The sequence below is a fragment of the Lygodium microphyllum genome, chromosome 4 (genome assembly GCF_053477565.2).
Source record: "Lygodium microphyllum isolate KBCC chromosome 4, Lygodium_microphyllum_v1.1.10, whole genome shotgun sequence".
Classification (NCBI taxonomy): Eukaryota; Viridiplantae; Streptophyta; class Polypodiopsida; order Schizaeales; family Lygodiaceae; genus Lygodium; species Lygodium microphyllum.
In genome coordinates this window covers 28,535,624-28,679,802 of record NC_141138.1, presented here as the reverse complement: position 1 = coordinate 28,679,802, position 144,179 = coordinate 28,535,624, and the positions used below count along the sequence as shown (strand labels likewise).

Genomic DNA, 144,179 nt, shown 5'->3' with positions numbered 1-144,179 from the left:
CTACCATTTAAGGAGCTTCACTAATTATTCACTTCAACTTGTGACAAAGGCTTCAACTTTAAGGTTTCATGGTAGTTTAGCCCTCCTCTTTCCAAGGTATGCATTGTGCTTCTACTTCATCTTAGCTTGACTTGTAGAGGCCCACTCTAGGGGTTCAAGATATCCTATTGATCATTGCTCAAGGCTCAATTAGCCAACATGACCAACAAAGTGACCAACATTATTTGTGCCTAAATTTCAAGCCCTCTTCTTGACTTGTAGCAACAAGTCAATCACTCTCTCTCTTCTCCAGCACTTGGCAAAGGTTTTTGTACCTTTGAAGCATCAATACACTTAGATATCGTTTGGAGCTTATAAACCTCAGTTCTATATTGTATATAGAAACATACCTACTATAATATAGGTCTAATTGCTCAGTGCTTGGAGCTCATATATGCCTTTATTGATGTTTAGTGCACCAATGCTTGGAGGATTTTGTACTGATGCATTAAGGTGCTATTGGATTACTTTCATCTCAATTAGCTTAATTTATGCAGGGTTTTATTATTGTACATTGTTTGATGCAATAAGTATTTAGCTGGTAAAGACTTATGTATTGAAGAGGCTGACATGCTTCTTAGGCATGTCATATGCTTATGTGAATTCTTAATACTAATGTATGTGCTTTGGATGTGTCCATGGTGACATTTGAGTCTCTGCTTTGAGCTACATTTGGTGTCTTGGAGCTTTAGCCCTGGAGCTTCAGCCATTACTTTAGTTGCTTCAATGATTGTCAATTGCAAGTTTGATGGCTCATTGGGTTTTATGTTCCCAAATGTATTGGTTGATGTCTATGGGCATCTATATGTCACGTATACTTGATATATTGAGCCTCACATTGCTCCTTTATACTTTCATACGCTTCACTGGATGCAAATTTGAGATATTTACATTCACTTGGATACATTGCACTAGAGCTTTGGATCGTTTATGTAGTTGAGCTTGGTTTACTGAGATAGTGAGACTCTTACCTTATATGTACATGCTCTCTTGGATACTCTTGGATACAGTTACACCTACTAGTGGGCTGATTTGATTTATATGCTTTGGACACTAACACTTACATCTATCAGCAGACAGGGTTCAATGATGTATACATGCTTCTTGGTTATGTTGAGCTTCATTACTCTCTACTCAGTCAATTGTGTATTTGATGAATCTTTTCACTTGATATTGAGATCTCTTGTATAACTATGTCTATGCCTATGAAATGTAATATATGCCTATTTACTACTAGTTACTTTTACATATCTCAGTTGTTACCCAGATATTCCTAGTAGTGGAAGCCTGATTTTTAAAAATTATTTGTCCACATTGGTCTTAGTCATACCATTGCATTTATTATAGTAGTGATGTAAGTATAGTTTTCAAGATTGTATTGGAGAGTATACATTTTACTCTTGTAGTCTACTACTTGAGTTGGTGGACAACACTCTACTTAGATATTCCCTCCTATTTTGCCCTTGTTTTGCCTAAGTATTGTGGCTGATTTGCAATCATTTATAAAAACCCATTCTCTTGGATTTTCCATTGGTGTATTGCCATTATGGCCTATTCCTCGAATGATAGTGATATTTTTAGTATTAAAAAGCTTGATGGCATAAATTTCACCTATTAGAAGACATTGATATGGTAGGTATTATTTTAAGCCATTGAAAACCAAGAGTGTAAAGCCCAAAGGCATGGATCAAGATAATTGGAATGAGTTATAAAAATCTACCCTTATAGTATCATTATCTAAACATATTTATCTCAATGTTATTGCACATGAGGATAATGCCTATAAATTATGGGAAAATATATGCAATCTTTATTAACAAGCAAAGTCGTACATCACAAATGTATTGGTTGAAACAACTTATGGACCTTTGCATAAAAAAAGAGACTAGTGTATCCATAAAATTGAATGAATATAATTCAATTGTTAGCTGGTTGACTTTGTAGATATTGTGTTTAAGGATAATCTACCTCCCTTGTTCTTGTTTGTGACACTCCTTGAGTCATGGGACACTTTTTGTATAGCCATGTGTGTTAATATGCCTAAGGATGGCTTAAAGCACAAGGATGTTGAGTCTGCTTACTCACAAAGGAGATCAACAAAAAGAATGTGGATGCAACCCTTATATCTCATGCATTAATTGTTAAGGGCAAACATTACGATAAGAGCAGTAATGTCCATCATGGTTGAGACTCACAGAACACATGCTCAAAAGGTCATCTGTAGCCATGATGTTATTTTCCATGAGGAGAAGATGCATAAGCAACCTAAGCAAGTATAAGCAGCATGAGCAAGTAGTTGAGATATGTAGGGTAATCTTTTAGGAGGAGCCTCCTATTACCATATAGCCAACTTAAAAACCTAAGGTGATGTTTGAGTAGCTCGTGATCATGATGTTAGACAAGATGCACGAGCCCCACGGCCTATTTCAAGATGCTCCACTAGGGATAAACATCAGCATAATCGAGACTATGTTATGGTGATATATTCTCGTGAGCCCCTTACTTATGAGGAGGCCATGCATAGAGGTGATAGTTAATCTTAGGAGAGCGCCATGCAATCTGTATTTGACTTGCTTTGGAATAACCATATATGGGATTTAGTTCCTTTGCCCATTGGAAAATATGCATTGCCATACAAGTGGGTGTACAAGTTGAAGAGTATCCCTGGATGCCCAAGCCAGCATATAAGACTAGATTAGTTAGTAAGGATTTTAAGTAGGAGCACGGTATTGACTTTCATGAAGTCTTTCCTCATGTAGTCAAGATGTATCATATGATTGGTTTTGGCCTTTTTTGCATAGCTAGATATGGATCTTTATCAAATGGTGTGAAAATGGCTTTTTTACATGGGGACTTGCATGAGGATATCTATATGCAATAGCCTAAGGACTTTATGGAAAAGGGTAGGGAATACCTAGTTTGTAAGTTGAGAAAGAACCTTTCTGGCCTTACACAAGCACTTAGGAAATGATACCATAAGTTTTATGCTTTTATGCATTCATAAGGATATACTCATAGTGATATGGATCCAATGGCCCACAACAATAGCCTTATTTATCTTGGTATTTTATCTTGATTCCTAGGAGAGCTCATGATGAACTAGATGCTTTAAAGATAGCTTAAGAAGAGCTTTGAGATGAGGATTGTGGGATAGGCTTCACACATTCTTACTATGTGCATCATGTGCGATTGCTCTAAGGGGCTCTTTTACCTGTCACAACAAGCGTACATATAAAAGGTACTTGAGTGATTCCATATGTAGGGTGTTAAGCCTATTGGCTATCCTTTTCCTTTCCATGTGAAGGTTAGTCAAGCTAATTTTCCCCAATCACATGAGCAAAAGGCCAAGATAGCCTAGATCTATTATTCATCCATAGTGGGTTGTTTGATATATGCCATGATAGCCACTCGCTGTGACATAGCATTTGCGGTGGGAGTTGTGGCATGGTATATGGCTATACCTAGCCAACATTATTGGGATGCCGTGAAGGGTATCATGAGGTACCTAAAAGGCTTTGCAAATATGAACATTTGTTATGGTGACTAGGATACTACAATCATGGTTTATACCACACTGACTTTGACTATGTCGGACTTACAAATATTAAGAAGTCCATCTCTAGGTGTATACCATCTTTACTTTTACTAGAGGTCCTATTTCTTGGAGGTCCAAGGTGCAAAATGCATGGCCTTATCTACTACTGAGATAGAGTATATTATAGCCATTGAGACTTGCAAGGAGACTCTATGGTTAGGATGTCTAATGGATGGCAAACCTTGGTATTACTATTAGTCCTACACTGTATTCGGACTCTATGAGTACTATTTCATTGGCCAAGAGTTTGGTCTTGCATGTTGCAAAGCACATTGAGGTGCACTATCACTTCATCAAGGAGGTAGTAGATAATAAGTTTTTGGAGCTGGGTAAAATCTCAACTAACAAGAATCATATAGATCTACTCACCCTAGTTTAATAGAAATCTTCTAACATCTTGAACAATTATTAAATTTTCCCTAACCTTTCTATGTTGTAGTTACTGATGTTAATGGTTTAAGAATAGTCACATTTTTAAGCAAAATGATCACCCTCGAGTCTATGAAATTCATAGACTTAAATCTTTTGAACCAAACTACAATAGATATGATAAAGAGTTACTAGTTGTAGTGCATGTTTTAGATATATGAAAACATTATCTTGTGGAATCTTAAGTTCTCATAAAAACATATCAACATGCAATCAAACATTTATTAATTGATTACTTATTTCTAACCATCACATGAAATGGGCTTTTTAAATTCAAATTTCCAATGCAACAATTTAATACCAACATGGTCGTATTAATGTGTTTGCTTATGCATTGAGTTGTAGACCTATATAAAATATCGCATCTCATGATTTTCTCAATTTTGATAAATTTAAAAATGTGAATTTGCACTATATTTTTACTCTTGAAGTTTAAACTTTTGATGCCATGATTTCTAATTATTCTACATATTGTGATTTTTGTATCATTTGGCTACGTTTTTAGAATATTAACACCATTATTTTGATCATTACACTTATTTAAATGAAATCTTGCTATGATTGAAATGCATGCAACATCAGGATTTACATGGGATATAGAGGAATTCAATCTACTATATTTGCATGTAAATAATATTTTTATTAGCCTACAATGAACCATGATATTGCAAAACTTGTGTCTGCATGCATTGTGTGTCAATGCATTAAACATCATCGTGGAAAATCTTATGGTTTACTTATACTCATACATATACCTAATGGGCCATGCAAACAAATCTCTATGGATTTTATTATTGGTCTTCCCGCAACACCCATTTAGACTATAGTTGATAGATTTAATATAAGCAAGCCCACTTTCTTTCTTGTAAAAGACTCTAACTGCTCCACAAGCTACTAAACTTTTCATCAATACTATATTTCCTCATTGTAGAATTCCGAAGGCAATACTTTTTGATCATGTATGTCAATTTTGCAATTGTTTTTTGGATAGCATTGTTTTAAAATCTAGGTTCTAAAATGGATTTCACCTTAGCTTTCCATCATGAAAGTAATAGCCAAACTGAAGCAACTAATAGTAATATCCTTGACCTTCTTAGATCATATACCATTGATAGACCAAATGATTGGGATCAGCACTTGTCTATCCTTCAATATGCATTTAATAACACTCACTACAAGGATATTAGGCCATAGCGACACCGATTAGCAACGACAAATAGCAACGGTATCCAGAGCAAAAAAATGCGGGCCAAAACCCGAGCGCATTACATTTCACGCATTCACGAAAGAGAGCAAGAGGGAGAGCGATCGTCTTGCTAAGAGGGAGAGAAAGAGAGAAAGAAGGCTTCTCGCCGCCGCCGCCGTCGTTCGCGAAGAAGAGGAGGAGGTGTACAGAGGGCGAAGAGGAGCCGCCGTCGCGAAGAGGAGCTGCCAAACCCTTCTTCGAGTCTTTACGGTGAGTGCATTCTCTCTCTCTTTTACTTGTTTTTTGTATAATTTGTGTATATTGAGAGAGGGAGAGGAAATGAGAGAGAAAGAGAGGGAGAGGGAGAGGGAGAGGCAGGGAGAAAGAAAGAGAGGGGGAGGGAGAGGGAGGGAGAGGAAGTGAGAGAGGGAGAGGGAGAGGAAGAGGGAGACATTAAACATAATAGGGAAATAAGAGAGGGAGAGGGAGAGGGAGGGAGACATTAAACATAATAGGAAAATGAGAGAGAGGGAGAGGGAGAGGGAGAGGGAGAAAATGAGAGAGGGAGAGGGAGGGAGAGAGAGAGAAAGAGAGGGAGAGGGAGAGGGGGAGGAAATGGGAAAGGAAGAGGGAGGGAGACATTAAACATTATAGAAAAATGAGAGAGAGGGAGAGGGAGGGGGAGGGGGAGGGGGAGGAAATGGGAGAGGGAGAGGGAGAGTGAGGAAGAGAGAGAGAAAGAGAGAGAGAGGGAGAGGGAGACATTAAACATAATAGGAAAATGAGAGAGGGAGAGGAAGAGGGAGGGAGAGGAAATGAGAGAGGGAGAGGAGAGAGAAAAAAATGAGAGAATGAGAGGAGAGAGAAAAAAGATAAAAGATGTTAAACATAATAGGGAAAGAGAGAAAGAGAGGGTGAGGGTGAGGGTGAGGGAGGGAGAGGAAATGAGAGGGAGAGAGGAAGAGAGAAAAGGAAATTAAAATGAGAGAATGAGAGGAGAGAGAAAAAAGAAAAAAGATGTTAAACATAATAGGGAAAGAGAGAAAGAGAGGGTGAGGGTGAGGGTGAGGAAGGGAGAGGAAATGAGAGGGAGAGAGGAAGAGAGAAAAGGAAATGAGAGAGGGAGAGGAGAGAGAAAAAGAAAAGAGAGAGAGAGAGAGAGAGAGAAAGAGAGAAAAATCATTAAACCTAATAGGAAAAGAGAAAAAGAGAGGGTGAGGGTGAGGGAGGGAGAGGAGAGAGAAAAAGAGAGAAAAATCATTAAACCTAATAGGGAAAGAGAGAAAGAGAGGGTGAGGGTGAGGGAGGGTGAGGAAATGAGAGAGGGAGCGAAAGAGAGAAAATGAAATGAGAGAGGGAGAGGAGAGAGAAAAAAATGAAAGAGGGAGAGGAGAGAGAAAAAGAGAGAAAAATCATTAAACCTAATAGGGAAAGAGAGAAAGAGAGGTTGAGGGTGAGGGAGGGAGAGGAAATGAGAGAGGGAGAGAAAGAGAGAAAAGGAAATAAGACCTTACAATAAGCTCATCCTAGGCTCATAGGGGTTAGGCCGATCCTCAACAAACCTAAGGGATATATGGCTAGAGAACCCTAGCATACTTGCGCCTCCTAGCATAATGTTCTTTCTACAAAGAGACCTCTCATACATGGGGCTTGTCCTAGCCTCCACCACGCAAGTATACAACGAAGGCAATCAGCCTATCAGTTAGAAAAACATTCATTTTTCATAACGTAAATCCAAAAATAACTTTGGATATTCCATAAAAATCAATTTCTTCTTAAAAAGACAAATATAAAAAACTAAAACAGCATCATTCATATGCTTCGCAAAACTAAAACAACATCACCACAAGATCTCTTAGGAAACTCATCTTCAACTATCAATTTTAATTAAAAAATATAATATAAAATCACTTGCAAGGAAGGATACTCTTTTATCATTAACCCTCTTTCTTCCTTAGAATAGTCTTAGGAATAAATTTCTATTCTAACAAGCATATATTTGATCATAATAACTATTTTAAGGTTTATTCCATGAGTAGTAGTAGTATATATGCAACCATCAAGCTAGAGATCATGCTTTGGTATCTGTGGAGATCCCAATCTCATGCCGTCATAGAGATTGTAGTGTGCAATAGTGTGGAGAGAAGGTGGGTGAGTTGTAAATGGTAAAGGAGAATTCTATTGATGATGGAGAGAAGATGAGGTGAATCGCCAATTCTATTCTTAGTGAGTGCAACCTACCCATAGTATGGCATCCATGACCGATTGAAATCAGTAAGACTTTAAAATCCTACCTCGAGTATTATAACTATTGTTTTGTGGTGGATTTTCTTGCCGTAATTCAATGTCAATTTGTGCTTATGTTTTCCACGGTATGTTGACTATGGGTGTCAAATGCTCTAGTCGGATCTCTCTCTCTTTCTCCTCTCTCTTCTCTCAACCCTTCTCTCTCCCTCAATCTTCCCTCTTTCTCTCTTCCTATACTCTCCCTAAATCCTTCTCTCTCCCCCTATCTCTTTTCTCTCTCTATCTCTCTTTCTATTTCTATCTCTCTCACTTCTCTCCTCTTCTTCTCTAACTTTACTCTCTCCCTAACTCTTGTCTCTCTCTTCATCTCTATATAAGTAGTCGTGGTCATAGTTGTAGTCGTGGTCGTGGCCGTGGTGGTCGTTGTCGTGGTCATGGTCGTCATAGTCATAGTCGTGGTCATGGCCGTCATGGTCGTGGTCGTGGCCATGGCCGTCGTAGTCGTGGTCGTGGTCATGGTCCTAGTCGTAATCATAGTCGTGGTCGTGGTCGTGGTCGTGGTCGTGGTCGTGGTCGTGGTCGTGGTCGTGGTCATGGTCGTGGTCGTGGTCGTGGTCATGGTCATCGTAGTCGCGGTCGTGGTCGTGGTCGTAGCCGTGATCGTTAAAGAAAATGAGAGAGGGGGAGGAAGAGAAAAAAGAAAAAGGAACGAGAGAGAGGGAGAGGAAATACATACAGCATAACAAAGAAAGAGAAAAAGAGAGAGAGATGGAAGGAGAGGAGAACAATTTAAGAATTAAAAAAAGAATGATAACAAAAACAAATTATTTGTCATAACGTAGACAAAATGGAAAACGATGAAGGTCTTGTTGTTCAAGATCGCGAGGCATATCTTAATTAGCGTGCCCCACATCCTTGCTCTCAATGCAAGCTGGCAATTACACGAAAACGTCAATTGTCTATAGAACACGTACGATGATTCGGCGAGTTTCAATCTGAGATCATTGATCAGGCGATTGCCGATTTTCAGCAAACGGTAAGAAAAGTTAATATCGATCATGCATTGTACTCACAAGCTAATTGAATACCATATACAAGAAGATTGGGTGTGACTAGCAAATCTTCTATCCAGGGAGGTGACGTCTCGTCCCAAGGAGGAGTGCACCCTTTACGGCCAATTAGAAGAGTTCGTGGGTGTGCAATGGATGGAGTGCATGAGCCAATCCAGCACTTACAAGGCACTACCCAATCTACACCGTCAATGCCAAAGGAGACTGCAGCCTTCCAGACCTATCTACAATCTAGGAGCCTGAGATGGAGGCAATGATCGATGCATTGATTCCCATGGATGTCGAGACTTCTGATCCGCTTAGAGAGAAAGCTTCCATACCATTATATGATGGGTTCCAAGTATCTCGTCTGAAGACACTGCTTGCACTCTTAAGTGTACAAGCAAAATACGGGTGGAGTGATGTGAGTGTGACCGAGTTGTTCAGGTACCTTATACGTACGCTTCGTTGATTTCTTTTCGACACTATTATTAAAAACATTTGTGCTTTTTCAAGGTGTTTTATGATTTTCTTCAAGTTATTGAAATATCATATATTACCACCTGCAAATACCATGCCTGAGTCTTGTGATGATGCACAACATGTTTTACGAAAGCTTGGCATAGACTACGACAGCATCCATGCATGTATCAATGATTGCATACTATTTTGAGGAGAATACGAGACTATAGAGACATGTCCAAAGTGTGGTGCTCATAAGTATCGACAGGACTTGCAAGAGCAAACCATCCCTTAAAAAGGTCTCAGACACTTTTCGCTTATCCCCCGCATAAACCACATGTTTCGTACGTCTGGCATGGCGAGCTTGACAACGTGGCATGCGCAGAATAGGTCCATAGATGGAGTTCAACGAATATCAGCAGATTCACGCACATGGAGCCACATTGACTCTACATTCCCAGGCTTTGCCCGAGAGCCAAGGAATCTTCGGCTTGGTCTTGCAATGGATGGTGTGAACCCATTCAGTCTACGCTCATCTTCTTACAGTGTGTGGCCTATAGTCCTTGTCAACTACAATATCCCTCCATGGCTTTCTACGAAGAAAGGACATCTCATCCTTAGCTTACTCGTCCCCTGCTGCTACAAAGGCAATAATATAGACATGTATTTTCATCCATTAGTCGATGAGCTTAAGATTTTGTGGGAGGAGGGGGTCACTGTGCAAGATATGAGCAACCGCGATGGTCGGCGGTCCACCAATATTTGAGCCATTCTCATGTGGACGATGCATGACTTTTCGGGATTCGGAGAGTGCTCAGGTAAATAGGCTTCCATTCTCATTGGTAATATCTATATTTTATCTCGTTCAAGCTTATATTCACTGGGTCGTGGTGTTGGAACAGGTCTGGTTACCTCAGGTTATCATGCATGTCCATTGTGTGGGTCACAGTTAGACTCTCGAAGGTCACGAACCATGAAGAAGATGGTATATCAAGGACATGCCGCTTTCTTGCCAGAGGGCCATGAACTCAGGGAAGGTTTTCTTGGACAACCTCCAACACGTATGAATGCCGCAAGCTGGTACGAGCTAAAAATGGTCCACACGAAGTCACATCCAAACGGAATGTGGCAGTTCTCAATTTTCTATGAGTTGCCATATTGGACCCATTTACAAGTCAACCACTTGTTGGATCCCATGCATATTTTCAAGAATGTGGGCAGCTTGCTATGGGACTACATCACAGGAAAGAGAGACACTATAGGGGCACAAATAGATTTGAAGGAGGTAGGCAAGGTGGAGGCACTTTGGCCGCAATCAAGTGCTGATAGTCATTTGCAACTACCTCGCACTCCTTGGGTTTTGTCCACCAAAAAAGAGCGCATTGTGAAGCAAGTAGTCAAGTCTATCCGCACTCCGACGGGTATGATGCGTTCTCTCAAGTTTGCATTTTCTAAAGATGACCAATTATCAGGGCTAAAATCCCATGACTGGCATAAGATATGTTAGGTTTGTACTACGAATGGATTGTAATTGGCGTGCGTATTTTGCTATTTAGAGTATAGCAATTGTTCATAATGCTTTCTCATTTGTAGCAATTTGTACTACCGATTGCGATCGCAGGATGCCTTACTTCAGAAATACACGGGGCCATTTATAGGTTGTCGACTTTGGTGCAATGGATCTCACAGAAGGAGATTAAGACGTCCTTTATTGAATCTGCGAGGCGGGGAGCAGTGGAGACGGTCTGTCTCTTTGAGAAATACCTACCTACTAGCATGCTCACGATACAAATCCACCTTCTTGTGCATCTTGTAGATGAAGTGGAGATTGCTGGACCTATCCATACGCAATGGATGTTCTTCTTAGAGCGCTTCATGAAAACCTTGAAAGGCTTTGTGTGACAACGAGCTCGACCAGAAGGTAGCATGGCTGAAGGTTGGTTGGTGTCTAGGGTGCTAGTGCATATTTCACAATGGCTACCAACAGTGGATCTAGACAACAAAATGCTATGGTTGCTGAAGGACAATGATAGACTGACCGGAGATGTGGTGGTTGAAAATGGGATAGAAAAAAGAATGGATGCTGCAATGGAGGAGAAGGTGAATTGCTTTTGTATGTTGTACCATGCCTCTATGGAGACATGGCTCGCCAAGTACTAGATTGCTAGGCAAGATCGAGAGGAAGCGCGATCTGAATTTTGACGTAGTACGCGCCATTGACCGATTCGATATCCCAAGGGCATGGAGGAGATGCCACAGTTTCAGTCGATGCGATGGTTGCATGGAGCTTTGACCGCAACGTCTCGCAAAGGGGCAGAGGTCTTAATGGAGGAGTGGGAATTCTCGAGGGGATGTAGTCCAAAAGTGATGAGGTGTTTAGGATTTGTCGTATATATATTTTACATGCGACAACTACTTTGAGTGTTTCAATGTACAGTACAAAATATATAGTGTAGTGTGGTTGCGTGGACGGCATTTTTCGCATGGAGCATATTGACAAAATGTGCTCCATACTAGACTATGGTATCATGGCAAGGTTCGAGCAAGAGAGCCGGTGACGAGCAATGGATCCAAACACGATTATAGATGAGATGAAGTATTTTGGAAACTTGCAAAGTATTGTTACGGTGGATTACCATAGCTTCTCCATGATATTATTCGATGTGCAGTGGTTCAAAGTGGTACTTGAAGGAGTTGGAGCAATAGTTCGACGAGGTCCATCTAGATTTCTCGAAATAGATTCCGAAAAAAAATGGACGGATTTGCACGACACCTTTGTGTTGCCGTCCCATTGTGAACAGGTGCATGAACTCATTTGTTTGTTAATTGTAATACGACATGGTACATGTCACAATAGTTTAATCTCTCTTGTACGTAGTGTTGAAACAAGTAATCTTCTATCCAAACCCCCGACAACTCGATGGTGGTATGTTATACCTTTAGCTCCCCAAAGTGTGAGAGTATATGATCAAACCGATGTTCCAAGCATAGATGAGGACAATATGCAAATAGAAGGGTCGATATTGCAAGGGGTGGAGACCACCAAAAGCTTGGAGCATGTAGAGAAGCTAGCATCAGCTAACAATGATGAAAATACAGGAGTCCAAGAATTCTTTGCGAACGAGATGGACTCATCCTTTTGTGGTGACATGTCTATCGACCTTCCAATGTATGTAGAGTTGTGTCAAGAGATTCACATGGGACCATAGGATACTTCATACTTGGAGCATCCACTTACGCAATTCGTTGACTAATCGCTTATAAGGGTACATAAGATATGCATTTTAAGTGAGATCATTTTTTTAGGATTTATATTACCGTGCTTTGTATGATTTAAATTGATTATGCTAACATCGTTTTTTATCTGTGCAGGTGATATTTTCAGGATGAGTCAAGGGATGAGCGATGAGGAGTTGCAGGATATCTTCACACACATGTATTCAGATTAGATCGCGAGATTTAGAGACACGACAGACCAGGAGCTGTCTCAGACATCGTCAGGCCGCTCCACTAGATCTACTTCTGCGTGATCAGATACTTCAGCTTTTGAGCAAATGAGGTCGATGCTCTAGACTTGGGTCAAAGGGAGGGAGTGCTTCAGGGTCAGGGGGATGTTGTAGAGATACAGAGGCAATGAGCCCGTGGTTGGTACGGGATACATGTGCGACTCCTCACTCTCATGGCAGTTCCAGGGAGCATGGCTCAGGTGGATGCTGTGGAGGTACGGACACGGTGTCTCTGTCTTGTCATTCTACTGGAGTTGCATCACCTTCAGGATTTGTCACACTTATGGGGACGTCTACTCCAGTTACTCCAGCTTTTGCTCAGTTGTCTGCAGGTGGAGGTGGCACCCCTATGGGTGCCACTCCGATAGATATTACCCCGATTGATACACCGGATGTACAGGGGTCTCTTAGATATGCCCAGGAGCGTGGATGCAGGTGGGAGAGGACCCATCTTAGGCATACCCTAGGGGGATATGTCTATCTTGTCGATGATAGGTCAGGAGCCATCATCATGAATGATGAGGGAAGAAGGGTGATGGCTCGCATAAGAGAGTTATGCCAGCAAGTTTTTCGGCACAACGTCTTAGATCATTGGAAAAACATACCGGAGGGGAGCAAGGACTACATAGTAGCATCCTTGCATGAGGAATTTTTGGTTCTAGCCTCAGCAGATAGATTTTCTACGGGCTAGATGATGGACTGCATGCGTGCATATATGTCACACAGACGATCAGACGCACGCAAGGCACTTAAGAGTGGGACTGCAAAGCCCGAGTGGCTAGATGCGGACGATTGGCGCCGGCTGAGGGAGGAGGCTATAGATTCTCCAAGACGTTGGAGTCAGTAACGCAAGGTGGCGAGGGCACGACTAGAGGCCGGAGTGGTCCATCATCTTGGGAGTGGCGGCCACATGACATATCTAGAGGACTTTGTAAGTTTTTCTTTTGTTTTGCTTGCTTATTTTTTTGCAATATCATTTATACTGACAATCATATTTCTAACAGTTAGTATTTTGTTTTCTTTGTAGCACTCCATTACAAACAACCGGCCTTGAGACTCGATATACAGAGAGGCACGGTCTCACTGCATTGATCGACCGATTGTATAGACGCGATGGCCCTGTAAGTCACTCATCTTTCGTATCTGTAGTTACCATGTTTAATTAGAATGCATTATTGTATGGTGGACTGATGTGTTGTTATTTCTTTTTTTGCAGAGTCCATTCGATGCTCCTTTGCGGCGGGACGAGCTTTCGGATGGGGAGGATATATAGCTCACCCTTGGATCCCTGGAGCTCACACACCTTTCTTTTTTGGTCGCCTGATCTGTGTAGACATTTTCTATATAGTAGTGATATCTTGTCATGATTGTACCAGTCGCTTTCATTATGTGATCATATCTTTATTTCATGTATCAGTGTTATGATTTCAGAATACTTTGTTTTTGTTACACGAGCATTGTACACAATGCAAAAACTATTTTGTATGGCCAAAAAAATTTCCATGTTACCGTCGTTATTAGCGTCACAAATTTACTGCACACGTCGTTATTATCATTGTTATTAGTGTCACAAAGCGTCGCTATCAGCGTCGTTATTTGCATCGGTATCAGCGTCGCATTTGAGCGTCGGTATCAGCATCGTTATTTGTGTCAGTATCAACATCACAAATGCGACGCTGATACTGACTATTCTATTGCATCGCCAATAACGACACTTTTTGCGACAACGGGGAACATTTTTGTTATTTACATTTTCGTCGCTTTTAATGTCGGTATAAGGTCTATATCTTGTAGTGACTCCACATTTTGCTTATAAGTAGAGCATCTTTTGAAGTTGTTTATGGAAACAAACTACCTATCCCCATGATTACTATTGCTATTGATGTTCCAACTATTGATACTTTAACTAGTGACCATAGAAAATTTCTAAAAGAAGTAACTAAAAAGATTAAGCAATCACAATTGAGACATGCAACCCAAGCAAACAAGAAATGTAAGGCTATTACTTTTAAATAAAATGATTTAATTTGGTTAGAAATTGAAAAGAGGAGGCTAAAATCCATTAAAAGGCATCCAAATATCAATTTTGCTCCAAGATATTACGGGCCATTCCATTTGATCATAGGATTAATGAGAGTCCATTTGGATTGGGTATTTCTTCTCATTGGCATATTCATAATTCTTTCCACATTAAATTCTTGAAACCTTTCGAGGAAACTCTACTAGTAACTTCAGTAGTAGATAATCCTCGATTATTAAAAGAAAATACATAAATTAATTAATTAACCATGATATGACTACATTATCTAGAATCTAAATTTAGTATCATAGGTGTCTAGTGAAGTATAGGAATCATTCTGTGAAAGAATTCCAATTGATTCAAATATCAATGCTAACTTGGAGTTATGACTATCTAATAAATGCCTACCACTCACTGTCACATTAATATCCCATGGGCACAAATTCACAACACGAGGTAGTGTTTTGTGAAAACCCATGGTTACCTTATTTTCAGAGGAAAGGAGTTGATTCATTGCATGAGGCAATACTAGCATGTGGATGATCACACGTATGGTGTTCTTTGTTTTATCAGCTAAGGGAAGTTACTTTTTAACACCCAAGAAAAATTATGGAATTATAAATGTTATCGAAATTCACTTTGAAAATAATATGGTTTTTGCCTTATTTATTTTTATGAATTTGATCTATTTGCCATACGATTGGGACTTGTTGCACAAGTACACATGTGTGACACTAGTTACATTATGCCTGATAGATAGATTAAAGGATACTAATATGCTTTGGGTTGTGATAAGAATATTATTAGATGGAGTTATATAGAATACATATTTTGAGGAAGCACATTTGAATATGTTGAAATTAATTATGGTTGAACACTTCATAACATGAAATTATTATATTTTTGTGTGCTTATTAGTTCAAGTAAATTATAAGCACACATACATAATTTATTAATGATACTATTGTTTTGTGTGCTTGTTAGTGCAAGTAAATTATTATATTATTGTGTGCTTATTAGCTCAAGTAAATTATGAGTATACATACATAATTTATTAATGATACTATTGTGTGCTTATTAGCGCAAGTAAATTATAGGCACACATACATAATTTATTAATGGATACTATTGTTTTATGTGCTTAATAGTGCAAGTAAATTATTATATTTTTATGTGCTATTGTTTTATAAGGCCTAGAATGTTTGACTATTACTTTTGTAAAACTTAGTTTAGACTTATTCGATCAAAGTTAGAATATATTGAAGCAAAAAAGGGCATTCATGTAAGGAAAGCAAGAACCCAAAAATAAGATGGTTTTCAATGTTATCTTTGAGCACAAAAGCCTAATACAAATTATAAATGCATGCATGGGGGAGATGCTCATCCATGCATGGAAGGAGATTGTACACAATGATCTTGTGCTTTGCATGATTTCTCTATTCTTTCCTCCCTTGTACGAGGGGAGATAGTACCCAATGATATTGTGTCATGCATATCTTCTCTATTCTTCTTTCTCTTACAATTTGTATTCTATGAATTTTCTATCAATATTTAGTTAATGTATAATGAAGGCTAATAAAACAACATCTTGATCCATCTCCCAATGAGCTTTATCATGCACTCTCTCAACTTGAACTCTATTTGATTATTGCCTCTCAATATAGGCTTCGCTTTCTTGTGGGAGCTGTATAAGAATAGGATCATGATTAGAAACACTAACAACATGCAAAATATAACCTTAAGTTTGGGTAAAGCTATCCACAACCATTTTTCGTTCACAAGCAATAGGTCTACCATATCTTTTTGCTTCTTTCATTGCCACTTTGTTGCACCTCATCCAAGCAAAGATTTGGCCCATGCAACCTCTTTTAGCTTTGATCTATAGAAATTGCATTGATACAAAGATGGCTCTTTCCACCCATGCACTTCCACTCTGAAGCTTAAATAGCGATATAGGCAAATGATAGGCAAAGAGCTTAAAAGGTAGCTAGAAGAACTTTGACTAGGTGAAAGATAGATTGACGATGACTTTGGAGGGGTCTTCTTGTTATAGCCTAAGAAGGTAGTCTAGTCGGCTTTTCTGACCATAGTATGAACATTCCTTAATTGGCTAGGGAATATTCCCTTTATTGTTGGGCTAGGGGGTTGCCCCTTGGACACCAAAATAAGGGTCCTTGACAACTCCCACACCCCGCAACTCGATGCATTGTGCCTCGAGTTGTTACCAGCATAACTCCTCTATCTAACCCAAAGGCTAGATCCATAGAAGTCAGCTTTTTGCCATCTAGTCACATAGGCCTCATCTGACATATAATTCAAGACCTGTTCTCACATGTGTCTTCTCCTCATAATGGAGGACTTACAACTTAGAGCACCATGGGCCATTGGTGGTAGCTTACAAGGGTGGAGCATTAAGCATATCTAATACAACCCACACATGTGCAAGGAATGATAGGTTGTGTTGCGACCGCATGTGAAGTTGCCATAAAGAACAATCACCAGAGAATCATAGTTATTATGAGACCATACCATAAACCCCCCCTCCAACACACACACACACACACACATCCCTCTCTCTCTCCCCTCCTCTCTTGTCTTCCTTTGTTCCTCTCTCTCTCTCTCTCTCTCTCTCTCTCACACACACACACACACACACACACACACACACACACACATACTTTCCACATGCACACTTTTTTCCTCTATATCTCTCTTCTTTTCATCTCTCCCTCTATATTCTTTTTCCTCTCTCTCTCTCTCTCTCTCTCTCTCTCTCTCTCTCTCTCTCTCTCTCTCTCTCTCTCTCTCTCTCTCTCTCTCTCTCTCTCTCTCTCTCTTTGTGATGTCCATAGAAGCATTGCTCATTGTGCTGGTTTTATATTGTTCCTTATCCTTACAAATTCAAATTGACTTGCTTGTATGCATGTTTATGTGTAGGCAAATAGGTGCCATTGTTTGACATCAATGACATGTTTGGGGATATTATAGATGTATTTTCCTTTTTCTTTCTCTATGTTTATGGAAAGCTTGTGAAGAAAACAAGGATCAATGGTGAAGGAGAGAAATGTGCTACTCAAGAAGCATGAGAAGGAGAGCTTAAGTGTACAAGAAAAAGATATTGCTTATTAAGTTGCTCAAAGTACAATTGGTACACTCTCCCATCTACTGAGAGTGATGTTTGGCCATGTTTATATAGCCTCTAAGTGAGCTAGGGTTAGGGTTTCCCTATCCTCTAATCCATCCACACCTCACCTATCCTCATGCACCCTTGCTTACATAGGGTTCTCATGCTATACTTCTAAACAAAGTCTAGTATGAAAGTTTGGATTTTAAATATGTGTGTGAAAAAGAGAGACCTAGATATGAGAAATACACACATATAATCTCTCCATGTTTGTTGGGGGGGGGTGTACAAAGTTTTCAATTTTTTATAGGGAAAAGATTAAGGTATTTGGGTCTCTCACACACACATGTGCACGAAGATACACACACACATAGAATACATATGCACATAATCTCTCCTCAATTCTCTCTCTCTCAAATTTGGCAAGGTAAGAGTTTTGATGTTTTATAATGTTGCAAGATTAACGTACTTGTTCTCTCTCTCTCTCTCTCTCTCTCTCTCTCTCTCTCTCTCTCTATCTATATATATATATATATATATATATATATATATATAAAATCCACTTCTTTTTCCTTTGTCTTCTCTCTCATCCTCTGAGATCTTCTACTCTCTTCCTCTTTTCTTTCATTCTCTCTCTCCTCTCTCTACACATTTTTATCTTTTTTTCCTTTCCCCTTTCTCTCTACATTTTATCTGTTCTTTCTCCCCTTCTCTCTCTAAGAAGTTTGAATTAATAAATGGAAAAAATAACTCTCAATAACCATTCTTTCTCCTTTTCCACTTTATTATAATTCCAATTTTTCTTTTTAAAAAGACATAACTCGCTTATCTCTGTCTCGCTCAGTAGCTCTCTTTCTCTTTCTCTCTCTCCCTCTCTCTAATTAGAAACTTAAATTAATGAATTGAATATATATATATATATATATATATATATATATATATCAAGCCTATCGTCACTCACCTACCATCCAATGGCATGTACTGATGCCCGTTGCCTATGCTTTGCTTTGTTTGTGCCTCTAGTCCTTACTACTCACACCAACATTGCCACTGGGGGGAGAGAGAGAGAGAGAGAGGGAGAGAGAGAGAGAGAGAGAGAGGTCTATTCTCTAGCACACTTTCTCCGTGCTACTACACTTCCACCATGTGAGAAACAACTACCATTGCACCATGAGAGAGAGAGAGAGAGAGAGAGAGAGAGAGAGAGAGAGAGAGAGAGAGAGAGAGAGAGCTTGGCCTTTTGTTATTAATAGCATTGACCAGAAATTCATATTGGAAACACCTATATGTGGCTTGGAGGTTCGAGAAAAGGCTAGGAGGTTTAGGAGAGCTGTGGTAGTTTGGACCTTACCAGAGCCACATCTAAAATAATGTAAGTTAGATATTAATCTAACAAATAGAGGCCCTTGATCATATTTTTTACATGTGTGAATAATCGAACATGCATTAAAGAGGACAGTTGTTTGATACCACAATCTTGGCAAGAATATAGTCTTACAATTAGCAAATAGACACTAGCCTCCATGATTAATATACATCTTATCCAAGCATGCAACTCTCCAAGTTTCTCTATTTTGATGACCATGTCAAGTGAATGTAGGGTGCTTAGTAGTACTTGCAACTTTGGCCATGTCTTGAAGTTGAAGCCTAGCTTGGAAGACATTCCATATATCCTTTTTTCTTATTAATAAATCCTCTACCACCTTGAGATCCATCTCCTTCCTCCACCATCATATTCCAATTGCCATTGAGAGAATTGGGCATTCATTTAGTAGACTAGTAAGAAACTCCCATTGGTTGGTTCTTCGTGCTGAAACTTAGCAACATAGATAGACACCACTACCACATTTGTATCCCACAATGGCAATATTTGCTTGATATTTGTCACTTTAATAGAGCTATCTGTCAGAAGTGGAGCAGCGGTGGAAGCATAAACATGTGCTGAAATAAACTGCTGAAACACAAGACAAAAAGAGAAAAGAAAAGAACACGATACAGATGAGAACTCAGATGTATGCACGGGAAATGGAATCCATATATCTGAACACGAGACAGTCGCATACAACAGTGAGTCACTGGCTGCGTGGGCACTGGCACTGGCACTGGCTCCTCTCTCCACAGAGTCTGCAGATGGTCATGATGATGATGATTGAGGAGGAGCCACTGAGTATATATAGACTGAAAAAGTGGGGAGCAATAATGCTGGTCGGACATCATTTAATGCTGGCCGACTGGTGCATAAAATGCCCCAATGGCATAAAATACCACACCAGAAAAATACCTAAAATACCTAATAAAAATGCCCAGCCCAGATCAAACTCAGACTCACACATGAGCTGACAAATACTCTGCTAACACCCTCTCTCAGATCATGAGTGATCTGATACAATACAATAGTACAATGAAAAGGGATCAGAAACTATACAACAGAGAACCACCAAGTAGAACCATGGATACCCAAGCAGTGGGTGATCAAGCCACCACCAAGGTGCCTCTGAGAGAACCTGATGTCGATGTCGAGCATACCAAACACCTGAAAATAGAGAAGATCATAGCATGTCTCTATGTCCATCACCAATGTCTCGCAGTAGTATACAAGACCATCCTATCAAAAATGCCCCTGAACATAGGTGACCATGGAGTCCCTGCCTTTGACCAGACCGCCAAAGTGTCCCCTCATGTGAGCTCCAGACGAAAGCCTCCCGCTCTCTGTCAGATAACCAGCTCAGCATGAACCTGGATGTCAATCCCAACTCTAGGATTTGATTCCGCCAGACTGAAGTCGATGCGTCAGGAACGTCCCTCTCTGGAACCTGTGCACCTGTATAAAAGTATAGATGAGGCGCGGCTGCCCCAGCTGAACACCCGCTCACACTCCCTCTCTGGCACAAGAGAGTCGTGAGGGATGACCTCATCACCACCACTAGAAAGCAACCGAGGAAGGGGCCACCAAGCCCTTCCCGCGATCCGAAGAAGAGGATCCCTTCCGCGCCTTGGACTTCACCTTGGTCGGAGGATCGGAGTCGAAGTCTGATGAAGGAGAGGACTCATCGGTAGAGTCAGCATCCCGCTTCGTCTTCTGCTCCTTCGTCCTGGAAGCCGCTAACTTCTTGCAGTCCTTCCACAAATGTCCCTTCTTGCCACAGTGGTAACACTGGGCCTTCGACTTCTTCTTCCCGTCACCCCTCTCTGAAGCTACATAAGCCTCACCTCCATAATGTGCCGGAAGCCGCCCCTGTAATCTCAAGGATGCCTCATGCTTAAGAAGCATCGAGGTAATATGTGTAAAATTGACAGGAGTCGATGATGTTTGCGCCCGCAAAGCATTGGCCACTCCATCAAACTCCGAGGGGAGCTTGTAGAGGACCATCCCGACAAGATGCACCTCGGGAAGAGCAGATTGCATGTGCCGAAGCTGGTCCTGTACCTGCGTAACATGAAGAAGAAAAGACTGAATAGTATCTTTTGGCTCAAACTTCATTTGCTGGAGCTGGCCATAAAGTGTGACGGCCCGCATGGTGGAAGGTGCCTCGTACATTTGCTGCAACTTCTGCCATACTTCAGGAGACGTCCTACAGGAGGTAACCGCCGGTAAGACCGCTTTAGAAATACACCGAAGCAACGCCGAGTAAGCACGGACATCGTCCGAGTCCCATGTGAGCACCGCTTCCTCATGGTTGTCCTCATCAAAGTCTTCAGGAAGAGGAAAAGGACAGAGAGGTCGAGCAATAGCTCCACAGACGATGTACCATAGTCGCTTCTGCACAAACCAAGCTTTCATGACAGCACTCCATGTGAGATAATCAGGTCCATGTAACTTATCATCAGTGGAAGTGCACGGAGGAGCCATATGGAGAGGATAAGAAGAGAAGTAGAGAAGAGATGGAATTTAGAGAGGAAACACAGCCAAAACACAAGCACAGACTACAGAAAATGAGAGTTCACATGCAATAGAACCCAAAATCTGATCAATAGAAGACAAAATCTACTGCAGAAAGTCAAAAAATCAGTCAAAAATTTCCAAAAACAGAGAAAACGGCTTGAAGTAACAGTCACCCAGCCACGAGAGATGCGGAATCAGCAAAACGCAGGCTGTAAACTGGAGAAAAACAGGTAGAAAACTGTCGCCAGCAGCTGCAGATGAAAAACGCAGGCAGCAGAGGGTGCGTAGGCAGCAGGCGATGGCAAAACTGCAAAAAACGCAGGCTGAAAACAGCCCCAAAACAAGTCGCCTGGCTGCGACAGCAGTCGTCTGATCAGCAGGGGTACAAAACAGTCCTGAAATAAGCCAGAAAACACAACAGAAACACAAATCCTGAAAACTGATACCATGTCAGAAGTGGAGCAGCAGTGGAAGCATAAACATGTGCTGAAATAAACTGCTGAAACACAAGACAAAAAGAGAAAAGAAAAGAACACGATACAGATGAGAACTTAGATGTATGCACGGGAAATGGAATCCATATATCTGAACACGAGACAGTCGCATACAACAGTGAGTCACTGGCTGCGTGGGCACTGGCACTAGCACTGGCTCCTCTCTCCACAGAGTCTGCAGATGGTGATGATGATGATGACTGAGGAGGAGCCACTGAGTATATATAGACTGAAAAAGTGGGGAGCAATAATGTTGGTCGGACAGCATTTAATGCTGGCCGACTGGTGCATAAAATGCCCCAATGGCATAAAATGCCACACCAGAAAAATACCTAAAATACCTAATAAAAATGCCCAGCCCAGATCAAACTCAGACTCACACATGAGCTGACAAATACTCTGCTAACACTATCATCCTTTAGCATCCGTGCACCAACCTACCCGCTCATGCATCCTTTAATGTGAGTCATATAAATAGAAACCATGAAGTTATTGGCTTCTCTTTTTCAAATTTGATCTCCTACATAGTAGGATATTTGGTTTCCTCTTCCTTAAAATTGCATAACATCTCTTTCCTTTTCTCAAAACATAGTCCTCTAACATTCCATGCTCAATTCCAAGTTATAGTAGTAGTTTTCTTAAACTTGTAACTCATCTTAGACTTGCAACTCATCTGAGTAATAAATATTCTCAAACAACTCATCATTGCCTTCGAAAGCCATGTTGTAATCCTAGTGCACATGCGATAGATGTACTTATTTTTTTTATGGAAACCTTAGGCCTTCTTCTCATTTTTCCTTTCACTTTTGGCAACAAAGTTCTCTTTGTTTGCATCTTTCGATGCCTTAGATTGGAGAGTCAACAACTTTGGGGTCTTACCAGATTGCTTAGATGATGATACGATAACCTCATTCCTTCTCCATTGTTTTTTTAGGTTTGTTCTCCTCCCTCTTGTGTATAAGAGTCATCTTTACCCTTAGACTCTTTGTTTGTAGACTCTCTCTCCTTAGCCACCTCCTTTGCTTTTCTAGGGTAGTCTTTGGCCACATGCATTGCATGAGTTAGTGAAGGCACCTAAAGTGGACATGCACAACAATCTCAAAACCTTGTTGGTCAAAAAATTCTAAAATTTAGGAAGTTTAGACCTCCCGTCCCACAACATGCACACCTTCCCTTTTAGCTTGAGACCTCCTTATGTAGATGCCATAACCAAAATGTAAAGACCCTTTCTAGAGAACCAACAAGAGTAGAGACTTCCTTCTCTAGTCGTATTAGCAACTTTGGAAAGGTGGTCCAAACTGGACACTCATGTTGAAGAATAGTTGCAAGGGAAAACATGGGACACCAAGGTAGAGTATGTACCAAATTTCCCTCATAGCCCATAGGAGACCCCGACAACCAATCACACTCTGACACAAAGTTGACAAGACCCAATAAAAAACCCTTTTGAATTAATTTGAACTTCAAAATCATGGCTTTACCTTGGTAGGCAGCATATAATCATTGTTCGAACTCTTCCTTAAATGGTGGTTTACTCATGAAGTAGAAGAATGGTGCACAGATCGGTCGTCGTATGCGCGCATAGTGAGCGTGAGAAGGTCCCCAAGAACAAAAGAACTCTACTTTTTACAAAAAAACCAATGAAGAAAGCTTGCACGACATGAACAAGAGACCAATTGGGTGCAATCTCCCCCCATACCTTATGTGAGCACTCCACAAAGCATGTATTTTATATATTATTCATCTTCAAGCTCAAGAAATAGCCCAATTTACAAAATATCACGCTTTAGCTTTTGTGTTTGCTTTTGTGCCACTAAAGAATTAAAGCTATTGGATGCCCAAGAAGTCAGGCGGTACCCAAATACAATGTCCAATACAAATATTTAAATCGTGTGCCCATGCGCATACAAAAGTAATAAATAAATATCAAGCGCTTTAATAAATAAGCGCGACAAAATATAGACACCATACCTAAGATACGCGCCCATAAAAAATTGATGATAATTTGAATATATGCTATCCTCCAATGCTTCCCACTGTCACCGTTGCTTGCTCTACACATCAACTAAAGCATTCACAATTGTTAGAAAAATAATACAATTAAACCGACAAAAGTGAATACCTAGCAGTCTTCAACTACAAAAATAAATTGGTTAGAAATCAATCCTAACCTTAAATTATTACGAGTGCGCACTCTAAACTCAAAAACGTTTATTAATTTAAATATGTATTTTGCAGAATCACCCGCTATGGAATCACCCACTTACACATTAAATTAACAAAACACCCAAAAAGGATAGGCATCCCCATCGACTTTTCACACAAAGAATCCACTTTGTGTATGAGCCCCGATAATACAATTTTACGGAATCCACCACAAAACCTCACAGAATCCACCGTGGAATATGCCTCCTGGCATCATACCCCCGGGGTGGGATAGCAATTTTCCTCAATTGCTATTAGCTCAATGTGGAGCTAACAGTGTGGGAAAAGCACTTAGGTCTCTAGTGTGCATCCATTGGGCCTCTTCAATAGGATGATTTTTAAGTCAGTATCTATAATAGTTTCAGGCTCAAGGATATGATTAGCTTTAGTGTTAGGTAGACCAGTGATAAAATCCATTGAAATCTGTTCCCATGGTCGTGATGGAATGGATAATGGCATATTGTTTACCATGGTGTCTTTTAACTCGTTGACAAATTAAGCATTCAGATACAAAGTTAGATACATCAGTGTCCATATGTGGCCGCCAATAAAAATCTTCAATCAATGTACGCAAAGTAGATGTAATTCCTCTATGACCTTGATATGGAGGACAATGAATTTCATGCAAAACAAATGATCGAAATGGAATAGTCACACATAATCTTTTTTCATAAAACATAAATCTATTAGTATAAGACAATGAATCAATAGGAATCCAATTATTTGCAACTAGTTTATTCCGATCAGCTTGAAAAGTAGGATCCTGATGATAAGTATCTTTCATAGGAATAAGGGAATCAAATGATATCACAGAAATATTTTGAATTATCGGTCTTCTACTCAAAGCATTAGCAACAACATTCTCTTTTCCAGGTTGATATTGTATAATGGGATGAAAACTTTGAATAAAAGCGACCCATTTAATGTGTCGGTCAGATATTTATGGTTGGCTAAGGAGATGTCTAATACTTTGTTGGTCAGTCTTGATCATGAATTCAGATCCCATTAAATAATGTTTCCATTGACGTAAGGCTTGTACTACAGCTAGCAATTCCTTGTCATAGGTAGAATATTTAAGTTCAGATGGTTTGAGTTTGCAGCTAGAGTAGGCTATGGGATGAGAATCTTGCATAAGGACTGCTCCTATTCCAGATCCACTAGCGTCAGTAACTACTAAGAAGAATGGTCTATTGAACTCAGGTAATTGTAATACAGGAGCACGAGTTAAAGCATGTTTCAGCAAATCAAAGGACTTTTGTTGATTGTCAGACCAATTATACACATATCCTTCTTTAAGAGTTTTGTCAAAGGTAATGCAAGTAATGAGAAATTTCTTACAAATTTTCTGTAAAAGCTAGCAAGACCTAGAAAAGAACGTAATTCATACACATTTTTGGGTATGGGCCAATTTAAAATTGCTTCTATCTTTTTAGGGTCGACTTTAATACCGTATGATGAAATAATATGTCCTAGATATTCAATTTCTGTTTGGAAGAATTCACTCTTTTCGGGGTTAGCATATAATTGATTGTCTTTTAACAACTTAAAAACTAAAGACAAATGTTCATAATGCTCATTCTCATTTTTACTGTAAACTAATATGTCATCAAAGAAAACAATGACACAATGCTGATGTTTCAGAAATATGCAATTCATCATATGACTGAATGTGGCTGGTGCATTAGTTAAACTGAAAGGCATAACCAGAAATTCATAGTGTCCAAATTGTGTTCTAAATGCAGTTTTGAATATATCAGATTTGTCCAATCTTACTTGATGATATCCAGATTTAAGATCTATCTTGTTGAATATGGCAAATCCTTGTAGCTTATCCATAAGATCATCTACCCTATGAATCGTGTATCTATTCTTAACAGTAATTTTATTTAGGGTACGATAATCAATGCACATACGATAAGTATTATTTTTCTTCTTCACTAATAAAACAGGTGCACCAAATGGAGAACTACTAGGTCTAATTAATCCTCTGTTAAGTAATTCTTCTATTTGGTTTTGAATTTCTTTCTGTTCAATTTGGTTATGTTTATATGGTGCTTTACATGGTGGTTGTGTTCCGAAAATTAAATTTATATTATGATCTTCAGGACGTGAAGATGGTAGTCCAGGTCGTAAATCAGTAGTAAAATAATATTGGAATTGAGCAAGAAATTGTGTATGCCTAGGATGCATCTATTTTTCTTTAGCTTGAATTTCATTCACCCATATTAAATAGGATTTGCTACTTTTACGTAATGCACGTTTAGCCTGAGTATGAGTAAGCAATGCAAAATTATTGGAAGCGTGCATACCATGCAGTGTGATTTGTTTTTCTTGAAAATAAATTTTAATTGAATGCATAGAATAATCTATATCAGGATTGTATTGATGACACCAAGGCATTCCTAAGATAATGTCACTAGACTGCAAAGGTACAGCTAAGAAATTTCTTCGTTCAGTATATTCACCAATTTTAATTTCTAAATTATGCACCTCTTGTGTTTCATTATATCTCGTACGTAAGAATGCAGCCTTGATGCGATAATGTGTAGAAACAGTGTGTAAATTCAATTCTTTGACTAATTTTGCAGAAATAAAGTCATGTGTGCTTCCATCATCATGTAAAATAGTCTTTTCTTTACTATGCACAAAACATTTCATTGTTAATAAGGAATGGGGAGTTGGCATACCTGGCAAAGTGTCAGAAGTAGTACCAATGTCGTCATCATCTTCTGTAAAGTCTGGCATTTTCTCACATTCTTCATCGTCTATTGCTCCCAGATAATTGATATGGATGGATGGCTTTTTAGATTGACAATTGGCTGCTAGATGTCCAGGTTGATGACATCTATAACAAACTATGGGTTTGGCTTTGGATACATTATTGGTAATGGTAGGAAGTTTAGGAATGTTGGGATTTGACAACTGGGGATGACTTAGGGTTTGGATTAGTGTTTGATAGCAAGGCAGGTGGTCGTGTCCAAGATTTACGGAATAAAGATGGAAGAAAACAACTTTGATTGAATCTTCAAAAATTTAAATTGAATTGTTTGGAACCAAAGTTACCATTAGTTGGGAATTGTTGTGGTCGCTTGTCTCGTCTGCGAATTTTGTCTTCAGTGTCATGGGCCAAGGAAATTGCATCTTCAAGGATTGTTGGCTTGAACATATTGACTTCTGCATAGAAATGTCCAAGTAGGCCAAACATAAACTTGCGTTTATGAGTTGCTTCAGGTATATCTTCGAGCATACGTAGTTGCAATAGGGCATTCCAAAAACGTTCACTGTATTGGGAAATAGATTTGTGATCCCTTTGTTGTAGAAGATCCCATTGCTTAATGGCTTTTTTGTGGAATTGGAGAGGAAGAAAATTCTGCAAAAATCTCTTTTGGAAAGTCTCCCAAGTAGTGGGACAATCAATGCTTTTGTGGACCACAGTCCACCATAAGGATGCTCGATCAACTAAATGGTTAGTGACACATTTAATTTTGTCTTTCTTAGCATATGTTTCTTCATGGAAGTAATCATCAAATTGACTGATAAAAGCAAGAACAGTCTTTCCATTGCATGATCCATTAAAAGTACGAAATTTGAAGTTTCTTTTACTTATCTTTGTTTCTTTCCGAATAATAGATTGGGCTTCAAGTGTTGCATCAATGGTACGTTGTATAAGATCTTCAGGTTGCGATCCATCTTGGTCGATGGTAGTTCGTTGCAAATTGGCCAATTGAGCTTGCAAAGCTTGTCGTGCTCTTCGTTCCTCTTGAAGCTGCATCATAATCAAACCCAACTTTTGCTCCATTGTTGGTTCGGGTAGATCACCTTCAGCCATAAAATCTTCCATGTTTTGATCAGTCATCCTGCAAAATTTCAAAAGACCTCACACACTCGAAACCTTGTTAGCGGGATGAGCGTAGCTCAAAGGCGGGTTTACAAGGCTTGTATATATATATTTTTTAGTTTGGCTTTTGTAGTCTTTCTCGATTGCGAAATTCGATGTCACAACCGTCTTCCAAGAAAGTAATTGTGCATATAGACTGCGTATAGACTGCATATTGATGATTAATTGCTGTAATCTACTTCTGTCAGTTCACAGGTGTGAACAGGGGCTTCCAGAGGGTAGTAGACTGATTCGTGTGCTGCTGAGTACGAACTGCCGCTATCGTAATCGTTGAAGATGACTTGTAGGGACTTGATGACTTGGGCAACTTAGAGAACTTGGAGTATTTAGTGTAAAAGACTAATCGTGATTTTGAGGACCTCAATATCTTTTCGCCAGATTCGGCGTCGATCAGTTCATGCCGCCGCCGTCGTTTAATGAATTCGATTAGGGAAGCTTTTTAATAAGCTTATTGTAAAGCTTAATAACTAATTCTTAAAGCTTTGAGAGATATGGTTGAGATTTCTTATTTGTATCAATGACTTGATGAAGGAACTATCCACGTGGTCCTCTGCCTACAGAGGCTGGTCCCTCGCGATCTGAGTGTACAGCAGGGGGTTCTTGACTGCCAGGAATACGCTGGTATCAACTGTTTACCATGAGACTGACTGTAGAGCTCAATCATTCAAGGAGCTCCGCCTTCGTGCGAGATGGTAAGCGATTGGAAGCTCTCGATCTCAGCTTCGCTTTGATACCACTTGTGCACAGATCGATCGCCGTATGCGCGCGTAGTGAGTGTCAGAAGGTCCCCAAGAACAAAAGAACTCTACTTTTTACACAAAAGCCAATGAAGAAAGCTTGCACGGCATGAACAAGAGACCAATTGGGTGCAATCTCCCCCCATGCCTTGTGTGAGCGCTCCACAAAGCATGTATTTTATATATTATTCATCTTTAAGCTCAATAAATAGCCCAATTTACAAAATAGCACGCTTTAGCTTTTGTGTTTGCTTTTGTGCCGCTAAAGAATTAAAGCTATTGGGCGCCCAAGAAGTCAGGCGGTACCCAAATACAGTGTCCAATACAAATATTTAAATCGTGTGCCCATGCGCATACAAAAGTAATAAATAAATATCAAGCGCTTTAATAAATAAGCGCGACAAAATATAGACACCATACCTAAGATACGCGCCCATAAAAAATTGATGATAATTTGAATATATGCTATCCTCCAATGCTTCTCACTGTCACCGTTGCTTGCTTTACACATCAACTGAAGCATTCACAATTGTTAGAAAAATAATATAATTAAACCGACAAAAGTGAATACCTAGCAGTCTTCAGCTACAAAAATAAAATCAATCCTAACCTAAACTCATAAACGTTTATTAATTTAAATATGCATTTTGTAGAATCACCCGCTATGGAATCACCCACTTACACATTAAATTAACAAAACGCCTGAAAAGGATAGGCGTCCCCATTGATTTTTCGCACAAATAATCCACTTTGTGTATGAACCCCGGTAATAAAATTTTACGAAATCCACTGCAAAATCTCACGGAATCCATCGTGGAATATGCCTCCTGGCATCAAAAGAAAATCCAAGCTACATGAGAAAATGACAGGTTAATTGTTGCCTCGAAGCATTTATTGTCTGTTATTACCACCTCAACTATTCTCCTTTCATAAATAGCCCCTTGTTCCTTATGAATATAGTTCTTAATCTTAGCCATGTTCAGTCCACTCCTTCTTGCTTGTTGTTGCATAATCCATATCCATACTTGTAGGATCCTCTCCTAAATGCTTCTTGCCTTGCTGCCCATCAAACCTATCTTGCTGCTTAGGGGGTCTCTTCCTCATAGAGGTCCCTTGCATCCATGCAAGTCATGGTCTTCGCTACATGGCATGCATACTAAATGCACTTGATGACTACTTCATTAGTTAGGATCCATTGTGACATGTCCAATCCTCTTCAATATTTGCAAAACCCTTATTGGATTCTTTGCATTTCTAAATGACATATGCTATACTTTTCTTTTTCCCCTTCCACAAAGTAGGCACAAAGTGCTAAATTGCTTAAACTTGGATAATAAGCTCTCGTTGGAACCTACAACCGAAATAATAATTAGCTTCAAAATCCACGAGTGTAACTTTGTAAGCTTTTGCCACGTTTGCTAAGCAAAAATGATTTATATCTAGGTTCTGAATATGGATGCAAAAAGATTATATCTAGGTTCTGAATATGTATGCAATGCAATGGCTCTAGAGAGCTTTTGGCTGACTACCAATTCAGCTTGGTGCAAAGCGAGTCTCTAAGGACTTGCTCGCAACCACACCGAACGCGAAAGCTCCTCTCGCTTTCGTGCTCTACCGCGGAGCTGTTGCGAGCTTCCTGGTTTTGCAAGACCGTGTTTGCGTCGCACAGCCCCTTCAATTCGTTCACAGACGACCTCTCTTTCGATCGGAGACTCAATCAGAAATCAGAAGCACAGAAGCCTTCAAGCTCTCCAGCGCCAATGCATTGAGGCCTCAATCAGTAAAGAACGGCCCCTTGGATTTGCAGACAGAAGCCAGAGAGAGAGAGAGAGAGAGAGAGAGAGAGAGAGAGAGAGAGAGAGAGTAACTTGCACGGCTGCTGGCGCAGGAGAACACTTTTATGACAAGTATCTCGCATACATGAAAGTAGAGCAGTTTTTAGTCTCTCTTCTACAAGGTAACTTTGACATTAACTATGTCGCTTTCTCACATGGTTATTGGCTGCACTATACTTCAATGAGGTTTTTCCATTGTCCGAGTTATTATGACACTTAAAAAGGATATAGCCATGTAATGCACTTCCCGTTTCCAAATGATCGTCACATTTTCATGTTGTTTTGAAGTATTGCAGAGCATCGCCAAGCTCAGCCATGTGGAGAAATTGGTATGCTGAAAATAGGGTTCCCGTTCCCAGCTGTATATTTCATACAAGTGTAGAAGGAAAATTTGTAGGCAATGGCAAAGGATATTTTCAAGGATGCCATTGCCAAAGGATATCAAAGGATCTTCTCAAGGAGATTCTCTCATAGCTATGCGGTGAGTGCATCAAAGAACACATTGCAGGCTTTGGAATCAATCCTGATAACATGGTGAAAATGAGATAATAATGGCATGAGGAGGAATCATGGGACTGCCGTCTGTCTTTACTTTCCTTGGACTCTCTCTTGCAGGAACGTAGGACTGAATGATTTGTTACTTTTCTTCAGTTGCAGGAACCAACATTAGGAAGTCCAATAGAAGATGTTGAACCTTCTATTGGACAGAACAACAAGCTTAGGATTTTATTCAAAGGTGAAGGGGTAGCTTTGGATAGCTCAGTTCCAAATGTGGTTGAAGAGGGTAATTTTGGCCTTTTTATGCAAGAAGAATGTCTCACAGCCAAGAAGACAGCAGCAGGATCTGAAGTAATTGCAGAATCTTATCTTAATTCACATTTTCCCCAGACAAGCAGCACAGAGCATCAGGGGGAAAGTTACAGATGTGGGGTAAGGGTGGAAAGCAATGCACATTTTGCAACTTTGGGCCACAACACGGCAATGCAGAGAAGCGGTCTTTCTTGCACCACATACTTATCTCAGGCAGCTACAAGTAGTGGAAGCTCTTTTAATAAATATCTAGCTATCATGAATACTGATCGGTTCTTACTTTCCCTTGCTGTAGCTTCACAATTTGATGACAAGGTAATTCTAGGTCCTTAAGTATGCTTTTTGTATCTGCTGACATCATTGGAAAGAGTCGTAGCCGATTGAACAGAAATATAGTAGATAAATTCATGAAAGCTCATCTGACTGCAGGTCATACGGTCCTCCATTCCAACATTTGGCATCCTCGATATTTCACATTCATTGCACGTTTTGAACATTTTGAAATCCCAATTTTCTGACACTTGTGTAAAAGAGCTTCCTGTGCTTTGTGAGGAGACAAGTGCTCTGTCTCTGGAATTGCCTGTTATAGGTGACCGGCTGCCTGCTCTATGTGACCAGCTGCCTGCTCTATATGACCAGTCACTCAGTCTGGAAGATCCAAGTCAGACATTTCTAGATGATGATGACATAAAGATTGCGAAGGTTGTGAAAGATATGTCAAGTAAAATCGAAGAGAGGGTTTTACAATCAGACTTAAGGGTTTCAATTCCCAAAAGTATTATACGGTCCATGCCTCCAGCACCAAATGACATTGAAACATCTCAGCCTGCACAAGAGTTTTGTATCCAAATAAGGAAGGTGGCTCTTGATCAGGTGGATCTGGTGAACTCTTGTTTAAATTGGCTACTTAAAGATCGACCAGGGACAACCACTTTCCTTGGTTTGGCCTGCAAGTATGCTGATGACCGTAGCCCTTCCCTTGTTCAACTCTCTTTTCATGAACGGTGTCTGTTGATCAGTCTTCCAGGGCGGAACTTGTTGATTCCGGGGAAGTACCCAACAATGTTGAAGACTGTTTTATCAGAGTACAATATTCTAAAAATTGGAGCTGATGTTCATAAAGATGCTCTTGCGCTGTTTCATTTCTTGGGGTTGGTGACAAACAGCTGTATCAAAATTACACACCTTTCTACTGGACAAAGACGGAAAAGAGGAGTCTCTGTGATGTTCAGGTCTCCGCAAAACTTTTTGAAGTATTAAGGCTAGATAGTTTAGATTTGAAAGCAACAAGCAGTTTACAGCATGTGGTTATGAAAGGGAATTAAGTAGTTACCATCACTAAATTTGCAAGATTCGATTATTGTGCCAATCTTTCTCTCTGTTGAACTTTGTGTTGCAGGGATCTTTTTAACTGGACGTGGATGGAGAGAAAGAAAGTTGTCAACAGTGACTGGGGATTAGTTCTCACTCTTGAGCAGGTCAGTTCATGTGCAGTTTCTGCTTTGCATTTCATTTTGCAGCAGATTGAAGCGGAAATGTGAGACTTCTGTTGCAGCGTTCACCTATGCACACTTTTATTGTGAAAGTTTGTGTTTAGCTCATTGATTAAAAAAAAACCCATCCTTTGATGAAATGGGCTACTAACAAGGCTACCAACCCTTTCAGTCTTGGATTACCTGGGAGAAATTGTTATGGAATTAGGCATTAAAAATATATTTGTGGATTTTGTGGAGTTTGTTGATTGACGTCTACAGCAGCTACAAATGGGGCGTCTAACAAGGCTATCACTCCCTTCCATCTTGCATTACCTGCCTCAATCTATATCATGATAAGTATATATTACTCACCTTGAGAATCATTACTGGAGCAGTAATGCAGAATATTTGGGAATACTGTTCTCCATGTTATATGGAAACTATTTGTTAAATGCCAGTGGAAGTATATGGTAATTGAAGGCAAAAGTCACAAGAGCATGGTTATTGGAGAAGTTGGACCATGTGCTGCAGCGATGCCATGGCCAAAACAAAAATACTTATACATAAAGGGATGCATGTTGCAAGATCAAAACCAGGTTAGGCATAAACTAGGTGCCTAAAATTTTTCTAATAAGGCAAAAAGTGGACAAAGCTCTTAATTATCTTTACTATTAGTTAAGGGGAGGTTGGGGGCGGGTGCCACGTGGCAGCCCCCAACCTCCCCACAAAGAAACGCGGGGGCGGGTGCCACGTGTCCATCACCTGCCCTCGCCACGAAAATCGCGCCCGCCCTGGCGCGAAGCGCCGGGGCAAGTCTAGGCGTGGAGGGCCTAGTTATTGTTGTGAGAATGAGCAAAGCAATGGTAGTGAAGGGACACAAATGTTGAACACCAAGAAGAATGAATAGTTAAAGAGAGAACACAAGACCTCAAAGTATGAGTGCATGGCAATTGAATACATGACCCAATACATGAGATTACCACGCAAACCACACAACTGATGGCACATATGATGATTGGTAGTACCTCCACTCCTCTAATCAGATGGATTTAGAGTGGAGGAGTGGATCGTATTTAAACTACAAGATTAGACTTGGAATAAACAAGCTAGCCCTTAATGAGCTACTCAACTACTCATATAGGTACCCAAAAAACAGCCTAATAAATTGTCTATCTGCCATGAAATGTACACTACTAGCACCCTCTCTTGGATTTTGGGTGATCAATATAGTAAAAAAACACAACAATACAAATATACAAGCCTCTAGGAATCATTATCGCTTCCCATAAGACAGGAGTGATGTGTGAGAAACTTCTAACATCATAGTACATTGAAAATGACACTAGAAGCGCCTTTGATGCTCCAAGATTGGCCAAATGCTAGGTGCACCTCGGTAGAAGCATTGATGTTGATGCCAATCATACAATATAGTTGAACCCTGATCATAGAAAGTGGAAAGGCCGGAATCTCGATGTTTGTGATGAAAATAGTTTTGCAAAAGCACATCATGTCCATAGATTTTCCTCCTTTAGCCAAACCATGGAAGTATTTCCTCATGTGGAAATAACTAGGAGCAAATTTTTCTCAGTATCAAATCATCCCATCATGGATCTAAAAGTCAAACTAGCTTGCAGATTTGAGTTGTTAGAGTGCGTTGATGCATGTAGAAAGCATCCCTTAGAGTCCACCGCATCAAATAGATGTGTCATGTATGGCAAGTATCAACATGTCCTATCTCTACCCTTTCATAATCATTCCTCTTGGCTTAGGAATAAGTGAGGGGCGTTACTCCACTACTATAGGAAAGGTGTATCCTTGCTAGAGGAGATTAGAGAAGGCCAAAGTTTGCACGGTCAAACTTGCCAACCTAGCTATGCCCTAGGAGATTAGAGAATGTCAAAGTTTGCATGGGCAAACTTGCTAGGCAGCCTAGCTGTGCACTAGGAGAAGTTGACTTTCCCCCTTGACACGGAACTACCATCCTATTAGAATAGGGTGTAGCAATGGAAGCATGAGAATTTGCTGTAATTGACTGCATAAACATAAAGAAGAACATTGCAAAGAACAAAAGAACTCAAGAGAGATATGCTTGGGGAATGGAATCCATATATCAACACACAAGGCAACACAAGACTTGGGTCAAGAATCATTGGCAAAAGGCTTTGGCTCCCTCTCTCCATTAGGAAAACATGTAAGTGTGGATGCACTGAATACAATGAGGGAGTGCCAACCTATGAAAGGCCCCAAACTTGAACAAGTTGGCCAGGCCCCAGCTCCATTAGGGGCCTCAAAGCACAGGTCGTTTGGTTGTTGCAAATAGATTGGGTATTTGGCAATAAAAATACAAACAACCCACTATATATGCATAGACTCGATCATGAGATGTACAAACTGCTAATACTATGTCTTTGGGTGATCTGGTGTAACATAACATATAATGATAATAACTCATCATAGTACATGTAACCACCATTAGATAGGTCCATGGATACCTAAGGAGTGGGTGCGTAAGCCACCACCGAGGTGCCCTGGGGAGAACTTGATGTTGATGTTGATCATACCATCCTTGAAAATAGAAAGTATTCACAACAATATTTGGTGTCTATCAACAATGCCTTTGTAGTAGCATATGCGACCATGGATTCCTAGCCTTCATCTAGACCTCCAAAGTATCATTGCATGTGACCTTTGACTAGGAGCCAAGCCCACACTATGTCATGAAATATGTCTACATGCGCTTGGATTCTAGTCCCAGCTCTAGGATTTCAGTTTGCTAGACTTCGTCAATGCAGAAGGGTGTTAGAAGTGGACGCAGCAATGGAAGCATATAAGGATGCTGAAATAAACAGTTGAATATAAGATAGAAGAGAGAGAAAACACAAGAACATTGCAATGGAGAACTCAAAGTAATACTCGGGAAATGGAATCCTATACTAAACACGAGATAGTTGCGTACAACAACGAGGCACTGGCTGCATGGGCACTGGCTTTGGCTTCCTCTCTCCTGTCAAGATTGTGGGAGAGAAGAAAGGAGTCTCGCTTGAAGCTTTCTTGCTTGCACAATGGGGGAAGACACACAAGGGTGGAGGCTGAAAACAGTTTTCCTCTTCTTAGTTGTGTAAGCCAAAAGAACTCTCATACAAAGAAATAGAAGAACCCTATATATGGGTCTCAAACCAAACTCAACTAACTAAGGTGGCATACTAACTGAGCCACGAACTAGAGTAGATAAGGATAGCTATCATGTAGCTATTATTCATGGGCGGTGTACCAACCGCGTCTGTAACTGACACGTCGGTGACATAAATACACAACGGTCACCCTGGCGTATCACGAGTGGAGCTCGATATCTCAACACTCCCCCTCGAGCTCAATCCCAATTCCTGCACACCAAGCAGGTCTCTGAACTTGCGCAGCTTCTCTGCGCCCAATGCCTTCGTGAATATGTCAGCTACCTGATCCTCTGTGCTGACATAAACTAGATCAATAAGACCTAGTAAAACCCTCTCTCGCACATAGTGATAATGCACCTCAATGTGCTTTGTTCTAGTATGATAGACTGGGTTATTTGCCAAGTGTATACTACTCATGTTGTCACAATAAATGACAATTGGCCCATCTGTAGACTGATGCATATCATAAAGTAGCTTATGCAACCAAGCTACCTCACATGCAGTCATTGCTGCACCCCTGTACTCAGCCTCTGTGCTTGATAAGGCAACTGTAGGCTGTTTCTTGTTGCTCCAAGTGACTGCAGCACTCCCAAAAGAGAACATATATCCACTGGTAGATCGTCTATCAGAAATACTACCAGTCCAATCAGCATCAGTGTATCCATGCAACTGTATCTGAACCCCAGTCTCATAAAATAGTCCATACTGCAATGTGGACTTCACATACCTGAGTATGCGTCTAGCCGCATCCAAATGTGGTTTCCTTGGAGCCTGCATAAACTGACTTACCAATCCAACAGCATAGCTCAAATCTGGCCTGGTAATAGTCATATAAATCAAACTTCCTACTATGCGTCTGTACATAGTAGGGTCTTCTAGAAGCTCACTTGTATCTGTGCTCAGCTTCACATTTTGCTCCAAAGGAATTGAAATAGGCTTACAGCCTGTCATCCCATATTTGGACAGCATGTCCAATCCATACTGCCTCTGCAAGAGCTGTATCCCACTTGGTGATCTAATCACCTCAATGCCCAAGAAATAACGCAGCTCTCCCAAATCCTTCATCTCAAACTTATGCTTCAATAGCATTTTCACATGAAGGATATCTTCATCACTGTCACCTGTCATAATCAAATTAGGGGGGAGGGGGGTTCCCCAAGAAGCGTGGTCAGGCAAGCCACCTTCATATGCTCACTTGAAAGTGTTTGGCTGCGAGGCCTTTTTGCACATTTGTAAGAAAAACGCAGCATAGTTGAGCCAAATTATTTTAAGTGCATTTTCTTAGGATATGGTGACGAGGGTGAAATGGGGTATAGATTATGGGATCCCGAGAAAAGGAAAGTAGTACACAGCAATGATGTTAGCTTCTGTGAAGATTGCATGCATAAACAACCCGAAAAGACTGAGGAGGTCCGTAGGGTTGTATTCCGGGAAGAAATACCTTTTGGATAGCAAAATGTACCCACTGTACAACAGTAAATACCTGTTGTAAATGAACCTATAAATGTAGAAAATAATGCTGGAAATGATCAGCTAGCTATTGCCCATGATAATGAGCCACTACATGTGCAAGAACAACCAGGATAACAAGCTGTTAATGTTGATTTGCATGTTAAAATGCCAGGTCAACATGTTGAAAATGAAAATTTTCAGGAACAGCCAGCAAACAATGATCATTGGGTTAGGAGATCGTTTAGGGCTACTAGACAACCTGATAGATTCATTCCTGGTGCAAACAATGTGGCTGATTATGTCATGTTGACAGATTGTGGTGAGCCATCTTGCTTGAAGGAAGCAATGGACAGACAGGATAGCAAGAAATGGGATAAAGCCCTGTTGTCAGAAATAGAATCTCTTGAGAAAATGACACTTGAGACTTGGTGCAGTTGCGTAAAGGACAGAAAACTCTTCCACGTAAATGGGTTTACAAGATGAAGCTCACTTTTGGTTCCTTGCCAAAGTATAAAGCAAGATTGGTTACGAAGAGTTACAAGCAAGAACATGGAATTGACTTTGATGAGATCTTCTCTCCTGTAGTCAAGATGACTACATTGAGAACCATTTTGGGCTTGGTTGTAGTTGAAGATATGGAGCTCATACAGATGGATGTAAAGACTGCATTCTTAAATTGTGATCTGCATGAATATGTAGCAGCCTGAAGGATTTGTGGAAAAAGGGAAAGAAAAGATGGTATGTAAACTCAAAAGGAGTTTATATGGACTGAAACAAGCACCAAGAGAATGGTATCATAAGGTTGATACATTTATGCAGTCTCAAGGTTTTCATAGAAGTCAAGTGGATCATTGCTTGTACACCAAGAAGGCAGCAAATGGTAGCCTGATTATCTTGGTTTTGTATGTTGATGACATGCTGATTGCTGGTAGGGATACTCATGCCTTGGACTCACTGAAGCAAAGTCTTCATGGTAGCTTTGACCTGAAGAATCTTGGTGATGCAAATCACATTCTTGGCATGCGAATACTCAGAGATAGGTCAAAAGAATTACTCTATCTATCTCAACAGGAGTATATCTCCAAGTTTTGCAGCATTTTAATATGGAGGGGGGAAAAACAATTGGGGTTCTATTGCCTCCATATGTGAAACTCAGTGCAGAGAAGACAACCCTACATTTGATGATGAGAAGACTGAAATGACCAAGATACCATATGCTTTAGCTGTTGGCAGTTTGATGTATGCTATGGTTGCTACACGTCCTGACATTGCCTTTGCAGTGGGAGTGGTTAGTAGATATATGGCAAACCTTGGTAAAAAGCATTGGGAAGCAGTGAAAGGTATTATAAGATATCAAAAGAGTTGTGTATCTGCTTTGGAAAGCAGAAGGCGTTTGTTGTTGGCTTTATAGATGTAGACTATGCTGGTCAAGCGGATTGTAGAAAGTCCACTTCTAGGTATGTGTTTACCTTCATAGGAGGAGCAATCTCTTGGATCTTTAGGCTACAAAAGTGTGTTGCATTGTCTACTACAGAGGCAGAGTATGTGGCTGCCACTGAGGCATATAAGGAGGCTTTATGGCTTTCATGTTTGGTAGGAGAGATTGCCATTACAGAGTTACTTTTTCTCCATTGTGATAGTCAGAGTACTATCATGCTAGCACGGAATCTCGTCTTTCATACGAAGACGAAGCACGTACAGGTGAAGTATCACTTCATTAGAGATGTACTTGACAGCAAGAGCATTGAGCTTGTCAAAGTGCATACAGATGATAATCCTGCAGACCTTCTCACAAAGGGTCTTTCAGCAGAGCGGTTTGCTCATTACCGACAGATGATGAGAGTTGGATAGATATATGCATTTTAGCTTTGTATATACCTAGACTTAGTTGATTGTTTTTTCCTCTTAAGGCACATTGTCTTTAGGTGGGAGGTTGTTGGGAATAAAGGTCCTCGTGCCTTTTAATGTACACGGGTGTGAATACACCCTTAGCACTTGTACTTACATATAAATATATCTATCTAAAAAACCTAAAGTGGTACAGTCGTCATTGTACCCACAAATCGTGCACACTCACTACTCTGCTCTCTCTTACTCTGTCTCTCGTTGTTGCTAACGAACATTGATTGTCTCGATCTTCGTGTCTCTCGGTCACTACATAGTTTGGGGTCACATTTGCAACAATTTGTGATTAGTTCTCAGATCAGCAAGTGATTAGTTTATGATGAGATTATGCTCATTTTTCAATGGTTTTCATTTGGTTCAATGGACAACATCATATGTTATGATGGCATTGATGTTTTAGCCATGGTTTATGCTTGGTTATGCTATTCTATGTTTTTAAGTTTATAGCATTGAGATCACCAGAGGCTGAGAAATTTCAGATTTCTTTGCTGTAAGCTCTGATCTGTATAGCAGAAATCAAGGTTAAGCAGCAGCCTCGGGAAATGTGCCAGAAATCGGAAGCTTGAAGACTTGGATTCAACAGGGCTGAAGTTATTTTTAGCCTATTCAAGTGGAGGGACCAGCAAATTGAATTTGGGACATTTTCCATCTTTGAGGCCATTTGATTGCCTGAATCAAGGGGCAAATCGGATTGGAGACTTGTTGGTCATTTTGGACAGCAAGGGGAGTTGGAATACCGAAAGGGATTGGGAGAATCCCATTGTACATCAACCTCTTCTTCAATTAAGTTAAATAAATACCGAAAGGGGCGCCAGTTTAGGGCCAACGGGGTAAGCAATGTCCAAGATTATATGGTAGAGTGTGCATTTCAATTTTGCGAATTTGTTAATTGCTGTAAAGAGTGCTTAGTCAGGCTATTTGCCACCCTATCCGAGGAGGAAGGTTGGTTACAGCCACCTAGGGTGATTATAGGGGCTGCATAGGGCCATAGGCTAACAAGTGCTTGGCAAAGCCAAGAAATGCACACTAAAACTTGAGTGGAAAAAAAAATGGAAAGAAATGCATGCTCTAAATAGAGTTGTCTCCTCTGTCAAAGCATGTGATAGACATGTCAAAGCTCCTAATATCCTTGTTTGACTCAGACCAAGGTTCACAGGCAAGAGGTGATAGTGCATGACAAACATGATTGGTAATAGCAACCATGTGTCCATTAGTTTAGTAAGACCAACCTTGCCAACAAAGAACATGTTGACTATCTATGCATTAGTCACCAATGTAGATTGTTTTGTGTGATTGCCACTGGAGGAGTATGACATCGTCTCATCTTTAGCATAGAGATGCGGCCACCTCGTTGGAAAGCAGCCACCAAGAAGAGTCAATGAAGCATGCTGGAAATTACCAACCTTTGAAGAGATTTCTAGAAGCACCATAGATGCGAATTGAATCTGCAAAACTTGGAAGATGGTCAAAGCAGAAGATGAAGAACTTGGAGCTGCGAATCAGAAGTCCAGCATTCCCCAAGCTTGAAAAGGAAACTCTAAGTCAATTAGATAGAACAATCATAAAGAAGGTTGGTGATATGCAAGATGATAATAGAGAATAGAGAGAGTAAGGGATACTTGGAGTTCTTGTAGTCAATTAGCTTAAACAATAAGAGTTCTACAATTCATAACATAGTTTACATACATACTAGCAACAAGAAAGCATAGAGACATGAGCAACAACGAAGTGAATAGAGCGATAAGTAGATGAGCCACTAATAGTAGAGTTTGCGCTAATGTGCATTAAACCCTATTAATACATAATCAATTTGCATTAAACTCTAATTAGTTTCTAAAATAGCACCAAAAAGCAATTAATGCTGAATTGCCAAAGATAAATGGCTTATTTTTGAGCAATAGGACAAACACACCAGACTTCTCTACCGATAAAGTTTGTGCTTGTGCATCCCTCATTCTTGATCATTATCACTCTTGCACGTTAGCATCCTGTTATTTTTCTCACATTTTTACCCATACCCCATTTGGAGGACACCGCTAGTCAGCGGAGGACCTTTACTGGCTGCTGCCACACATAGAGGAGCTATTCAACCTACCACCACATGTTTTGGAAGACTGTCCACAGCCGATATCACATCTCAACGGGTGACATTGTTGAAAGCCCTCCGACTAAGGCGTTTCATCCTTTACATGCTGTGCATCTGTTCATGATCATTCCTCAGCTGTCATCTATACTCTAGTCCTTGTGTTTTGCTACCAATTGCTGCTACAGCTGCGTTTTCTTATCATGCAGGTCGCTTACTGCTCACCAGCCTGCCTCCCATCCATTAATTATTGAAGACATCATCTTGGCTTTCGGATCTATGTTTTTTGTACATTGGACTGCATACATTGTTGCCATATTGGCAGGGTCCTAAATTATGGGGAATCCCTAAATTTTAGGAGCCTAGAATGGTCTAAAAATGCTATCCCTAAAAAATAGGGAGACATTCTAAATAACAACAAATTTTGTGTTATGATAGTGGATACTAAATTTGACTATTTTTATCATTGGCAGTAGTTAGTCCAAGAATGAACACCATAGAGAAGAGGTAAGTGTCAAGACACTTGTCACACAAGCTTTGAAGTGTCCTATCACTTATCACACCTCACATGTGGTTGGACACTTGTGTAGTGCTACTCCACTTTTCCTTTTTACTATAGCTCTAATCTTTCTCCTATAAAGAATGCTTGTTTTTCATCATTAAATATCAATTTTCATGGCTGTAAACTCTTGTACAATAGTTGAAGATAGCCTAAAGTATGTCTCCTCTATCTATATCATCATCCTCTACTCCTCCATTATTGAATACCTTTATACTTCTCCTTATTTCATTGTTATTTTATAATATAACATACTTGTAAATTCATTACAGCTACTCCTTCTTTAGCTCTGCTTTCATTTTAAGTGTAAGAAGCAAGCCATATTGATATATTATTGCTCATTAAGGAAAAAGGGTTGATTTTTCTCATGCTGTTTTCATCTTGTAAAGAAATAAGTTATTTTTATTACATTGTAAGTGATATATGGGTACATGTTGTTGATGTTGATAGTTGCAAAGTAAGCAAACACTATTCTTGATAGACCTTGGAGTGAATTAAAACTTCATTTTCTTGGAGTTGGCTAAAGGGCTTGTATTAAATAATGAAAATATGGAGATTTTCGCTAAAGTCACTAGGCTTTAAATGCTGATAAGGGTGACATAGTGAAGATTGTAATAAACTACATTGGCAAGCTTAAATTTCGAATCCAAGGCTACAATGATGAAGATACCTTTTATATCGTAGATTTTAACGGTTGTGATGTGATTGTGGGCATGCCTTGAATCATAGGGTAGACTCAACTATCTTCTCTCAAAAGAAGAAGGTAGTATTTACCTCTAACAAAGATGAGAAATACGTGATCTATACTAGAGTATGGAGGCACTATATCTATGGTGAGACATGCAATTAAGGATTGCGTTCAATGCTGTTTACTTTTTGTCAATGATATGAAAGATAACATGAATATTGAAAACCAATAACAACTTAAACTCTTGGAAAGTATAAAGATTGTTATTTGGAAGATCTTGCTTATCAACTTCTCTCAAAAAGGGCAGAAGACCACCATATTGATATTATTTCGGGCAGTTCTCCTCCTAATATAGTACCATATTGTGTGAGCCGCCCTCCACTAGAAGAGTCTCTTGCCCACCACATCCAATAAAGTGGACGTCACATTAAGATATCTCACAAATCACAACCTAGGTAAACAATCTAGTCCTTTAGGAAATCATTCTTCTTACGAAGATCAAACATGATAATTACACATATAGCTATAGCTTCATGATTCATGGTAAAACAACCCATGTAACATATGAAACAATGCATACAAAGCACCATTTATTTTGAAGACAAGTTATATCATTTGCCCTTAGAGGCACAATATTCTCTTTTGTTTACAAGTAAAGATCCAAAGTATCATTTTGTTTTCCAAGCAAGTCTAAGGTAGTACATCCAAGGCTGGGTGCTATGTGGCGCAAGATGCGGTATACTCCTCTCCACACGAGCTGTGCCGTCTCACACGACCAAAGGCAGTGCTTTGGGGTTTCCATCAACTGCTGTGTGCAGCACTTACAAACTCCCTCCTTTTGCATTTGGGCAAGCCAGCTTCCCACCGCCAAGCCTCCATGTGCCACCAGCCATAAGACACTAACTCATTGGTCTTTAATGGGCAATCTATTCTACATCCCCTAAAGATGTCACATCACAGTCATTTTTTATAAGACACAATAACACAAATGAACTCAATAAGTGAAGTATATACTGTGAAGTTGTGCTAGGGTTTGCACAAACTTCAAAGAGAACATAGAATGTATGAACATGACTAAAACTCTAAACTCAAAACTCAAAATGCAAAAATGTGTTAGGAGGGTGATAACTGTGTTACTGTAGACCAGTCGCTAGGTGCTGGAGGAGGAAAGGATGTAGTCGTAAAGGGCTTCACAACTTGTCGACATAGTAGCTGATGGTTGAAATCTGCATTGTGAAGTGAGAAACTTGCAAGCTTATAGATATAGAAGAATTGGCGCTAGGTGCTAGAGGAGGAAGGGATGTAGTCGTAAAGGGCTTCACAACTTGTCGGCAGTAGTTGATGGTTGAAATCTGCATAGTGAAGTGAGAAACTTGCAAGCTTATAGATATAAAAGAATCCTCCTAAATTAGGGTTTTGCTTATGGGACATATAAACTCTCTAGGAAGACACACATTTTAATGAAATTTTTGGTAATATACATATTTTGGGGGTGTTTTAAAAAGCTAAAGAGTTTGTAATGCATATTTAGCTCAACACCCCTCTTAGGCTCAAAATTGAAACCAAGAAGGGACTTGAAGTAAAGGTCGAGCCCATTTTTACTCCAAGGCATCCCACCCCAAAGTAGCAAGGGCATTGGACAAAGATTGCATATTGGTTGCTTAATGGCCTACCAAGAACATAGAAGCGACGATTTTCTTACCAAGGGAGTTCAAAGTGATCACTCCAAAGAGGCCAAGACATCGGACAAAGGATGCTCGTTGGTTGCCTAGTGGCCTAGCAAGACTTGCAAATGTAGATGGAATCACATAAAACTTCTTTGTTTGTTTGTTTGTTTTTTTTTGTTTTTTTGGAGAGGATATGGTTTTAGGGCCTATCAATTAATTGTATCCCATGGTGAGAATGAAAAGGGATGGTTAGATTCATCACATCACAAAACAACAAGCTATCTAGATAGCTTAGGATGTGCTTAGGGGTGCTCTGTACAATGAGGTGCAAAGTAGTGTACTACATGATGAGAATGTGCATGCAATAGGTGCTACTTGGATAATGTCCCTCGTGGGAAAATTGTTCACTTACCCATGTGCCCTAGTATCAGGAGGATGATGATCATGCAATGCAAAGGGGAGGTACAACATGGAAGGGAGGTCGTTGTCAAAGAGAAGTGCCAAATCATGTAGAATATGAAGAAAGGGCAACAAACCCCTCTTAACTGTGGATGTCAAGGTTGAAGGAGGAAGAGGAGCCTGATATCGGTCTTCGTATGGTGCCGGAAACCATGAAGATAGATGAAGATAAAGATGGAGCCCCAATGACCGGAAGAGCAAGGTAGAATTCAACCCTGTGATAGCAACAAGAGAGATGTTGTATGATCCACCTCAAGAGGGGAAGCCTCCATGTTGGTAGAAGAGCAAATCTCCTAGGAGGATGAAACCATGAAAGGAACAACGTGCAGCCCATATCTCTAGCATAGAAACGAGCGATCTAAACTTGCATGTTAACCCTACATTGAAATACAAAACCTTGTAAGAGAGATCAGAATTTGCAAAACAAAGGTTAGTAGTAAGATGCTTCAAAGCAAAACGAAACAAAAAACTAAAGCTAAATGAAAGATGATGTGCAATGAGTATGTGTATATGAGTGAATGCAGTGGAAGACAAAAGAAGGAAAACCTAAGAACAAAGTAACTTATGTGCCAGATATAGTAGTCTAAGGAACTAAGAGGTCTAAAGGATGCTAGCTTAGAGTATGCTAAGATCCCTAGAGAGATTCTAGCCTAATGTTGTGGCAACCATCAGTAGGTCTTTGCCAATGAAACTTATAAGGTGGATAAGTGGTCCAAGATGGGTGTCTAGGGGGAGACCCTAGAAATAATGGAATGGATGCAAAGAGTGCTATGGGAGAATGGCTAGCAAACTAGTTAACTAATCCTTTAGGAGTAGTAAAAGATATAGATTGCTGAGGCTGTTTGTATGCGACTTGTCTAGTAGTAACTATGCTAGGAGGAGTAGATGGGGCAGTAGCAGGAGGCATAGCCCCATGGGATTATCTAGTAGGAGTGGAGGCAATTGCAACGGTTTGTTGTGGGCTCTTAGGTGGGAGACCCTAGGCCTTGGTATGATACTCCTTGTCCACATGGTGTGATTTTTGGTAGTGTATGCAACACCTATTCTTTTTAGGGAGTTGTTGCCAGATGGGTTTGTTTTCTTTAGTTTCGTCTGAGGAAGAGGTGTCACCTTGTTTTGAGTTGCCTTCTCATCTTGTGAGTTTTTGCCACCTCTACTTTTCCCTTGCAAAGAAGAGGTAACTAGATCCCTCTTTGAATAAGAATGTGGGGAGGACTTCTTCTAGACTTAATTATGTAGTCTCCTGTAAGGTAAGAACTCGTTAGCGTGCCTATGTTAGTTATGTCAGTTCGTCATCTCTTGATTGGGAGCTCTTGTTAGAGTTTGACGGAGACATAGGAGCTTTGGCAGTTTAGGTGCATTTTTTTAATTTGTCGGTTTCTTGTGTTCATTCCTAGGCCAATTATTGCTTTCCATAGTTTGCCTACACTTGTTGGACATTGTTATTATCATCTAGGATTTTTTCGTGGTCACCCCCATTTTTTGTTGGAATTTTTCTTCAATGACTAGGATCAAATGCTGGTCGATTAGCTTTTTTGGCACTTATTGGACTTGCTTGTCCAGATTTGGGAATTTATGGCTATTTATAGCCAGCCCCCCCACTTGGTAGATACATACCCTCTTCAATTAGTGCAGTATTCTTCCTTTACCTTTTGCTTTCCCTCTCTCTCTCTCTCTCTATCTCTCTCTTTGTGCTTCTCTCTGTGTTAGTGTTTCTCGTTCGTTGCGCTCTCTCACATGGTAACATCGCCAAAGTGAGAATATTGTCTAGATATTTCTTGCAGAATAGCAGGTTTTCATCGTGGAGAAGCAGCCTAGATCTTCAAAACGCGTATTTTCAAATTGCGTTTATAGCCCGTACAAGTGTCCCACTGCCCGTTTGATCTTGACAGCCAGGGCGATAGTTTGGAGGACCTAAGCAACAACATTCAAGCATCAGGTGGCATCTATTTATGCGTTTTGTAGAAAACACAAATTTGCATTTGTAGGTGTCTACATCCTGGTGCAAGTGATAGCATCCTGGTGCAGGCGATAGCTTCCTGGTGCAGATGATAGCATCCTGGTGTAGGCGATAGCTTTCTAGTTGTAGGTGATAGCTTTTCCTTGACAGATGATGCATCTACAGTCTTTGTAGCTGACTGCCTTTTGTCTTTTTGGTTGTCTCCATCCAAAGATGTCTTACCAGTTCATGAACTTTGATGACTTAGAGAAAAAGCTTCTTTCCAGACATTTTTCTAAGTGGAAATGCAATTATTGTGATTCTAGTTGGCAAGAAAAGTCCCCCGTTCCACCCATCCCCCTTCTATTCATCTATCAGAGAAGGGTGTCTAAAGTGAAGATGTTGTCTTTGATACCCTCGGTATAGGTGCGTGTCTTACCTTCAGTACCCAAAGAAAAAGAAGGCTTTGTCCGAAGTGAAGATGTCGTCTTTGATACCCTCGGTACAGGTGCCTATCTTACCTTCAGTACCCAAAGAAGACAAACTCGATGGTTTGAACCATTTGTTGTGGTCATGTAAGGTGGAGTGTATACTTGACACCTTTGATCTTTGGGCTCTTGTTTTGGATTCCATCCCCCGTCCTAAGGAGGATTCAATAGATGGGATTTCTATGGATAGGTTGAATACTACGGTGGAAGTATGGAATAAGCTTGCATCTTTGTATCGGCACAAGACATTTGCCTACAAGATCTCCCTTTAGAAGAAGTTGCGGATGCTTAGTCTTGATCATTCCTTCTCTATGAAGGAGCAGATCATGAACATGGAAGACATGAGAGGTGAGCTTACCTCTCTTGGTCTGATGATATTCTCTGAAGACATGGTTATGATCCCTTTGACTCAGCTACCATTTTCTTGGTTCGATGTCTTCTACACCTGTCTTATCACATCAAGGACCCGGAAGATACTCTTATGGGAGGAGCTTTCACCGCTTGTCTTGGAGCATGACAAGCAACTCAGAGAGGTTGGGGCCAGTGGTTTTGTCTCCACCAAGGCATTTATTGCAAGTATAGGTGGAGGGAAGAAGAAAAAGGCATAGGCCAAGGACAAGAAGGATGAGAAGAAAGAAAAGAAGCCCTGGTGTCCACATTGTGGGAAGGACACTCATCCTAAAGAGAAGTGTTGGCAAAAGTACCTCCATTTAAAGCCAAAGAAGAAGGATTAGAAGGATACGAAGGCTGCCCTGGCGACGACAAAGTCTGTCTTTGTGCATGTATTTGCTGAGGAGGATACAACTCTTGGTTCTTCCGCTTAGGAGAAGCCTTGGCTCATTGACAGGGAGGCCTCTTCTCACATGACCTGCAAACAAGATTGACTTCAGGATTTAAGTACTAGAGGGGGCACGGTCTCACTATTGGTGATAACTCTATCGTTCCTGTTCGAGGAGTGGGGACTATTCCTTTATTGCTAGAGAGGCAGTCTTCTTTAGCCAAAGTTCTCTATGTATCGTATTTAGGTTTTAACCTATTGTTTATTCATGGTCTTACACGGTTTAGTACTTGCGTGGTATTTACATAGGATGCTGTGATAGTGAAGGATGCTTCTACAAGTGCCGTCCTTTGGACAGGATCCCAAGAGGTTGGGCTTTACATGTTCACAGCCTTAGGCACGAGATTTTCCCACAAGCTTGGGATGCTTTGGCATGCTCGTTATGGTCATCTTAATTTTGATGATATACGACTAGCTTCTTGGAAGAAGATGGTGGAGGGACTGTTAGATATGATCAATGCCCCACCCTCATTAGGTGCTACCAATGATCCATGGTGCTCAAAGTTGTAAGGCCCCCATTATGAGGAGAAGCCAAATGTGAGCCCGGACATTGGTTGAGTCCTGACTTGTATATCAGATGAGGTCTATGTGACCGGATGGCAAAAAGGTGACTGTTGTGGGTCTAATCTTTGGGTTAGACGGAGTGGTTAAGCTAGTAGCAACTCGAGGCACATTGCATTGAGTTGCGTGGTAAGGGAGTTAAAAGGGGCCCCTATTGTGGGGTCCGGGGGCCGCGGAAGCGGCCCCTGGCTGGGGGGTCCCAGGGGGGCCAGCGGCCCCCCTGGCGGGGGTCCGGGGGCAGCGCCCCCGGCCCGATGGTAAAGGGAATATTCCCTGGAATATTCCCTGGCCGACTAGTGGAGGCTCATATGGTAGGTCGGTCAGCAGGCCGACCTAACGACCTTCGCGGGCTATAAAAGCTAAACCCCTTCGCAGCCATCTTACACTCATCTTTCACCCAGTCAGAGTTGTTGTTCCAGCTAGCCTTAAGCTCTTCACCTATCTTCTGTCTAGATCGCCATCTAAGCTTCACACAGTGGAAGCGCACGGGTGGACAGAGCCATCTTTGTATCAGTTGTTTGGAGTTAAAGAATTTTACTGATTCTCCTCTTATCTGTTGTGTACTCTCTATCTCTTTCTCAGATTCTGTTCGCTGCGCCGTGTAATATTTTACAGGGACTTCATGACCTCTCTCCTATTCATACTTTGTACCCTAGTTGTTTGAGAGGCAAGTAGCATAGACAACCTCATCCCCAGGTTTCCACTGGGATTGCTTCTACCCCGCTTGAGTTGGAACTTGGTTTACATTAATCTTTGTGGACTTATGGGCATGACCTCTCTTGGGAAGGCCAAGTATTTGATGCTCATTATTGATGACTTCAGTCATTTGTATGGCCTTATTTTCTATAGTACAAGAGGGAGATGTACTTCCGTTTCTGTGAGTGGAAGGTATTTGTGGAGACACAGACTACTTCCAAAGTCCATTGCATACGAGCCGATCATGGTGGAGAGTTTAGTTCTAACCTCGTTTCTTAGTTTTGTAGGGGTGGAGTATACCCATCTGAATACACTTTTAGAGTATGGTGTGGTAGAGTGTGTGAATTCGACCATGCTAATGATGGCCTGATCGATGATGGAGCACCGAGTTCTTCCTCATTTCCTTTGGGGTAAGGCGGTGGATACTGCGGTTTACATCTGCAACCATTCCCCAACTTCTGTGTTACAGGACACGACTCCCTATGAGGCTTTCTTTGGTTGCAAGTGTCTCACTTCTGCATCTTTGGATGTGATGCATTTGTCCATGTGGACAAGAAGAAGAGGAAGATGCAGCTTGACTCAAAGTCTAGGAAGCTCATCTTTGTGGGCTATAACACTACCACGAAGGGCTATCGACTCTACGATTCGAAGGTATGGAAGTTTGAGGTGAGTAGGGATGTGATCTTCAACGAGGCTTGGGCCTCCAAGGATCCTATTGATGGTTTTATTCCGGGTGATTCTTCATCATCCGACTAGCCCTCTCCTACCCTTGGTTTCTCTCCTTCCTTCCAGATTGCCTCTTAGCTCCCTTTTTTTGTCTTCGGCTCTTCCCCCTCCTCCTCCTTCCCCCTCTACTTCAGCTTCCCTACCACCTTTGACGGATGTGCCTCCTTCTTTTTCTTCGTCGCATACTTCCATCCCTTTAGTCTTCCCTCTAGAGTCTTCTAGGGCTGATTCGCTTTCAGAGGGGGAGCCTTCCTTAGATGAGGAGGATTTACCTTTCCTTGGTGAGGGGGAGTACCTTTCACAAACCGATGCTTTGTAGGTACCGGAGGCTACTTAGTCTTCCTCGTAGTAAGATGAGCCTATTCGGATTCCTCGTTGGTACTGATCACTCATGTAGGATTTAGGTGTTTCTCACTTTCCTACTTCTCCTACAGGTCCATGCAGATCAACTCACTTACAAGTCCAACAGAATAGTTCATTTTGTGTGGACTATGCCCTTATGTCATAGATTCTTCATGTTAGTGAGCCTACTATAGTTGATGAGGCCCTTGCATAGGATATTCGACGTCAAGCCATGCATGAGGAGCTCTATCCTATTGAATGTAATCAGACATGGGAATTGATTTTGTGTTCCTCGAAGCAGAAGGTGATAGGTGTGAAGTGGGTCTATAAGACCAGGTACCTTGTAGATGGCTCCTTGGACAAGCACAAAGCTAGGCTTGTAGCTAAGGGTTTTGCTTAGAGGGCAAGTTTGGACTATTTTGAGATCTTTACACTTGTAGCTTGGATGTTTACTATTCGGCTTATTTTGGCTCTTGTAGCCCATCACTGTTGGCCTGTTTATCAGATGGACGTAAAGTCTACTTTCTTCAATGGTGTCCTTGAGGAGGAGATTTATGTTTCGCAGTATCCAGGTTTTCTTGTGTAAGGGAAGAAGGACCACGTCTACATATTGCAGGAGGCTCTTTATGGCCTGAAGCATGCCTCTCATGCTTGGTACTAGAGGATTGATCGCTTCTTTCTATAGAGTGGATTTCATTGATTAGCCCATGACCCCAACCTTTACTTCAAGGTCGAGGGTAATAGTTGTGTGTTGCTCATCTTGTACGTGAATGATCTTATCATTATAAGGAGCTTTACTCAGGAGGTTGATCGTACTCGAGATTTTACAATAGGAGTTTGCTATTATGGATCTTGAGATTCTATAGTTTTTCTTCCTTGGCTTGGAGATCTACCAGCTGGTACAGGGCATCTTTATTTTGCAGCACATCTACATTTCCGAGCTTCTCATTTTCTATTTTGTTTTGCTTGGAAGTATCTCACTGCTAACCTTTGGTGTAGATTTTGATCTCTTTTGGAGGGTTTTGTATTTCAATGTAGGGCTAACATGTAGGTTTATATTGGTCCTTTGTAGATTGGAGACATGAGATACGTGCCATTCCCTTCATGATTTTATCTTCCTAGGAGATTTGCTCTTCTACAAGTATGGAGGCTCCTTCTCCCATGGCAGATCATGCAGTGTCTCTCTTGATGATATCACAACGGTGACTTCTATCTTGCTCTTCTAGTCGGGGTGCTTCATCTTCATCTTCATCTATTCGCATGGTTCTCATCACCACATGAAGACTATTATCGGGCTCTTCTTCTTTCTTTGTCACCGACATCCAGGGTTGAGGGGGGGTTCCTACCCTTTCATGGTATTCTATCGGATTCAACACTTGTCTTTGACATTGGCCTTCCTTTCCTATTGTACCTTCTCCTTTGCATTGCATGATTTCATCATCTTTGTAAACTGATAGTGACAGCACTAGATGATGATGTTAGCATCAAACACACCAATTTGACTGTAGGTGACAACTTTAGGGTACCAAGCGAGAGCTGCAAAGGGAAGGCAAAGGTTGGAATCATCAAGTGCTAGATTGTAGCAGATGGTTGGGAGGAGCTTTAATTGCGATGTCCTTCGTGAATTGGGTGCGAGCAGTAGAGATATGGCTTCTGAAACCTGTAAAAATGAGATTGTGGGAGAGTGGTGGGTTGCATACCTATTTATAAAAAGTATGTCAACTGCCTAGTGATCTACCAAGACTACAAAGATGATGGCTATCTTACCAAGGGAGCCCAAGTGATTACCCTAGAGAGACCAGGACATCAGACCAAGGGTGTGCATCACCTGCCCAAGGGCCTATCAAGTCTTGGAAAGGTGGATGGAATCAATAAATTTTTGTTTTTTGGAGGGTGTAGTTTTAGTTTATTTACAAGATTTAGCATTAAATGAGAGTTTTAAATCAGTGTTTACCCCATCAAAAGGCTATATTGTGTAATACAAATTAAATAAGCGTCTGAGAATGGAAAACTGTAAGCATCATCACTATCACTATCAAGAGAAGGGAACCGCTCCCTCTCACTAGAAGGAGAAGTAAGAGAGAAACACCATTTCCCCGTCAAGCTGAAGAAGTAGAGAAGGGTGTATCTAAGCCGATCCGAGTTAGAAGATATTGTAGAACAGGTTGGTTGACCGCCTTGGTCAAAATATCTGCAAAATTGTCACTAGGTAGCACAAGCTCTAGGCAAATGATGCCCAACTCAACCTGCTCTTTGGTAAAGTGGTAGTGAACTGCCATGAGCCGTGTTCGAGGGGTGATGATAGGATTGCCTGCAAGGGCAATGCCACTTTGGTTATCGCACTATACAACTGTAGGTGACTCGCAAGGAAACTATAGTGTGGTCAATAAGTTTCTTAGATAGATGGCCTCCGTAGTACCATTGAAGAGAGCTTGATACTTTGTCTTGGCGGTGGAAGCGGCTATCATCTCTTGCTTACGGCTAGCCCAAGAGATGTGTGGTATGCCCAAGGTGTAGAGGAAGCCTCCATGGGATCGTTGGGTGTTAGGATTTTCCGCCGAGTTAGACAATTAGAATCAATATATCCTTGCAAGCATAAATCATGACCATAAGTTAGTCCGTAATTATAGGTACACCTTAAAGATCTTAACACATGAAGACAAGCAATCCAATGAGACATTCTAGGTGCATTAAAATACTGACTAAGCAAACTAATTAGAAATGCTAGATTTGGCCTAGTATGAATCAACTAGAGTAATTTCTCTACAATAGAATGATAGATGTGAGCATCAAAAGGTTAACGTGATATATCCTTATGCAGATGGACATTGAGATTCGGAGGCATGGCCATTGGCCGTGTTTGATCAATGCAATACTGTTCCACCGGTTGTAGGGCGTACTTCTGCTGTGACAAAAAGATATTGTCCTCCGATCTAACAATCTCTCTAAGATAATAATCCTAAGTTTGTCATCTCTAATGTAGAGCAAATGTGTGCCTTAATTTCTGTGATAGTCACACTGAATGAGAGCCAGTGAGTAATACATCATCAACATACAACAGGGTATAGCTAACTCTCGCGCTAGTGGTGCGCACATATAGATTTGGATCATAGGGGATAGGGTGTTATCCACGAGTTCATCAGAACTTATCCGTCTTATGGCACCAAGACCTTTGGCGCTTGCTTCAGCCCATAAAGAGCTTTCTGCAAGTGAAATGTCTTGTGAGTCTGGTTAGTGAGTCCGAAAGTTGCTCCACATAGACTTCCTTCTTCAAATAACCGTTCAGAAAGGCACTTTTGATGTCCATTTGATAGATAGACCAATTGTGGTAAGCGGTGAGCGCAACCAATAAACAAAATGATGTCAATCGAGCGGTAGGTGCAAGGGTTTCTTCATAGTCAATTGACAATGCCATGCTTTTGCCTGAAACCTCATCCTCCAAAGCGAGACTTGTATTTGTCTAAAGTACTATAAGCTTTTAGCTTGGTTCTAAAAATCCACTTCATTTCAATGATTGGCTTGTGACAAGGTTAAGCCACCAATGTCCAAGTTCCATTTCGATCAATACTATCGAGTTCCTTCTCCATGGTCTCATAACATAGAGGTTCTTGGAGAGCCTCTTGCCAACTGTCCATCTTTGAAAATGCAATGTAATCAGTTGTAAACAATGATGTATATGAAGCCTGAGAGGCGAGTTGAGCATACCTTCTAGGAATCTTCGAAGAGGAATCCAAGGATCCCTGAATCCAACATGGTCTTTTGGTACCAATGAGGTAATGGGTCTCAAGGAGGATGCTTGGGAGCTGAAGTATTTGCAAGAAGGTTAGGAGTGGGTAGTAGACTTGGCTCAGGAGGCTCGATCTCAAATGATGTGAGCGGAGGTGAGGATGAAGAGTCCAATGACAAAGACTGCACTATGCTCCTCTTATCAAAGACAATATCCCTCCTAATGATCACCTTGTTCGTTCGAGGATCGAATAAAGTTTGGAAAAATAGCCCACAAAGATTAAGAGATCTATTGGAGGGGTGAGCTTTCCTGACTTATCATCAAGAGTGTGCATATAAGTAGGAGTAATGAAAACTTTGAAGTGAGAAATAATAGGCCAAGAGTCAAAAAATGCCTCGTGCGAAGTCTTCTTAGGGATCGTTGTAGTTGGACATTGGTTAAGTATGTATATTGAAGTGTGTAGGGGTTCGATTCTTGGATTTTGGTTGTGTACCTCTTGCCTTAGATCGACACTTGTCGTCATAATGGCCAATCTTTTGACAATTTTGATAATACCTATTCTTCTTAGGAACATTCTGCTATCCAGATTTGAGGGTAGATTGAGTGGTTCCTTGTGGCTCACTAATCTTGTATTGATTTTGATTTTGATTTAAGTTTTGTTTGCCCTTGGCATGTTGCCTCCTGTGAGAAAAAATGCAACCAGAGTCCTCTCTATTGAGGACATATTATAAATATGATTGAACAACCGTGCATAACGCAACATTTGACACTCAAAAGTCAGAAAATGTAGGCATGTGAGATTGTAAATTCACCTAGTGTACAAAATGAAAATATTTTCTTAGCAGCTTGTTAAGGAATAGGGTAACTTGATTGTCAGAGGACTTCGGAGCCCCAATGGTTAAGAACTCAGTGAGGAGACGCCGATACTCAGCCAACTTGAATTTCAAGTCATCCTTGTCTGTGATTTTAAAGTTTGGGAGTTCACGATGCAAATTGATGCGATGGGTTCTATCTCGAGCCGCATAGCGGTCAGCTAGTCAAGTATCCCCAATGCTCAGATGCTAAGTTAAAATGTCGAAGCTGAGAGTGAAACTTAGGTAATAAGCCTTGCATAAGTTCGACAATAGTGGAGGCATTACGACTAACAAGCCTTCCATGAGCAAATGATCTTGCATGGAACAAGTGCGGGATTGGGTTGGGGTTTCAACTCTTGTATTAAATCCCATAGGTTTTGAGAGTATAAAAAATGTCTCATCAAATTTGACTAGGTGGCGTAGTTTGATCCGTTGAAATGTCTCGTCATTAAAAGCATGCTTGACAGATGAGGAGCTAGAACCATGAGGTGTTTGTAAAGATGGATAAGTGGGGTAAGATGAAGGATAAGATGGTAGTGGTGGATAAGGAGTAGGAGGGGGTAAGGGTGGATAGGCAAAAATAGACTATTGATATCCAATGAGTGCCAATTGCTACGGAGGTATCGAAATGAACATATGTGTATATGATATTATAGATGTAGATGGAGGCACTGGGATGCGATAGTCCTTTCCAAATATCGGATGGGGTACAACATAATGACCGGATGGTCCTCTAGGTAATGCTATAGAGAGAAACTGCGATACCAAAAGATGCACACTTGAGTATATTTGGGATGCACTCCTAGAGGGATAACTTGAAAGTGTGTGTGTGGGAGGTCGAGCCTCCATCAGAGGTACGTCACATGGAAACGGGTATGTAGAGGTCCTAAAGACTGTGCGTAAATGTGCAGAATCCCTCGGTGTTTTGTGTGGTAGATAATGTGGTGTACTGAATGGAAACGGAAAGGAAGGTGCAACGGAAGATGAGGGAGGGATGGGTGGGAGTTCAAATGGATTTGTGATAGATGTTGTTGTGGGAAACATTGTTGGTTCCTTTTGTCCATCAAATGCATTAGATAAAGATTCACCTATTGCAAATTGACCATGAGAAATTAGTTGAAGGAAACATAAGGGACGAAATACTTACAAGTTCTTCTTTTAGCTTCTTACTTAGTTTTGAGTTCATAAAGAAATACTTGTCTTTCTCATTACTCACAAGCCAAAGTTTGTTTTGAAGAGTCCATCCCCCGATCCAACAAAAAGTATAGAATCAGTTGGTATAGAATCTAAAACATTAGAGTTCATACCTGACATTGAAAAAAGTATTGTGGAAGTGATATGTAATCCAAGCCAGGTTCCACTTGCGGATGGCCAGTCCGTAGTGGAGATTTCGAAGGTCCTGCAAGATTATTAGTTCTGTGCACTAAATCTAAAGGTGAAAACTCAAGCTTACCTTCAACCTCGTGTGAGTCCTATGCATAAGGATGAGATCATACTCAGTAGCATAAATTCGATATGGTCTGTGGACTCCATGGTAGTTTGATGGTTCTTTGCCTATGTTAGATTGAACATTATCAAGTTGAGAGGCCTACTCTTGATCGTTTTTGTTTGAGACTTGAGCGGTTTCGTGAATGTATTCCAAGTCATTTGACTCTTTTGTTATTCCTGCTTTTGCGAATGAGCTTTTCGATCAAAGACCAAGGTTTCTCAGAGGGTACCTAGCTTTGATATCATGTGAAGAAATGCTCTAAACGTAGAAAACACAAAACCAATAGTACGACAAAGCATAGATTCGTAAACACAGAACACAGTTAGGGTTAGGGTAACTTAGAGACAGTAAATGCAATGAATAATCAAGTGAATGAATATTGAATATACAATGCTCATGCAGCAAACACACTATGCAGTGAATACTGAACCTTGAACTCTCATATCTTTGGGATCAAGGTAGAGGTTATAAGCTATAGTGTGTTGTATCCAAATGGATCTTGAAACGCAGTAAGGCAACCTCTGTGTGTCGAATACTAGTAAATGCAACCAAGGAAGGCTAGATTTGATGTAGACGGTAGTGCTGGAGAGAGAAAGACTGAGAATGTAGGTACCTAAGGAGAGAGGAAAATTGGGCGATAGCTGTTAGATGCAAACACAATAGATAGAAGAGAGAGAAAATTAGGGTGGCAGCCAAAAATTGCAAACGCAACTTGTGGAAGACAGAGAATGTGAGGCCAGTAGCTCGGGATTGAAGATGACAGCACCAAATGATGACATCAACATTAAACGCAACAATTTGATTGTAGGCGATAGCTCCAGGGTACCAGGTGATAGCTCCAGAGTGAAGGTGAAGGTTGGAATTAGGCACCGGATGGTGGCAGATGGTTGGGGGAAGCTCTGACCGCGATGTCCTCCGCGAATGGGGTGTGGGCAACAGAGATACGGCTCTTGCAACTTGCAAAAATGAGATTTCACGAGAGTGGTGGGCTGCATGCCTATTTATAGAAAGTTTGGGGCACCCAAATTAGGGTTTTGCATATGGGACATAGTTATTCTCTAGGATTGCGTTTCTTTTTAAAATAAGGTCTCTTCATTAATTAAGCGTGTTTTGGGGCTGTTTAAATCAAGCTTATGCATTTTTAGCGCAACACTAACCATCCCTTTTCATTCTCCTATATGGGCACAATTACTTAATTGACCACAAACCATATCTAATCAATCTTTCATCGAGAAAGAAAAGAGTTCAATGTGGGTCCGTCATCCTTTGCAAGACTTGGTAGGCTAGTAGGTAGCTGACGTGCACCCTTTGTTCGATGCCTTGTCCTCTCTCGGGTGACTACTTGGACTCCCTCGGTAAGATAATCATTGCCTCTGTAGTCTTGGTAGGCCACTGAGTAATTGTGTATCCTTTATCCGATGCCCTGGCTACTTTGGGGTGAGACGCCTTGGGATAAAATTGGGTTGGCCTTTCTTTCTAGCCCTATCTTGGGCATGAGAGGGGATGTTGAGCTAAAAAATGCATGACATACTGATTAACCTCTTAAAACAGTCTCAAAACATGCTTAATTAATGAAAAACACTAAAACATGAAGCAATTTGAGAGTTTTTATGCAAACCCTAATTTGGGAGGTCCATCCATATCTATAAATAGTCTGCCTGTTCACCATTCAGCCCATCCTTTTGTGCATGTTTCTGACTCTACCATGCAGATTTCAGGCGTGAGCCACTTGCCATCTATTGTCTAGCCATCACCGACTGCAGCCCATCACCATCCAACCCTGGGCGGCCTGTTTCCAGCCATCGCCCTATTGTCTAGAGGTCTCCATTTGTTGCGTCATCATAGCACTTGATCAGCCTCCGTTTTCAGCATCTGGTGATAGGTGACATGTTGCTGCTATCTCTCCCACTGGGCGAGTGCCATAGTATGTGCGTTTTTGTTGTCTAGTAGGTCACCTACATCAACACAATTCTTTTGTTGTTGCTTGACAATTCTCTGCCTCAGGTGATCAATTTTCAGCCTTCTCTATTGGTACATTGCTGCATTTACTAGATTGTAGCCTCCGATTGTTGTGTTTTGGTGACCAGCTTGCTGCCCTTCATTATTGAGCACTCTCACATCTCCGACTGGTGGTTATAGTACTTGAGATCCGTCTCTAGTGGACATCACTCTTTGACTCTCAGTGCTCTATCCTTGAGCATCCTGTAAACTCTTACATTTATTTATTGCATTGATTCATTCATTTTAGAGTTCTCCTTCCCTCTTTGTTTGTATTTGTGTTTTTGCGTTTTGAGTTTTGAGTTTTACTTTTTGCATTTAGGGTTTGATATTTTCACATTAGTGTCTGTGTCTTTGTGTTTTTGGTGTGGTTTTATACTTGGTGTTTCCTTAGTGCAAACCCTAGCAATTTCTTTAGAGGAACTAGAAATAGAGATGGAAGACCCAACTTCTAGTGTACTGGATGCAGAAGTGTAGTGCAACCCTAAATTACTGAATGCAAGAGAGAGAGATTTGAGAGAGGACTATGGGATTGGAGGGAAGTGTGATAGAGAAGTGCCAGCTCCATGTTGAGAAGTAACATAAGATATAGTTCTAGGTATACATGTATATATATACCTACTTCTAGAGCCTTCTCGATTAAATTCACTTACTTCAAATTAATAGGATCTTGCACACCAAAAGGAGAAACAAGGGAGGGTTTTGATTTGTATGACTCAAAGGGTTATACGAACTTAACAGTAGGCCATTCACAGGCATTGGAGCCTTTTTAGCTGCAAATTTCTCTTTGCTACTATCAATTGTGTGAAAAATTGTAAGGTCATTTCTTTGCTTTTTTATACTACTACATTTATAGGTCCACATTAGGCAGTACATGTTGTGAAAAATAAGGCATATATAACAAGCAATGGTAGGTAAAAAGAATTTTCCAAATATGTTTGGGGACTTCAATATGTGGGCATACACGATGAAGCATATTTTAGTTGCCAAGTAGCTTTGGGTTATGTTGTGGTTTAGAGGTTAGATCTACAGAGCCCACCACACAAAATGCTGTAGGTTCATCTAGTTCATCCAGTGTCACAAGTGGATCTTCAGCTCTAGCCCTAGTTGCATATCTTGCCACTGATTAGTTGAGATGGGATGTGCATGATGCCTAGGCTTATGCTTTGATTGCACTTTGTGCAAAAGGCAGGTTATTCCACATTTTTGGTTGTGCACACGACTAAGAATGCTTGGGATAAGCTTGCTTCGTTTATCAAGTGTACAATGAAGCTGGTGTCACCTATTTGTGCAAACCAAATGAGATGGAACACATGAAAAAGGGTAATTCAGTGGATGCCTACATTACACATGTCTAGGACATAATGGAGAAACCTGCAAATATTGGTGAAAAAATTCCTAATACTTCTCTTGTTTCTACAGTCTTGGTTGACCTACTTGACACTTATTAGAGCTGGCCACTACACTACTCTTACTTGCAAAAGGAGGTGCTGATGGATACACATTTGATGCATTGGTGTCATCATTATTGCAAGAAGAGCAATCATGGGTGAATCACTCTAACATAAGTATGGAAAATTAAGCCAGCCATAGGAATAAAGGGAAGTCATGGCAGCCATTAAAGTCAAAGGGTAAAGGTAAATCAGCTCCTTCCACGAACTCCTCAAGCCCCAATGATGAGGGTGCTAAGAAACAGAGATGCAATTATTATAGAAAAAAGGGCATATTATTGAGGAATGTAGAGAGAGGATTGCAAGTGGAAAAAGGAAGCAATCGAGCATGACTATTGCTAAACATTGAGTAAGTATAAAGGTTTCAACAACACATTTAGCAAGTTTGGACATTGATCAGTCTTATGCTTTTGTTGTGCGGTGCTTGTAGGATCCTTCTTCACATGTACGTGGCTTATTAATGGTCAAAAACAACAATACATGGTATTTTGACAGCGGTGTCTCCAAGTATATACGATCTTCGTGACTTTTTGTATCATATGCAAATGTACAATAGGGGATGGGAAAACTATCATGCTTGAAAAGGTCTTGTATGTGCTTGGCATAAAGAAAAACTTGCTTTTAGTTGTAGCTATTGCATGTGCTGGATTTACGGCTAAATTCCACATGGATTGATGCAATGTTTATGATTGTAGTGATGATGATGACCTCATTAACACTAGCACATTGTAAAACGGCATCTATCAGCTTGATTTATATGAGCAGAGAGCATCAGAGGATGCATTATAGGTTGATGCCATCATTATAGATGACACTAAGTTATGGCATGCTCGATTTGGTCATCTTACTTATGGTAGTTTGCTTCGCTTGAGAGACGAAATATGGTGCTTGATCTCTCTTTGTTGAAAGCACCTACTCATAATGTATGTGAGAGTTGTGCACTTGGCAAAATGCAACTTGCTTCGTTTTTGAAAGTTGGATCTATGTGTGTCCATAAGAACAAAGTACAAGTATCCTTTGATACTTGTACTCGATTGTTTGGCATATGCTTTGATGCCATAGCCACAAAGACATAAATTGCAAGAGAAGCTTGTCAAATGCATTTTCATTGGTTACAGTGCAAAAAGTAAAGGATACCGCGTGTACCAACCCTCCAAAAAGAATATTTTTGTTAGTAGAGATGTGGTATTCGCTGAACATACTGGTCAACCCTTTATGATGAGACATTTGCACCCACTTCACATACGGCCACCGTTTGTAGTGTCACTGCTTTGGCTGCTCATTTTGAGTGGCATATGCATTAGTTGGATTTGAAGACCACTTTTTTAAATGGTGATATGGTATGAAAAGATACATACATATTTGATAGCTCTTGGCTTTAGTAATTCACACACTGAAAGCATGCTTTATGTCAACAAAGATGGGGATAACCTCTTGATTCTCATTCTTTATGTGGATGATATGTTGTTGATTGAACTTCATGAGACATAGATTGCAGCCTTAAAGGTTGAATTGCAGCATGCTTTTGATGTCACAGGTCTTGGCCACTTGCATTATTATCTTGACATATAGTCTTTTGCAATTAAGGGGGGCATTATTTTGCGACAATCTAAGTATATTGGACAATTCCTTGAGTGCTTTCAGATGCAAGACTGCCAGCCTATCTCTACTCCAGTTGAGACAGGCAACAAGTCTACACTTGGAGTGTTGGGTTTTACTCACACCTATGCTCATACAGGAGTGTCTGTGATCTGCACGTAGGACACTAGGGTAGTTTTTACTCTCCGTAAGAGAGGTTTTTTCCCCCTAGTCATATTATTCTTCATTTGTGTATTTATGTCACAGAGTTCGGTCACTTACCACACATTACACACTTATGTATGTGAATGCACACGTAAGTGTGTAATGTACATGTAAGTGAATGCACACGTATTTATGTTACATGGTTCGGTCACTTACCACACATTACACACTTACGTGTGTGAATGCACCTTAAGGCACTTACACGATCCTAAAGTCTAAGGGTTGTACTTTGTACTTTGAGTTACACACTTCCCAACTAATCAAGTGTCGAGCAGTGACCACACACACATACACGCTCTCTCTCTACTATCTACACACTCCCAAGCTGAGCTGAGCTGATTGCTGCTATCTTCTGACCAACAAGTGGTATCAGAGCAAGGTAACCCTGGCAGCCACTCGGTACACCCGTTAACAACTGTAGCAGCCACCACCAGTCTAGTGAGCGGCTGTCTCTTTGCAGGCCGCCCTGCAGCTTCCACGCCTAACGAGTCCACCTGCTTGAGCACCCAGCCACCCCACCAGCTAGCAGCTGCAGCAACGCAACCAATGGCCGCGTTGCAGCTCCACCATCCGCTAGCTGCCTAGTAGGCTGTACTGTCTGTAGCCTACCCTGTCGATATCAGCGGCCCACTACGCTGCCCTGTGAGGCGATGCTAGTGGTGCTGCTTACCCTGCAGCCTGTCCAGGCTGCGCTGCCGCCACCCTGTCCAGCGGGCACCTCCAGCTCATCCGCCGCTAGCTGCCAGGCTGCACTGCAAGTTTCTCCAGTCTTGCTAATCCTACCTAAAGCGCCATCAATCATTCCGTCTCTGCCTGTGAGCAGCCCGACAGCTCCGACTGCCACATCAGCATTCACTTAGTCGCCACTGGTGTATCTTATTATTTTATTCAAAATATAAGAGCCAAAGCAAGGGGCTTTTGTAGGGAAAGGTCAATTTCTGCTACAACAAGTGGTTTAGTGCACAAATTATAGAAATTTGTTGGAATTTGGGTCAGGAAATTTGGGGCTTTTGTATGTTTGGCAGACATTGGCATGTGTACTGAAGATTCAGTCTGAAATAGACTGAAATCTTGCCCATTGGACAGCCAAATTTTTGGGGCTTTTATGCTTTTAGTGCTGCTGAGCATTTTTCTTGCATTGGGCAGCATGTTGGTTGCTGAAATCTGGAAAAATTTCAGCACATTGAGACAGTAATGGTCAAATGTGACACAATTTAGTTGATTACAGCTTGGTATTTTCTGTAATTTCTGGAAATTTGCAAATTTCCAGGTCAGGCCAGCTTTTGTTAGTGCTCTTGTGCATTTGCAAGAGTGGCATTTATCATGGCAAATCAAGGACACAGTGATGTCTTCACTTATGTATCAAAAGAGGATAGATTGGATGGCAACAACTATTCTTTGTGGTCTTTCATGATGAAGAATGTGCTTGTTGCAAAAAATCTTTGGGATTATGTCAATGGGGAAGAAGTTTGTCTTGGTGATGTGGCTCCTGCAACTCCACAAGGAGGTTGTGGTCAAAGGCAAAGCTCTTGTTCAGCCACTATCCCAAAGAACAATTGCACATAAGGCTTGGGACACTAGGGATGTCTAAGCATTGTCACTTATTGCATTGGTAGTTCAGCGGTCTATAATCTCGCATATCCGGTCTGCTGCTACTTCACGAGTAGCATGGCTTACACTTGAGCATATATTTGCTGGAAAAAATGATACTCCTATTTCTTTCTTGAAGGAGCGTGAAAATGTGAAGATGGAAGAAGGTGATGCTATGCAATATCACCTTAATAAAATGCAAGACTTGCGTAAGGAGTTGATGAATGTAGATGAGTATTATTTTGATGCTCAGATAATCTCTACGACCTTGAATTCTTTGCCACCTTTTTATTTGGCCTTTCAGATGGCATCGAATCTTACAATGCGAATTTCTACTCAGCCACTTACCTTTCTTCAATTGGTTAGCTTGTTGTTGAAAGAAGAGCAAATAAGGAAGAATAAAAGGGTGGATGTTGTAGCTTCTGAACATGCTTTTATGGCAAAACAAAAGGGCAAGGGTCATCAATCTAGGAATGCTCCTTAGAGTTTTAGAAGCTCAAAAACTTCATAGAACAACAAGGAGTAGGGGCGCATGCAAGCCAAGAAGAGCAAGTGCCATTATTGTAAAAAGCCAAGTCATTACATCACAGAGTGCAAGAAATGCATTGCCAAGGAGAAAAAGGAGTTTGGGATGTTTGTTTCAAATGCCACCTTCTATTGCTACTACTATAGAGTCCGGGTCGGTTGTCATTGACCTTGACTATTGTTTTTACACTTGGCTTTGCACTTACCTTTGCTCGGTAACTAGTTATGATTCTTATTGGGTAGATAGAGCATTCAACTCTACAGAGTATCTTAGCACTTGGTTCTTTGACAGTGGTGCTTCTAAGCATATTACATCCCATAGGGATTTGCTTATCTCTGTTGTTGCAGCTCTTGTTGGCAAATCAGTGCAATGTGCAAACAATGCATCTTATCCTGTTAGAGATGTTGGAGAGATTGTCTTGAAAGCCATTGATGACTCTAGTCTTTGTTTGCAGGATACTTTGTATGTGCCAGGGATAAATAAGAATTTGTTGTCAATTTCTTCTTTAGCAAAATTTGAAAAGCAAGTCATGCTTGATGATGACAATTGCATGGTCATGGATAAGGAATTCTTGACTCTGGTACTCACTGGCATATTATGTCATGGACTTTATGAGTCAGATGCTCATTCGGTTGATTAGTCAATTTATTTGGCATCTATTATTGGTCTTGCTATGTCACAGGCAGAGTTAATGGCATGCTCGCATAGGACATGTGAACTATGGCAGTTTGCTTATGCAACGGACTTAGATGTTGGAAGCCTCTCTTGGAGAGACCTCTTGAGCACATTTGTGAGGGATGCATTTTGGAGAAAATGCAGCAATTTTCTTTTCCTCGTGATGTTGCTTTTAGAGCTATGACCAGGTTGCAGATTGTGCATTTAGGTGTATGTGGACCCATGCAGGCAAAAGTCACCGGACGGTCACCTTTATTTTAACTCGTTTTTGTTGGGTTTATTCATTGGTGAAAAAGTCAGAAGTGTATGATGCATTTTTGGCTTTTACTACGCTTTTGAAAAATCAATCAGGTTGTCAAATTAAGACTCTTCGTTCGGACCGAGGGGAGAATATTGCTGAGTAAATTTTTGAAGCAAAAAGGTATTGCACATTAGTATACTACTACATATACTCCATAGTAGAATGGGGTTGCAAAAAGAAAGAATTGGCCACTCACGGAGATGGCCATATGTATCTTGAAAGCTGAAAAATTGCCACATGGATTTTGGATGGAAGTAGTTATGTGTGCTTGTTATATATTGAATAGGTGCCCTACTAAGGCATTGAAAAATATAACGTCTTTTGAGGCTTGGAATAGCCGTAAACCTTTAGTTGGTCACTTTTGTACTTTTGGGTGTCTTGCATATGCTCATATTTCCAAAATATTTGTTGGGATAAAGGCCCGGTTTAACCTCTGTGTATAGTACACACACATTATTTAGCTGTACATGTGAATGTACCTTTACGTGCCCTAAGTATAAATACATTTTATTCTTCGTGTACCAACACATTGTTGGTATACTCAAATCTAAATGTACATGGCTCTCTCTCTCTCTCTCTCTCTCTGACTCACTCTCACCAGCCGTCATTATCACTTCTCCTTGAACTGCTACATCCAGTTGAGCTCCAACAATTGGTATCAGAGCTAAAGATATAAGCCGACAGTTAGCTCGCAAACAGATCAAGCAGAAGATGGGCTAACAATGGATCACGGGCAGGTGACATTGCAGAGACGACGTGCAGGCGATTGAGCGTGACATTCAGTGGGCAGCACAGGAACGCGACGACCAATAGGCATGTGGAGTGCAGGCGACGTTGCAGTAACCTGCAACCGACAACAGAAGGCACGTGGGCACCAGGCATGACGGAGCGGCGACTAGTGCGTGACGGATAGGCAAGCACAATTTTCAAATCTGTGCAAATCTGGCCCAGAAAATTTGGGGCTTTTCCCAGATTTGATCTCATCTAGGCATGGCAGTGACATTCGTGTCAGAAATTGCTGACATTGTGCGTGTTGACCTTAGCCAAATTGGGGATTTTGCCAAATTTGTTGGTTTTTTGCTCTTTTGAGTAAAATTTCTTGACATTGGACCTCTAAAAATTGGGGCTTTTCATATTTTGATGGAATTTTGCTCAGCTAGGACAGATTGGTTGACATTTATGCACTGTTGAACCCCGGAATTGGGATTTTGTGATGAATTTGGTAAATTTCTGCAGTATTTGCTCGTGTAGTGACTGGTTTATGTATAAACAGCAGAGACTTATTACTGTTTGAGAAAGAACAGCAGTGTATTTTGCTGGTTCAGCTTGTGCTTCTTCAGTTTAGTGCATTTACTTTTGTGTTCTTGATAAAATGGCTGCAACTTCTTCCATTTCAGACATCAAGAGTTTGATGGAAATCAAACGATTTGATGGTCATGGCTTTGACCTTTGGAAAGAATGTATGTAGGGCATTTTATTCCTTAAGGATTGTGAGGATGCTTTGCAAGAAGATAAACTGGCACTAATGTCTGATGCAGATTGGACCAAAGTAAATAAAGGTTGTGGCTTCCATAAAGATGGGTGTCATTGACGACATCTTGATAGACATTAAGGGTTTAGATACAAGTTATGGAATATGGGAGAAGTTGAAAACTACCTATGAGATCACCACACATGTTAATTAAGTGTATTTAATACACAAGTTGGTAAATATGCGATTGGATGAGTCAAAGCCTGCAATTGAGCACTTGAGTGCATTTACAAGGATTGTAAATCAACTCAAAGATGCAAATTTGGACTTTGATGATAAGTTGAGGGCGATCTTTTTGATCATGACACTACCCGACTCTTGGGAGACCTTGATGGTTTCACTTAGCAATAACCCAATCTCTTATATGATGGGGTGAGGGGTTTTATCTTGAATGAAGAAATTAGACGCATGTCTAGTGGGGAAGGCAGCAACTCAACTTATAATATAAGAGGCAGGGCTGAAAAGCTAAATACAAATACATGATAGAGAAATAGGAACAAGAGTAAAGGTAAGGAAAAGAGTGACATTACTTGCTATCATTGTGGTCGGAAGGGCCAGAAGAAACCTGATTGCAGGTATTATAAGAAGGAACAAGAGAGAAAAAAGAACGCAGGAGATAAAAAGGAGGAGGAGGATAAGACAGATGTATTTGGGGCAACCAAAGGGAAGGGAAAGGCCAATGTGGCCTCTAGTGTGGTCATAGAGGAGCTTTCAGGTACAGAGGCTGATGTATCATGTGCAGTTGATTATGGTGCCCTTGTATGTCACATGCAGGATATGCAGATTACCAAGGCTGATGTGATTGATGCACTTTTGTTAGTTGATGATGGTGTCACTCAGACTTGGATTGTAGACTCTAGTGCCTCTCTCATGTAACTCCTTGCTTGGAGTGTTTTGCTATGTTCAATGCAAGCAATTATGAAAAGGTGTATCTTGAAAATAACCGTGCTTGTAGCATTGATGGGATTGGCACTGTGCACTTGTCTTTAGACAATGGGCAAGAGCTTGTGTCGAAAGATGTCAGAGGCATTAAAAAGAGTTTACTATCTGTTGGTTAGCTTGACTTGCATGGTTACACTACATTGTTTGGTGGTGGTTTGTGGAAAGTGAAAAAGGGTTCCGTGCTGATTGCAAAAGGAACCAAGAAGGGCACTTTGTATTGTTTGTATTATAAAGCTTTGAATGGCAAGTTTCTTGCAGTTGCTGAAATTTGCAGCCACTTGGAGTTATGACATAAGAGATTAGGCCATATGAGCCAAAAAGGACTTCATGTCCTTACCTCTTTGAAGAGGGTTGATGGAAAAGGCTCTAAACTTGACTTTGTAATGAGTGTTAGTTGGGAAAGCAAATAAGAAATTCTTTTTACTCTAGTGTCTCTCGTAAGTCCAATGTCTTGGACTTATTGCATTCTGATGCATGTAATATGCCCGTGAAATCGTTGGGTGGTGCTGCGTATTTTATCTCTTTTATTGATGATTGTTCCAAGAAGATTTGGGTATACCTATTGAAAAAGAAAAGTAAAGTGTTTGCTGTTTTTAAAACTTTTCATGCATTTGTGACCACTCAGACATGTAGAAAGCTGAAATGCTTGAGAACTGATAATGGGGGTGAGTTCACATCAACTGAATTCAAGTCCTTTTGTGACTTGCATGGTATTAAGAGGGAGCTTATAGCCCCTTACAGCCTTCTTCAAATGGGGTGGCTGAAAGATATAATAGGACTTTATGTGAAAGAGTGTGGTGTATGCTGTCCACTACTAATCTCCCTTATGAATTTTGGGGAGAGGCACTCTAAATCGCGGTTCACATTTGTAACCGCTCTCCAAATAAGTCCTTAAATAATGGCATCCCTGAGGAGGTTTGGTCTAGCAAATCGGCCTCATATGACCATTTACGCATATTTGACTGTGATGCTTTTGTGCATGTTCGAGATGAGTTGACGAACAAACTTGACCCAAAATCCACCAAAGGCATCTTCATGGGCTATGGTGATGAGGGTGAATTTGGCTACAGAGTGTTGCTACCTCATTCCAAGAAAATTATTCGCAGTCGTAATGTTGTGTCCAATGAGGCAAAATTGCTGAAAGGTGCTTTAGCCTCTAATGAAGTTATGAAAAAGGCCAAATTTCAGAGCTTGCAGCCACCTATTACTTTAGAAAATGAGCCTCATGGTGCTGTACCACAAGCTGAAACTGATGATCAGCCGGTTATTTTTAAGCCAAAGGATGATGGATAGCAAATAGGAGCACAAGGAGGTCATGGATAGCAAGATAGACTTGCTGATTATGAAAATGCAGGTGCTGTAATGAAAATGAAGGTGCTGTACAGGATGAACAACATTCTGAAAATGGCTTACAATAGCCAATAAATGTTGAAAATAATATACCTCTAGATGTAGACCCAATTCTTGAAAATGTTGATCATTGGGTACGTAAGTCTACATGCGTAAGAAGGCAACCACATAGGTTTGACCCCTCTTTGCATTATGTAATGCTTAAAGATGAGGGTGAGCCTTTTATATACAAAGCGGCCAAGTCATGTGAGTTCAGCAGTAATTGGGAGCTAGCTATGCAGGAAGAGATTAAATCTCTATATGCAAATGATTCTTGGGATCTTGTGTCATTGCCCAAGGGAAGGAAGCCACTTCCAAACAAATGGGTGTGTTGGGAATAAAGGCCTCGTGCCTTTTAAATGTGCTCGGGTGTGAACATACCCTTAGTACTTGTACTTACACATATACATCTATCTAAAAACCTAAAGTTACACACTTGTCATTGTACCTACAAACGTACTCACACTCTCTAGTCTACTCTCTCTTACTCTTTGTCTCTCATTGCGCATAGGACAATTGGTCTCCAACTCCTTGCCTAACCGGTCCCTACAAACTGGTATCAGAGCCAATGGCTCACGAAAGTTGTTGAGGGGTAGATCAACATGCGTAACAGTCTCGTGTAATAGTCTTGTGGACTGTTGAGAGAAGCAGGCAACACACAGAGTCTCGTGTAACAGTCTTGTGGACTGTTGAGGAGCAAACGACACATGGCGAGTAGACGAGCTGCGTGACAGGTGATGAGGCTATCTTAACGCGACGCCAAATGGTCTTCGTGACAAGTGCTGGAGACCAGGCGACAAGTGCAGAGGCAGTCGACTGGAGCAGGCGTGGACCAGGCGCGTGACGGGCAACTTTATTGCTGCGCTGACGACCAGCGGGGCATTGATTGGTAGTCGGCGGGACGACTTCTACTGATGGTGACTGCAGCGGGCGTTGACGACGCGACGCATGACAGGCGACAGGCAGGGGACGGCCACTAGTGGTCCGTCAGTCACGCGACGCTTGGTGGGCCAACAAACCCGTTAGAATTTTTTTGTAAAAATCAATCGTTTTTTTGAAATTTCTTTTACCTACTGACGGGGTTTCGCGTGCTAGGTACAAAAGGGCCAAATCTGTCAGAGATCATAGCCTGTTTTCAGGCAGGCAGCAGCTGCACAGTCCAGCTGCACAGTCGGACTGTGCAGTCGGACTGCCACGTGGCAGTCCGACTGCCTGCAGCTGATTTTTATCAGGCTGCGCCCTATTTTGGCGCCCCATTCTAGGCAGATTTTCGCCTATTTATTGCTGACGTTTTCAGCAGTCTGGCATTCATTCTCTGTCGCAGATTACAGACCGGTGCCGTGCAGATTTTGTCTCTGTTCGCAGATTTCAGACAGCAGACAGTGCAGACTGCAGCAGACTTCGAGATGGACAGCAGGTCGCATCGTCGAGGTGGAGACACGCAGTCCAGCGCACTGCGCCCGTGTATATCTTTGTATTCAGCATTCTTTATACAGCAGATCTTCAGTGTACACTGTCTCTTTCTCTCCCTTCTCTCTCTGCGTTCTCTCACTCTCAGTCCTACGCTTCCGCACCGTTGCACTCTGACATGGTATCAGAGCAGTGTTTGAGGGCTGACTGAGCGCAGAATCAACCTGAAGAGGAGTTTCCATCGCGACACAAATTTGCGTTTTTTGCGTTTAAGGGCAGACAGGAGGGCTGCGCCTTGGAACAAGGCTGAAACGAGTGTGGGCGCACAGGAAAGGAGTACAGGTGGTGGATTTGCTGCTGTTTACTGCTGTTTGTCGCGGAGAAAGTTTGAGTTTTCAACCTAAAAGTGCAGGTTTTGCTTTTTCATCGCCTCCGGCGGGTGAAGAAGCTTCGGGACGCGGAAGAGCCTTAGCAGGCTGAGTTTACCCAGTCAGAGGGGGCTGCTTTTGCGTTTGAGAAGGCATTGCAGGTGAAGATGTCTACAGAGATGGACTTGGAGTTCCAGGCGATTATGGACCGGAAGGTGCCTGTCCTACCGGCTCTTCCTACAGATCAGAAGCTCGACGGCGACAACTACCGCATTTGGCGCGTTATGATGTTGGCCATTCTGGAGTCCTATGATTTGGCGGAGTTGGTACAGGAAGATATTGACCGGCCTTCGGTAAGAGATGAGTCCAAACTCTCTTCCGATGCTCGTGCAGAGTTGGCCAGGGCCCAGTCTCATTGGGATAAACTGAATGCCAGGATTCGATCCTTTCTCTTTCTATCATGCACTACAGCCGTGATCGCTCACATCGAGCACTTGACGGTGGCTCGTGAGATATGGCTGGAGCTTGATCAAATGTACAATCGGATGACCCTGATGAAGAGGGTTTCTTTGGAGGTACAGATGCGGACTTTGTCCATCAATAAGTCTTCTTCGCTAAGGGAACACATTAACAAGCTAAGGCAGCTACAGATGCAGGTTCAGAATGCGGGGAAGCCGATCTCCTCCGAAGACATGGCGATTACACTCTTGTCCCAGTTGCCGCCACGATTCGGTACATTTTACTCTGCCCTTATTGCTTCAGGGCGAGAGTCTACTCTTCGGTGGGAGGAGTTGGTTCCTATGGTCTTGGACCAAGAGGAACAGTTAAAGGGACAGAATGCTTCCAAGACGGAGGCATTGACAGGTCAAGCCTCTCAGAAGAAGGGGAAGGACCAAAAGAAGAAGAAGGGGGATAACAAGTCCAAGAAGGACAAGGAGAAGGACAAGGACAAAGACTCCACATGCCATATTTGTGGAAAGACTGGCCATTGGAAGAAGGATTGCCCTGATAAAGACTCGAAGGACACCAAGAAGAAGGAAACCAAGGATTCTGGAGCAGTGGCTGCACCCTCATCAGCTGCATTTCTACACTTAGTTGTCATTGATGACGCTTCACCGAATGCTTCTGATGCTGCGCTGGCGGCTTCCCAATCTCGAGAGTGGATTATTGATAGTGGTGCCTCACGGCACATGACTCCTTCATTAGATGGTGTTGCCCAGCTGCGACCTTCGCGTGGGCAAGTTCTCATTGGAGACAGCTCTTCTGTTTCTATTGCAGGTCGGGGTAAGATGCAGCTTATTCCGGATGGACGAGGTGGCACCCATACTTCAGAGGTTTTGCATGTACCAGGATCGGGGTACCATCTCCTTTCAGTCCATAAGATTTGCTCCCTTGGTCTTCTGGTGGAGTTTGACAGTTCTACAGTGCGAGTCCTTGATCGTGAATCGAGGAAGGTTCTATCATCTGGATATGAGGAGAACGGCATTTACAAACTGAAGTCTTCCACTGCCCTCTCTACTCTTCTTCTTACCTCACAGTCACAGTTTGAATTATGGCATGCTAGGTTTGGTCACCTGAACTATGACTATCTTCGGAAGGCGTCACGGGGACAGCTTGTTCGAGGGTTGCCGGATATAGTGGTGAGCCAGCAGCCATGTGTCTCCTGCATAAGGGGGAAGCAGCATAGGGATGCCATTCCCCACACCGCTTCGCGGCGGTCTACTTCACCGATGGAGTTAGTATCTACGGATCTATGTGGCCCTATGAGGAATGAGTCCCTGCGTGGGAGCTCGTACTTCATGCTGATCGTGGATGACTATAGCAGGTTGACATGGGCCTACTTTTTGGCACTAAAGTCAGAAGCTTTCTCGCACTTCAAGGATTGGCTTTTTTGAGGAGAACCGATCAGGCCGGAAGTTGAAGACCTTGCGATCCGACAAGGGAGGTGAATTTGTGTCTAATGAATTTGCTCGGTTTTGTGCAGATAGAGGAATTCACCAGGAGTTTGCCAATACGAATACTCCACAAGAAAATGGTATTCTCGAACGGAAGAACCGCAGTGTGATCGAGATGGCACGCACCATGATGGAGCACCGACAGACCCCTCAGGTTCTGTGGGCCGAGGCTGTGGCTACTGCAGTCCACATCCTTAACCGATCTCCTACTTCGGCCGTGGAAGGGATGACTCCATTTGAGGCGTATTTTGGGTCGAAGCTAGATGTTTCTTACTTTCGGGTCTTTGGGTGTGATGCCTATGTTCACATTCCCAAAGCTCACCGTGACAAATTCGAAGCGGCTTCCCGCAAACAGGTATTTGTTGGCTACAGCTCCCAGTCCCAAGGCTACCGACTGTATGATCCCGTCAAGCGGGATGTATATACTAGCCGTGATGTGCGGTTTGTGGAGGTTCCGGCTTCTTCAACGGGTGAGGAGCATCCCGTTCTTGGAGATCCAGGGGAGAGTTTGGCTCCTTCTACAGTTCCACTGGAGCCTGTGCCGTTTAATTATGATTCTGTTTCTGACACAGAGTCTACTATTCCACCGGATCCTTCTGAGGAGTTACCACCGGTGGACATTCCAGAGTCTTCTACTGATGGAGAACGACGAGGGGAGGTTCGGCCTCCTCCTCGCTGGGCCCGTGACACACTCCGTGATTCAGGGATCGAGGGGGTTCCTGAGGAGTGGGGACCGCAGGATGGTCCGCGACGGTCACGGAGGCACCAGGCGCATTCTTCGGAGCTTGTGTGCTCCAATTATTGTTTGATGTCCCGAGTTATGCAGGATCGAGAGCCCACCTCCGTGAAGGAGGCTTTACAGTCCGCCCCATGGAAGAAAGCTATGGAAGCTGAGTTGGAGGCTATTGAGAGGAATGGCACTTGGTCACTTGTGCCACGCCCCCCGAAGAAGAAGGTGATTGGAGTCAATTGGGTCTTCAAGACCAAATATCTCAGTGATGGTACTTTGGATAAGCACAAGGCTCGCCTTGTTGCTAAGGGTTTTGCCCAGCGCCCGTGTATATCTTTGTATTCAGCATTCTTTATACGTTCCTCCAATCTCAGTTGGGATATCGGCGGTCCAAGGCCGATCCGCAGCTGTATGTTCACACTTCCGAGGATGGTAGTGTGCTGTTTGTATTATATGTTGATGATTTGATTGTCACAGGTGATGCTGCCCAGCAGGTCCAGGAGACAAAGTCAGCTTTACATCGCACGTTCGAGATGACGGATTTGGGGCTACTCCATTTCTTTTTAGGACATGAGATTTTTCAGTCTCAGAGGGGGATCTTTCTCTCCCAACAGAGATATATACAGGAACTCTTGGTGTCTTTTGAGATGGAAGATTGTCGGGCCCTCTCTACTCCTATGGATCCGAACTGGAAGGCCACTTCCCACTCAGCTTCTCCTTTGGCGGATGCGTCCCGCTATCGACAGTTGATAGGGTCTTTGATTTGGCTTCTCAACACCAGGGTTGATCTATGTTTTGCTATTGGGCTCTTGGCTGGGTTCATGAGTGAACCTAAGACGGTGCATTGGCAGGCTGCTCAGAGGATACTTCGGTATCTGAGGGGGACGTCTGATTTGGGGATTCATTACCCCGCAGGGACAGATGGGTCAGATCTTGTACTTGCAGGTTGGAGCGACTCGGATTGGGCCGGTGACGTGGACCACAGGCGGTCTACAACAGGTTACTGCTTTACTTTGGGTGCAGGTGTTATTTCTTGGAGTAGCAAGAAGCAGCCCACGGTAGCCCTTTCGTCTACTGAGGCGGAGTATCGGGCCGCGTCTTCCACCACATGCGAGGTTGTGTGGCTTCGGAGACTGTTGGAGGAGCTTGGGTGCTCCCAGACTCGTCCTACATTGCTGCGATGTGACAATGAGAGTTGCATTGCCTTGGCGAGGGATCCTGTTTTTCATGCCCGGACGAAGCACATTGAGATCCAGTACCACTTCATCCGAGAAAAGCTTTTGGATGAGACCATCACTGTGGAGTATTGCAAGACGGAGGATAATCTTGCGGATTTGTTTATGAAGGCGCTTCCTCAGGCTCTACTTCGGCAACATTCCAGATCCCTCAGGCTTCTGCCCTGTCCAGGCTCTGAGAGGGGGTGTCAGAGATCATAGCCTGTTTTCAGGCAGGCAGCAGCTGCACAGTCCAGCTGCACAGTCGGACTGTGCAGTCGGACTGCCACGTGGCAGTCCGACTGCCTGCAGCTGATTTTTATCAGGCTGCGCCCTATTTTGGCGCCCCATTCTAGGCAGATTTTCGCCTATTTATTGCTGACGTTTTCAGCAGTCTGGCATTCATTCTCTGTCGCAGATTACAGACCGGTGCCGTGCAGATCTTTGTCTCTGTTCGCAGATTTTAGACAGTAGACAGTGCAGACTGCAGCAGACTTCGAGGTGGACAGCAGGTCGCATCGTCGAGGTGGAGACACGCAGTCCAGCGCACTGCGCCCGTGTATATCTTTGTATTCAGCATTCTTTATACAGCAGATCTTCAGTGTACACTGTCTCTTTCTCTCCCTTCTCTCTCTGCGTTCTCTCACTCTCAGTCCTACGCTTCCGCACCGCTGCACTCTGACAAAATCTGTGCAATCTTGGCCCAGAAATTTGGGGCTTCTCCAAACTGAGTATTGTTCATGCAAAATTGAGGCATCTGTGTCAAAAATTGCAGACATTGTGCGCATTTGAATTGGGAATTTCGCCACAATGATTGAAAATTTGCTCATCTGAGTGAAATTTCTCAACATTGGATCCATAAAATTTGGGGCTTTTCCCAGATTTGGGGATTGTGATGTAGGACAAGCAAATTTGTCTTAATAATTGCAGGAATTTGTGACATTTTGTCTCCAACATTTGGGGCTTCTCATGTACATGCGCAAATTGGGCTGAAATTTACACAATTTCTCGGCATTGATGCACATTGGACCCTGTGCAATTTGGGGCTTTTGCAGTTTGGGCAAAATCTGTGCAGCATTTGGGTATTTTATGTACATGCAGATTGAATTCTGCGCAATTTGGACATCAACACCTAGTAAAATTTGGGGGTTTTGCTCTATTTTGCCAAAACTGGCCTGTCCTATGCATGATAGAGGAAATGCAAATGTGTGTTTGATGCTTTGAGCACAAAATTTTGGGGCTTTTGATCGTTCGTGTCAAATTTTGTGCCCATGGGTACATGTACAACAGAAATTGCAGCTGAAATTTTGGGATTCCTCATGTAATGTGATGCATATGCCCTTGGAACAGTTGTAATCAGTTGGATAATGCTGTAGCACATGGTTTGGTGCTTCTGAAAATTTAATTACAGATCTGAAATCTGTGCTTCTGTGTGGTCATTTATTGCTGATTGGTACTTGTTTGTACCTTGGTCACTTGGGTGACAGTTTGGGCCTGCATTTGTTGGTTTTTTGGTCACATTTGGGCTGAAAATCATGGCTGGCAGAAATGACAGCAGTAAACTAATGCACATAAAGAAGCTTGAAGGCGCACATAACTTTTCAGTTTGGCAAAAGTAGTGCTACAATATCCTGTTACAAAAGAAACAGACAAAGCCGATTAAAACCGAAGGGGCAAAGCCTGCGGACATGGATTAGGACGATTGGGATGAGTTAAATGAGCTTGCATACTCAATCATAGAGCTATCGATTTTTGATGCCTTGCTCTTCAACATTGAAGGTTTGGATTTTGCATATGCTATATGGACTAGACTGGAAGAACTGTATGCACAAAAGAGTGCTGCAAGCAAAGTGTATTGGCTGAAAAAGCTTATGGATTTGCGTATGAAAGAGGGTACAGCAATGTCTACTCACTTGAGTGAGTTTAACTCCATTTTCAGCCAGCTGGTTGCCTTGAAGTTTATGATTGATGAGGATTTTAAGGCTACTTTCTTGGTTTGCACTATACCAGAGAGTTGGGATACATTCAGGACCGCTATGAGCAATTCTAATATAATCCTTTTGTATGCTAATATAGAGAGTTGTCTACTTATGGAAGAGATGAATCGGTAGAACAATGCATCCAGTAAGTCTTCCAGTGCTTTGCATAGTAGGGGCAGATCACAGCAAAAGGGCAAATATGATGGCAAGGGACGCAGTAAATCACGTGACAAAGATGTTGAATGTCATCATTGTGCAAGAAGGGTCACTTTAAACGTGACTGCTACAAATGGAAGAAAGAGAAAGGAAAAGGCAAGAAGACAGATAATAGAAAGAAAGAGGACAGTCAGCCTAAGAAGAGCAGTGTAAAAATTGAAGGGGTGAATGTAGTCACTCATGACAGTGACTGTGGGAGTGTTGTACTCTTTTTTCTCTTCACACTTTGGTGCACATGCTTTGCTTGCGGATACAGATGATGACATGTATACGTGGATTCTTGATTCAGGTGCTTCCTTTCATGTTACACCTCATTGTGAGTGGTTTTCCGCCTAGATAGGGGTTCGATATGGTGTTGTCCATCTTGGGGACAACTATGCATGTGAGATTGCAGGTATTGGCAGTGTGCAGTTACGTTTCAGCATGGCTCTGTCTTTACACTTCAGCATGTACGGCATGTACCTCAGCTCAGGAAGAGCTTGATTAGCACAAGGCAGCTAGATGATGATGGTTTTCATACCATCTTTGGTGATGGAATATTGAAGATTTGTAAGGGATCTAGGGTTATTGCCAGACGTTGCAAGAGTGATACTTTGTATCCACTTCATGTATCTAGTGTGCGTGACTATGTTGTTGCCATGATCGAGCAACCAAGTGTTTCTTTGTGGCATGGCCAGTTGGGACACATGAGTCAAACAGGAATGAAAGTGCTTTCTCGTTAAGGTTACTTGCCTTGTCCTCGTTATGCTGATTTTGAGTATTGTGATCATTGCATTTATGGCAAACATGCACAGACATCTCACAAAAAGTCTATTTATTTGAAATCTTTTCCTCTAGAGTTAGTACATTCGGATGTATATCAAATGCGAGGATTATCTTTAGGGGGAAAGAAATATTTTGTCACCTTTGTTAATGATGCTACAAGAAAGGTATGGGTTTACCCCTTTCATAGCAAGGATGAAGTGCTTGATAAGTTTAAAAAATTCTTGGTATTGGCTGAAAATCAGATAGATAAGACAATTAAGTGTCTTCGCTTTGACAATGGTGGGGAATACGTGTCTAAGGCCTTTCAGGCATTTTGTGACAGCAAAGGGATAAAGAGGGAGCTCACAGCCCCTCTGCCCCAAAATGGAGTTGTAGAGCGTATGAATCGGACCATACAGGATAAGGTCCGTACGATGTTGTCTCACGTTGCATTACCCCATGGTTTTTGGGCAAAGGCTGTTATGACAGCCGTTTACTTAATTAATTGGTCCCCAAGAACTGTGGTCGGGCAAGGCACCTTCATATGCTCATCTGAAAGTGTTTGGCTGTGAGGCTTTTGTGCACATTCATAAAGAAAAACGCAATAAGCTTGGGCCAAAGTCCTGTAAATGCATTTTTCTAGGATAAATAACTCGAAAAGGCCGAGGAGGTCCGTAGGGTTGTATTCTAGGAAGAAATACATTTTTGACAGGAAACTATGCCCGCTGTACAACAGCAAATACCTGCTGTAAATGAACTTGTGAATGCAGGAAATGATGCTAGAAATGATCACCAAGCTATTGCCCATGAAAATGAGCCATTACATGTATAGGAATAGCCAAGACAACAAGCTATTAATGCTGATTTGCAGGTTGCAATGCCAGCATAACATGCTGAGAATGGAAATTTGCAGGAACATCCATCAAACAATGACCATTGGGTTAGGAGATCGTCTAGGGCTACTAGACAACCTGACAGGTTTGTTTGTGGTGCAATTAATGTGGCTGATTATTTCATGTTGATAGACTATGGTGAACTGACTTGCTTCAAGGAAGCAATGGATAGATAGGACAGCAAGAAATGGTATAAAGCCGTGTTGTCAGAGATGGAATCTCTTGAAAAAAATGGCACTTGGGACTTGGTGCAGTTGCCTTAAGGGCAGAAAACCCTTCCATGCAAATGGGTTTACAAGATGAAGGTCACTTGGTTCCTCACCAAAGTACAAAGCAAGATTGGTTGCAAAGGGGTACAAGCAGGAGCATGGAATTGACTTTGATGAGATTTTCTCTCCTGTAGTCAAGATGACTACATTGAGAACCATTTTGGGCTTGGTTGCAGTTGAGGATATGGAGCTCATACAGATGGATGTAAAGATTGCGTTTTTACATGGTGATCTGCATGAAGACATATATATGCAGCATCCTGAAGGGTTTGTTGAACAAGGAAAATAAAAAATGGTATGTGAACTCAAATCGAGTTTGTATGGGTTGAAACAAGCACCAAGAGAATGGTATCATAAGTTTGATACATTCATGCAGTTCCAAGGCTTTCATAGAAGTCAAGTGGATCACTGCTTATACACCAAGAAGGCAGTAGATGGCATCTTGATTATCTTGGTTTTGTATGTTGATGACATGCTGATTGCTGGCAGGGATACTCATGCCTTGGATTCATTGAAGCAAAGTCTTCATGGCAGCTTTGATATGAAGGATCTTGGTGATGCAAATCACATTCTTGGCATGGGAATACACAGAGATAGATTGAAAGGCTTACTCTATCCATCTCAGCAAGAGTATATCTCCAAAATTTTGCAGCGTTTCAATATGGAGGGGGGGAAAACAATTGGGATTCCATTGCCTTCATATGTGAAACTTAGCGGAGAGGACAGCCTTACATCTAAGGATGAGAAGGCTGAAATGGCCAAGATACCATACGCTTTAGCTGTTGGCGATTTGATGTATGCTATGGTTGCTACAGGTCTTGACATTGCCTTTGCAGTGGGAGTGGTTAGCAGATACATGGCAACCCTTGGCAAAAAGTATTGGGATGCAGTGAAAGGTATTATGAGATACGTCAAAGGCACAAAGGAGTTGTGCATTTGCTTTGGAAAGTAGAAGGGATCTGTGGTTGACTTAACGGATGTAGACTATGCTGGTCATGCGGATTGTAGGAAGTCCACTTCTGGGAATATGTTTACTTTCATAGGAGAAGCAGTCTCTTGGATCTCCAGGCTACAAAAGTGTGTTACATTGTTTACTACAGAGGTAGAGTATGTGGCTGCCATTGAGGCATGTAAGGAGGCTTTAAGGCTTTTACGTCTGGTGGGAGAGCTTGGCATCATAAAGTTACCTGTTCTCTATTGTGATGGTTAAGAGTGCTATCATGCTAGCACGGAATCTTGTTTTTCATGCAAAGACAAAGCACATACAGGTGAAGTACCACTTCATTAGAGATGTACTTGACAACAAGAGCATTGAGCTTGTCAAAGTGCATACAGATGATAACCCGGTAGAGCTTCTCATGAAGGGTTTTTGAGCAGAGCGGTTCGCTCATTGCCGACTGATGATGGGAGTTGGATAGATATATGTATTTCAGCTTTGTACATACCTAGACTTAGCTGATTCTTTTCTCCTGTTAAGGTACATTGCCTTTACGTGGGAAGTTATTGGGAATAAAGGCATGTGCCTTTTAAATGTGCTCGGGTGTGAAGATACCTTTAGCACTTGTACTTACATATATATATCTATCTAAAAAGCTAAAGATTCAGACTCGTCATTGTATCTACAAACATGCTCACACTCTTTACTTTGCTCTCTCTCTCTCTCTCTCACACACACACAGCTTGTAGAATAGTTTGTCTCGAAATCCATGCCTAACCGGTCTCTACATGGGTGTACAAAGTAAAAACAGTTGATGGGAATCCCAAGTACAACGCAAGACTAGTTCTCAAAGGGTATGCATAAAAGGAAGGGATTGACTTCCGAGAGGTCGTCTCACCTGTTGTGAAGTTGACTACTCTATGTATGCTTTTTGCTTTCACTGCTATATTGGACTTAGAGCTGTACCAAATGGGTGTAAAAACAACTTTCTTGTAGGGTGACATTGATGAGGAAATCTACATGAAATAGCTGGAGAGCTCTGTAGTTCCTAGAAAAGAGTAAATGGTGTGTAAACTAAAAGGCAGCTTGTATGGGCTAAAGCAAGCACACTATGGTAGTGGTACAAAAAGTTTGACACTTTTATGGTATCTCATAAGCTTACACGCCTACGTATCCCGAAACGCCGTTTCGGCAGGTCTGAAACGGACCGGCGATTTCGGATCGGGACGGAAACGGAAACAAGAGCATGCTTTTTCGAGATCCTGCGGCCCGGCCCCATTTCACGTGGTTATCCAGCGCCAAATTTCACTCGTGATTCTCCTTCTCCACTTTGTGTCGCTTGCGTAGCTCTCGAGTCTCGCTAATCGCCTCAGCCCTCCTCCTCCTCGGACCTGCAACAACTAGCTCCCGTCTGCTCTTTCTGTTCCTCTTCCTCTTTGCTTTCTTCTTCCTCTTTCTCTAAGCTCTTCTTCTCCTCCTTTTTCTTCTTCTTTCTTATTCTTGTTCTTCTTTTTCTTCTTCTTTATTCTTCCTTTTTTTTCCTTCTTCTCCTTGTTCTTTTTTTTTTTAAATTCTTTTTTTTTCTTCTTCTTTTTCTTCTTTTTCTTCTCCTTCAATCCATTATCTAGGTCCTAAAGGCTAATCATATCATGGCGCCGGACCCATATTGGAGGCACGTTACTCCAATCAAGGGATACAAGGGCTCCGGTGGATCAAAGAAGTGGCGGTGCAACTATTATGGATTGGAGAAATCAGAAAGTGTAACGCGCGTGAAAGACGACTTAGCTTGCGTTCCCAACAAAGACATCGGACCTTGCGCAAATGTGCTAGCAGAAGTAATAGCAAGTCTCTATCTTTGGCGCCGAAAGCGTATGGGTATTGAGCTAGAAGAGGATGAATCAACACCACATGGGGCTAATGAAGCACAAGTGGGTCAAAGAGAGGCTAGTGAGCCTAGTAGTGCTAGCTAAATTGGAGGTGACAGTGGCCCATAAAAAAGAAGTGCATTTATATTCATATCGGGTCCAAGTGCAAAAAAAACCCCGTTGCTATCTTTTAGTGGTGGTGGACAAAAGGGCTCCTTGCATGTTGCAAGTGTCCATGTAGGACTTCAGAGGCATGCAATTGTAGAGGCAACTAGGGAACTCACACGCTTATTTATTTGATGTGCTATCCCTTTCAATGTGGCCACTATACATGAATGGAAGAAGACAATCAGGGCAGTAAGCCGCATAGGGTGTGAGTGGAAAGGTCCATTCGCAGATGCATTACGCACACGGGAGCTTCGAAAGGAGAAAGCATCCATAGAGGCTTAATTGGAGCCCTTGAAGGAGACATGGGTGAAATATGGATGCACAATATTATGCGATGGATGGTCAGATATGTGCCGAAGGAATGTTTACAATGTTTTGGTGTCTTCATGTAAAGGCACCATGTTCATTAAGGCCATCGATGCCTTTGTCTCAGATCTTACCATCATAGGAGCTTTCATTTGGGAGTACATGCGACAGGTCATCATGGACATAGGAGTCTAAAATGTGGTGCATATGGTGACAGATAATGAAAGCAATTGTGTGTCTATAGGACGTATGCTTGAGGAGGAGTTTCCTAGCATAGTATGGACTTCAATTGCATCCCATTGCCTTGACTTGCTTATTGAAGATGTTAGGTAAATATCTAGGGTGGATGACATTTTCAAGACAGCAACAAGCATGGTAAGATTTATGAAAAAGAGGCCATCCGTCACAAGCATGTTTCGAGCCAATAGCATGCTTGAGCTATTGAAGCCCTCCACCACTTGATTTGCTTATATGTTTATTGTATTGGAGAGGTTGATAAAGGTCGGTCAAAATTTGATACGGACCATTGTATGCCCAAGAATGACTCACATGGAGTGAGAGAGAGTCTTCAAAGGCTCTTGCTTTTAGGCGCAATATTCTAAATGAGGCTTGGTGGGTTGAGACAGAGGCATTGGTGAAAAGGCTCACTCCTATTTACACTGTATTGCGTATCACTGATATGGAGGGGAGTACTTTGGGCTCCTATATAAGTATATGGATAAAATTGGCGAGGCCTTGCTTTGCAATAGCTTTTTGCCTCAAGACAAGTAAGTTTTTGTTTAACTTTTACACATGTAATTATTTGGTATTAACGACTACTTGATGATTGATTATTATTCTAACATCTAAGTTTTTAACATATTTTATCTATAGGGTTGATGAGATTCGTGCAATGTGGAATGCACGATGGGATTGGTTCCATAAACCAATCTATACTGTCGCACATATCTTGCATCCGCTTTGGCGTAGCGAGGAGCAGTACACTAGCGAGGAGTTAGAGGAGGGCTTCATGGAGTACATGAGGCGTTTCACAGGTGATGATATAGATATTATGAGAAGAGTAGAGGATGATTTGCTGGCATTCTGCAATCATTTTCTTCATTTTGGCCGACCCACAGCTAGGCTTCGAGAGAGACAGCTTCAACCTGTCTCTTGGTGGGAGAAATACGGCAATTGTGCTTCTACTTTGGTATGTAACTGGTGACTTTTATATTTTGAATCTTAATTATCTAATGCATTATGCAACTTAGGTAACAAGTTCTGTAATCTATTGCCCACTCAAATGTTGATTTTGCGGCATGCATATTAGCAATTGCCAATTACTTAACCTCAATCTCTTAAATTTGAATAGAAACGCATTGCCATTCGAGTTCTCTCACAAGATTGTAGTTCAAGGCATGCTGAGAGGATCTAGAGCATATGGGCCCTCTTTCACAAAAAAAAGAGAAACAAGCTTACAATTGCCCACTTGGAGTTTAGTGTTTTGCCATTGCAATCTCCAGCTTCTTGAGAGGACCGCTCTTTCCCTTGAGCCTTCACATGTAAATTGGTAATGATTAGTATTATGTATAATTAACTTTTTAACCTTGAGTCCTTGACACTTGACATTGCTAATTTGCTTGGAAGTTGGATTGTAAATTGTGATATATATGAAGTTTGAGTATTGAACATATTGAATCTCCTCTCATATGATATATCTTTGTCTCATTCACCTTTACAGGTGAATATTGATAAGATTGATATAGAGAAGGTGCGTGACATTCCGTAGATACCATAGAAGGAGTGAGATATCTACTCAATGCTCTATGAGGAGCTATCGGCATCGGTGCATGAGACTCGTGCACAAAGGAGGGTTAGAGTGAGAGCCACACGTAGTTGTGTATCACATGCAGAGCCAGAGCCAGAGTCTGAGGATGAGACTGAGGCTGCTTCATCAACTTCTTGATCAGGGACCTCGGAGTCGGATGAGGAGATGGTGCACTGATCCTTAGAGTCCGGATGACTCGTGATATACAGGAGTCAGTTTAGCAGTGCAGAGTCCAAACTAGAGTTGTCGGTTGTTCATCGATGTTGATACTTATAGCCTCACTGGACTTTGGAGTTTTGACAGTTGATAGATTATTCACATGACATAGTTACTATCATTGTATCTTGATCCCACTTATTATGTATCTTGATTCTTGTTCCATTGTTCTTAATGTCAGTCTTCACTGCTCTTTAAAGTTTAGATCATAGATTATTCATGAGTCATACTTTTTTTAAAAATTTTATTACCTTATATTTTGAAAATTGAGTCTTAATTGTGTTAAACTGTCTTAAGTTTCAACCATTGAGTCCTCAGACTTGACTCCTTAATCTTTACTCGTGAGTTGTGACTCGTGAAATGTGTAATGAATTATGATTTTAATCATATGACATGAAGACTTAAAGTTTTGTATGAAATTTGAATAGATGTTGCTATAGGCATTGATATATTTACATATCCACATATTACTGTATGTTTTAAAGTGTACAATTCGAAACATCGTTTCCCCGTTTCCAAAATTTAGCCGAAACTCCAAAACTCTGGTTTTTTCCGTTTTTGTTTTCCCCGTTTGTGAAACTCCCGTGTACTATGTTACACGCAGCCATGCAGATCATTGCTTGTACATGAAAAAGGATACAGATGGCAGCCCTATCATACTTTTTTTGTATGTGGATGATATGTTGCTAGTTGGAAAAAGAAAGACTAGCCTGGATGCTCTTAAAAATCAGCTAAAATCAGCCTTCTCCATGAAAGATTTGGGGAATGCAGAGCATATTTTGGGCATGAGGATTCATAGAGATAGAATGCAGATATTGTTGTTTTTATCTCAAGAAAAGTACATTGAAAAGGTACTGTATAGATTTAACATGGCTGAAGCTAAGCCTTTTTGGGTACCTTATCACCTTATCTTAAGCTTAGCAAAGCCAACAGCCCAAAAGATAACGTGGAAGCAAATGCTATAGAGAGTCCCTTATGCATCAGCTTGTGGCTTTCTTATGTATGCTATGGTTGCTACTCGTCCAAATATTGCTCATGCAGTGGGAGTTGTTAGTAGGTTTATGTCAAATCCTAGCAAAACACATTGGGAGGTTGTCAAGTGTATTCTTCGATACCTCAAGGATACACAAAGAAAGTGTCTTTGCTATGGGCAGGGTGTACTTAGTTTGCAGGGATGCTGTAGACATGACCGGTGACTTGGACACTCGTAGGTCCACTAGCGAGTATGTCTTTACAATTGCTAGTGGAGCTCTTTCTTGGTGTTCCAGGTTGCAGAACATCATTGCAATGAGTACCACTAAAGCTGAATACATATCAGCTACTGAAAGCTTCTAAGGAAGCTATATGGTTGAGTAGGCTTGCAGAGGATCTCAACATGTCTATGGGTACTGCAGTTTTGGGATGTGATAGCGAGAGTGCTGTGTATTTGGCTAAGAATGCCACGCATCATTCACGCACAAAGCTTATAGATGTGCAATATCGCTTCATTAGGCAGATTTTTGAAGATGGTCAAATCACATCGACCAAGATCAAAACACAAGACAACCCTGTAGATGTTCTCACTAAAAGTCTAAGCAAAGCTCAGCATGAGCGTTCGACTAATGGGAATTGGTTAGAGGTTTACTTCGGACCTTTAAGTGGGAGGTTGTTGGGATAAAGGCCCGATTTAACCTCTGTGTATAGTACACACACATTATTTAGCTGTACATGTGAATGCACCCTTACGTGCCCTAAGTATAAATACATTCTATGCTTTGTGTACCAACACATTGTCGGTACATTGAAATCTAATCGTACTTGGCTCTCTCTCTTTGACTCACTCTCACTAGCCATCATTCTCACTCCTCGAACTGCGGCATCTAGCTGAGCTCCAACAGTATTGAGAAAAAGGCTAGACAATAAGGTTGTCAAGTGCATATTTGTGGGGTACAGTAGTGAAAGCAAAGGACACAGATTGTACCAATCTATTTCCAAGAAAGTTTTCGACAGTAGAGATGTGACTTTTGATGAAAAATTAGAATGATTTCTTGTTGGTAATGATACATATCAGGCTGAAAACGATGTGTTTGAAGGGCTGTTGCCTATTTCTTTTGGTGATGCAATTGGAGTTTCATTAAATGAACCAAATGTTCGGCCAACTGCTCCATTAAATAATGCAGAAACTCAGCCTATGATTGATGTGAATATTCACAAGATGCTGAACTTGAGGTTCATCAAGAGCATGTACATAATTAGGAGGCTAGACAAACACCTAGATGGTACTTGGAGACTCTACAAGATAGTCATTTGAATGCTCCTCTTGCTAGTCATACTTGAAGACAAACACGTTTGCATGATCATGCTTATGCTATGGAGTTTGTTATGGTAGCAAACACATTTGATGATGAGCTTGATTCTTTTGAGGATTCTCAACAGAGTGTGCATTGGATGACAACAATGCAAGCTAAATATGATTCTATCATGAAGAATCAAATATGGGATTTAGCTACATTGCCTGTTGGAAAGAAAGCCATTGGTACTAAATGGGTCTATAAGTTGAAACGAAAAGCTGATGGATCCATTAATAACTACAAGGCTATACTTGTTGCAAAAGGCTATGTGCAAAAGATAGGCATTGATTAGGAGGAGACATTTGCTCCTACATCCCGCATGACTACTATCAGGTGTATGGTTGGATTGGCTGCCCATTATGGTTGTATTGTGTACCAGCTTGACATTGAAACTGCATTTTTACATGGGGAACTTCAAGAAGAAGTGTATGTTCGGCAGCTCATGAGTTTTGCAATGGAAGGATCCGAACACTTGGTATGCAATCTAAAAAAGTCATTGTATGGGTTTTGTACTTGAAGGATCCGAACACTTGGTATGCAAGCTGAAAAAGTGTTTGTATGGTTTGAAGCAAGCTCCACAAGCTTGGTATGCGAAAATTGATGCATTCTTACTTAGCCAAAGGTTCATTAATAGCCCATCAGAGTCTACTCTTTATGTGTGCAAAGATGGGGGATCCTTGCTAGTCATTTGTCTTTATGTGGACAATCTTTTGCTCACAGGGACACATGTTGGTTAGATTTCAGCATTTAAGAAAAATTTGCAGCAAACTTTTGAAAGGATAGATTTGGGGCCTTTGCATTACTATTTGGGCATTCAGTTTATTCATGATACTAGAGGCATTGGATTGTCACGGTCTAGATATATTGGTAAACTCCTTCAGAGATTTGACTTCCAGGATTGCAAGCCAGTAGTACATCGATGGAGACTAGGCTTAAGCTGTCTTTACATGACGACGACGACTTGTTTGACATTCATACATATGTTTCAGCAATTAAATGTCTCATTTATTTATGCAGCACAAGGCCAGATATTCAATTTGCAGTTTTAGTCTTTGAGCAGATATATGCACAGTGCATGCGTGTCACATTGGCAAGTTGTGAAGCGTGTTTTCGGTTGCTTGTAGAGCACTAGGACTCTCGGATTGCTTTATGCCAAGGGGGGACCGCTGCAATTACATGCTTACAATGATTCCGATTCGGTTGGAGATTTTTATTCTCGTTACTCTACAAGTGGAAATTGTTTCTTTCTTGGCTCTTCTTGCAGTTCTTGGCTTGGCAAGAAATAATCCATTGTTGCCACATCGTCTTGTGAAGTTGAATACAAGGCAACTTTCACTACTATAGTTGAATATGTGTAGTTGAGATGTTTGTTGGCTGATCTTGATGTATCTGACACGAAGCCTACTTCTTTGTTTACTGACAGTTAGAGTGTCATTGCAGTGGCATTATATTTGTTGTGCTTGGTGTCATTTTTTCTGTTATGGTTATATAAAGAATAGAAACAAGCTTGCTGATGAATACAAGATAGATTTTCTTGCAGTAAGATCTTTGTTTCCTTGGTGTTCTCTCGAGAGCTCCATGTTTTTGGTGTAAAACTCCCAAAAATTTCCATCAACAAGCACCAACAAAGACTAAAAATGGAGGAAGTGGCTCTATTGAAGAGGAAGAAAAGGAAAGGAAGATTGTAGAATCTCTTCTACTATTGAGGACTTGGAGATCTTTGTTGCCAAAGCCATTTTCTACAAGAAATGCATCCCTCAATGGTGGAAGCATGTCACCATCTTGATGTGGGCTTTATGTGTTGAGCAGTGACTACACACACTCTCTCTCTCTATTGTCTGCACACACTCAAGCTGAGTTGAGCTAATTGCTGTCATCTCGCGATCAACATTGAGGATGTAGGAGATTCATTTGATGCTTCTCTTTATCAGCAGGTTGTTGGCTATCTATTGTATTTTGTGTAATACACGGCTGTATATTTAGATTGGGGTCTCTTAGTTGGCACGCTTTATGTATAGCCCTGGTACTAATAACTACACATTGGCAAGCAATCAAGTATGTCTTTTGCTATCTTAAAGGCACTCGGACATTGGGCCTTTTTTTTATCCTAAAGCTTTTGTTTGCTTGCATGCATTCATAGATAGTGATTGGGGCAGTTGTTTTGACACGTGGGTGTCCACCAGTGCTAATTGCTTCATGCTTGGTGATTCATGTATTTCGTGGTGGCTGAGCAAGAAGTAGGCTTATAGTGGCCATAGCTTAGTTGTGAGGCTCAATACAAGGCAGCATTTATAGGTACATTGGAATGTGTATGGCCTAAACGCCTTTTGGTCAATCTTAGTGTGGGACAACAGTCACCCGTTGCTATCTATATTGACAGTGCCATGGTAGTTGGAAGGAATCTTGTATTTCATGTTCGCGCTAAGCACATTGATGCGCATCATCATTATCTCAGAAAGAGGCTCCATGTAGGGGAGATTGACTTGGTTTATTTCCCTATACAAGACAACTTGGTAGATGTGTTTACAAGAGTTCTCTCTAGAGAGAAGTCTGAAGCCTTTCGCAAGGCTCTAGGCTTGATACCATTTGGGGATTGATCTGCCTATTCCTTGTATATGTACACATCATTCACTGGAGGGGGGTTTGTCACACTTATCGTGTTCCTTCATCGTTCTGGTGTGAACACTCCCTTATCAATGGGCACTTTTTACCTTCTAGCTGGAGAAGGGTTTTTCCTTGTGTGAACAGCGGTCAGTGGGTGTGGTATTTAGTACCTTAGGGATTGTACTTTCATTATCATTCTCTTACAGTGGATGTGACCTTCCAGGACTCCCTTCTCTCTTGCTGTTCACTCGTTCACTGTGAGCATGTGTGAGAGTGTGCGCGCTGCGGAATCCTAGCCTAACTTTAGACTGTGGGTCAATATTTATAATGCACTGGTTTAATAGTGTACTGAAATTGCTAGTTTTTACCAAGCAACATGAAAAAAAGATCTGATTTGCCAAATTTTTGAACTGTAGCAGCTCTCTAGGCATCTGTTCAGGAATAAAATTGCATCTGAATTTTTGAGGCAGGCAGTGCAACTACGTTTTCTCCAGAATGTCTTGAAAATTTGTCTCAGGGCTGCTAATCATGCATAGTATCTGAAACCCAGATCTAAGGGATTTTAAATAAAGCTGGAAATATCTGATTCGCAGGTCAAGCTTGCTGTCCTAGAGGCTTGGTCATCCCGATTAGTATGGATACGCCAAAGTGAGGTTTGGAAGGGAGAAGCTCCATATTTCTCCTTAAAGAACATGCCTTTTGAGCTATTGAACTACTTTGGGAGGTCTCTTTTCAGCCCGGGTGAGGTTTCACGGAAGGACAGAGATACAACTGTAGAGGTAAATTTTTTAATTTCAGTAACATAAATCAGAGACAGTGTTTAGATGCTGGCTTCGACATCATTTGCATTGTAATTAGCAGAATCTTTTCCACTATGCTCTTATGGGCAGGTGACAGGTGCCAAGATTGAGGTCCACAAGGGATTTCTGAAACTTCAGCAGACACACTTTCGATCTCGAGTGCTGGGATTGAATTCTACAGTAGAGCTCCAATTTAAAAATGGACGAGAGCCTGAAAAGTATTTGACAATGGTGCGGAGAGGAAATAAGGTTGTCCTAGATCCTGACAGATCAGAATCATCTCCTGACAGTCGTAAGCCACAGGAAATTGACATAGATGTTGATATGATTAGTAAGGTTCTTGTGGATAATAGTGACAATGATGATGTGCAGAGGCGAAAACTAGAGGATGTCTTGTATTTTTTGTTATGTAGTCCACCAGCCTGTCCACCTCATATTCTTGTGGCTCTAGGATGCTCAATTGAATCTGTTGGAGTTAGGCCCAAGGTATATGAGCTAGACATACCTGAGCTTGACATCTGTAAGATGGGTCTCAATTCAAGTCAGCTGGTTGCATGGCAGCATATGCTGACAAATCCAATGGCAGCAGTGATAGGGCCACCTGGCACTGGAAAGACATCATTAATAAAAGGTGTTGCAAAGGCATGGGAGCACTTGGGAGACACTGGAGAGGTACTTTTATGTGTTGCACATCAAAATGTAGCTGTACGTCACATGGCTGAATCAATGCTGAAGGAAGGAATTTCAGGGGTCTTGTTATTGATTAGTGAGGATTACTATGTTGATTGGCACGAAGAACAATATACACAAGTGAAGGATGCCATTGTAGTGTCAGGATCTCAGACTGCCTCTGGAATGAAAACTTGGGCTTTCAGAAATAAAGTGACAGTACCTAAAGTCATTCTTTGTACACTTGCTGTGATTGGAAGCCAATCTTTCTATACAAGCTTGATGGGAACAAAGGTTACATTTATGATAATTGATGAATGTTCACAAGCTGCAGAAGGACACCTCATATCAAATTTAGTCTGCTTGCCACACCTACAGATGCTCAGTGTACTTGGAGACCCATCACAGCTTCCTCCATATGGAAAGCCACTTCAAAGTGTTTTTGACTTGGTTGCAGGGAAATGTGATATCAAGTTTTTGCACCAACAGTATCGCATGCCCCACTGTATTTCCAAGTTTGTATCCGATGAGTTTTATCAGGGGAAATTGGAAACCCTCACAAGGCCTGACCATTTACATTTGAAACCAATTCCAAAGCCTCTGATGTGGATTCATGTTTCGGGCTTTGCTAAATATGCTGCAGGAACTAAGAAGTCTCTATGCAATGAGGCTGAAGCTGAGGCTATCATGAAGTACTGCAAAGAGTACAAAAGAAAAGCAGATGAGGCAGGAGTGGTGTTAACATTAGGAAAGCTGATAGTCTTGACACTGTATGAAGGGCAGCGAACTTTGATCAGTAGGTTACTGAAAGAAAATGACTTACAGATCGTTCCAGTTTATAATGTGGATTCATTTCAAGGACAAGAAGCTGATGCTGTTTTGATCTCACTGGTTGTGGGTGATCGAGGCTCATCATTTGCTGTGGATAGAAATCGAGCATGCGTGCTGCTGTCAAGAGCCAAGCGGCTCATGCATGTGTTTGGAAATTTGGATTCTGTGAAGGCCTCCAAGAATTCAAGTCTTTCTGTAGCTAGGGTTGACACTATTTGGAGAAGTTTGGCCAGCTATTGTGAATCAAATGACTGGGTTGCTTCTGAGGAAGACCTGCAGTCTGTTGTTGAATCCTCATTTGTAACAGATTAATACACATTCAGAGAATAGCTTAGGTAGTCAATCTTGTAACGGCCTTTACATTTTGAATATAAGAAAGTAATAATGGCATCCTTGTAATCCATCAAGTTATGTCATGGTTCTTTACTTTCACCATTTTATTAATTGTTTGTCGTTTTGAGTTTTTGGCTTGTGCAGGGATGTAGTGCCTCAACCATGGAGTTATTACAGTTTTGTGGTGTGAATGGATAATGTTGTGTTACTGTCTTGCCAAGAGGGCTTAAATTTCTTTATTGATAGGACTCAATAGATGTGCAGCTTGGAAAGGGCAGCCTGATTTACTGTTCTGATCAACCTAAATCCAGAACAGTAAATACAGAAGCTTATTGCAGACAGTGGTGAAATGCTCATGTCATTGGCACACTTCCACAGGGTTTGTGGATGCGAGATGGGATTGGTGTGAGTGTTTTGAAAAGCAAACTCTTTGATGAAGATGATATAGTTGCAAGATTTCCATCCAGGTATCATTCAATATTTGATTTGTGGTATGTGAACTTCTAATCATTGCATAAGCAGTTTTCTGCAACTCGTTCACAGATTCTTTAATCGTCTGCTAGTGGTATAGTTTTGACACAGATTGGTAGGCTTCTCATGCTACCAGATCACCTTTTTGCTGAAGGACTTTGTGGAAGTATACAGGTGAATTTCTTGGGCAAATGTTTATCTTAATTATTGTGTCACAATTGATGAGGAGCTGCCCTTAGAAAGTATTTTCTTATTCACTTCATTGACCAGCACACTGCCTTGAGCTGTGCATTCCCTCGATTTGAGAACAGAGTCAGGTAAATGCTTCGTCAATCTCAAAATGCTCATCCTCCCTTTTCCTGGAATTTGGTCAAAGAGAAAAGAGCATGCAGTAAGGGCATGACTGTAGGCAGTTGCATCTAATGAGAGATGTGATATGGAAGGCGAAACATTGATATCTGAACAAGTTATGATAAGCAACAATCTCTACTTTGCTTCAAAGCGAATCGATAGCTTTGAACACTCAATCAAATGTCAATTTGGAGGATTTACTGCAGGTATTGTTCAAGGATCACCTCTATTAGTCTCAAATAAACTGTCTACAGGAATAGCAAGGAACTTGGTAACCTAGACTTAAATGTTATTTGAACAGTTATGCATGATTTGAGAAGATATTACATCCATTTGGAATACCGACCTAGTGGTGGTCAGTCATTTCTATTGTTGCAATCTTTGTACACCCTGTCTATGAAGGGCATAGCTGGTTAGCTGGTTTTGCCAAGTTATTCGTATTACATAAGAGCTCCAATGCACTCATGGACACATGCAAGCATGGACAATTTGACTGCTATAATGGTGATGGAAAGTGCTTGAGAAGAGTAGAAATTTGAAATTACCTTTGGCTTGGCCTAGGCATAGTCTGGGCATTGATTCTTTGTTTTGTCTATTTTTTATTCGGGTGATCAATAGTAAACAAGAAAAAATTCATTGTAGTATTATCACATAAAAGATACCGGTGAGTTTAATAGTTACATTTCTTTGCAAATTGATGTTTTTTGTTTCTCTTAAAGCTTTCAAGAGGCTTGCAAAAACCACAAATCTAATCATCGTATTGTTTGCTTATCTGAATCAAATTTTCCATATCGTGCATCAGCATTTTATAATGCATTGGTTGAACAAGAATTTTGGAGCTGGTGGGAGTCCTCGGCAGATGATGGAAGCAACTTGTGGAGTTCTTCGTCCCAGATTTATGACCTAAAAAGATTAGAGTCATGGCGCATATCTCTTACTTTGAATGGCATTTTGATGATGATTACAGAGTACTGATGGCATTTGGATGACAATTACAAGGTGCAGATAAAGAATGGCCTCGACAGAATGAGGAGTTGCACAAATGCCAAATAGCGCATCTTGTCTATCCAATGATGCACAAAGTTCATATGTTGACCTCGCCGTTGACACCTATTACCCTCTTCTAGTCTTCTCATCATTCATCAGACGCGATAGTAACTATCCCTTACAAAACAGTGAATGTTTTGAAAATTAATTATAAAAGGTAACCCAAACCTTGTATACATATGAAATGATCTCATCCAAGATGAATTACAACACTCAAACACAGTGCAATATCTATGAGTGCTAGCGGCAATCATCTAAGTATTGCAATCCAAATATTGTTGAGAGGCCTATAACAATTCTCCAATATGAGCATAGAGAGAGCACAAGTGCAATTAATTAATGATTCTTTCCCCCAAGGCTTAGTTGACTACCCCAATTCTTTCATAGCCCTTCCATTATAATTGTAACCCCTCATGCCAATGGGTTGTATTTATTACCTATTACCATGTTATGGAGATGAGAATATCACTCATAAATAAAGGCTTGGAGTTGGTAGAGGGTAAATTTTCTTTTGGTTCATTTGGCATCTTATTAGTATAAACTTGTCCATTAAGAAGTCTTTACAAACAATTGGAGAGTTAGTAAAGAAGGCATTGATATTTTTATATTGGCGATAGTGTATAATCTTGAGCATTTTTCCTTGCTCATGTGCATCTTGTACTTGTGTGGGGATACCATATTGTATCTTGTACCTCACTTATGTTATGTATGGAGTTCTTTGGTTTTGCATTCATGTTATTTTTCCTTCTTCCATTCTATACTCCTGATAGTATTTGTATCCAAGGTTTTTTGTTTGTATTTCATTTTACAAAATTTCATGTGTTTCTTGGGTCTATTGAGATGGCTATACACCCATTGTGTGATGGTTATTTCAACTGATTAGGTAGAAGGTAAGAGGGAAGGACTAGGGTCTACACATAGGAAACCTTGAGTGCAGGCTAGAATGTTCGGGGTGGATGAACGTCCAGTAAAACATGATTAGCTACGACAAATTAGAATGGCCAAATGGACTATAATATGTTGGAAATGTTAGACCTCCATAATATCCCCTACTCAATGATAAAGCTCACAATAGGAGATGATAATTTGCTAATACTCCCTCTCAAATCCTAAACAAGGCATTTGATATACTAGATTTGGAGTAGGAAGCTAGGAAAACTAACTGGAATAGAGATATCACCAAGGGTAGGTATTCCATTCTTGAAGAAGTCCATTTCATGGTTGATAGGCATATTTATATATGTTGCTATTTGGCACTTGTATGGGTAGCTAGGCAAGTCATTTAGGTTTGGTCCATTTTTCTTATGTCTTGTCCTACAATTGATATACACTCTACTCTTTCACTTTTATTGCATTAGATCACATCCACTTGGAGAGAGGGATGTAGGAGGTATTGCTATTTACCAGGTGCCATCACTCGTGTGGTTTGTACACTATATCTCATTTCGTGTGTTATGGATTCCATTTCCCGCTCGTAGTTTGAGTTCTTGTGTTTATGTTTCAATATCCATTCTTCTTATCGTTTAGCAATCTTGTTTTTCTAATTCTATTACTTGTTTTTGCATTGTATTAGAAGGTTAGCATTGTTGGTTTTGGTACTTCATAGTGGTGTTCTTGTGACAAATTTGCTACACATGTTGTTGCTCTAATGGTTGCTAATTAGTATGTTTTGTTGTTGCATGTCTTCGTTTGAGTTGGATAACCTTTCCTTTTATTAGGTGACATGTTATCACAAAGTTGAGGGACATGCATATCACCTTATGAATGTTGCATATCCTATGTTTTAATTTGGCCAACCCAATGCTTCCAACTTATTTAGCTTTATTTTAGGAGCAAACGCTTTTGTTTTGCCTCTTTATGCACTTGCCTACTTGTGCTCTAGTCCATTAGCCTTGCGCTTTTATGGCAAGTGGTAGATTTGATTCTATGTTAGTTGAAGAGAGGGTTCATGTGTTTGTTGTCATGCTTACAAACCACATTCTTTGCATTGTTTGTTCCCATGACTTGTATGCTTTATGGTTATGAATTGTGTTGTGAATTTTCAAAGCTTTTGATTGTCCAGGTTGGTTGATCACAAGTACCTTGAGTTGCTTCCATGCTTTGGGCTGTGCGGATTCACTTTGCATCTTTGATGCATTTAGATGCTTATCTAGAAGATGGCGATTTTAGGTATGCATCATCAAGTCTTATTGCTATTTACTTTTTGGTGGCCTTGGTTACCACATCATTATATTACACAAATGATATGGAGTCATCCTTAGCCAATGGTGATCATGTTGATCAATTGATAATAATGATCATTGCAAAGAGAATCATAATGTGGTTGTATTTTGGTGGCCTTGGTGGCCACATCTCAATGCTATATATAGATGTGATGGTGTCATGCATGTCTCAAGTGTTCATGCTGATTGATCAATAGTAGTGGTTGATGAGGAGATGGTCATTAGCTTCTTTTTGTCATGGCTAACTTTGTTTGGTTTGCATGGATGGTTGCTACATTGAGGCTTGACCCCTCATATTAACTCAGATGGGGGTTCTATGTTAGGAAGGGAAGATGACTTTCTTATGATATGACTAGGTTGGACCAATGTGTGGCGGGCCTAAAGTGTGAATTTTGACATTATCTAATCTCTTCTACAATGACATCTACTCTTCTATGATGCATGCTTTAGCTTGGAGCAAGGATGACTCTATCCTATAATGTGTAGTGGTGCTTCTCATGTGTTCTTTAAGTTGGAGAGGGATGATAAGAGGGTAGATGTAAGCCACGTTGATGTCTACCATACATCTACATGGTGCTTTTGACCTTGAGGGAGGCCTTCTACATGTATGGACATAGTCTATTTATTCAAATCCTAGAGCTAGTTTGACTTTTAGGTCCACGATGGGATGATTTAATAATGAGGGGTGTTTGCTCCTAGTTTGTTTCCACAATGGGGGACACTTTGATAGCATGTCTAGAGGAGGGGGATCCATGGTCATGATGTGTGTTTGTAGGGCTTTTTTTGGTAGACATTGAGATCCACTATTTTCACTTTTTGTGATTAGGGTTTGAGTGATGATTGATATTGACTTGGTGCTTCTTCCATAGGTGTCTTCTAGACTAGGAGTCACGACCTAGAGTTGGGAGTCTTGGAATATTTTCAATGTTGCATTAAGGTACTTTGAGTATATTCTTCAAGCATCATTTGTCAATATTGCACGTACTGTATGTTAGAATTTCTAGCAAATCAATGCTATGGTATATGACATGGTGATGGTTCCTAAGGACATTCATTGTCCATTTTATTGTGCTGGTTACCCATGATCTAAGATGCTATTAGTGGTGTACATTTTATGCATGTTAAACACATTTTTTGGGTTGTTATTTGGGTACTTGTATGGATAGGTGGACAACTCATTTATGGTCGGTCCATTTGTCTCAGTTCTCTTCTTGTAGTCCATATATTCTCCACTCCTTTACACTTACATATTTGGTCATATATCGTCTCAGAGATAGAGATACTATTGGTTATCACATGTGTGGTTCATATGGTATATAGTATGTTGTATTATGGATTCCACTGCTCATTTATTATATTTTTGAAATTTGTTGTCTTTTATAATTCATTCTTCTTAGTATACATTTGTTATATTTTTTCTTTCATTGCTCAATTTGACAAGGTTACTTTTTTAAATGGTGCCATCAACATGTGAAATAAAATTAATGAGTCAGTTAAACTTCATGAATGTTTTTAATTAAAATAAACTAAATTTAAACACTTTCATGTGTGACACATTGGGCTTTTTGCTGTATTCTTTGGGGGTCATGCCATGAGAACTGTAATTGTGGGAGTTTTGTTCATAATATAAACAACAATATGACAACTTCAGACCAAAAATATTTTGGCTTATTCTTTTCAGCTATCAATGCTCATGCAACTTTTGTTATATGTTTATTTTTCCTTTTTGCAACTCCATTTTGTTGTAGGGTATATCTACAAGTAAACTATCTCTTTATTTTGTGAGACCTTAAGAAGTCACTAAACTCATCAGAGAGGCACTCTACCCCTCCATCTAACCTCAAATACTTGACTTTCAAGCCTGTTTCTATTTCAACAACCTTGAAAGTTTTGAAATGCTCAAATATCACTCTTTTTCTTCATGAAATATGCCCACAGCTTCCTTGAACAATCATCAATAAATGTGATAAAATATTCGTTTTCACTAGAAAATATATGTTGTGTAGGCTCCCAAACATTTGAATACACAAGATCAAGTATATTCTTACTCACATCTCTATCATGCGAAAAAGGTTTGTCTTGTATGTTTACTAAATTGATATGCTTCATACACTTTATGAAATTCTACAATTCTAAAAGCAGACAATCTTGTAACTAATCCTTTGAATTGCGTTAATTTCGATCTTTGTATATTTGCATGTCCAATATGTTTGTGCTATATTTCAATGTTTGTAATCACTTCTTTGCCTTTAATATACATAAAGTAGTATTCATAGCAAGAATTTCAACATCTAAGGTGAACATACGACCAAACTCTACTTTCTTTTACAACTATGTTTACCCTCAGAATAACACAAGGTGCAAAGAAGGCTTAAGAAGGAGCACAATAAGATAGTTTGATGGAAAAAGAAGACCAAGAAGCACAAAAAAAGCATGGAAAAATTTTTAAAATCAAGAATAGGACACATAAGAGATAAAACACATTTCAGTCATTTGTGAATGAGTGCTAGGCTCCATCTTGTGCAAGTTGTAAATGAAATATACATGTAAAGGAGCCATGAGAATAGGAAAAGAGTGGAAGAGAGGACCAAGAACGGATGACTAGTCATGGAAATGGATTAGCCACTCAAGGGGAGAAGGGCATATATAAAAGCCAAAGGTTAATGGATAAGCTCATTCTTGGTGTGTGTAAACTAGCTCTCTTCTTGTTCTTGTTCTTGCTTTCTATTGTGCATGAGAGAGGGAGTGTGAGAGAGGAAGAGTGTGAGTGTGTGAGAGTGATAGACCATGGATAATATTTTCTTCTCATCTTCTCATATTCTCCTTCTTCTATTCTCTTTTTCCATACGTGCGTCTATGGGGAGGTTGGAGGTTGGAGCATGGAGGTGGAGCTTCCTTGAGCTAGCACCTTGAATTGTGGAGCCATCGAAGGATTAAAATATGAGGACTACAATGATTAGATTCAATGGTAAGCTCACTACATCCTTGTGTGAGAGTGTTCAGAGCTATGTGAAAGGTAGCCATTGCCACTCACTTGAAACACTTGACTTGATAAGCGCTTCGTAGGGTTGGTTGCTAGTGATAGTGATGATATTTTGGTTCTGTTGTTGCAGGGACCAACAAAGTAAAGCTTTAGTGCTTGCATGCTCCAAATCGAGCGATGAAGAAGGTCATCTCCTAAACGACACTTGGTGTAGGTAGAAAGCAAGGGAGTTGGAAGGATTCGATCTTCTTTGTTGGATATTTTAGGATAAATGATATGGTGTTTTTCATTAGTAGGATGCATTAAGGTTGAGGAAATAAGGAAAAAGAAAGAAAAGATAAGTTTCTGTGACAACCATGAAGCATGGAAAGAAAAGAAAAGAGATTTTGTTAGCATGTGAGAGATTGAGAGGGAGTAGCAGGTCAGGACAATAGTAGGTCAATAGAGCAACAATATAAACAATCCATATTATCACTCTTGGTGATTTGGGGTATACTAAGAACCTTCCTTACTGATTGAAGAATAAAGACAAGATCATTGGTGGGCATACTTGGGATTTATTGAGTCATTCGTCATTGTTTTTTGTTGTTTGGTGTATTTTTTGGCCGCTTGGATGGTGTCCCAGGTCTTAACGGGGCCTCAAATGGCTGAGCCCTAATCGGCCCCTTGGATGCCTAAATCAGTTTTGTCCTCTCAAACAACTCATGCCTTGGACTTGGATGGTTCCACTAGATGACCAAGTTGACCTACTCGGACACCAAAAACTCCCCTCGGATAACTCACTCGGGTGCCCGAATTTCCCACTCGGATGCACCCTCTCTGACTTGGGCGGACACCCTTGTCCGAGAGTCAAGACCCTGCCACTTGGATAGTCCAAATCAACCACTCGAATAGTCTAAGATCGGACATACAAAAACCTACAACTAGGACGTCCGAATTTGTAGACAACCTAAACTAGAACACATTTTTAGGGACCATCTAGACCTCCCAAACATACAAAAGGCTGTAAGCTAATTACCAGGTGACCCTAACTGGATCCTAGACCTACAAGTGTGACCATAGAGCTTACCAACACCGGAATTTATTGTGACCAGCCCAAGAGTTGACCAAATCATACGATCACTTTTGTAATTTACTTCCCAATAGAGATACTATTTGACTACTTGGGCGGACCACCCACCATCAAGACTTCATAGAGGATCAAAATTGACTACTCGATGTGATTGCAACTTGCGTAAAAGAGCTGCAGCCATATGAAATGGATTGGCAAGGTGTGTGTGTGTGAATGATTTCATTGAAGGTTGCACATTGCATTGTAGGCACTTAGGTGCATGAGAAAAGTTGAAAGACTGATTGTGCACAGCTCACCTTGCATTGCACCATCCAAGTAGTGTCTAAGTGTAAACTTGAGAAGTGATTTAATTAACAAGGAATACACTAAAGGAAAATTAAGTTAATGAACCCACCAGTAGGACTTGTAGAAACCTTGGGACCATGGAAACAAACCAAGAAAACCAACATTGAGAAAATAGCCTCAAATCACTTGATAATCGAGTAAAGAAAGGAATGAACCATAATTAGAGACACATCCTTAGCCGACCTAATCATCCTCATTGACACCTTAGTGGTTCAAGAGACCGCAAACATAGCAGTTGCTAGCACAGACACATGCAACCAAGACCTTGATCTAGGAGATTTTCCAGTCATCATACAACAACTCATATCATGATACGATGGTCAAATGAAAATAGCACACCATGAGAGATCTATAGATGAAATCATAGTTGATCTCGAGGAGGAGAGGAGGCTAGGAAGAGTTTCCTTGGAACTATAGCTAGCTACAACCAAGAGCAACGTACTCAGAGGCTATGCCATGGGATAGAGCTCAATGAGGTCCAATGAGTCCTAGCTATCACAGGCAGAAATAGAGCAGAAGGAAATGCTGATAGGGAGAGAGCATTAGAAATAGATCTTACATTGAGTGAACTTCTCACGAAGCAATTGTTAGATAACACTGTTGCAGAGCAAAATAGAGCAACCCTACCAACTTTGTTGCAAGCTAGATTGGGAATCGCTCTAAATGCTAAAAGCCAAACAAAGATACCTATAGTTGCAAAGCAACTTGAGAAGTATCAAGTAGGTAACGATCCTTATAGCTTCATTGAGCAGTTTGAGTAGGTGTGTGAGGCAAATAGCCTCATGGATCCCACTCAGCGTGCACAAGCTTTTGGACTCTGCCTATGAGATAAGGGACGAACTTGGTTTACTAGCCTAGACAACGTTGAGCGTAATAACTTCAATAGCCTAAATGACCTTTTCATTAAGAGATTTTTTGAAGCGGGATACTTACACAACATCACTGTTAGGTTGATAAATGGCGCGCAAATCGGATGCTGTATGCACAGGTAGTGGACTTTGGAAGGTCCCCAAGAATAAAGAACTCTACAAATGCTTCATTAAAGCAAGAAAAGAGTTTGCACGAGAGACCAAAATACAAATTGGGCACAATCTCCCCCCATGCCTTGTGTGACTGCTTCACAAGGCATGTATTTATAAATTTATTAATCTCCAAGCTAAAAAATAGCCCACTTTACAATCAACATGCTTTTGGCTTTTGTGTTTACTTTTGCCCAAATAAAGAGTAAAGCGTTTGGGCGTCCAAAAATTGAGTTGTGCCCAAATACAATGTCAAATAATGAAATATTTAAACCAAGCGCCTATGCACATACAAAATAATAAATATTTGTCAAGCTCTTTGATAAATAAGCGCGTCTAAATAAATATTAGTGCCACGCCTTTAATGATAATACACACGTCCATCAAAATAATAATTATTCTAGGTAATCGGAATACATGTCATCGCTCAGTGCTTCCAAACGCCACCAATGTGTGCTCTACACATGAACTGAAGCATTCACAATTGTTAGAAAATAATAAGATAAAATCCACAAAAGTAAATACCTAGCAGTATTGCTTCAAGTACAAAATAATTAAATAGGATGGAACTCTGTCCTAACCTTAATTTAATACGAGTGCACTCTAAACTCATAAACAACCATTAATTTAAATATGTATTTTGTGGAATCACCCGCTGTGGAATCACCCACGTGCACATTAAATTAATCTGACGCCCGAAAAGAACATGTGTCCTCTTCAACTTCTTGCACAAGGAATCCACCTTGTGTACGAGCCCTGAAAAATATATATAGTTTTACGAAATCCACCGAAAAACCTCATAGAATCCACTATGGAATATGCCTCTTGGCATCATACCCCCGGGGTGGGATAGCAATTATTCTCAATTGCTATTAGCTCAATGTGGAGCGAGCAGTGAGGGGTAAGCACTTAAGCCGTGGGCATGCATCCTTTGGGCTTCTTCAAAAATAGGATGATTGTTAAAATATCTAGAATATCTACGGCTAGTTCTAGTGGCCATAAAGTTAGTGTTTAGAATAGTTTCATGTTCAAGTATTTCAGTTTCTTCTTCTGACAAAGGAGGGTTCTCATAGACAGGGTGGACAGGTAATTAACCTCTGAAAGGTCGTAACAAACTGATATAAAAAGTATTATGGATTTTCTAGTGTTGGGGTAGTTCTAATTTAAATGCATTGTCATTGATCTTGTGAATTATTTTGAAAGATCTATAAAATCTAGGTGCTAAGTTAACAACTGGTTGTTTCTTAACACTTTGTAACCTTCTCTTTTCAATGCGTAACCAAACATAAGCATCAATATTGAAACTCATGGCTTTTCTTTTCTTATTAGCTTGTTTAGTGTATGAATGTTGGGCTTTCGCAATCATATCTTTAACTTCAACAAAAATAGTGGCATGTGTATTGACAATATCATCAGCAGCTTTAACTTTGTTTGACAATGATATAACAGGTGTAGGAAATCTATATTCATAAATGATATCAAAAGGTACTTTTTGAGTAGCTATGTGGGTTGTATTATTGTATGCAAATTGAAGTAGATGCAAGTGTATATCCCATGTTTGTGGTTTTGAAATTGTGTATGCATGCAAGAGATCTAGAATTGTAATGTTAGTAGCTTTTGTTTGCCCATTGGTTTCAGGATGGAATGTAGATGAGAAATCAATATTAGTACCTAAATTAGCAAACAAAGTAGTTTAAAAATTGTTACTGAATCTAAAATCAGATAAGAAATAATAACTTTTGGCAAACCATGGTTAGTGAAAACAGTCTTAAAAAACAATTGTGCAGCATGAGATGTAATTAATGTTTTCTTGCATGGTAGAAAATATGCTTGTTTGCTAAATCGATCTACTATAGTCCTCATGAATAGCTTGTGTGTTAGGTAAACCAGTTATAAAATCCATTGAACTATGTTCCCATGGACGTTTAGGAATTGATAAAGGCATTAACAAACCATATTGCTTACCATGGTGTCACTTGACTCTTTCATAAATTAAACACTCAGAAACAAAGTTAGAAATATCAAATTCTATTTGTGGCTAGAAAAAATCTTCAACCAATGTTCTTAAAGTGGAAATAATACCTCTATGGCCTTGATATGGAGGACTGTAATAGACCGCCTCCATCACCGTTGTGAAGACTGTCCCCCTACTTCATTTTTTCGCAACCGTCAGATTCCTCCCTCCCCTTTTTCTATCCAAATTAACGAATTAATATTAAAAATAAAATTATGTCTTAAATGTTACCCCTTGTCAATGCCGTTGAGTGACAAATGGGCAAAGGATCGGGTACCCTCTCTTCCCATCACGAGTCCCGTAACCACTCCATCGATTGCCTTTAAAGTGGATAAGAGATTGCGGAATTCAAGATAAAGCATAGAGGATTCCGGTACCAAGGAGTCTATCAAGAGAAGTGAAGGTCGCTTTCCAACTCCGAAATGGCCCAAAACGTAAATTCTCCCAAGTAACTGGAGAAGCCATGACTACAGGAGAAGGATCGGGCAAAGACTCCACCATCAACACGAATGGGTTATCAGGCATGAATGCTAACTCGACACTCCAAAATAGGGTACTGCTACGATGTCTAGAAATTGAAATCGATTATGTAAGCATGGGCATCATTAGGAGAAAGTCATACCTCGCATCGAGTAACTTGCATATTTTGAAAGGTAGCCGAAAAGGGTTTAATAACCATGAGTTGTCGATAATATATTAAGCATCTATATGTTACTGTGGAAATTGAGTCAAGTATTAGGTTCGATCTTTCATAAATGAATCATAGATTGCTAGGGTACATAAATATTCCGTATAGGTCAATTGCATCCCATAGACCATCATAGTAAATTAACTCACATTTACAGTGAATGTATGTATACTCACATTTGAATAATTAGGTCATGCCTTTTGAGTTGTATAAATGCACTAGATAAGATTTTTATGCATACGGATCTCGCATCGCATCGACAACCCAGGAAGGAACTGCATCTAGATTTGCATGGCATCATGAATAGCCTTGATTGCACCACATAATAGGAAATGCATCTAAAAACGTGAATTTAAGATGCGCATGTCAAGGGCCAAGCTTAATTGCAAGGACCACTCTCATAAATGAAACCTTACATGATGAGTGAGGCTAAGATTGAGCTCAACTCAACTAGGGTTTTGATTGTAAAGAAGTTAAGTTTCCTTACATCCATATTTGTAATTAGAGTCAACATGCTCCTTGGTCCCTACCCCAATAGCCAACAGCGATGGACCCAAAACACTCTTGAGTATGTCATTTTCAAAAGATGATACATGTTGAAGTTGACACAAGAATGTTTGAATATCAGACGCACAGAAAGAATGACTATTCACCAAGTTACATCCGATGCTCGCAACTATTTCGGGATGGTAAATAGACTTAGTTTATGCTTGAGTTGTAAGAGAAGTAAACACAAGTTCCTACTATCTTGAGGGGAAGAAACCCTAGGGTGAACTTAGAACCGCCACAAAATTCTAAGATGGGAAAATGGTTACCAACTAACCAAATAAAATCCTAGACCAAGATCTTATGATAAGAACCAAAGGATAGTAACCCAGGGAAGTTGTCATCCGAAACTATAGCGTAATTGCCTACCCCTACTACATAGAAGAGAGATTGGAAGGAGGGTATTCTCTATCCCTACAAAGATCATGGAAAATAACGCCAAGGCAAGAAAGACACAAGAAGGGCAACGCTGAGCGTTTAAGATGAGGACTCCATCTTAGCAGATGTCTTGAGCACTTGCTTTCATTGTTGTTTGTGCTTATAAATCTAGATTCAATGTCTATGAAAGGAATGTATGACCCAAGATCACAACATAAATTTGAATAATGAATCAGGTTGAATTAAAGGAGGGCGTGCCAAGATACTCCTACTGGCCGCCAACCCTAGCCAAGGGGGTTCGAAATAACCGTTACAGGAATGTGGACCGAACTTGCCAGGAGAGGTCTCTCCATGGGTTAGTTTGAGTGTAGGAGGACACTTGGATGGTAGGGGGGCTCTGGCTATAAATTTCCTGCCTTCGGGTCCTACTCAAATGATCTACATGACTCGGGATAGATTCTCGAGGCCTTGATACTAGTGCAAGGGCGGAAACTTGGAAGAAATAAATCCGTCCTTTTTGGACAAGACTTGTGGTTCAGTTAAAAGGATAATATAAAGTTTACTTCCGTTAGAACATAGGCATATGAACCCACTGTAAGCAAGGGTGTATGAGGGCAGATGGGTGTGAATAGCCTTAGGGGCAGGGAAAACCCTAACCCTAGCTTGGTTGAGGCTATATACATAGCCTATGGGTCACTATCAAACTTGAGATAGAGTGTACCCAAGTTGTACCTTGAGCAACTTAATAAACAAGAATTTGTTCTTGTATTTTGAGCCTCTTTCTCCCTCTTGTGCACACATTCCAATGCTACGACTCTGATTTTTTTTTCATATGGTATCAGAGCCTCCTTTGATCTCTTTAGCTTCCTATACCCTCAGCCTCACTAAGTCCACAAGACTGTCCATCATCTTCAACTTATCTCTTTCACCTCCATAGCTAGCATGTACTTGCAAAACTTGGAGGACTTGGGGAGAACAAAGGAGGCCATATTTGCTCCTTCTTTCTTTTGGAGATCCCTTCTCCACATTAGGGCACAGCTGCTTATCAAGTCTGCCCCCAACATTGTCCACGGCTGAGCCCGACATTATGCATTTTCCAGAACAAGCGCAGTTTTCTATCAGCGTGACATCCATACCAGTGTGTACGCAACACGGGACACAATCCCAGCAACCACCTTGGGGCTTTGATAGCTCCCCTAGTGGGCTATCCTCATATACAAGGGTTCCTGGAAATTTGCTCTACAGAGAGAGATCTCTGACAAACCCTAACTGTGTACCCTGTGGTATCCATAGCCAGTAAGCTCTAAACTTCGTATTTTTCACCTTTTTCACTTTGAGCTTTATTAACAGTGATTCTAATCACTAAATCATCTTCTCTGAAGCTTATTTGAAATCTAAAAGCTCTTGGACATGCTCGATGGACATCACTAAGTGCATTGGGAAGCTGACTTCCAACCTGCTTTCATTCAAGCATTTCACTAAGCTTGACACTAGTGTTTCTAAACACTAATAATTAATCATCTAATAATTTTCTTGCTTGGTATTTACTAAATCTAGTGAGTGTTATTTTGTCAACTTCCTCTTTTTATATTGTTGTAAGGTTATGTGTACAATTATAAACAATTAGACCATCATACACTAGAATTGTATTGCATATCTTGAGTGACTTTGGTTCCTAGATTAGTGGTTACTAGATTAGAAAGCAAATATCTAATCATTTGCTTGATGTGTAGTTACAAAAACAGGTGTTTCCTACTCTTGTAACAATTATTGCTATATCTATGACGAGGTTGTCAAAGTCTTGCCAACTGATAGAATTAAAGTAATGGGGTGAAGCAAACGTCATGGCTATAGAAAAAGGGGACTTCTTGAGCTTCCCATGACTTACCGATTTTTGAGAATCCATTCTCTCAATCCATATTACTATTCTCTCCCTATAGCTAAATCCAATAGGGAATTATTAACTTGGCATTGATGTATCTATTGGAAAGAAAATCATCCTAACCAATGTCTCTTTATCCCTGAATAATTGTACTTGAAGCTTATGCTTCTTTATGTATAAATAAGAATTTTGTGTTATTTGATTTGTCCCACAGTAGTAATAAAAAATAAATTGCACATTGATTCAAGATGTATGGAGATATGTAAATGTTATCTTAACATGAAGGTTTTAATCCAAAACTAGATTCAACCCCAAGTGCAGAACCAGAGTCTTGTTTCCACACTAAGCCCAATGGAGGCACAAGAGAAGAAGTTTCTTCTCAAATAGATTAAACCACAAGAATTCGATGGAAAAGGGAAGTCTGTTGAAGTTGATGCCAAAGTTTGGATTGAATCAATGGAGAATTGCTTCAGTGCAGCGGGAACAACACATGTAAACCAGGCTATGATTTCCAAGCTCAAGCTTACCAGCGAGGCTAGCCTTTGGTGGAAGCAATGGTGTAAGGACCAAGCAGTCTCTAAAAACACAATAAATTAGGATAAACTAAAGGAATTAGTGCAGGGAAGATACATGCTACTTTCATACATAACTTAGAAGATGAATGAGTTCTTCAAGATTAAACAGTTGAGCCTGTCTCTGGAGGCATACTACTCGAGATTTGTCTCCTTGTTGAAATATGCCCCAACAATGAGTATTCCCCAACAAGTGTCAAAGTTCTGTGATGGGCTGCTGAATCCACCACATTGAACACTCGGTTGGAATCAATGCGTTTTTCCGATTTATAAGATGCATTGATAAGAGTGGAACCTATTGCCCAAGAAGTCCAGTCGTGGCCTAGAAATATTATGGATACTTGGTCTACTACTCAATGCATCAGCAACAACATGCTCTCTTCCGGGTTGATATTGGATAAGTGGATGGAAAATTTGAATGAAAGCAGCCCATTTAATATGACAGTCAGAGATTTGTGGCTGACTAAGAAGATGTTTGATACTTTGTTGGTCAGTTTTGATCAATGTTTTAGTGAATCAAAAGACTTTTGTTGGTTGTCAGACTAATGATACACGATACCTTTCTTTAATAATTTTGTCAAAGGCAATGCAAACAATGAAATATTTCTCACAATTTTTTTATAAAAGCTGGCAAGACCTAAGAAAGAACGTAACTCATGCACATTTTTAGGAATTGGCCAATTCAAAATTGCCTCTACCTTGTTAGGATAAACTTGAATACCATAAGAAGAAACAATGTGACCTAAGTGTTCAATCTGAGTTTGGAAAAATTCACTCTTGTCAGGGTTAGCATATAATTGATTCTCTTTCAACAAATTGAAAATCAACGATAGATGTTCAAAATGATCATTCTCATTCTTACTGAAAACCAATATATCATCAAATAATACAATGGCAGAATTTTGATACTTCAAAATTCGATTTATCATATGACTGAATATAGCTAGTGCATTAGTCAAATTGAAAAGCATAACAATAAATTCATAATGACCAAATTGAGTTCTAAATGGAGTCTTAAAAATGTTAGGTGTATCCAACCGTACTTGATGATATCCAGATTTGAGATCTATCTTGCTAGAAATAGTGGCTCCTTGTAGTTTATCCATGAGGTCGTCTACCCTAGGGATTGGATATCTATTATTAACAATGATCTTGTTTCGGGCATGATAGTCAATGCACATCCTATAGGTGTTATTTTTCTTCTTAACTAATAGGACATGTGCACCAAAAGGAGAACTACTGGGCCTAATGAGTCCTCGGTTCAACAGTTCTTCAATTTGTGCTTGGATTTCTGTATGTTCAATTTGGTTGTGTCTATAAGGTACTTTATATGGTGGTTGAGAACTTGGGATTATGTCTATTTTATGGTCTTGGGACGTGTAGGTGTTAAACCAAGGGGTAAATCAGTAGTAAAACAATCTTGAAATTGCAAAAGAAATTGTGCATGCCTAAGATGCATCTGATTTTCTTGAGCTTCAATTTCATTCACCCATACTAAGTATGATTTACTACCTTTTCTCAATGCACATTTAGCCTGTGTGCGACTAAGCAAGGAAAAATTATCAAAGGTGTGCATTCCATGTAATGTGATTTGTTTTCCGTTAGAATGAATTTTCATGGAATGTGTGGAATAATCTATGTCGGGATTATATTTGTGATACGCCAAGGCATTCCTAAAATAATATTACTAGCTTGCAAAGACACAACCAAGAAATTTCTTCGCTCAATATAATCACTGATTTTAATTTCTAAATCATGAACTTCTTAGGTACCATTGTATCTGGTGCCTAAGAATGCAGCTTTTATGCGATAATGAGTCGGAACAGTAGCTAAATTCAATTCTTTTACCAACTTTGTAGAAATAAAATCATGGGTGCTTCCATCATCATGCAAAACAATCTTGTCTTGACCATGTATAAAACATTTCATCGTTAATAATGAATGAGGATTTGGCATACTTGGTAAAGTAACTGGAAATTATCGTCGATATCATCATATCTTCATGGTCTTCGTCTTCCGTCAATCCTAAGTAATTGATTTGAATAGTTGGCTTCTTGGATTGACAATTCATTGCTAAGTGTTCAGGTTGTTGACACTTGTAGCAAACTATAGACTTTGCTTTGGAAAAATTATTGATAATGACTGGATATTTGGGTATGTTGGGATTTGCATGGAGAGAAGGCTTGGGTTTGAATTTGTGTTTGATGATAAAGCAGGGGGTCGAGTCCAGCGTTTACGGAGAGAAGAAGGAACAAAGTGATTTTGATTGAATCTTCGGAAGTTAGAATTGAATTGCTTTGTACCAAAGTTACCATTAGTTGAAAATTGTTGCGGTTGCTTTTCTCATCCATGAATTTTATCTTCAGCATCATGCGCTAAAGAAATCACATCCTCCAAAGTCTTTGGCTTGAACATTCACTTTTGCATAGAGGTGACCAAGCAAATTGGACATATACCTACACTTGTGGATTTCCTCAGTAGGAACATCTTCAAGCATTCAAAGTTGTAGTAAGGCACTCCAGAAACGCTTAGTGTATTGCGGTATGGATTCACAATCTCTGTATTGCAGAAGGTCCCCATGTTTGATAGCTTTTTCATTGAATTGAGGTGGAAGAAAATTCTCCAAAAATTTCTTTTGAAAGGCTTCCCAAGTAGAGGGACAATCAACACTCTTGCGAACAACAGTCCACTATAATGATGCTTTGTCTGCTAAATGGTTAGTGACCCATTTAAGTTTATCTTTTTCAACAAATTGTTCTTCATGAAAATAGTCATCAAACTGATTGATGAAAGTGAGAAATTTTTTTCCGTCACGTTGCCCATAAAAGTATGGATTTTGAAATTTCTTTTACTTATCTTAGCTTATTTCCTCAGAGATTGTGCAGCGAGTGTTGCCTCAATCGTACGTTGAATAAGATCTTCAGGTTACGCTCAATGTTGATTGACAGTGGATCATTGAAGTGTAGCCAATTGTGCATGGAAATTTTGACGTGCTCTTTGCTCTTCTTGAAGTTGCATCATGATTAGGTCAAATTTTGCTCCATAGTTGGCTTTGGCAATTCACCATTGCCCATAAAATCTTCCATGTTTTGATATGATATCCTGCAAAAATCTTAGACAACCTCGCACACTCGAATTCTCATTAGGAGGATGAGCGTAGCTCAAAATTGGGTTTACAAGGCTTGCTTTAAAAAAAAAAGGCTTTTACGATCTTGATTCTTTCGCAGGTATGGAAATTGATGACGGTCTTCTTTCAAGTGAAAAATAGATTGCATGTGATAGCCTGCTTACTGGTAATCAACTTTGCCAAAGTACAGGTAAGAACAGAGGCTTGTTGGAGTTTTTGAAACGGGTTCGGTATTGATTCGGTGTGAACATCCGCTATGGAGGAGATTGAAGATTGAATTTGAAGCCTTTGTGTAAAGCTTAGAACTTTAAGCTTTAGGAAAGCTTAATGACTTTATAAATAATTGCTTTAATGAATCATTGGCAGCGCGTAGGATGATAGGATGTCGTGATCAGAATTACCACCGTCGAGTATATGCTGTCGCCATTGACGTTGAATTTTGAAGAGCTTAAGCTTTTTAAGCTTATTTAGCTCCAAACTAATTGAAAATTTCTTCTCTGCTTCTCTATCACAAAAGACTTACAAAGAATCTTCAGAGGCGGTCCTCCACCGCCTAGGTGAGGTCCTTTGCAATCTGACATCACAGTAGGGGGTTCTTCATTGCCAGGAACATGCTGGTATTGACGGTTCTTCGCAAGACAGCATGTAGAGCCCATTTCTTCTAGGAGGTTTGCCTTTGTGCGACATGTTAAGCTATTGGAAGCCCTTGATCTCAGCTTTGCTCTGATATCATTGATGCACAAATCGGATGTTGTATGCGTGCGTAGTGAAATCCGAAAGGTCCCCACGAACAAAGAAATCTACAAAAGCTTCATTAAAGCAAGAAAAGAGTTTGCACGACTTGAAAAAAAAGACAAATTGGATGCAATCTCCCCCCATGCCTTGTGTGACACTTCATAAGGCATGTATTTATAAATTTATTAATCTCCAAGCTAAAAAATAGCCCACTTTACAATTAGCATGCTTTTGGCTTTTGTGTTTGCTTCTGCCCAAATAAAGAGTAAAGCATTTGGTGTCCAAAAATCGGGTGTGCCCAAATAAAATGTCAAATAATGAAATATTTAAACCGAGTGCCTATGCGCATACCAAATAATAAATGTTTATCAAGCGCTTTAATAAACAAGCACGCCTAAATAAATATTAGTGCCACACCTTTAATAATAAGGTGCGCATCCATCAAAATAATAATTATTATAGGTAATCTGAATACACGCCATTGCTCGTGCTTCCCAGGGCCATCGTTGCCTGCTGTACACATCAACTGAATCATTCACAATTGTTAGAAAATAATAAGATAAAACCCACAAAAGTGAAAATAGGTTGGAAATCTGTCCTAACCTTAATTTAATATGAGTGTACTCTAAAATCATAAACATCCATTAATTTAAATATGTATTTTGTGGAATCACCTGCTATGAAATCACCCATGAGCATATTAAATTAATCTGATGCTCAAAAAGGACAGGCGTCCCTGTCAACTTCTCGGACAAGGAATCCACCTTGGGGACGAACCTCGGAGAATACATATAGTTTTATAAAATCCACCAAAAAACCTCACGGAATCCACTGTGGAATATGCCTCTAGTTTTACGAAATCAATCGAAAAACCTCATGGAATCCACTGTGGAGTATGCTTGCCGACATCAATAGATGTCAGCCAAAAAGACAAGTAGGAAACTCGAGACTATGTCACTCAAGTTGAGAAGTCTCTATAAGAGGATTTCAGTGATGATGGAGCGACCCAATGAGAGAGTAGTCTCCACTGTGTTTATTATCGGAGTGGAAAACAAAGAGCTCTATAAGGCCTTAGCTAGCAACTCAAACTTCCAAAGGAGCATGTTAGCTAGGGTCTTTGAAGAGGCAACATGCTTGGACGACTTGCTAAGAGAGAGAAGCTCAAGAACCACACCGCAAGAGAATACCACCTCTAGGAACACTGAGAAAACCACAACCCTTAGTGAGAGATCAAGCCATAGCATGCAAGTTAAGGGAAAAAACCTCGACCAAAACCAAGAGATAGCTAACTTCAAGTTAGAGTTGGCCAAGCTACAAGAGATATTGAGAAGGCCATGATGTGATGCATTGCCGATTGTCAACAAGGCTCCCATACCCACAACCCTATACTCAACCCTACTATCTAGGGAATAGGTAGCCCAACTTTGGAAGAGGAACTCCATTATCTCTACGGATGCCCAATGACTTGAAGCCAATTGCCTCTAGGTTTGACATCAACCCCATGGGAATCCCTTAGCCACCTGGATCCATAGTGACCCTTCCACCGCGCAATGCTTTGATATACTTTGTAATGGAGCCATTGGAGGATGAAACGTATGTGAGCCCCTATGTCTCCTAAGTTGAGGAGGGTAATCCTATATTGATGGACTTTAGACTAATGCCAAATATGGATTTAGGTAGGGGAAGAGATAGAGGTCTAGGAGGGGGACCTGAACTAAGAGCCATTCTCTAGTTCTCTCTTTTCTCTTTCTAGCTCTTCTCACTTCCTATCTTTCTTTTTCTCTATCTTTTCTCTCTCCCTCACTCCCTAACTCTTATCTCTCTCTTCTTCTTCTATCTCTAAAGATTGGCCTCTCAGATGGAATGAAAGTCAGACCACTCAGAGTGCTAAAAGATTGGCCTCTAAAGATACGACGAATCCAATTGATAGTTAACTTCATAGTCATGAAGTGAGTGGACTACGATATTCTATTAGGTAGGCCATGGGTGAGAAATGCTCGAGTGATAGAGGATTGGGGTAATGTCATGATATTCTTGGGCAACAAAACAGAAGCTGTTAGAGTAGAGATGGACACTTGGAAAACCTCACCAGTTGACCTTGATGCTATCTTTGCAATACTAAAGGGTGACTCACAAGGCTCACAAATATGGACCCTTAGCTAAGTATATTCCTTGGCTTGAGAATGAGCATGATTGGATGCATGTCTCGACTACCATTGACTTGCCATTCTCAGACAATGAGAATGACTATAAGGAAGTTGTAGAAGTAGCTAGTAAACCCAATGGAGTCATAGTTTCTGAGTTACCCAAGAATGATGCTACATCATCAATACCCCTCTAGCATGATGGCCAGGAGTTCCATAAGCTGAGCAACGCCTATCACCTACCATGTACCATCCAATAAACTTGAATTCCATAGAATTCTTGAGTGCTGAGAGTGGAAAAAGGCTAAATTTTTGACTGATTTTTGTTGTTTTTGAGGTCTGAATGATTGATTTTTAATGGATTTAGAGTGTTGTATGGTTGTTAATGGAAGTCTTTGAGAGTATTTTGGATGATATTGATTATGTTTTGGAAGTTCATGATGATTTTTATTGGAGATATAAAGCTCTGTGATGTTCTAATAGGTTTTGTTGAGGTTCTCATTGGTTCTGATACCTTTTGTATAGCTTCTGTTGTTTTGTTTTCATTTTCTTCTATATGAAGCATGGATTTATGATTGATGAAGATTGAAATATTTTGGAAGCTTATTGAATAGATTTTGATAGTTTGAAATGGTTTTAATATGAGTTATGAGGATTGGATGTTTTTTGATGACCTTTTCTAACCCTCTGTAAACCTTATGTAGAGCCTCTGTATCTGTTTTGTATCTGCTCTGTTCCTGTTCTGTATTGTTATGTAGATCTTCTGTAAGTGTTCTGTAGAGTGTATGTGTGACTTTGGGAAAGTTTTTTAACTTTTGGAAAGGATGAATCTAAGTTCAAAAGAACTAAAACAAATGGAAGAAGAAGCTGCTGAAGACTGAAGAGAAGACTGGAGTGACAGTGACAGTAATGAGCTATGAAGAGACACTGTAGTGGCTCTGGTGCCTCTTCACATCAGACATACCTCTTGGGAGGTGCATCCATGACCTAAGAAGGATTATTGAGAGTCATTATTGAGTATTGTAGTGAGGAGATGATGTACTATTGAGATATATATATATATATATATATATATATATATATAGCAAATTCTATCAAAACAGTGTAATTGTATATGAGAGATTGAGAGAGAGAACTATGAGGACATTGAAGATGAATACTATGTGATTGATTTCCATTCAAAAATGGTGTATTCCTTTATGTTCCTTGTTCTATTGATGGATTCTATGAAGAAGTTGAAGATTATGATTGATTCTATCAAATCCGTGGGAGATATCTACTATGATGCGGCATGAAGATTTGCTGTTTTCTTTGTTGTGGTTATCAAAAGAATGAAATAAAAACTTGTTGATGTTACAAGATAGATTTTCTTGCAGTAAAATCCCTTTTTCCTTGGTGTTCCTCTTAGGGCTCCATTGAGTCCTTGACGAGAGAGCTAGTTGGTAACCTAGCTACAAACTTTAAATATCTTAAGAATCTTATAGAGAATTTGGAGTGGCAATGGACTAAGGTGCACGATCTAAATTTTTTGTACAGGTGAGCCTTCATTGTAAATGAGAAAATCCATATGAACAAGAACCATGGGAACGGTGAACACTCTGAGTATGAGGATTCCAATGATGAGTATGAAGATTGTTGTTCCAATGGTGAGGAAAGTGAGGAAGAAGTTGAGACCATAGAGCACGATACAAATGGACGAGTGATTGAGCAGATATGAGAGCAAACTCTAAACCCTGAGAGGCTAGTGATTTTAGGGTGGAAAGAGGAGTTGAGGTAAATTGTGATTTGAAACTCATGGCAATGTTGTATATATCTGTCATCATTTGGTCTTGAGGATAGTATAACTAGGACCCATGATTTCTATTAATCATTTATTTCCCTTAGTTGGTGAGATGGAGAGTTTCTATAGATCCTGGCCTTTATACATGCTAAAAGATGATGTATAATAACAAGGGCACAATGTTTGGCCATGTCATGGAGCACTATAATGGATTGTAGCAATCAAGTATTTAAAGTGATATTGGAGATTTTGAAGCTTAACTCTTTGTTAGATATATGTGTATAGCAATTATGATTATCAAAAACCCAATTAAAGACATTCTGTATCATCCAATTTATACATCTAATATTTTTTAGTATTGAATATACTAAAAAATTTTAATATTTTATGAAATATTTGGATTTTGTAAAGTCTCTATGATATTTATTATTTGTAATGTTTAAGTTTGAAGGTGCTTACTGAAAACCCCAAATTTCTAAGGGGCGAGATCATCATTTTTGGTCTAGTAACTATGTTTAATGTTTATTTGATAGGGTACTCCTATCAAACTACTAAGTAGAATTGTACAAATTGTGTTGTATGACATATATTTTGTAGCATGTGCTATATAGCAAGTGATTCTATGTAGCATAGTCTATGCTATATAGTATAGATTACAACATAGCATAGATATATAACTATGCTATATAGCATGGGCTGCAATATAGCATAACTATATAGAAATTTGTGTAGAAGGGGCATAGATTTCTATATAGCACAAACACTACAAGGTATGCACAATGAAGAAAGAAAACAAAAGATATAATTTGACATTAATTTTGGAATTAGAAGTAGAAAAGGTGCATAGAAAGTTGAGAAATGGCACCCAAACTAGCATGTGGCCACAAGTCATACACCCAAAGTATCACATGGTATCGAGTTAAAAATCGATTCATCTACCTCGGGGGTTACGTAGAACAATGAACCCATTTCTATCATGAGAAACTTGATGGACCTAATAAGGTGAGTTAGGATATAGACCTCTAGTCTATTCACCAGTATAAAATGGTATTTACTAGTATCATGGACTTCGTACCATAAATCACTAACATAATATGTGCTAGTATCTATTGCATTTTTCCACTTGTCTCTAAGATGTTTTTGTGTTTCTTGTTTTGTTGTGATGCATTTCAATAGGTAGAAGGGAGATCCTTCATCACTAACATTTGCATTAATTGCATATTGTAATTTGCAACCAAATAATTGGCAAGGAAATCTTAACATCCCTCATACAAAGTTCATCCACATCCAACTCTTCATCTAATTCTTCTTTTTTGGGCCAAAGTATGATGTGTTTTTAGCTTTCAAGGTATGTTGATCTTCACTTGTCCATGCATACCTCACAAAAGCATGATAATGTCTCGATCCTCAAAAGTGTAGAACTAACCATTGAACACCCACAAATGGAAACCATGGATTAAAATCCTTCGAACTTTTGTGTAAGCCTAAGTATTTTACCTATTTATATATCCCATCTTGATCTCCCAAAATATTCTTCTTAATGTGATGTTTTTAGGTTGTGCCAGGATTATTCGACTATAGTACGTGTTCTTGTAGAAAATGCACAACATCACATGCATTCTTCAGAGTGACCATTTAGCTTTTAATTATTCATGTATTAACACCCTTTTCATCACAACACTTGCCATCCTCATGCTAAAAAGCTATGGGGACATCTTAACACCAACTATTAGCTTATAATATATGGCAACAAAATAAAATGGTCTTAAAGCATGATCAAATGCAGCTCCATCTCCATGCTTCAATCTCCAACCTCCATAGCTGCATGTGTGAGAAAAGAGAAGAAGAAGAGCTTATCCATGGTTCCTTACTCTCACACACTCACTCTCTCACACTCCCTCTCTCATACACAAGTAGCAAGCAAGAAAAAGAATAAGAAGAGAGCTAGTTTGTACACACACCAAGAATGTGCTTATCCATTAACTTTTTGGTTTTTATACATGCCCTTCTCCCCTTGGGCACCCAACCCATTTCCATGACCGGTCATCCACTGTTCGCCGGCCTTGGTCCTCTTTTCCACTCTTTTCCTATTCTCATGGCTCCTTTATATGTGCATTTTCATTTACAACTTGCACAGAAGGGAGCTTGGCGCTCTTTTACAAAGGACTAAAATGTGATTTATCTCTTATGTGCCCTGTTCTTGATTTTCAATTTTTTCCTACGCTTTTTTTCACGCTTTTTGGTCTTCTTTTTCCATCGATTGTCTTCTTATGCTCCTTGTTTTGCACCCTATGTTGTTCCGCAGGTTAACATTACTCCCCTTCTAGCTGAGTATTAGTCCCATGGCACTGGATGGTATGGATTGGAGAGGTTAAGGGCAGTGTCCTGATGCTATGCCGACACAGTGTGAAAAAAGCATGGAATGCATCATCATTTGACTTTCTTATTGATGAAGAGAGTCAATGTGTTCCGAGTCATTAGTGCTAGAGTGAGTGGCATGAATAGTCCAAAAATACTAGATTTTTGGACAATTTTAGCCTATTTTAGATATGTTGGATATTATTTATTGTAAAAATCTGAAAAAGGTAGGAAAACTTCTAGATTAGGATGGCATGCAAAAAGCAATTTGCTTTTTCAACCAGTGATGGGATTTTTCAAAAAAGAAAGATTGGCAAAATCGTGTGCATAGCGATCGTTGTTATCTTATGTCATCTCGAAGCAATGTATTATCTCTATTAGAATTTTGAAAAATAGCATAAAGAGTTTGGAAAACACTTGAGAAGCATTAGTTGCTCTGATTATTATACTTAAAGGGATCCCATTAACATCAAAGTGAATAAAATCTATTTCTCTACATATATCTTGTGTGATGACATTTAAAAAATAATAATGTTTAGAGAACAAAAGTATGCTACTTATCTACATTCGAATTGTACTTATTTCTACTATTCCATATAACATAATCTAAAACTTGTTGCATAAACTTACAACAACTGCAATGTATCAAGTCTTGCAACATATTGAAAATATCATGTCCCCAAACCCGTTGGGATGTGATGGACTTATATAAACCATTTATATTTTGAGACAAAAACTCCCTTGGTGTTCCTCGAACATACATGATCATGTATCTTTTTAACAATAAGCCATTGAGACCAAAAACCAAACATTTGTCCTTCGTTTCATAGGTGACACAATAGCCCTCTTTGGTATCACTATGCATGGACCTTTAGCATCAACATCAAAGACTATAATTGCATTTGGATTCACATTCGTATTTGCATTTGCATCTCCACAGTCAACATCAAAGACTATAATTGCATTTGGATTCACATTCATATTTGCATCTCCATAGTCAACATCAAAGACTATAATTGCATTTGGATTCACATTCATATTTACATTTGCATCTCTGCAATCACATCTTCCATACCACATGTTTACATATCATTCATATGTTCAAGATCTACATTACTTGTATATCTTCATTTGCCCCAACATATACATATTCTTCATCTACCCCAACATACACATATTCTTCATCATCCTTATGCTCAAGTTTCTCATTATCAATATCAACATCTTGCCTTATATGCACATCTTGCACATCATCCATATGTTTAGGATTTTTATTACTCACATCAACCTCAACATAAAAGACCACATTGCAAACTATTAGCATCTTCCATACCACAAGTTTTCATGTCATTCATGTGCTCAGGATCTGCTGTATTACTTATATCTACATCTATCTCAACATGCAAATATTTTTATTACCATCTTGCCCAACATGCCTATATTACACATCATCCATATATTCATGTTTCTCATCACTTATATAAGCATATTGTCCAACATGCACATATTGTGCAGCATCTATATATTTAAGTTCCTCAATACCTATATCAACATCAGTGTGAAATACCATAATCGCCTAGCAATTAGCATCCTCTATACCATAAGTTTGTACTCCATTTATATGCTCATAATCTATATTACATGTATTTGCATTTTCCCCAATACAGATATCTCGTATGTTATTCATTAATCTTATATACATCTTGCATATCATCCATATATTTAGATTCCTCATTACTTGTATTAGCATATTACCCAACATGCACATCTTGCTCATCATCCATATGTTTAAATTTCTCATTACATGTGCCAACATCAGTATGAAAGACCACAATCTTAACGTCTTCCATACTACAAGTTTTCAATTTATTCATATGCTTAAGAGCTACATTACTTGTATCTACATTTTCCCAACATGCACACCTTCTACATCATTCATAAATCTAGGTTCCTCATTACTTGTGTCAATATCTTGCCCAATATATGCACATCTTGTTTATCATTCATATGGTTCCTCATTACCTACACCAATGTCTTTCTCAACATGCACATCTTGTGCATCCTCAATTGACCTTAGGGATGGTGTACCACCTCCATCTTGCTTGCAAGGTTTTCAAGGGCCATAAGTTAATCATATTGCGAATCATCCACTATTGCAATAGGCTTTAATTCAACGACATAAACATTACCTATAACATCTATCTCAAATGCATCAATAAACTATTCAATATTAGCATCTGTTTGAGTTGCATTATCATTATTTGTTGCATTAATTGTTGGCTCAATTTCATTATATGTAGCATCAATGTTATCTCACATTATTTGTAGCATATGTAGTATCAGTTATAAGCTCAATTTTGCATTATTTGTAACATCAACATTTTCTATAACATAGTCTACAAGGCTCAACTACACTGTCTATGGTATTAACATTATCTATAGTATATGCACCATAATCTATAGTATTATCATTTTTCTCAGCACCACCAACTTGAACATCAGTCATGCTATTAGCTCTTTTACATCCATGTTAATAAAAATAACTTGCATCGACATTAGCTATAGTATATGTACCATAATTTGTGGTATTATCATATTGTTAGCTCTTTTCCATCCATGTTAATAAAAATAGCTTGCATGTCAACTATATCTTGTGCATTTTCTTTTTGCATATCGAGTGTGAAGCCACGTATATTGATTTGCCATTCATCTATGTGCAAAATTTAAAGACAATATGTAACTATGTAGTGACCTACAAAAACTATAAATTTAGTTAAAAGACAAAAAGTGTTGGAAGGCAACACAACTCCACAATGGGATTATATCTATTAGGAGTCACATGCGAAGACAATGAACCTACAATCTAAATTGGGGTTTAGGCCTCTTCTTGGAATTTGCAAGGTATGATAACGACAAATATTCATATTTTTCGATTGTTAAGACCTCCTACATATCTTTGAGGGGGTCTCATAGCCTCCCTTCAAGGATGGGTTATCCAGAGGCAATGATCAAGTCATGGAGTCGAGGGCAAGGATGACCAAAGATTTTTGGAGGACTTGATGGGCAATGAGATAAGTTGAGTCTCTTACGAGAGGTGATAAAATATTTTAAAGAAGCCGAGTTTACCTCTTTGGTCTTGCGGGAATTTGACATCTTTTCTTAAATGTCTTCTCTAAATGATGGGCTTCCATAAGATATATTTGTATTTCTTTACTCGACTACCCTTATATGTTTTAGGGAGTTGGCCAATTATATCCTAAGCATTTTGTAATGAGCAAGACACATGGAAACTAGGTGTTAGACACCCAGTCACACTGATTGGGGTATAAAAGAGATAAGAGACCTAGTTTAGGGCATCCATGTATAGTCAAGGATTGACTCTTCACCTTCTCCTTCACCTTCCATGGCTTCCTCTCTCTCTTTCTCTCCTTCCATGTCTTTCTCTCTCCTCTCATAGTCTTTCTCTCTCTCCTTCTTCCTCTCTTTCTCTCTCTCCTCTTAGCCTCCGTGCTTTACAATTGGTATCAAAGCATCAAGCTTCGATACTTTCTCCCTTTCCCTTTTCCCAATTTGGCTTCCTTTCAAATCTGGAAACCCTAGTTACTCAGGTAGTACGTACACTTACAACAAGGAGTACTACAATTAGTGACAATTTCTTTAAAGACAAACAAGAGCTATGGCTAGAGTGCGTTGTCGGAGGGGTTTTTGTCGAAAGATCGAATCCACCGGGGATTAGAAGTAGAAGGAAGTAGAGATAGGAGATGGAAGAGAAGATAGAGAATACCCAAGTGGTAAACACAACAAAAACAAATCACAATGAATTGAATCAATATGTATTGAAAGAACCTGGAATCTTTGCACTACTCAAAAGCAATCTCTAGGCATTAGTTCTCCTGGAGCTCCTTTGTAGATAAAAAACGTGGATCAGAAAAATCAGCTCTTTCTCTGCTGTCCGGAACCCAAATCTGATGGCTCCGTTGGCTCCGAAAGGGGGGTAAAACTCTAGGACATTTGATCGTGGATCTCCCAGATCACTCCTTCTTCTCCTTTCAGTTCAATCTGCAGTTTTTAGCTTGTTAACAGCGATCGCAACGCGCGTGATTTCGTTAATCTGTCCTTCTTGTGAAAATCCCCTAATTGGCTGAAAAAGCAATTAGCTTTTTTGCATGCCATCCTAATCTAGAAGCTTTTTCTAACTTTTTTTCATATTTTTACAATAAATAATATAAAAAATAAGCTAAAATTATCCAAAAATCTAGTATTTTTGGATAATCCATGCAACTCACACTAGTACTGAGGGCTCAGATCACATTTACTCTCTAAATCAATAGAGAAGTCGGATGATGATACATTCCATACTTTTTCACACTGTGTCCTCATAGCATCACGACATCCACCCCCTTTGAACCTGCACATCCTTTGGTATGTGCCAAAATACTAGTTGTCACCAAATTCTGAGTCCTCCTCATCCTCTGCAACCATATCCTTTACTTCTTCATCTTCCATATCTTCCTAGCGAGCCCATGTATCATGGCGAGTATTTTCTTCCAATTCTGGCAACTCATAGGCAGTAGATTCCTGCCTTTTGAATAATTTGATTCCTTTCCCTGCTACCGAAAGTTTTTTGGCTGTCCCATCCAACTCATTTAATGCATAAGTAGCATTATCAAACATCTGTCTTACCACATAGGGTCCAAACCATCTTTTGGAAACTTTACATATGGCATTATGCTAGTTATCTAAACTGCTATCATAAACCAATACCCAATCCCCATCTTGTATGGTTCTTGGTCTCAGTCTATGTCTTTTGTCAAACCGTTTCTTGTTCTGTATCCTTGCTGCCCTTAACTTTGTAGTTGCTGCCTCTATGTCTTCTGACTTTCTTTCCAATTGTCTAATGCGTAAGGCCAACAACTCCTCTCGATTCAACTCCTCCTCCCAAGATAACAAACTCCATGTGACTGTCATCTCTTCTATAGGCATGATAGGTTTTTGACCATATATCAATTCTGCAGGCATATATCCTGTAACAGCACTATGAGTTGTTCTATCAGCTCACAAAGCATAAGGGAGCAATTGTGGCCACTCTTTTATCTTCTCTCCACATGCTTTTGCCAATGCCTTCACAATAGGTGGATGACCTCTTTCGCTTTTGCCATTTCCTTCAGGGTTATAGGCTGAAGTTAAAGCAAGCTTTATCCCCAACCGTGCAAAGAAATCATGAGCTTCATTTGCATCCAACTCACCCCTATCTGCTGTAATTTTTCCCACATAGCCATATCGACAAAAGATCTCTTCTAAGAGAAAAGTACATATGGCATTTGTCGTCTTAGTATGTAGAACTCTCCCTTCCACTTGATTAGTCAAGTATTCACGAGCAAGCACAAGCTACCTCATTTGCCAAAGACCTGTAGGCATTGTGACCAAATCCACCACCCACTTAAAATGGTGCGCAGATCGGACGCAGGTAGCTCACGTAGTGAATTCCCAAAGGTCCCCAAGAACAAAGCACTCTACTTTTTAGCACAAAAACCAATGTAAAAACAAGCACGACATGAGACAAGAGACAAATTGGGTTGAATCTCCCCCATGCCTTGTGTGAGCGCTTCACAAAGCATGTATTTAATATATATTTCCAATCTTTTTGCTCAAAAATAGCCCAATTACAAAAATATGACAAGCTTTTAGCTTTTGAGTTTGCTTTCTACCAAAAATAGGAAAATAAAGCTAATGGACGGTGCCCAAAGAGTCTGGCACGCCCAATCTCAATGTCCAAATAAAAATAACATATCCAGGCGCATAAGCGCATACAAAATAATAATAAATAGTCGATGTCTCTATAGACATAATCAAAATATAGGCGTGGCGCCTATCAAAATATAGTCCAAAGGTCGAAAACCCGCTAGACTCCAATGCTTTCCTCCGCCACTGCTGCTATCTCTACACATCAACTGAAGCATTCACAATCGTTAGTAAAATAACACAATTAAACCGACAAAAGTGAATACCTAGCAGTCTTCAGCTACATAAATAAATCAACTGGTTAGAAATAAATCCTAACCTTAATTTATTACGAGTGCGCACTCTAAACTCATAAACGTTTATTAATTTAATATGCATTTTGCGGAATCACCCGCTATGGAATCACCCATGTACACACTAAATTAATGAAACGCCCGAAAAGGACAGGCGTCCCCATCAACTTCTCGCACAAAGAATCCTCTTTGCGTATGAGCCCCGGTCATCTAAGTAAGTTTACGGAATCCACCGTAAAACCTCACGGAATCCACCGTGGAATATGCCTCCTGGCATCATACCCCCGGGGTGGGATAGCAATTGACCTCAATTGCTATTAGCTCAATGTGGAGCTAACAGAGTGGGGAAAGCATTTAGGTCTCTAGCGTGCATCCATTGTGCTTCTTCTACAGGATGGTTCTTAAATTTCACGAGATATCTAGAGTACCTTCGGCCAGTTCTAGTGGTCATGTAATCAGTGTCTATAATGGCTTCTGGTTCAAGGATTTCAGTCTCTTCTTCTAGTAAAGGTGGGTTTTCATAGACAGGGTGGATAGGTAATTGTCCTCTAAATGGTCTCAATAAACTAATATGAAATGTATTATGAATTTTCCAATGTGATGGCAGTTCTAACTTGAATGCATTGTCATTAATCTTATGAATGATTCTAAATGGTCCGTAGAATCTAGGGGCTAATTTGACAACTGGATGTCTATCTACACTTTGCAGTCTACGCTTTTCTATTCTAAGCCAAACATAATCATCAACTTTGAAATTCATGGCTTGTCTTTTCTTGTTGGCTTGTTTGGTATATGATTGTTGGGCTTTAGCAATCATATCCTTGACCTCATCAAAAATAGTATTATGCATAACAGCAATATCATCGGCACTTTGTATTCTATTAGACAAAGATGCAACAGGTGTAGATAATCTATGTCCATAAATAATTTCAAAAGGTGCTTTCTTTGTAGATGTGTGAGGTGTATTATTGTAAGCAAACTGTAATAAATGCAAATGAGTATCCCATGTTTGAGGTTTAGAGATAGTGTATGCACGTAAAAGATCTAAAATAGTGCTATTTGTGGCTTCTGTTTGTCCATTTGTTTCTGGATGAAATGCAGATGAGAAATCAATCTTTGTGCCTAGATTTGCAAACAGTGTAATCCAGAAATTATTACAAAATCTAGAATCTCTATCTGAAATAATCACTTTCGGCAATCCATGGTTAGTAAAAATAGTTTTCAAAAATAACTGTGCTGCTTGTGATGCTGTTAAAGTTTTCTTACATGCAATGAAATATGCTTGCTTACTAAATCTATCTACAATTGTCCAAATCATGTCATGATTAGATTTAGTATTTGGTAAGCCGGTAATGAAATCCATAGATATATGTTCCCAAGGTTTAGATGGAATAGATAAAGGCATTAATAACCCATACTGTTTACCATGATGTCTCTTTATTCTTTGACAAATCAAACATTCAGAAACAAAATTAGACACATCTGCATCCATATGCGGCCAATAAAAATCTTCAGTTAACATGCGTAATGTAGAAATGATACCTCTATGACCTTGATATGGGGGACAATGAATTTCATTTAAAACAAAAGATCGGAATGGAATAGTAACACACAGTCTCTTTTCAAAGAACATGAATCCATCATTATATGATAATGAATCAACAGGAATGAAATTATTTTGAACTAATTTTTGCCAATCAGAATGAAAAGTAATATCCTGGTGATATGTGTCTTTCATAGCAATCAAAGAATCAAAAGATATGATAGAAATGTTATGAATTGCAGGTCTTCTACTCAATGCATCAGCAACTACATTTTCTTTTCCAGGTTGGTATTGAATGATAGGATGGAAACTTTGAATGAATGATGCCCATTTGATATGGCGGTCAGAAATTTGGGGTTGGCTAAGTAGATGTCTAATGCTTTGCTGGTCGGTCTTTATCATGAATTCTGAACCCATTAAATAATGCTTCCATTGTTTCAATGCTTGGACAACTGCTAAGAGTTCCTTGTCATAAGTGGAATATTTAAGCTCAGAAGGTTTCAGCTTAGAACTAGAATATGCTATTGGATGGTTATCTTGCATTAGCACGGCTCCTATTCCTGATCCGCTAGCATCAGTCACGACTAAAAAGAATGGTCTGTTAAAGTCAGGCAATTGTAGGACAGGGGCATTGGTCAATGCACGTTTAAGTAAATCAAAGGATTTCTGCTGGTTTTCAGTCCATTGATAAACAATGCCTTTCTTAAGAAGTTTGGTCAATGGTAAAGCAAGTAATGAGAAATTACGTACAAACTTCCTATAGAAACTAGCAAGACCAAGGAATGAACGTAATTCATGTACATTTTTAGGAATAGGCCAATGCAATATTGCGTCAATTTTCTTAGGATCAACTTTTATTCCTTCTTTTGATACAATATGACCTAGATATTCTATTTCTGTCTTAAAGAATTCACTCTTGTCAGGATTTGCAAACAATTGATTTTCTTTCAGTAATTGAAAAACTAATGATAAATGCTCATAATGCTCTTTTTCACTTTGACTGAACACTAAAATATCATCAAAGAAAACAATCACACAATACTGATATTTTAGAAAAATACGGTTCATCATTCTACTGAAAGTGGCAGGTGCATTAGTTAATCCGAATGGCATAACTAAGAATTCGTAATGGCCAAACTGTGTCCTGAATGCAGTTTTAAATATGTCGGATCTATCTAGTCTCACCTGATGATATCCAGATTTAAGGTCAATTTTACTAAATATAGAAGATCCTTGCAGTTTGTCCATAAGGTCGTCAACTCTAGGTATAGGATACCTATTCTTTACAGTGATCTTGTTTAATGCTCGGTAGTCAATACACATCCGATAAGTATTATTCTTTTTCTTGACTAAGAGCACAGGTGCACCGAATGGGGAACTGCTAGGTCGAATTAAACCTCTATTTAGTAATTCTTCTACTTGAGTCTGGATTTCTTTTTGCTCTATTTGATTGTGCCTATATGGGGCTTTGCAAGGTGGTTGTGTGCCAGGTATTAGGTCAATCTTATGGTCTTCTGGACGTGATGGAGGTAAACCTGGTGGTAGGTCTTCTGCAAAACAGTCCTTAAAATATGCGAGAAATTCCTTATGTCTAGGGTGTATATGAGTTTCTTTTGCGTGCAATTCATTCACCCAAATGAGATATGATTTAGTATTCTTGCGTAGTGCACGTTTTGCTTGAGTATGCGAAAGCAGTGGAAACATATGAGATGCATGCATACCAAATAATGTAATAGATTTTCCCTGAAAATTTATATTCATTGTGTGCGTGGAATAATCTATATTGGGATTATGTTGGTGTCTCCATGGCATTCCTAGAATAATGTCGCTAGACTGTAATGGGACAACTAAGAAATTTCTTCTTTCAATATATGGACCAATTTGAATTTCTAAATCTTGAACTTCTTGTGTGCCATTGTACCTAGTGCCTAAAAATGCAGCTTTTATGCGATAGTGCGTAGGTACTGTATGCAATTTCAATTCCTTTACCAATTTTGCTGAAATAAAGTCATGCGTACTACCGTCATCATGCAATATAATTCTTTCTTTTCCATGCACCATACATTTCATAGTCAACAATGAATGTAAAGTAGGCATACCTGGTAAAGTGTCGGAAGTAGTAGTAGGATCATCTTCTTCTTCAGTGAAATCCGGCATATCCTCATGCTCTTCTTCGTCCATAGCTCCAAGGTAGTTGATATGTGCTGATGGCTTCTTTGAATGACAATTTGCTGCGAGATGGCCTGGCTGATGACACTTGTAGCATACGATGGGCTTGGCTTTGGTCACATTATTTGCAATGGCTAGGAGTCTGGGTATATTTGGATTTGCTTGTTGGATTGGCTTAGGATTTGGATTGACAGTGGATGGTAATGCAGGTGGTTTAGGCCAATTCTTGCGGAAAGATGGTGATGAAAAAGGACCTGGATTAAACCTTCTGAAATTGGAATTGAATTGTTTAGATCGATAATTACCGTTTGCTTGGAATGGCTGTGGTCGTCGATCTCTTCCACGTAACTTATCTTCAGTGTCGTGAGCTAAGGAGATGGCATCTTCAAGGGTAGCAGGCTTGAACATATTCACCTCAGCGTAGTAATGTCCAAGAAGTCCAGACATGTACTTCCGCTTATGGGTCGTCTCTGGTACGTCTTCAAGCATGCGTAGCTGTAGAAGTGCATTCCAAAAACGCTCTGTATACTGTGGAATAGGCTCACGATCGCGTTGTTGGAGTAAATCCCATTGCTTGATAGCCTTCTCATGAAATTGCGGTGGAAGAAAATTTTGCATAAACTTCTTCTTGAAATCTTCCCATGTAGCAGGACATTCTATGCTCTTGCGGACGACAGTCCACCAAAGTGATGCTCTATCTATCAGATGATTAGTAACACACTTGATTTTATCTTTCTCAAGATAAGTTTCCTCATGGAAATAGTCATCAAACTGGCTAATGAATGATAAAACAGTCTTTCCTTCTCTTATGCCATTGAAAGTGCGAAACTTGAAACTTCGTTTACTTATCTTGGATTCCTTGCGAATGGTTTGTGCTTCAAGAGTGGCGTCGATGGTACGGCGAATCAGATTTTCAGCTTGAGGTTCTTCTTTATCAGTGGACGCTCCTTGTAGCTTTGTCAATTGCGCTTGCAAGGCTTGCCTAGCTCTTCGCTCTTCGTCCAATTGAAGCATGATAAGATCCAGCTTTTGCTCCATGGTAGGCTCGGGTAGATCGTCTTCAGCCATAGGATCATCCATATGTGGGGTAGTCATCCTGTAAAACTCAACAAACCTTTCTCACTCAAAATCAGTTAGCGGGATGAGCGTAGCTCAAATTTGGGGTTACAAGGCTATGTATTTTGGGTATTTTCTTCTTCAATTTTCAGAAATTCTGAAATATTTCTGTCTCCGTTTGCTGAAAGTACTTCAATGAACTTGCAGATAGGTAAAACAGCTTGCTGCGAACAACTTTCCAGTTCTGAGTTTTTGCAAACGAACAAGTCTTCTAGGAGTTTCAAGCGTTAGTCAGTTTTGATTTAGTCTGACTTGCAGAGTTGCAGACTTACCAGACTTGCAGGGTTGTGAACTTGCTGAACTTAGCCGACTTGCAGAACTTGCAGGACTTGATTCCAAGTGACTTGCTGAACTTGACTTCTGTAGTGCGAGACCCGGAGTTTACAGACTTCTCTGTCTTGTCTGCCCAGTAGAACTTGCAGAGTATGAGGTAACTTAAGCTTAATTATTTAAGCTTAAGCTTAATAAGCTTAAGAAGAAGGCGCCGTTTTTTCTGATCGTGGGGGGGGGGCCGTTTTTTTCCTTCGCGCGATTTTCGGGGCTCCACTTCTTGATCACGATGAGACGTTTTGAAGCTTATCAAGCTTCTCTTAAGTTCTTAAGCTTTGTACTTAAGCTTTGTTAATGAAGAAGATAAGAAATTTCTCACTGTTCTATCACGACTTGTTCATGGAGTTGAGGGAGTGGTCCTCCACCGACAGAGAGTGGTCCTTCGCGATCTGAGAGTGGAAACAGGGGTTCTTGATCGCCAGAAGTCTGCCTGTATCGACGGTTCGCAACGAGATTGACTGTAGAGGTCGTTTGTTCCTGGAGCTCCGCCTTCGCCCGAGATTGGTAGCGATTGGAAGCCCTTGATCTCTGCTCCGCTCTGATACCACTGGTGCGCAGATCGGACGCAGGTAGCTCACGTAGTGAATTCCCAAAGGTCCCCAAGAACAAAGCACTCTACTTTTTAGCACAAAAACCAATGTAAAAACAAGCACGACATGAGACAAGAGACAAATTGGGTTGAATCTCCCCCATGCCTTGTGTGAGCGCTTCACAAAGCATGTATTTAATATATATTTCTAATCTTTTTGCTCAAAAATAGCCCAATTACAAAAATATGACAAGCTTTTAGCTTTTGAGTTTGCTTTCTACCAAAAATAGGAAAATAAAGCTAATGGACGGTGCCCAAAGAGTCTGGCACGCCCAATCTCAATGTCCAAATAAAAATAACATATCCAGGCGCATAAGCGCATACAAAATAATAATAAATAGTCGATGTCTCTATAGACATAATCAAAATATAGGCGTGGCGCCTATCAAAATATAGTCCAAAGGTCGAAAACCCGCTAGACTCCAATGCTTTCCTCCGCCACTGCTGCTATCTCTACACATCAACTGAAGCATTCACAATCGTTAGTAAAATAACACAATTAAACTGACAAAAGTGAATACCTAGCAGTCTTCAGCTACATAAATAAATCAACTGGTTAGAAATAAATCCTAACCTTAATTTATTACGAGTGCGCACTCTAAACTCATAAATGTTTATTAATTTAATATGCATTTTGCGGAATCACCCGCTATGGAATCACCCATGTACACACTAAATTAATGAAACGCCCGAAAAGGACAGGCGTCCCCATCAACTTCTCGCACAAAGAATCCTCTTTGCGTATGAGCCCCGGTCATCTAAGTAAGTTTACGGAATCCACCGTAAAACCTCACGGAATCCACCGTGGAATATGCCTCCTAGCATCATAAAATGAAGAGACAATGGATATGTGGGTTGCAATCCATCCCGATGTGTCACAGTTGAATATATTTGACATGTCGTACATGTTTCCACAAAGTGAGCAACATCCTTATACATACCCTACCACCAATATCTTTCTTTGATCTTTCTAAAAGTACCCCAAGCAGCTCTATGACCAGCCCACAAGCTTTCATGAAATTCTTGCATTACTTTTACTTGTGAAGCTCTGTCACCCAAAACTCGCAATGGCATACCCTGTTTCTTTTTAGCATGTTTCCATAAGTATCCATCTTTTAAGAAAAATCCATAGGCTTTCCTCTTGATCTTCTTAAACTCCTCATCTGACTATTCATCTCTCTTTTTTAATGTACTGAGATATTGACCAATTCTCAGCCACTCTCCTGCATATTTGTCTTCCAAAAACACTTCTACACAAGATGCAAAACATCTAAAGTGTCTTCTCTTTGTTGTCCAAGCTTCTGTTAATGCTGTAGCAACACCTTGAATTACTAAATTCACTCTTGCAATATCATTTTCAGCCATAAGAAAGTCATCTTCTTCCTCCTCATCCATCATCCCATCTTCATTTTCATAATGTGCTCGAGATAACATGTCTGCCCCACTGGGTTATCTCTTACTGCAATATGTTGAAATTCAGGGTTCAAAGATTTAATGTATGCAATCCACCGGAGCATAGCAATGTCCGGGGTAGCACAACTAGTAATCATACCCAATATCGGCAAAAACAATCAGTCTCAATGACTACATGAGCATCCACAAAATACTCCTTATCACATTTAAGGACTATCACAATTCCCCATAATTCTCTTTTAACCTATGGATATCTTCTCTGACGTTCAGTCAATACTTTAGCACCAAAGCGAATTGCATATCTTTGTCCTTCCTCATCATCTTGCCCAATTTTCCATCCAATCCCAATTGGGCTTGTATCAATAGTAATAATGATAGGCTTTCCATGTGAATAGTTAGCCTTTCTCAACGTAGGAGTAGATTTTAAGAGTTGCTTCAATTTCTTCATTGCTTTCTGATGCTTCCTTTCCCAATGAAATTTTTGACCTTTCCTTAGAAGCTAATAAAGAACATCGGCTACATGTGCAAAGTGAGGAATCCATATCAAATAGAACACCCATGCACCCAAGAATCTACGCACGTCTGATACATTCGTGCATACATCTCACATTCTATCAATCCCATCTATTTTTGCTGGTGATGGCCTTCGCCCATAAGGCCCACACATATGCCCAACAATCAAAACCTCTTCAACTCCAAAGATAGACTTTTGTCTAGAAAGAGTTAAATGCACCTCTTCTAGACATGTCAAAATCCTCTCACAATCCGCAATATGATCTACAACAAACTAACTGCATCCATGAGCATCCATCTCTTCATTCTTTTCATCCACTGCACACCCTTTGATTGGAACATCATCCAAGAAGGGCATAGTCAATTGTGGTATAGAATCCCTCATAGCATTTTTCATGTGTGCCACTGAGTTTGTTGCACCCTGTGGGAGAGTACACATCCGTACTAACCCCAAAGGAGTCTTCATGGTTGTGATATCACTGCTTTCAATTGCAAGCTGAAATGATCATACCCCGAGTAAAGATCACCCAAAGAATAGATCGCTCTGCCTGCAAAAGCCTATGCAAATTCATCAACCACAGGACTTGCTTGATAGGTAGCACAATCCTTTCTCGTGCTGCAAACTGTCACACCACATATATCTTTTTCCAGGCTTAGGGGTTGCTGCCTGTCCCCTTTTCTCTTGTCCTTTTTCATCCAATTTTGCAACCTTCAATTGAAGATCTTGCATCCCTTTGACCAATTCATCTAAGACATCTATCCTAATAGAGGGAACAATAGCAGGTACATCCATAGGGTTAGCCACAGAAGTGGGTGGCTTATTGGATACTTCAACTATCTTACCCGTAACAGTAGGCAAGCTAGAGACATGCAATGTTTCTTTTCTTCTATGCTTCTTTACAAGTGCAATAACAGTTTTCTTGACATGTCTCCACTCTGTTTTCAAACCTGTCTCTGTAGTTTGATCCTCCAGCAAATCATCAAGCTTCTCTTGAAGCTCAGGATCAACTGCCTGTAGAAACAATTCAATTTTCTGACTTACAGCTTGCTGTTCTACAAGATCCAACTGCTCAAATCTACTTTCAAATTCTCTTAACAATTCTATAGCCACAAGACCCTTATTAGGTTGTATAACCCACTCCAGAAAAGTCTTGCGCGTAATCAAACTGGTGTCCTCAATGTAAAATTCTTCCCTGAGTGTCTTCTTGAAGGCTACCTAGTCAGCATCCTGCAAGTATAATTCAGTAATCTGTGCTTTCAGTTCATGAACAGTAACACATACAAAATACCGGCTCCATGCAGATTGAGCCACTCCAAAGAATTCCATCTTCTGAGTATAGGTATGTACATATGCACATACATTCTTGCCATTGAATAACTTCACCTCATGCTCAACTGCTTGCAAAGCATTCATCACAACACTTTCTGTTTGAGCTAAAGCTTGCATCACCTGTTGTTGTTGTTGTACCTGCATAAATATATTCATATTTTGCACCAATTGTTGCAAAACATCACTGGAGTTTGTATTCAAAGGTTCTCCCATATTATCTTTCCTTCTTCTGTGTGACGACCTTTCATGTCGGGTTCACCAATGTTGGAGGGGTTTTTGTCGAAAGGTCGAATCCATCAGGGATCAGAAGTAGAAGGAAGTAGAGATAGGAGATGGAAGAGAAGATAGAGAATACCCAAGTGGTAAACACGAAAAAAACAAATCACAATGAATTGAATCAATATGTATTGAAAGAACCTGGAATCTTTGCACTACTTATAAGCAATCTCCAGGCATTAGTTTTCATGGAGCTCCTTCGTAGACCAAAAACGTGGATAAGAAAAATCAACTCTTTCTCTAGTGTTCAGAACCCAAATCTGATGGCTTCGTTGGCTCTCAAAGGGGGGTAAAACTCTAGGTTACTTGATCACGGATCTCCCAGATCACTCTTTCTTCTCCTTTGAGTTCAATCTGCAATCTTTAGTCTGTTTACAGCAATCGCGACACGTGCAATTTGGTCAATTTGTCCTTCTTGTGAAAATCCCCTAATTGGCTGAAAAAGCAACTAGCTTTTTTGCATGCCATCCTAATCTAGAAGCTTTTTCTAACTTTTTCAGATTTTTATAATAAATAATATAAAAAATAAGCTAAAATTATCCAAAAATCTAGTATTTTTGGATAATCCATGCAACTCACACTAGTACTAATGGCTCAGATCACATTGACTCTCTAGATCAATAGAGAAGTCGGATGATGATGCATTCCATACTTTTTCACACTGTGTCCTCATAGCATCACGACATCGTGACATATCTGGAAATAAAGTGGTTAATTTAGCAAGTCATAACCCTTTCTTAAGCAACTTTTAGGGGTTACACGATAAATTTAGAGCCTCAGGAGATAGAGAAGAAGCAAAAATCCAATTACTTTTTGCTTTAGGCCTTCTCTCTCTCCTTTTGAAAATTCCCATGGCTACCATGCCCAATAATTCTTCAAGATCTTGCTTCTCCCTTCTCTAGGACTTTAGAGATAGCAACCAATGGCTTTCCTAGCTCATGAGCACTTGATTGAGAAGAAAATATGTTGGTTTTTTCATTGTGATTCCCTTGAAGCAGCCCTTGCAATTTGTGGTACAATTCATGCTACCTAGATAGATCTCTGTGTGCCTCTTCTCAAATGTTAACCCCCCTAGTCATTGGTTTCCCTGGCCTTCAACCTCTCATTTGGGGACTTCACTGAGATTTCACCTCTCTTCCCTCTTTTGCTAAACCCCCCTTTGAGATATGGAAACCCTACTATACACCATTTTGAAAAGCCATTAAAGCTTAGCCCAAGCTCTCAAATCATTCCAAACCTCTTCAAATTTAGCCCCCAATATAATCTTCAAACATTCTTGTCTAGATGGACCCAGATTGAAGACATGCATGCCAACATGCAATGGTTTCTCATGGACAACCATAAAATCTCCACATAAAGCTTTCAAATCTTGAAGAGCAAGCCATAAAAAGCTCCAAATGAAGGGCTTCAATTGACTTACATGGAAGACATTATGGATCTTCGTAGATGGGGGTAATGCCAATCAATATGCCATGTCTCCCACTCTCTTGATAATCCGGTATGGTCCATAGAACTTGTGTGCCAACTTATTGCTAGACCCATCTTTAGGGGAGGCATATCTAGACTTGGGAACTTTCAAGAGCACCAAATCCCCTTCTTGGAACTCCACATCCCATCTCTTGTCATCAGCATAAAGTTTCATTTGATCTTGAGCTCTCTTCAAGTTAGCTTTACACTACTGAAGTAAGGCATGCATTCTATCCAATTTTTCCTTGCTTTGTGGATTTATTTTATCATTGAAGATAACCACATGAAGGGGCACCTTGTAGCCATACAAGGCCTCAAAAGGTGAAACTCCAATGCTAGCATGTGTAGAATTATTATAGGCAAACTCAGCCAAATGCAACCATGAGTCCCAAGCATGCTGCACATCATGACAAAAATGCCTCAAGTAAGTTTCCAGCCATTTGTTAACCCTTTTTGTTTGACCATCTGTCTGTGGATGGTAAGCACTGAAAGGGGCTAATTGAGTGCCCATAGAGCTAAAAACTGCCCGCCAAAAGTTCCTCACTTAGCATCTCGGTCATGCACAATGACCTGTGGTAAGCCATGTAATTTGAAAACATATTCCATGAATTGGCTGGCTACTTGAGAAGCATTATACTGAGTCTTTGTGGGAATGAAATTGGCTGCCTTTGTGAGTTTGTCCACAACTACATAGATGATATCCCAACCTTTCTTGGTCACCAAAAGGCCGGTAATGAAGTCCATAGTGATGTGTGTCCATTGCCTTCAGGCATAGGCAATGGCTGAAGTAAACCAGCTAGTTTTAAGGTGCTGTCCTTGTTTTGCTGACAAGGCATGCAGCCCAAGACAAAGTCTTTCACATCTCTCCAAAGGCCCTTCCAGTAAAAGCTTTTAGCAAATTTTTCATAGGTCTTAAAGACTCCCAAATGACTAGCTATAGGAGATGAATGCATCTCCTGCATGATTTTCTGCTTGAATGGAGAGGCATGAGGGATGGAAATTCTGCCATTATACCATAAACGCCCATTTTTCAGTTGATACGAAGAGTTTTTTACACATTGTCCTTGCTGTACTTTCTGAAATACATTGCTGAAATCAGCATCTAACAGGTAAGCCTCCTGAAGCTCATGTATCCAATCACTGTGTAACTCCATGATAGGAGAGACTTTACATGCCCATATCCTAGACAGGGAATCAGCCACTACATTGTCCTTCCCACGAGTGTGGGTGATGTCAAAGTCATAGTTCTGTAAGGTGGCTACCCATCTCCTCTACTTCGGAGTCAGATTTGACTAAGACAAGAAGTACTTGAGTACTCTATGGTTGTTTTTCACTCTAAACCAGCTGCCATACAAATAATGATGCCATTTCTTGATGGCATGAAGGATGGCCAGCATTTCCTGATCATAGACATTCATAACCCTCTCATTTTTAGCCAGCTTTCGGCTCTCAAAAGCTATGACCCTATGTTCTTGCAGCAAGACTGCACCAATTCCTCTCCCACTGGCATCACACTGAATGGTGAATTCCCTAGAAAAATCAGGGTATACCAAGATAGGGGCTGAAGTAAGCAAATCTTTCAGCTGATTAAAGATTCTATTTACCAATGCATCCTAGAAAAATACTTCTTTCTTCAGCCTATCAGCCTATCAGTGAGAGGGGTTGCAATAGTGGCATAGTGCCGAATGAATCTGTGGTAAAATGAGGAGAGACCCAAGAATCCTCTCAAAGAGGTAGTATTTGTAGGTGTGGGCCAATCTCTGATACACTGCACTTTCCTTGGGTCATCTCTAACGCCTGCCTCACTGACAATGTGTCCCAAGTACTCAACCTCAATTTGCATGAATGAACACTTTGTCTCCTTAGCAAAGAGTCTATGCTGCCTAAGTATATCAAATATTTGCGTTATGTGCATAAGGTGAGCTTCCTTTGAGCGACTATAAATGAGGATTTCATCGAAAATTGCCAATACAAATTGGAATAAGGCTAAAGTATTTTGTTCATGAGGCTCTGAAACGTGGCTGGTGCATTAGTCAAGCCAAAGGGCATGACCAAGAAGTGATAGAGCCCACGATCAGTCTTGAATGCAGTCTTTATCTCATCCCCTTCACGCATGCGTATCTGATGGTAGCTGGATCTCAAATCAATCTTTGTGAAATACTTAGCTCCCTTCAACTCATCTAACAGGTCGTCCACCCTAGGAATAGGGTATCTATTCTTGATAGTGATCTTATTCAGATCTCTGTAATCAATGCACATCCTGAAAGTGCCATCTTTCTTTTTGACCAGCGAGACAGGTGATGCAAAGGGGATGAGCTAGGCTCAATGAATCCCATATCTACTAAATTTTTGACCTGCTTGGCCACTTCTTCTCTTTCACATTTGGACAACCTATAAGGGGGTTTTGACCGGCTTGGAGTGGGGCTCCAAATCAATGGGATGATCAACCACTCTCTTGGGAGGTAATGATGTAGGTAACTGAAACAAGTCACCATACTCCGCAAGTAGAGCCTTAAGGGCTGAATTATCATGCATTTTTTGGGACTGCTTTACATTTTCCTTGTTTAATTGCAGCACAAAATTTTGGGAGAATTTCTTGAACTCTTTCTTGAGCTGTTTGGCTGTAATAAACTAAAATTCACGGATGTTTTTAATTCCCTGCAAGTGAACAAGCTGTCCATCCCTAAAAAATTGCATGTATAGCAATGAAAAATCCATGGAAATGGTGCCCAAAGTTTTCAGCCAATCGTAGCCCAACACAATGTCTATTGGCCCCATATTGAGTGCAATCAAATCCACTTTCTGAACATAATTTTCAGCAAGCTTAATAGGTACAAATGGGCATACATGAGTACTAATTTCCTCACTCCCATTGGCCACTTGCAACCTCATTGGTTACTGTAAATCAGAGACAAAATATTTTAGCTTGTCCATGACTACTCTATTTATGAAACTATGTGTGCTACCACTATCTACCAAGACAAATACATCTTTCCCGTGAATCTTGCCTTGACGATGAAGAGTGTTGGGGCTCTTAGATCCTATCGAAGCATCCAGGGAGATAGTACAAACAATGGCAGCAACATGTGAACCATTCTTATCACCCATATTTACATCTACATGACTATCGGGGTCAAATGGAAAGGTGTCAGTCGGGTCAAAGAATTCTTCTTGCCCACATTCCTCTTCAACCTCATCATTTTTGGCCGTGATTGCAAAGGCACTTGCATCCTCATGATCCTCATCAGATTCATCAAAGATTAACATGCTATGTACCCTTGCTTTTGCATTCCTATAAGCACATTTAGATGCATGCTCGGCTGTATACTTTTCCCTGCATTTAAAGCAAAATCCTTTTTCTTTCCTCTATTTGTAGAGGTCCATTGGGATAGAGCATTGACCACCAAAAGCTGAAACATTTTTACCCTTGCTATCCCCTTGTCTATTTTTAGCTCTTCCTTGATTTGCAGTCCTGAAATTACTGTTTTTCCTAGAGGCATTAAAGGTGGGGTATGTGGGGATCTTTGGAGTGCTGAATGGCATATTCCCACCACCATAACCTGCCCTAAACTACCCGGGCCTTACAACACTTCTTTGTTGGCCAAAATGTGACTGCATAGGTCCTCTTTGCTGCCCAAACAGTGGCTGAGATGCCCCTCTTTGCTGTCCATGCTAAAATGAAGCATCTCGGTGGTACTTATGAGAGTACCTCTCAGCCAACTCAATAGCTTTGAACAAATCTGATGGACTTTGGGCTGAAACATCAGCCCGAGATTTGGGGATCCAAACCATAAATGTACTTGTGAAGCTTTGCATCATCACTAATGGACTCAACATACATTGTGAGATTGAGGAATTGGTTTGTATAGTCACGCACCGTCATCCCATGTTGCTCTAAGCCATACCATTGCCTTGCAAGTTTCTCCTTCTCAACCGGAGATACAAAGACTTGAATCATAAGAGGTTTGAATGCATCCCAAGTGTTAACAAGCTGCTAATTTTCCCTCTTTATGTACCGCCACCACGTGTGGGCAAAGCCCTCTAAGTGTATCATGGCAAAGTGTATCTTTTGATCGTCATTTCTTGGCATTATGTCAAAGTAGTCTTCAAGCTTCGAGAGCCATTCTTCTAATTTAGCCAGGGAGGATGACTGGCCATTGAACTTTGAGAAGATGATTTTGTCTCTCAACTCCCTTTCATGGTTGGGGAGCTGTCCCATATATCCAAAGTGGGGCTGATCCATTGGGCTGCCAAGAAATGACCCATTGTTTGAGTGATTCCTTCCAAAAGATGGTTGAGCACGGATAGGTGGCATGGGCACGGGTGGTGGCTAAGAGTTAGGTCTCATCCCATTGTTTGTGGGTTCCTCATGCCTTTGTGAGGGCTCTCCTTGCTCAAAGCTGATGTTGGGAATGCCCGTTCTTCCCAAAATACCTTGGGTACTTGCATAGGTTGCATTCACGGATGGGATAGTCACTCTTTCAGCTTGCATGCTTAGTCTATCCTTTTTTTCCTTGCCTTTCATTTGGGAATCCATCCACATTGAGAACTTGGATGCAAGGGCTTCCATGGTAGAGGTCATTTGGCGCATCTCCGTCACCATTTGAGCTTGACCTTCCATTACTTCCCTATGCCTCTCCACATGTCTAGTCTCGTGTGAACTCAGGGTATGTTTGAGTGCACTAAGACTTCCCATGGAGTGAGAGAGATCTTCCTCTTCAACCTCAAATTTGGTGTCATCCCTCGGGGTGCATGCATCCCTTATTGCTGAACATCTTCATTTGCTTTGTTTTTTCCCCTGTTACCCGCCATGTCTAGATGTAGTCCTGTGAGACCACCTGTCACTGTTTTGGCTATAACTAGAGCTAGACAACTTTGATTGACTTACTTTTTTTAAAAAACGGAGGCAACGATGCCCTCTTTGAGATGAGCATATGCACCTGTTCCCAAGTTTTATAAGAAATTTCTGTAATAAAAAATGTGGGACTGTTTTGTGCAGTCCAGCACCCTGTCCACACCTAGGAAAGGCCTGTTTTGGGATGTAGGTATTTGGTATGCTCCAAGTGGGTATCCAAAACAGAGTAGAGTTATTGGCAAGGCCTGAGGGTACTCTCCAAGGTCGGCACCTCAATTCTTGGGAGTGGAAACACATCTGCAAATGCAAACAATTTCTCTACAACACCCTGAACCAATCATAAGAGGGATGAAATTGGGTTCCCCTTCTATTGCAATGTGGGATTCACTGTTTGCTTGGCATCATACATCACTTTAGCATCCCTTAGCATGTTTGACATTACTTCAGCATTACTGAGCATAAGAGTAAGCATTCCCATGACCATATCCAACAAGCTAGGCTCTCATACATGCATAACCACTGCTGTTACTGCATATATGACTGCATAGGTGTATCCCATGATACATATATCCATCTTCAATCCAAGGGAAGCATTACATTCCCATAAATCACTGCATACATAGCTGCATGTGTATCTAAAGATACATTTACTAAAGTACAACCATACATCCCATGCATACAAGAGTGTGTCATGCCATAGTCATCAAAATTTGCATAATGCCAAGTCAATTTCTCAATTTTCCAAGAAATACCTGCACCTGCAAATGAGTTTTGGGCTCCGGATCACTAGGAGGTGGGCAAAGTTCCCCCCGGGCCGGGTTGTGCACCCCTTCAGGTTCTTTGATGGCAAGGGGGGTCACCCCTCTTTTGTCTTGCCACCTCATGCTTGGCATCGGGCTTTTCCTCACTTGGAATATACATGGTAGACATTTATTAATTAAACACCCAGCATGAGATGCATTTTAGGAATGGAAATTTTGGGCTTTTCATGAAGTGCATGGAATTGGAATTGGGAATAGGGATAGAGAGCTTACCGGCAATGACTCATTGCCAACTCACCCTTATACAATGAATCTCTTAATCAATTCTTGGCTCAGCCAATTGACAAGAAGCCAAATGGGTTATGGGTAAGCAAAAATATAATCTCAATGAAGCTTTAGCATGAATAAAATCCATTCCAATGCCATAAGATCAAATGAGAATGACTGAGATTAATATTCAGCATGCATACAATGTTTGGGACTCCTATTACCTACTTGGACTCATGCATCCTCTCAAACAAGTGGATAGGATTCAACAAGAGGCTTAATGGGAGAGAATGAGAGCCCAGAATCGGTTACCTTGTGTTGTTTGATGAAGATTGCAGCCACTAATGCCACTTCAGTCCTTCATGAGAGCTCCAATTTGATCCCGCATTCTCCATATCTCCAAAATGGTTGTGCTCCATCAAGAAGAGATGAATTCAATCTTGGGGGAGAAGGATTCTTCCATGGGGGAAGGGCATTGCTTGCATAGATTGATCAAGAGAAGGATTCCTTCCAAATGGGCACTCCATAATGCCTTCTTAAGAAGCCTTCAAATCTTGAGAATGAGCTCCAATGTTGCTCTAGCTTAGAGATAGGATGGCTCAGGACCTTCCCATGAAGAGCTCTTGCTGAAATTGAAGATCTACTTCCATAGCCATGGCTGCCCACAATTGCATGTCTTCAAATCTTGCTTCTAATCTTCTTCCCGTGCTTCTTGATGGCCAAATCTTGAGCTAGGCTTGAAGAGGGAATCCTCTGGACCAAGAAGAGACCAAAATCTTCAAGATTCTTGAGCTTGATGCCAAGCTTTCATGGCTGCCATGGACTGCCTGTGACTAGGGTTTTGAGAAGCCAAGAATGGCCAAGAAGGTGGAGAAGAAGGCTTCAACCTTGTCCAAATGACTTGCTAGAAGCTAGAAATGAGAGCCAAGATGAGAAAGAAGCTCAATATGCTGATCATTGCTCATAGTTTTCAATCCAAAATTTGCACCAGATTTTACGGGGCTGCCTCCTGGAGGGTTGGGGATGATCACTACAGCCTATACAGTGCTTGGTTGGTTGCTCTTAAACTCCAGAAATGCAAGGAAGAAGGCCGACACTCCATGGAAGAGAAGGAAGCAAGATTTGGGGCTGATTACCTCCATGGAAGCTTGCAAGAAGCTTGAGAAATGAGGAGAGAGAAGACCCTCCCTAAAAAGTAACCTCAACTAGACTTTCTTCTAACTCCTGTGACCACGGTTACTAAGAGTTTACCTTCAAAATGGGCCAAAAATGACCCACGAGCTGCCAAAGTCGGTCTTCCTTTCTCCAAACTTGGTCCAAGCCGCCATTAATGCTCCTGCCTACAGTCCTTGTGGCCAAAAATCTTTGGGAACTCCCCTACTACTCCCTGTACCTGTGTACTTGTGACTCAAAATTCCATGTGACTAGAAAGTTGTAACTGGATAAAATGAAGGACTAACTGGGACCAAGAACCTAGGCTCTGATGCCAATTGTCAAGGAGAGGGACTGGGAGAGAGAAAGAAGAGAGAGAAGATTGCAGAGAAGAAGAAGAGCAAAAGAGAGAGAAAGACAGATATGAGGAGAGAGAAAGACTAGAAATGGAGAGAGAAATACTGGAAGAGAGGGAGAGAAGACATGGAAGCTTGGAGAGCAAGGTGAAGGAGAAAGAAGACTTGTATTAATTATCAGATAATGAAAAATTAAGCTTCTCTCACCTTATATACCAGCCGGTGTAGCTAGTATTTTCCCGTTATTAAGTCCCCCTCTCTTAACAGAATTGGAGGAGATTCATTGGATGTGGCAGGAGAACGATATGTTGTAATGGTACCAATATCTTGGATCTCGTCTTCAAAAGCTGGAAACTCCTCCTCATCCAAGGTGTCAATTCCTCTTGCTTCCCCACCGTCATTCCACAATAATCCTTGTTGTTGTCTTGCCAATAACTCCCTTAATTCTTTGGATTTGCTTCGGGTTAGAATGACATTTGATAGGTATGGGTAATTCTTTGACATATATGTAGAAATACAAAGTTAAACCTTTAATCTGCATCATGTTGCTTCAAGTAGTCTACCACTATTGCTTGAAGCAACTACATTTTTAGGTATATTTCATCATCTAAAAATAGAGAACATCATAAGGAGAGTTGATTATCTTGGCTCTAATTTTGCATTATTGCTCCCAACAACATTATGCTTCATACAACAAACTACTTCACGTAAGAATTCTGCTCCACGAAGGAATTCTGCTCCATGCAGGAATTCTACTTCATGCAGGAATTCTTCTCCACACAGGAATTCTGCTTTATGCAAAAATTACTGCTTTATGTGTAGGAACTCTACTTCATGCACAAAATTCAACTTCATGTAGGCATTTTTCTCCATATAGCAAATTCAAAATTTTGGCCTCAAGATTTAGCATTTAATACTTTTGGCAAGGGAGAATTACTATACAAGGTCTTGTGTGAGAAACTTGCTAAAATGGACCTCCCTCACACAACTGGGGGACATTCTATCACCATTGCAGCCCACAAAGAAGAATAACGCCCTTGGAATACGGGATATCAACCTTTTCCATTTTTATTGGCATTTGAACATAGAGACACAGAGAATCAATGGCAAAATATACCAACTGAAAACCCTTCAAACTCCATACAGAAAATACATTTTTCATCCATAAGACAAAGGCATTTTTCACAAATCTCAAGTACTTCTTCAAATCTCTGCACAAAATTTTGCACTTGGAAAACCTTCCAAATTGCATACAGGAAATTAGGTTTCCTTTCCCAAACAAGGTCGTTTTTGATAGAGCTTGAAATTTATGGCATAAAAAAAGTCATTTTGTTGTTAAACTTCCACACTAGAGATTTAGAAAAGCGTGGTAGGATCGCCACAGTGTTGTTGTCCTATCTATGTAGAATACATAACAGGATAGAGAATGCTTCATGGGGTAAATACTTGATATTGCATCCAAAAACCATGGAAACTCAGAACTAACCATATAGAAGCGTAGACATACTATATTCAGCACTATAGATTAGAAAATGAGAAGTACAACACATAGAACATGTTGCAAATGAGACAAAGACACATAAGGGATAGACATCACATATGACTGGATCAATGAGAAGAATACACAAAATGCCTCATTAGGTCACATTTTTGGAACTACCCCAAAACTGCACTTCAAAGGCAGTGAACTTTGTGAGACAAATAGAGGTTGCTTCACACATAAGAGTAACATATCTAAGGTCCAACCATGCTAAGGGCATAATACATGATCCATAAAGTGTGAGACCATGACCATGGCTAACGAAAAGCTCTATGGTGCTATAGGTTAAAAAAAAGATTTTTTTAAAGATTGATTTCTTCATCTTGGAATATAGAGAAGGAGAAGACTTGGAAAAATATATTTCTCATATAAAGGGCCTCATGGCACCACTTTCTTCAGTGCAAGCACCAATCCATGATGAGGATGCTATTTCCATTCTTTTAAAAGCTATCAAGAAGTGTAACGTGTCCACTTGTATCTTCAAGTCACGTCTTAGCAGTCCATTAGAAAAGATGTCTAGAAAGCTCCACCCGGCACTACCATGGAATGTTACGGGGTTTGCGATCTATGGCTTTCCGTGTTTGCCATATAGTGGAAGTATTCCGACCATTCCCACTTAGGATCGACCTGAATTAGGGTTTTTCTTATTGGTCATTTCCTAACGGCAACTAGCGTCGGACCCAAGCGAACTACTTTACGTAGAAACTCCAGGTCTGAAGCGGATTTACGCTGCACTTGGTTCAAGGAGAATGGGAAACGAGAGGGATGCACTTGGTTCAAAGAGAATGATTTCATTGAAGGTTACACATTGCATTGTAGGCACTTAGGTGCATGAGAAAAGTTGAAAGACTGATTGTGCACAGCTCACCTTGCATTGCACCATCCAAGTAGTGTCTAAGTGTAAACTTGAGAAGTGATTTAATTAACAAGGAATACACTAAAGGAAAATTAAGTTAATGAACCCACGAGTAGGACTTGTAGAAACCTTGGGACCATGGAAACAAACCAAGAAACCCAACATTGAGAAAATAGCCTCAAATCACTTGATAATCGAGTAAAGAAAGGAATGAACCACAATTAGAGACACATCCTTAGCCAACCTAATCATCCTCATTGACACCTTAGTGGTTCAAGAGACCGCAAACATAGCAGTTGCTAGCACATACACATGCAACCAAGACCTTGATCTAGGAGATTTTCCAGTCATCATACAACAACTCATATCATGATACGATGGTCAAAT

The 144,179-nt window shown here is 40.4% G+C and overlaps 1 protein-coding gene across 4 annotated transcripts; it reads left to right on the top strand.

Moving 5' to 3' along the window:
* The first annotated feature begins 30,362 nt into the window (after nt 1–30,362).
* Nucleotides 30,363–93,863, top strand: LOC148036899 (uncharacterized). Of its 4 annotated transcripts, none has more exons than XR_015690526.1 (8): nt 30,363–30,831; nt 31,006–31,190; nt 31,361–31,834; nt 31,949–32,751; nt 32,919–32,997; nt 89,451–89,636; nt 89,748–92,135; nt 92,232–93,863. XR_015690526.1 is itself a non-coding variant. In XM_087675819.1 (8 exons), exons 3-8 carry the CDS (start codon nt 31,110–31,112, stop codon nt 91,467–91,469), a joined length of 3,345 nt encoding a protein of 1,114 aa, XP_087531945.1. In that variant the 5' UTR covers nt 30,363–30,654; nt 30,763–30,831; nt 31,006–31,109; the 3' UTR covers nt 91,470–93,863. The 4 variants fall into 4 exon arrangements, 2 of the variants coding, with proteins under 2 accessions (XP_087531945.1, XP_087531946.1); XR_015690527.1 differs by having other exon boundaries at nt 89,748–92,518; nt 93,115–93,863; XM_087675819.1 differs by having other exon boundaries at nt 30,363–30,654; nt 30,763–30,831; nt 89,748–93,863.
* The last annotated feature ends 50,316 nt before the right edge of the window (nt 93,864–144,179 follow it).

Excerpts from the sequence above, each read along its gene's own strand:
- LOC148036899 (XM_087675819.1), top strand. The coding sequence starts at position 31,110 with ATGGCAAAGGATATTTTCAAGGATGCCATTGCCAAAGGATATCAAAGG. Across the intron at positions 32,752-32,918 it reads GGAGTCTCTGTGATGTTCAG|GGATCTTTTTAACTGGACGT; the intron begins GTCTCCGCAAAA and ends TTTGTGTTGCAG. Across the intron at positions 32,998-89,450 it reads TAGTTCTCACTCTTGAGCAG|GTCAAGCTTGCTGTCCTAGA; the intron begins GTCAGTTCATGT and ends TCTGATTCGCAG.